At 36.7% G+C, this 131,901-nt stretch overlaps 1 long non-coding RNA gene across 1 annotated transcript; it reads left to right on the top strand.

Annotated features, from left to right (window-relative positions):
* The first annotated feature begins 26,080 nt into the window (after nucleotides 1–26,080).
* On the top strand, nucleotides 26,081–130,369 carry LOC109501492. The gene is made up of 6 exons (XR_002159592.2): nucleotides 26,081–26,140; nucleotides 31,111–31,238; nucleotides 109,895–110,037; nucleotides 117,977–118,200; nucleotides 128,811–128,857; nucleotides 130,038–130,369. It is a non-coding gene; the product is annotated as an uncharacterized LOC109501492 (long non-coding RNA).
* The last annotated feature ends 1,532 nt before the right edge of the window (nucleotides 130,370–131,901 follow it).

The raw sequence follows: 131,901 nt of genomic DNA, 5'->3' as shown, positions 1-131,901 counted from the left end.
TGTTTCTAAATTGTTCAACACTCTTAAGTTAGCTTCTGGATTCTACCTTCAATTTTTAAAGCAAATGTTAAAAAAGAGAAGCCACCATTTTTGCTGGTCTTTCTCACCATATGATGTTTTTCTATCTTGATAGTTCTATGTGTAAGAGGTTCCTGCAGGGGCTTTTGTTTGTTTCCTTGGTTGCTTGCTTGGTTTTTAAATAAGTATCAAGATGCTAGGTCAGATAGCATGTGGTCCAAATAAATATAAAGTAAGTATATAAAGAGGATATAGTCTACTAACACTTTGCCCATTGTGTCCCTTAACAGAAGTATTTTACAAAGTCTGGTCCATGGACCACCTGCTTCAGAATTAACTGTTAAAAATGTAGGTTCCTGGGCCCAACTCCAGATGTAGTCAATCAGAATCTCTAGGGATAGAGATAAAGCTGTTGCTATTTAACAGCTCCAAATAATCTTGCTGCACACGCTGGTATTTCAAAACAACCAGGAGGTGGGGCTGTTTTCCTCTCCTATTGACTTTCTTTTCATGTCCAATTTTGCAGATCCTGTGCCCTACCATACTTTAACCTTAAGCCTCTGTGAAAACCTTGAAGCTTAGGGTCAGAAGGAGGCAAGAGTTTGGAAAAAGCTCTCGATCTGTCACTTGGTAGATTGTTTTTGATCCACCAGTACCCCAGTACCATGCTTGTGTGTGTGTTATCCTTGTTTCTCTGCTCTGGGATTGTTCATGGGCAAAGCAGGAGGCTTCAGAGACTCCAAGCGAGTGCAACACTGAAAATATAACTGAAACACACAAAGCTACGCCCACTTAGTATTTGCAAAATGAACTGAGGTTATTTGAAAGGAAAATATCCATTGTAGAAGTGAAGAGATAAACATCCCATGCAGTGTTTATTATAATAGACCACCTATGGCTACACTGGTCATAGTCTCATACTGTTACTTCAAAAAACAGCATTATCAGGATATGCTAACTGTATGTGGGCAGGGAAAATCTTGTCTGGTTATGAAACCTGATCACTCAAGGTGTTAAGTCCCAACCACCACCCTCTCTTTCCTACCAAATAAAGTTCATTTAGTTTTGTTCTGTGATACTTCAGTTTAGAAGCATTCTATTCTTGGCCTTTATGTACTTTAGTTTCTTATGGAATATTTAGGACTAGCATGCAATAACGGATTGTTTCCTTACTGTCAATGCCTTCAACAACCAAAAAATACTGGCAATAGTGAAAAGAAACTCATTCTCTTTTTTTCATTTATCTCAATTTTGCCAATTTCAGTCGTTGGTGTTTGAGGACGTTCACATGTGTTTTTAAGACATCAGGACACTGTCATTCTTACCAAATTTTAAAGTTCAGAAGTCAGCCCTATTTATAACTTAACACCATCACTGAAACCTCAGTTATAGCAATGGAGGTGAAGGGAAGCATGAATTAGTCCAATGTCTGAACTAAAGAATATTTATGAAAAAATAGATTTATTTTTCTTGAACTACTAAAGCAACCTAAGAGCTAGCTGAGAAGACCTGTTTTATAAGTAAGCATTGTAATTAGAATGTAAAGTGTATGCAATAGTATTGCTAAAAGTTCTTAAAAATAGTTATGTTTTCTTTAACAGGCTAAACATCTGTCCTACAATCTTGTTTGTTCTACCAATTTGCTTAGCAAACTATTTTTACCACCAAGAATGAACCAGTTCAGCTCTGATCACAATAATCACTATTTTCCAATTAGTCAGGTCCAGATTCATGAGATTTTACTCCCCCATTACTGCCATTGTCTAAATATGCAGGCGAATATGGAATGGAATGGTATTTTGTTGCTATTCACAATAGAACCAAGAGGATGGAAGTTGTTTTATCATTGATGTCTCTACTGATTCAATTTAAGAAGAAAAAAAAAAAAATTACCAGAACAACTGTAGGAAGTCAGTAGGCCTAAGTAAACACCGCCATTTTGTATATTGCCTGTTCAATTTAGTATTAAATTTTAGAGTCTGGAAAGCAATCCTAATTACACACAAACTGTACAATATATTTGAAATAAAGTCTTTTGTTTATAAAAATCACTTGTGATTACTTTTTTAATAAACGAATGTGGTCTTGGTAGAATGTTGGAGAAGCCAGCACAGAACATATTTAGGTTAATTACTTAGAGGACTGATTTTGTTCAACTTGCTCCAACATTGGCCCTCAGTGAGCATTCATTTTGCCTTATATACCAAACCTACAATTGACTACACAAGTTTACAAATTGTGGTTGCATGAACTTAAGTTTATTCAGGACTATAATCATTACTAGTAAGCCTCAAATAATTACACAAATTGTCCTTTTTATTTTAAGTGATCCTTCAAAGAACATTGTCTTCTACTGGGTGAACATGCACGAATGGAATTAACAATCTGCTTTCTGATGGGCAGAGCTTATTTGACATCTGGAAAATGAAATTGCCAGGGGTATAACATTTGGGCACAAATGCTAACTATAGTTATTGAAAAAATGTTAGAGTTATTAAAGACTTATCAATTTTTCCCTAACCTACTAATACCACAGGTCCATAAAGCTTTGGTATTATAGCCTATTATGTCACCCAAATATTGGACTCTTTCTCATAAAATCCTCTGGCAGAGTTTTATCTTTGTCTCTTGCTGTTATAGTAAAACTTTAAAAAGTAACTTGATTTTTCAGATACTTCCAGATTCCCAAAGTTTATGTTGGAAACCTTTAGAAAGTTTTGTAAATTTTACACTTTTTTATGTAAATTTTAAACACACAAACCTTGAGTTTGTATCATGAAAAAATATCATGATAAAAATAAAGCTTTTTATGAGTAAAAAATACAAATCAGGAAAAATAAATGATAAGAATCATATGAGGTTGTGGTAATGATTCAATATTTGGCAAATATTAAGTGAATGATCTTAACCTTGTTCTGGGAATAAAAAAGCCTAACTCCTGTCAAAGTTGATGAGCCTCTGGCTCTCCAGTGCATCATGTTGGCTTTATTTAAATATATAGACTCTTACCCATTTTCAAAATTTGGTATGCTTGTAATAATACACAAATACAATTATACCAGTACAGTTAACACATACCGCATAAAGAAACAAGGCTAAGGAGTAAGAATAAAAATAGATTACACACACACATTCACACAACTCTAATCAACACACAACAACAAAATAGGCTTTATCTTCATAGCAATCAGGGCAAAGAAGAAACTACATGGATTAGAGAATTCTTATTGCTTAATTGAAGGAAGCATGCAAGTTGATCATGAGAAGTAAACCTTCATTGCCCTAAATTCTTGGATGGATTTCACACTTAAGGGATAAGAAACAATGCAAAGAACCACTTTGTTTTGTAAGCGGATTCACAAAAGCTGTAGATTTGTTTCATATATACTTTATCAGTCCTTGAGAAGAGTTTTATGAAGACAACTTGCAGGGGGTCAGAGAGAGAGAGGGTATACATATGAATAGATAACTGGATATATTGATTAGAGGAGGATTTACAAGGATAAAGCTGGCAGAATTGTGATTGTGATGAATATTTATCGTGTCCCACAGACTAGCTTTTTCAACCATCAGATGTTTCTAATTGGCTTTTAATTATGCTATGTTCACTATTATGATAGGTACACAAAGATATAAAACATTTCTTCCCTCAACATTTGTAATTTCCAAGGAAATAAGACTAGTATACATTAAGCAATAAAACAATATAAGAATATGATGAATGAACCAAAGACTGTGATAGATTTCAAATGAGAACAAGAATCATTTGAATACTCACAAGATGTCAGCTACTAAATAAAGGTAGGAGGTGGTGAATGGCCACCCTCCAACTCAACAACTAGAAAAAGCTAGAAAATTACAAAAAGTATATTTTAAAGGCATTAGGAAACCATGGAAGAAATGAGACTAGATGAACCACAATTCCAAAAAAGCAAGAACCTGTCCAAGGTGAAGGTGATGGTTGCTAGCCATTTCTATTTAATGAAGACATTAGCAAATCCTGAAATAACTTTTATAGCAAGACTTGGCAGCTCCTGGGTGAAAGGGACACCAGCAAAGCAGTTGTGTGGATCTGAAGCAACAAATTGGAAACTCAAGGGACCTCAAATACAAGACAGGTTTCACTAATGGCATATTTTCTGAGTTCTATGGCTGTGTGTGGGATTCAAGAGATTTATAGTAAAAGTTTCTCAAAGAAAGACTGAAGTCTACAGCCAGTTAGTGCTTGGGAAACAAAGTCCCACCAGAGATGCGGGACCTTCCTCAAGTGTACAGCTAGTCTCCCTGTCAAAACATTTGACAGATTTTATCTTCAAAAGGTAAAATTCTAGACAGCTGGACTGCGTACCTTAGAAGGGCAGAACTGAATTCCCTGTAGTCTCTCATGGCTGAGGAGACTAACACCCATTATGCTCACAAAGTTTGGGAAAACCACACTCTAGGACAAAATTAAGGTAGTCTGAGTATTATTAAAACTGCCAAGCAGCCTTGACACAGCTAAATTTCTGATAAGAGTAAGATAATCAGCCCTTCACCCTATCTGTCTAACACAACAATGGGAAACTCCATTCTGGCAAAAGATGAAATCAAAGAGTTCCTTTGTAGTTTTTTTATTTAGAAATTTTAGGAATAAAAAAATTCTAAATACAGGAAAAGATAAAAAAAAAGACTGATAATGAAAGAAAAAACAAACAGTAGATATATGCCCACAAGTGAGGTTGATATTAAAGCCAGCAAACAAAGACTTTAACATAACTCTAGCTGATATAGTTAAAATGTGTGAAAAAATAGACAAAATAAAGAGGTGAAATCTATGAATAATAATCAACTAGACACAGAAGAGGCCAAGATTAGTAAGATTAGTAAAAAGAAATAGTTTAATAAAAAAATACAGAGATCTATAAAAAGTAAAGACAAAATTGCTGAGACTTTTCGAAGCTAATAAAAGATACCACACTGATTAAAGAAGTTCAGGTAATCCAAGTGGGATAAAGGAAAGGAAAACCACATACATAAACACTATAGCAAAACCATTGAAAACCAATGACAGATAAATTCTTAATAGCAGTCAGAGGGAAAAGCACATTATCATCAGAAAAAGTGACAATAAAACTGACAGCTGACTTCTCAATAGAAACAATGAAATCTAAAAAACAATGAAATCATATTTTTAAAGTGCTACAGGAAAAAATTTGCAAACGAGAATTCTACATACCATAGGAACTATCCTAGAACATTGAAGTTTCAACAGAGACATTTTCAAATGAACAAAGGCTTGGAGTACTCAGCAGCAGCAGATCTGACTACAATGTTAGAGATTGCCTCAGGCTGAAAGAAAGTGATTCTACATGGAAAAATGTAACTGCAGATGTAAAAGAAGAATCCTGGAAATGGTAGATATATGTGTTAATATAAATGACTTGGATCTGTACACAATGCCTTGTCAAGTTTTAAATAAATGTAGAAGTAAATTCATGACAACAATGATAAAACAAGGGAAGAGGCTAAATAGATTAAAATATCTAATTATCCAGCAGCATCAAGAAGTCAGTGAAGGAGGGGCACCTGGGTGGCTCAGTTGGTTAAGCGTCCAACTGGCTCAAGTCAAGATCTCATAGTTTGTGAGTTGGAGCTCTATGTCTGGCTCTGTGCTGACATCTCAGAGCCTGGAGCCTGCTTCAGATTCTGTCTCCCTCTCTCTCTGTCCCTCCCCCACTTGCATTCTGTCTCTCTCTCTCTCTCTCTCTCTCAAAAATAAATACACATTAAAAAAAAAAAGTGATGCATTTGGTGATCTCTAGAGTAGCCAGATAGAGAATGGTGAAAGAATTTATAACCAACTTTCTGAGAGAAAAAAAAAATGGAATAAAAAAAATTTAAAGGGAGACTAGACTGTAGACTGTCAGACTGAATACAATAAGATGCATGCTACCACAAGAGATATCACTTAAGATGGTTGAATGTAAAAGGGTGGGGGAGGATAGATTGTGTAAATACTATGAAGAGAAAACTATGATTGCTTTACTAACATCAGACAAAGGAGGTTTGCAGATAAGAAGCATTACAAAAGATAAATATATTTCAAGTGAGTCAATCCAATTGGAAGATATAAGAATTTTTGAAATCTATATACTAAAAATCATAACTTCAAATGATATAAAAGAAGCCCCAAATGACAGAACTAACTAAACAGAAAAATACACAAATCTATCAGCATAACGTTAATGCAGTTCACTCAATAGCTATTAAAACAAGCTGGAAGAAATTAGGAAAATTATAGAAGTTCTGAACACTACAATGAACAAACATGACAAAATGGTCATGTATAGAACATTTCCAACATTTCCCCCAGTGATGAAAGAATTGACATTCTTTTCAGGTGCTTTGGAACATTTACCAAAATCAACAATGTAGTGTATCAAAAAAAAAAAAAAATCATGCAGAGGCTATTTCTTAACCCAATAGAATTGAACCTACTAATAAACAACATTTAGCTAGAAAAATTCCAGTTTCATGGAAATATAATATCATAGATCAATAAGGGTATTAATGCCTCCCATGTTTTTATTTATTTTCCTATAGTTCATATGGCTCTTTCTACTTTACCACATAGTCTTCATGGGTTTTCCTCTCAACTGGAATATCCCTTTGAGCTTCTTCCTTCTTCCTCTATACCTCTTCTCCAAACTGTAGTGGGTATGAAAGAAAAAACAAGACTCTGGGAACCTCCAGCTGTTACTTGACATAGATCATGGTAACAGGAAGTCTGAGTTCAGACTAGAGTGATCAGCTAGAGCTATTGTGCAAAGAATACCCCAATTCATACTATCATCCCATATGAGGGCATACTCATTTTCATTTGTGGCTAATAATGCTGTGAAGTTTTCTTCCTCATCTCTTCCCAACAAATAGCCACCAAGTGTGTGTTGGGGAGAGAGAATTCATCCTCTACCCTCAGGGTCTTCCAGCTGGACAAGAATTCCATTTACATGAGGCAGATTAGCAGGAGGGAAAAAAACCACAAAGTTTTCTTATGTGTGCATGGAGACCCAATAATGAAATTGAGACCCCAAGAAATGACCAAGGAAAGCAGTTTTTATACATTTGAGACAAAGACACAGTAGATTTGTGAGGAATTTCCAGGATAAGGAAAACAGGTGTTTGTGAGCATTAATTAGTAGGGAATTCTAAGTGGAATTTGGGCTGGGGTAGTACAGTAGTAAAAAAGTAATAAGGTTTATTTCTACAGTTTTCTTAACTTTCAACTCCCTATCTCCAATGATAAGGATATCTCTTTACTCCTTAGTTCAGGGAGGGTATTTTTCATATGGGATATTTGTATCCTGCTTTCAGAAGACAGAGGAGGGTCCGAGTGTCTTTGCACTGGTTGTTTCTCAATTAGCTTCTTCAATTCAATGCCATTGTGGTACATTTGGGGGTGGCCTGCCCATGTGAAAATGGGTGTTTAAGAAGACCACGTATCCAGGCTATGTCCAATTGCAGGCACTCCTTGTGTAACTGATCTGGTTGACCCAGTACAAGGTGGAAGTTCTTCCAATGTTGACCAGTTTGTTGTACATTAATGATTGGTAACATTTCAGAAGAAATTCTGTTCCTCGGTACTTTGGAAGAAAAGACTTTATGTGACAAAAATCTCAGCAACAATATCTGTGAGTCATCTGCATTCTTATTAAACAATAAGCTTAGAAAACATAAGCCATAATTCTGTCCTACAATTATATCTTTAATTGGATATATCTTTAATAGGATATTCATATCCTATTTCCACTGGGAGCTTGGAATTTCCTATTTTCTCCAACACAGATGATTCCTGCTGAGTTCCCTGAGGGCTCTGGGGTCGCTCCTGCAGTGGAGGCAACCCTGCCCAGGCCTTTCTCCAGCCGCATTGCCTCGCACAGGGCACAGGGCTCTGTGGCCCCCAGGGGCTCCTTCCTACAGCTGCATTTTATACTGTAGTGGCATTATAATGCATCCACAGACCAACATGATCTTTATGTCAATCACAAAAAACCCTTGTGCTTTCTCTACAAAAATAATGTGAATTAAGGGAAACAAACACTAGAAACAGAAATTAAGTCCTGCCACTTACTTGACGTCAGGTTCTAGGGATACATACAGAGAAGAGAGGCAAATGGTCTGTCTTCAAGGAGCAGACAAGCATCCTGCTACTGGAATAGAGGAGGACCAGCCAGCATGACTTGCTCCATGGAGTGTGCACAAGTGTTCTTAGCATTTCTGCAGACTTCAGATACCATTTTGGTGACTTTGAATCCTGATTTCCATGAGACTCTTATCTGACTCCCATCTCAGCTCTCACAGATAATTCCTTCTTTCTGCTTCAAGTTTACAGTGTGGAATTTTACCTGGTCCCTGTGTTCCTGGAAATCAGCAAAAGTTAACAAATCCTCCCCATCCTTTGTGTTCTGGAAAAAGACTTACATCGAGGAACAACCCTTCCCTTATGATTTAACTAAGACTTATGGATACTCTTCTTTCCCACCCCTTTATCTGTGATTAGGCCATAGTCCATCTAGACTTACCATCCTTTATGCCATAAAAGATTCGTTGAACTGCTTGTGCTCTCAGACCTATGGGAGCAAAAGGCTTGTTAGTCAAACTTTGGTTCAGTTTCTCTCCTTCCCTCAGGCCCCTGAACTTGACCCACCCTCAGTGAGCTCGCACACAGCCCCTTTTGAGAACAGTCTGGCCTCAAGGTTAATCTCTGATCTACTCTCCCATCAGGCTATCTTATATTCCTATATTCCTACATTCCCACTCATGGGTCTTTCTAGGCTTGTTTATTCCTCCCTATAAAAACAAAACAAAACAAAACAAAAAACAAATAAAAAACCCACAACCCTTTGTGCCTATCTAATAACTCTAACCTGGGTTATTGTCAGTGTTCTCCCTATTGAAAAAGCCCCCTTCCGCCTGGAATCGTCCCATCCTACCCCCACCCCATCTTGCCACAATCTTTTCTAACAGTCTCTCCTTACTAACTTAGGATTTGGGGTTTTTTTACAATTTTATTTAAATTCTCCTTAGTGAATGTACAGTGAAATATTGGTTTCAGGAGTAGAATTCAGTGATTCATCAATTATATACAACACCCATAACAAGTGCCCTCCTTAGTACCCATCACCTATCTAGCCCATACCCCACTCACCTCCATCAACCCTCCATCAACCCTCAGTTTGTTCTTTCTCTTTAAGAGTCTCTTACGGTTTGTCCCCCTCTCTCTTTCTTCCTCCATCCCTTTCCCATATGTCCATCTGTTTTGTTTCTTAAATTCCACATATGAGTGATATCATGTGGTATTTGTCTTCCTCTGACTGACTTATTTCACCTAAAATAATATACTCTAGCCCTACCCACATCATTGCAAATGACAAGATTTCATTCTTTTCAATGGCTAAGTAACATTCCATTGTATGTACATGTATATATATAATATATATATATACTATGTATATGAATTTGGCTTTTATTTAACAACATAATCTCAGAAATGGAATGTAATTCATTTTCCTTCATTTCCATACTATAAGGTAATTGATGACTATGGTAGCATTTCCTGAAAGTTGAAGACAAAGAATGCAAATGGGGAGCAGGGGTGCATTTACACCTGGCTTCGGGTCCACAAACAGACCAAGTTCTCTGCAGGCAAAATCCACAGAGGGAGAGGAAGTGTTGAAACAGGACAGGAATTTATTTCAGTGAGGCCAACATCAGGAAGACAGCAGACTAAGATGGTCTCCAAACTACTGAAAACACTTCAAGGTTTATCTAAGGAAAGTGTGGGACAAAGATCAGTGGGTACACGCAGCTGGGCAGTAAAAGTCAGGTGGATCATTTGGGGTCCATCACATGGAGTCTTGCTGGCTCTAGGTCAGTCCCTATTGCTTAGGGGAGTAGTTTCTGTTCCATCATGGGGTGCTTGGCTCTGCAGGGTCTTTTGAGTTAAGAGATAAGCTAGAAATGGAGCACCTGGGTGGCTCACTTGGTTGGGCATCCAACTTCAGCTCAGGTCATGATCTCGCCGTTTGTGAGTTCAAGCCCTGTGTCTGGCTCTGTACTGGTGGCTCAGAGCCTGAAGCCTGCTTGTGTCTCTCTCTCTCTCCACCCCTCCCCTCACTCTCTCTCTCTCAAAAATAAATAAACATTAAAAAAATTAAAAGAAAAAGAGATAAGCTAGAAAGAAGAACTTAATTCGAAAGTACAGAGGTCAAAATGGAGGTAGTTGAAGTCCTCCTTCGAGGGGATTCAACTTGTAGCCACACAATTAACATACCATGTAGGCTTCCCTGACCTTGACAGTTTGAGCCTCCAGCCTGTATGCTCTGCATTCCTGATTCTTCTTTTACTTCCCAATTCTTTGCATTTCTTGTATTGAACAGAATTATTTTTGTCTTTGTTACCTTTCGTTTCATGGCTCTTGGCTTCCCATCCCCAATACTTAGCACGTTTTTTAAGGATAAAAAAAAAGAAAGCCAGTTCTTTCCCTAAAGCGAACTATATCTGCTGGATATTATGATCACCCAGAGAAGGGACAGTTTAGGCATAAGGGAATGTGCCTGGACTAGATGATTCTGGAACTATTCTACAACTAACTAGCTTTCTGACCTTGTTCGAGTGACTTAACTTCACTGGGATCTTTTTTCTTTTTCCCTGCTGTGAAAGAACTGTGATGAATTAGATGCCTTCAAATATCTCTTCCATTTCTATGATTCTATAGTTCCTTGAATCTAAATACAATAAGAGTCCCCCAAAAAGAAGAAATGTATTTAGTGGCAATGATCTTGAAAATACGCAAAGGAGAGAAATCTTTACAGCGGGTCTCAGACAAGGAGGCATGGGAATGAGTATGAAAGAACACAGGTTTTAGAGAGACAATGGCTTAGATAAAAATCCAAAATGACTTCTAGTCACTAGGTAACTTTAGGCAAGTTAATTGATCTCTTTAAGCTCCATTCTTTAATAGAAAATGGTAATCCAATTTTGGGGGTTAAGGATTCAAGGTCAGAGTAATTTATATCATTTTAGTATAATTTTGCCATGGTTTCCTGCTTAAATGTCTTCCATAAAATCTTTTCTAATTTTCCTTCTCTGTAGCACAATTCTTATTTATACCTTAAAAATATAAAGCTGTACATACTTTTGAAATATTATTTAAAATACAATATTGTAATTGTATTTATTACCTTGCAAATGTGTTTCGATAATTAGACTTTGAACTTCCTTAAGGAAAGGGAATGTATCATTTTTAGTTCTATATCCTCAGTACCTAAAATAATGCATGGCACTTGACAATAAATTTTGCAGAATAAATAAGATAATAAAATCTTATGGATGGATGGATGGATGGATGATAGACATGGGGACTTCGCAAATAGGTCTTGGGCATAATGTCATACCAATGAATATTCTATTCTTATCTGCAAGAGCAATTACTTGAAAAATTAACTTAAAATTAACTAAATGTAATTGTTACTAAATTGAGATTTTAAAGAATAACATGCATTGACACTTGGTAACATGTCCCCAAGACTGGTCAAACTACTTCGCAGCCTCCAGGCATTGGTCCTATTAATGTTTCAGAGGTCATTTTTATTATATTCATTAACCTAATCTGAGGAAGTAATTCATTATATATTCTTTAATCTCCCCCCTAATTTGGGGAGTATGATATAATTCTTAACTTTTTGAAAAACAAATTGAACAGAATCTTAACCATTTTAGCAAAAACATGAAAAAAAAAACCTGCTCTTAGAAACTATGTAGTCATAGCATCTCATAATATATACATTTTTTACTTACGTAAGAAGTGTTTTCCTTAAACAAAGGAGTGTTGTAAATGAGTCCACACTCATTCTACTTGCTGCACAGCAGACCAAGTTGAAAGCCAAGATTTGGGGCAAGGAAGTGACTTTATTTGGAAAACCAGCAAATGGAGGACATGGCAGTTACTGTCCCAAAGAACCATCTTCCCCAGCATGAGATTTGAGCTTACTTTATGTTAGGATGGGGGAACGCCAGAGGGGGTTGGAATGAAAAGGTAACTGGCATCTGAGGAATGTTGAGTGATTTCTTTTGTCCTTGGTCATTTGATTTTGGTGCGTGAATCTGGTCATGTCATTCTTGCAGACTTTAAACATAGAGTAGTCATTTCTGTGCATATTCCCTTATTTCCTTGAGTGATGTAGGTTTGGGATAAAAAAGCAGTTTTCTGCAAATCTCAGCTGTAAATTCCTTTGCAAATTCCTTTGATGATTAACATGTCTGTGTGTAGTGCTAAACAGAAGTTTCTAAACTCCAGGTCATAGCAGCAAGGGAGATAGAAGCAATATGGAATCAGACATGTTAAGTTTCTCCCAGGCACATTGTATTGGAACTGCCACTTCTGGGCATGTCTGTTGAACCCATTCTGTCTCCGAGGTTTCAGAAGATACTTCCTGCCTTTCTCCTCTCTCTCTTTTATCAGTTAGTAAGACCACTTATGAATGGGTTGACTTTGAGAGGGAGTTTGCAAATCTTTAAACCTTAATTAACGTTCAACCTCAGTTTCCAAATTCCATCTAAAAGGAGCACTGAGAAAATGAAGTGGAAGAGATTTTAATTCTTCAAGTTTCTTTTGTCTCTCTGCTGATAGAGAGTGAAATTATATGTAGGAGGTGGGTAGTGCCACCATAACCCACTTCATTCCGCCTGAATAAGCAAGGTCGGTGTATCATCCCTTCAGGGAGAGGAAATTGCATAGACATCTCCTGGGATGACAATAAAGACATCCTTGACAGCATGTTGAAAACAGTGGTAAAACTTTTTTTTTTTTTCCCCCTATGGGGGAAAAAAAATCAGTATTTAAATGACAGATGAAAGTAAATGATGGACAAAATGCATTATTCTTAAAGTGTCTCCCAGTGTTTCTGAAAGAACTATGGAAATTTGAAGACTGAATTAATAGTTTAATAACAATATATCAGTTTATCAATAAGACAGTGAGGCTGTTTGAAACCATGTTTTTAAAATTTCTTGTTGTGTTAGCTTTGTCTCCAAGCATCTAGTCTCATAAAAACAACTGAGAGAAAGGAGGGGAGAAAAAGAACTTTGTTTTATTTTAATATAGGAAAATTTTCATTGAGTTTTCAGTTTAACTTCCCTTTAACTTCAGGAAAAACAAATGATGGAAACTTCAAAATGTAAATAACTATCCTCTTAAAGAGTTTAGCCAAATAGAAACTGCCTTCATTTGAGCCAATAATTTTTTGGCAGCTTAGGAATTCATTTTTATAATTTGCAGCAGTTCTGAAAATTGCCAAACTGCCAAATTGCCAAAAAAAAAAAAAAAAAAAAAAAGTACAACTGGGCTAGCCTTGATTTCAGCTAATATGGTTCTACCTGATAAGTTACCATTCCACTTCTACTTATATCAGAATGGACTTAACCCCAAGGAAAAATTCAGAATACCAAGGGCTATCTTATTCTAATTAAGCACATAGATAATTTTCAGTTTTTGCTTTATAAATAATGTTGTGAACATTTATGTATATAAATCTTTGTTGGTACAGTTTTTTTTTTCCCCCCTTATAGATAACAGGTCAGAATGTTTGAAATTTTTCTGGCCAAATTTCTTTTCAGCCAATGTACAAATTTACATCTCTTTTGCTTCTAGTACATTTTAGGTCATGCCTTCTTTAAGGCAATTGGATCTCTCCTCCAAAACTCCATTCATTTTGCCTCGGAAAACATTTCTTTGTTTTGAAAATAAGAAGCTTAGAGTCTCCGTGGAAGGAATAAATGAACTCCATTTATGATAAAGAACTCTTTCCCATACCTAATTTATAAATCATAAGTCAAGTAAAACCCCTTACTTCTCCCTGGAAAATCCTTAAAAATAGAAATAGCATGCCAAATGGACAGACTATCCATGTCCTAGGATTGACTGTCTAGCTTTACATACCAGCTATATATATGACTTGGGAGTATGTATGCCAGTCTTTACACATGTAAAATGGCCATTGGACTAAATTATCTTATAGTTATCTCCCAGTCTCAAAATATTTTTATAGGTCACCCTCTTGAAGTCCTTTGTGATCACTTACTTCAATAACAATTAAATTCTCCCTCTTCTCATCTTTGATGGTTACTTATTGCCCAATGGCCTTGATCACAGGGGTTCTGGGAAAACAATTCCTAAAGTTCTGTGTTATATGATTTTTAAATTATGCAAAAATGTTATCACTTTATCCATGAAATAACTAGATCACAGGGCTTGATATTAATACATGTTTTCATTTTGAAAATAACAAACATAAGCCAAAATGTTTCCTTAAAAAATATGGTAAAGAAATATGTAGTAACTCATCGATCAGGTAAAAGCTACTAAGCTGTTTGAATATAGAATACAACTTTAGGTAACCTTGTGCATGATTAAAAATTGTTAGAACTATTAATTTTTACTCCATATTATAGTGAGAAATTTAGAATATTTTCTTTTATTTTTCACATTTATTTATTTTTGAGAGACAGAGCGAGACAGAGTGCGAGCAGGGGAGGGGCAGAGAGAGAGGTGAGACACAGAATCTGAAGCAGGCTCCAGGCTCTCAGCTGTCAGCACAGAGCCTGACGCAGGGCTCAAACTCACAGACCTTGACATCATGACCATAGCCGAAGTTGGACACTTAACCAACCAACTGAGCCACCCAGGTGCCCCCAGAATATTTTCTATTACTTTAATTAAAACTTCATACAGGTTAGAATGACTTATCAAAATTACAAAAGGCAACAGGTGTTGGCAAGCATGTGGAGAAAAGCGAACTCTTGTGTCCTCTATTGTTATAGCCACTTGGAAAACATTATGGAGGTTCTTCAAGAAATTAAAAGTAGAGCTATCATATAATCTAGCAATCTTGCTTCTGGGTACTTGCCTTTCAAAGCCTTTTGAACAAACTTCTTTCTCAGATGTTTGATCTCATCTCTGTGAAATTCCTTCACTTTTTTCTTAAGGGCTTCTGCCACAGCAGGAACCTTCTTTTTCTTCCCTTCTGCACCTTCCATGGTTCCAGCCAAGAAAACGAAAAAAAAGCTGTGTAATTTAATTTGCTAACAAAAGAGACTTTAAGAACTGTCACCACAAAAGGAGAAGGAGGCAAAGGAGAAGAAGGAGAAGGAGAAGGAGGAGAAGGACAAGAGGAGGAGAAAGAAGAAAGAAAATGGTAATTATGTGAGATGATGGAAATGTTAACTGGCTTTATTGGGGGAATCATTTCAAAATGTATATCAAAATATCAAGTCATACATCTTAAATATATACAAATTTTATTTGTTACTTATGTCTTAATAAAGCTGAAAAAAATTGGAAACTGGTCTTGCTAAATTTCTCCCCCTTGCTGGCTTTAAAGAAGTAAGTGATAATGTCATGTCATGAGCTACACTCAGAGCAGCCTTTAACCAACAGCTGGCAAGAAACCAGGCCTTCACGGCCCTGAAAGAAACTAAATTCTACCAACAACCACACAAGTTTGGAAATGAATCCTCAAGCCTCAGACCATAGGCCTTGATGATACCTTGAGTACAACTTTGTGAGATCCTGAAGCAGAGCGCCTAGCTAACCACAGCTCAAACTCCTACCAATAGAAAGAAACTGTGAGATAAAAAAATGTGTGCGGTATTAAGTACTACGTTTGTGGAAATATTGTCACGTAGCAGTAGATAATTACTGCAATAAGACATTGAGTCTTAGAGAGTTGTCCATTAAAGGGCTTCATGGAGTAAAAGAAACACCTCACCCAACCCACCAATGTTTGTTCTTTACATTCATTGTTCATGGAAGAGGGACTTTAACTTTCCTCAGTTTGTCAGAATTCTCCAGAAACCAAATATAAATTTGCTACTGTTATTATATATAATGAGAGTGATTACATTTTTCATTACCTCTGGACATAATGATGTTTTATAGCTATAAGAGGAGTTATCGAATCAAGCCATTCTCCAAACACAAAGCACAGCAAAAAGAAGAGTGAGAAACCAGATAAATCATGGCAGCTCTCTTCATTAGGCAGTAATTAAGCATTAGACTAGAAAATGTTTTCAAGAAAATGACCAGAGTCATCCCAGGAGATGTTTTTGCCAAAATAGTTTGAGTGGTACCAATTTTTATAATTAGGAAATCAGCGCCCCACTATACCTACTATTTTGTTTCTTTTTCTAACGTATTTTAGCCTGATACGTGAATACAAGTTAAATCATTCTGAAAATCTTTAAGTCTATGGCTCTAGGTATTTGAAAATATTCAAAAGAAGATTTCACAACTTTTAAAGGGCATTATGGTCATTTTTGCTAAATAAAAATGAGCCCTCAAGAAAACACTATTTTTGGGTGACAAAGTGATAATGAAAGAAATGTGCTTAAAATGGACAACAAATATGCCTTTCAAACTGAAATGATTAAATAAAGATATGCCCGTGGAAGTGATTGAAACTGGAGAAGTGCTGAAATTCAGGGCTGTGCTCAGAACATCTAAACTGGAATAGCTTTAGCAATGTCTGCCAGGAAAATCAAACTTCATTTAAAAATTTTTCTTAGAATTTCTTCATGTCAGTGACATTCTGTGTGTGAGGGCTCCTTTAGCATACAATCTAACAGAAGCTGTGTACAGCTGATTGGGGAAAGAATACCATGGTTTACTCTGGTATTTTAAAATGTGCTATCCTCTCCTTGTGTTCTGAATATTTCTGTTCATGGAAATGTGATTTTTTTAACAAGAGCATTTCTTTATGACATTTTAGATCTCAGACATTCAACTTGCCCTACTAAGCCCAAGCAAAGGGCTTTTAAAAGAATAAGTGAAAGGAAAATGGGGCTCCAAAGTAATGCGACTGGAAGTGGTTTCTAACCTTGACATTTTTCTTTGACAATGAAAGGAAAGAATCAATGGGTCACAATTACTTCCTGAACATAAAGGCAAAAGGAATGAAGGGAAAAATGTGTCTGTGTATGAGACTTCACATCCATCTTGTAGATTTCTTAATGGTATAGATTTTTATTATTACGTTTATGGTTTTAAGTCTGCAGTTACTTTTTATACTTACATTTTTTCCTATGAGAGTAAGTGATGAATTTCACAGAATTTGATCAGTTCCTGGAGAAGCCTGGAAAAGCAGGCTTCTCTTCTTTACAGTGTGATAGTGAATGTTCATTTCTTTACAAAATCTCAAGAGGCTTCTATGGTGATCTCATTGACCTGTTTTCATACACTCCAAAAGATGAGCAATGGGAAAAAATGGCAAGAATATTTCTAATATTGGTTGAAATATCATTGAGAAACCAAAAACTTAGGGATCAGACCTATATACATTTGTAAGAGAATAATATTGAACCCTGTCTTACACTGTACAAGTCAGTGTTTGGCCAAAAAGTTTGTTTGAATTAATTTTACTGTTATGAATTCACCTCTCTACTCATGTCCACAATTTATTAGCTCTCTTAACATGAATAATATCCTGATGGATGAAATGTTTAAATTTTAGCAGTGTTGTAACATTATGCATAAAATGTGGGAGACTATATGCATAATTTTTGTGGAGAAGTTTTTAACCAGGAGGTTATACCAGAAACCATAAGAGAAAAGATAACATTTTATTATTTTAAAATGTAACATTTTTACAGGAAAAGATACCACAAATGCAGTAGGAAGAAAATGATAAGATTTGGAAAAGATATTTGCAATTCAGAGGTTAATAACTATCACAATCCTCTTATAAATTGATAAGGCAACAAAATCCTCAACTAGAAAGTGAGCTAAGAACATGAAGTAGCAATTCAGAGAAGCAAATACAAGTGGCCAGAAGCATTTGAAAAGATGTTTGAATTTAATTCAAACAGAAAAACAAATGCAAATTAACTTTTTAGATCAGTTAAAAATCCTCATAGTGTCCAAAGTTAAAAAGACCTAAAACACCTGTCTATGTTCAGTCAAAAAAGAAATGTGGAGTTACAGACTTTTTGAAAAGCAAACTACCAACATTTAATGCAATACACACACACATTTATTGAAAGAGAATGCCCACTGCTCTCCGAAATCTATTTTTCTCTCCTTCCTTGGCATGTGGTTAAATTACATTTTCCTGCCTTGTGTGATGGAATTCTGGCCAATCACTGAGCAGGATCAGAAACTTCCTGTATTAGCTGACTTGTGCTGCTATAACAAAATATCACAGACTGGGTGGCTAAGGCAACAGACTTTTTCAGCTTTATTGTGGAATGAGTGACAAATGATCATTGTCAATATTTAAGATATACAATGTGACATTTTGATGTACAACATCCCTGATGATGTCATCTAAACCTAATTATCTCCCAAAGATTCCACTTCCAAATACAGTAGCATTGGTAATTAGGAATTTAACATATGAATTGGATAGGGGGTCAGAAACAATCACTAACAGTACCCCTGCTAGGCCAGGTCTATATAAACCTCTCACACATGGGATGTGCTCCTCCATGCCCTTTTCTCCTTCCAGCTGCTAGTATGGTAAGCTAGGGAGCCACCAAAGAGGGAAGAATTTGAGTCACACTGTCTAGCCTACAGCAACTGATACATGCTTTGACTTAGCAATTTCTCTCTTGGGCATCCATTCCAAACAGTGAAAAACATCAATGTGTATGGAAATATATTCAAGGATAATTATTGCAGCATTGTTCATAGTTATTAGAATTAAAAAAAAAAAAACAAAAAAGAAACAAATGGAATGACTGAATATGAATAAGATTGAACAAATTATGCTTAATCCATACTTTAGAATATTTTGTGTTTTTAAAAGTTTAGTTATTAAATTTTAATAACTAAATGGAGAGAGATAGTGGGGGAGGGACAGAGAAAGAGGGAGAGAATCCCAGCATGGAGCCTGACTCAGAACTCAGGGCTCAGTCTCACAAAACTGTGATATCATGACCTGAGGAAACCAAGAGTCAGACACTTAACAGACTGAGCCTCCCAGGTGCCCCATTTTAGAATATTTTGAAGTCATTAAAAATAACAAGATCATGCCACTTGACTTGAAAAGATTTCTAAGAACTTCTGTTGAATGAGAAGAGCAAGATAGAAAAAGCATATTTACTGCCATCCCATTTTAGTCGACTAAGCAAAGACCTAATAATCTCACATATGTGTATGGTCACATAGACAGATACATATATTCATTTAATATAACTATATTAAGTAAAAACAGAAAATAAAATTAAAGATAATATGCTAAAAATATACATGCATATACATTATACCATTGTGTGTGCATTTACGTAAATTTATCATCAATGAATGTTTATATATTATATTAAATAAATCAGTAACTAAGATGAGACTTACACATACATATATTCATTTTTAAAATGTTTATTTATTTTTGAGAGAGAGAAAGAGAGTAAGGGGGGAGGGGAAGATAGAGAGGGGGACAGAGGATCTGAAGCAAACTCTGCGATGATAGCAGAGAGCCCAATGTAGGGCTCGAACTCACAGACCATGAGATCATAACCTGAGTCGAAGTTGGACACTCAACTGACTGAGCCACCCAGGTGCCCCATGTGTATATATATATATATATATATATATTTAAAATAGTCTCTCTATACTACATGAAAAACTCCTCCTCTCTCCCTCACTAAGCCTCTATTTAATTTTATTAAAATGATATTTGTACAGGAAACTTCCCCTTGGTATTAGAATCATATTTGCTTAATCACTGACTCATAGAAATTGTCCTCATGCATAAATAAATGAGAAGAACCAGCAGAAAAAATACAAATACACAAGAAGTACATTAAAAAAAATTCTACATACTTCCCATGTTCTCATCTAAAAAAGTTAGGCAAGAATATTTAGCTTCAGTTTTGTAGAGAATAGTCTTCATGTCAAAAAAAAAACAAAAACAAAAACAAAAAAACCTGTGTAAGTAAGCATTTGCCAAGAACAGATATAATTCTTCCATATACAAATTATTCACCAAGACGAAGAACTTATGGCAAGAAGTAGTAATGGGACTGAGGTTTTTGTTTCATTTTTTTTTTTTTTTTTTTTTAATTTGGGCACATGCCCAGAAAGTGTAGGCCAAAGGTTTAATGACTTCAGATGCAACTCTGGTTGAACAGATTACTTGGGACTCTAACGTGTCCTTCGTTAAAATTTTTATCAGCCACTGCTGCACAAACAATTTTCCTTTAACAAAGAGAAGGAAGATGAACTCACTGACCCCAAACTTTGCTGGCAACATCAAAAGCCCAAGAGCAGTTATATGCTAAGGCAAGACCAAAGTATCAACAGAAGTTAAAGATGGTGGCCAGTTTATCACCAAGGGCTTACCTAATGTTTTTGTCTTTGTTTTTGCTTTTATTTTTTTCTATTAAATTTTGAAGATAGATGAATGATAGAAACAAAATCACATGCCTGTCCTAGTATTTTCTATTTTCCATGTTGGTCACTCTTCTAAAACTTACAGGGCTGTCTCAGTTCAAGCTACTATAGCAAAAATACCATAGACTAAGTAGCTTAAACAACAGACATTTATTTCTCAAGAGTTCTGGAAATTGGGAAGTTCAAGATCAAGGTGCTTGAGGATTCAATTCTCCTGAGAGTCTTCCTCTTGATTTCCAGATGTCAGTCTTCTTATTGTATCCTCACTTGACTGAAAGAGCAGAGCATTAGTCTTCTGTCTTTTTATGAGGACACTAATCCCATCATGGGTGTTTTACCCTCATGACCTCCTTAAACCTAATTACCTCCCAAAGGCCCCACCTCCTAAAACCATTGCACTGGAGCTTAGAGTTTCAACATATGGATGTGGGAGGGCAGACACAAACATGCAGTCCATAGCAAGGGCTGTATTTAATCTGGCTCTAGATAATGTTTCTTGAGGCACCTGGGTGGCTCAGTTGGTTAAGCATTTGACACTTGATTTTGGTTCAGCTCATGACCTCAAGGTTTGTGGGTTTGAGCCCCAAGTCAGGGCTGACAGCATGGAGCCTACTCGAGATTCTCTCTCTCTGGCTCTCTCTGCCCCTCCCGACTCACGGTCTCTTTCACTTTCTCTCAAAAGAAATAAAACTTAAAAAAAAATGTGAAAACACAATTGTGTATGCTAGCAGTTAAGAGTAAAAACATTGTGGAAGTATATCACCTTTTGTTTCCATTTTAGGTATCAGAAACTTAAGCAATAACTTGCTAGATGAGTGACCAGAATACAGGATTGAAGATATTGGGAGAGTCTGCAAAGTACTTGAGGGACTGATGTGTGTCATACCCATAAGTGATAACTTCTGTAATGTGTGCCAGTATTCATACACGAGTAAGCTTAGACTCATTCAGAAACAACGGGCCTCAATTCAACACCAAAAAATAATAAAGTTGGCAAGGGAATTTAAATATTTGGGGTCTTATCTACAATTATTTAAATGATTTTTATTTGGTATTTATTTTGTGTTAATACTTTCTTTTAAGGTTTGATATTAACAAATGTCAATATCATGTAAATATTATTTTCACATGTCATTGATACATGTGCATGTATATATATTTACAAATATATATTATTATGTACCATAAATAACATAACATTTATGTGATTATAAGATATATTATGATATGTAATAAAAGTACAGCTAATTATTATAAAGCAATATATTGTGACAAGATTTATATATTAGCATTTATAATATCTAATATACATTACATATAACATATTAAATATATAGTAGAATATACAAAAAATTATGGAAAATATACAAGGAGAGAGAATATATAAAATCTTGTCACAATGTTTCGGTTCATAATAATAATAAATTATTATTCTTTTATTATGATCTGTTTTCTTTTTTTAGAACAGCTTTATTGAGATATAATTTATATACCATAAAAATCATCCTTTTAAAGTATACAATTCAGTGGTTTTAATATAGTCACAGAGTTGTGTAAATAATACCACTAAGTTTTGAACATGATCATCATACCCCCAAATGAACCCTAGACCCATGGTCAGAATCCTTTTTTCATATTAAATAAAACCTCTGAGAGTTTTAGCATAGCCACACTACAAAAAATAATTTACTTTTATAGACATGGTCATATATTATAATTTTAAAATGTTAGAGTATGATGCAACATACAGAATAACTTGCATTTGGGGGAATTTCCAAGAATCCACAGAAATGCTGTTCTCTTTCTCAAATCCTGAAAATTCATGTCTGTCGGGAATATGGAAATACTATCCCTAAGTAAAGAGACACACAACAGAGCCTTCAGTTGACCTACAATGGCCATACAGCATGAGTAAGGGAAAAACTTTTTGTTGAACCGTTAAGATTTATGGTTGCTTGTTATCCAGCTTAACTAAGCCCTCCTGATCACCGTAGTCATAAACCATGGTTTATATGGTTTATGGTTTTTGTAAACCATAAAAACAATAGATCAACTAACAAAAATGAGGGAAAGAGAGGAAGTGGGAGGAAACTTTCACAAGCTGAGAAAGAAGGAAATGGAATCTGTTTAAGATGAAATATGTAGTGGAAAATAAGGCCACCAATTCTCAAGTTTTTCATTATTACTTGAAAATAACTAGGGGTGCCTGGGGGACTCAGTCGGTTAAGAGTCCAACTTTGGCTCAGGCCATGATCTCACAGTTTGTGAGTTTGAGCCTTGTGTTGGGCTCTGTGCTGACAGCCCAGAACCTGGAGCCTCCTTAGGAGTCTGTGTCTCCCTCTCTCTGCCCCTCCCCCACTCATGCTTCTCTCTCTCTCTCTCTCTCTCTCTCTCTCTCTCTCTCTCTCTCTTTCTCTCTCTCAAAAATTAATAAACATTAAAAATTTTTTAAAAAAGAACTACAATTAATGATTTTTTTCACTGTTAGCAACAGACACAAATGCTATCAAAGCTTAAGAAAAAAATGAATTAATAGATAACAGAGTAGATCACAAAATCAAGGAAAGAAAACAATTGGCATCAGAACGGTAATTGGAAAAGCTTTGGGGAACAGGAGAGCTAGGATTAATGAACAGTTTCTTGGAAGCACCACATTCTCATCAAATCAGCTTTGACTATTTCCTGTCTTAGTGTTAAGATTCAAGATTCAAATACCTGGGAAAATGAATCAGTTTGTCTCTGTTAAATAAGCCCTAATCTCTTAGCCAAGATTTGTCAGGACATCTTGATCGACACTCCTTCCCAGAGTGCATGCATTAGGTCTGGATTGTTCTCCAACTTAGAACACCAGCAAAAGGAGGAGTTTAAAGAGTAGATGTTTACTACAATAGTGAGGAAATCTTTTATAAGTAATATACCTCATATATAAAATAAGTTCTCTATACAGCAAATCTTTCAGTTTCATTTCAATTTTCTTGAAAAAATTAAATAATTTTAAGAAAAATTTTTATGTGTAGTGTAATCTCATTTTTAAAAACTTAGTTACGGTGGAGGAACCTGACCAATAATCTCAGCAGGTGATCGGGATCAGTATCAACCATGATAAATTGTGTTGATAGCATGGAGCCTGATGTGAGGAAAATAAGTTTGCATCTATGGTCTTCCTCCCCCAAACCCACAAACCTGGTTTAATCATGAGAAAAACATCTGACATATCCCAGTAAAAGGACATGCTACAAAATATCTTATCAATATTGCTCAAAACTATCAAGGTCACCCGGGTGCACCTGGGTAGCTCAGTCGGACAACTATCTGACTTTGGCTCAGGTCATGATCTCACAGTTCATGAGTTCAAGTCCCGTGTCATGCTCTGTGCTGACAGCTCAGAGCCTGGAGCCTGCTTCAGATTCTGTGTCTCCCTGTCTCTCTGTCTCTCCCCTGCTCACTCTCTCTCTCTTTCTCTCAAAGATAAATAAACATTAAAAAACTTTTGACATAATTTTTTTTTAATTTTTTAATTTTTTAATTTTTTTAACACTTTATTTTTGAGACAGGGAGAGACAGAGCATGAACAGGGAAGGGTCAGAGAGAGGGAGACACAGAATCTGAAACAGACTCCAGGGTCTGAGTTGGCAGCACAGAGCCCGACGCGGGGCTCGAACTCACCGACCGTGAGATCATGACCTGAGCCGAAGTCGGCCACTTAACCGACTGAGCCACCCAGGCACCCCAAAATTAAAAAAAAAAAACCTGCCAAGTTCATTTAAAAAAAGGTAAATCTAAAATACTGTCATAGTGAAGAGGAATCTAAGAAGATGTGACATCTAAATGTAATGTGGTATCCTGAAAAGGATCCTTTGACAGAAAAAGGACAATGGGAATAAAACTATGGAAATGTGAATAATGAACTATTTTTCTGTAAGTAGAAAAATATTGTAAAAACTAGAGCATATTTTTATTTTTATTTTTTTTATTTATTTTTTTAAAAAATTTTTTTTCAACGTTTATTTATTTTTGGGACAGAGAGAGACAGAGCATGAACAGGGGAGGGGCAGAGAGAGAGGGAGACACAGAATAGGAAGCAGGCTCCAGGCTCCGAGCCATCAGCCCAGAGCCCGACGCGGGGCTCGAACTCACGGACCGCGAGATCGTGACCTGGCTGAAGTCAGACGCCTAACCGACTGTGCCACCCAGGCGCCCCTAGAGCATATTTTTAAAATGGACATTTCAATCACTCTATTATTCTATCTGTACATATCCATTAAAGATGTCTGAAAATAAGTTAACCAACCTCTCTATAGTGACTATCTTTAAATCATTATTTTTAGCTCCTATTCTTCCCTGATCTACACACACACACACACACACACACACACATACACAAGCACACACACAGTATACATTATATTCATGTGTGCATGTTTGTATGTATACATTGCTAGATAAATATCTTGATCTTAACATCTTTCAGATCTCAACATATTTCTTGATGGGGAATACGTAATTGATGATACTAGGACAAAGTGCTGTGAGAATATGCTCTTAATGTCATATAATTTATTTGATGAATGCTTATAGACTATTACATGGCTCTCTTGTAGATACTATAGGCTCATAGGTGAAGAAGACATGCACATGTCCTGTTGTCAAGGAGTTTATGATATATTAAGGGAAGCAGATGTTAGCAAATATTAACACTATGAGTTTTGAAATAAATCACAATTTGTCCAAAGACTGTACCTTGCCCTTACATTTATTATGGCATCTATCACACTTTATCTCACTTGTGAAGTCACATATTTATTGACTTCCAACTACGCATAATAGTAGTAAATCCTCAATATGAGTCTGTGGAAACATTTGGTTCATTTTTTGTTCACTTCATTTGTTGAATAATTAAAGGAAGGAGATAACTGCACTGGTTGTTCAACTGACAACTGCGATGGCTGATTCGCCTTCATGACACTGAAGAGACACAAGGCCAACTAAAAAAGACACAGCCGGTTTTTGATTCCGTTCCATGGTCCCACTAACTTTGGCACAATTCTGACCTTGCTTTGTTTCAATGGCTCCTTATCAAAGGCTATGGTGACCAACCATCCCAGGCTGGCAGGGATTCTCCTTCTTGCAAGGAATGCCCTACATTCTCAAAAAGCCCCAGTCCTGGGGTGCCTGGGTGGCTCAGTTGGTTAAGCATCCCACTTTGGCTCAGGTCATGATCTCCTGGTTCCTGGGTTCCAGCCCTGCATCAGGCTCTGTGCTGACAGCTCAGAGCCTGGAGCCTGCTTCGGATTCTGTGTCTTTGTCTCTCTCTGCCTCTCCCCAACTCACACTCTCTCTCTCTCAAAAATAAATAAACATTAAAAAAGAAAAATGAAAAACCCCAGTCCTGGAACAACCCAGATGGTGGGTCACACTAGAAAATCATGGAGCACATTTATCTCTTTCACATTAAAAAAAAAACAAAACAAAACAGAAACAAACAAACAAAAAAAACCTAACCTATAAGAATAAAGTGATTCAGCAGCTGTTGATAAAGACTCAGCATTTACCAAGTGCATCTTCTTGTGGACTATGGGCTTCACCATGGTAGCCTTCATAGAAGCTCTATGAGGTAAGCACCATCATCATCTCCATCTGACACATGATGAAAGTAAACACAGAATATTAAGACATGGAACTGGATTTCAAGATGAGGTTTGTAAAAAACTGGGATTACGTTTGTGGCCACAATGTTTAAATGCAGTTAAATAGCAAATCATGCTGTTACTGAGGGGTTTTTTTCCCCCAATTCTCAAAAACTTCTGGCTCTATCCCAAGAGGACAATACTTTTTAGACACTCCCTACCTCGGGGTGGGGAGGAAAGGGGGTGGAGAAGAAGTTAGTCCAGATCAACACTGCGGATCTACAGATCTGCCATGAGAAATTAGTTTTCTCAGAATAAATATGTGGGAAGCTTCTTCAGTCTAGTTGTACTGAAAGTGAATCAATTTAGAGAAAAACTGGCCATTGCACTCCTGAGACAAATTTTTTGTTTGTTTGTTTGTTTGTTTGTGTCTATAGCTTACAATTAGCTTGCCTCTGAACGATTCTGGCTGAAGTAGCTTTCTCCAAGTGCCTGATTTAAACATTTATAGTCCTTCAGATTCCATGGGCTTGGGTGAGCTTTTCCAGACAGGTTAGCGATTTCAAGTTTGGCAAGCACTTTGGCTTTTCAGTCTGTTTTGAGTGAAAATCAATTTACACTCTTTGCAAACATGTGACAGCATAAATCAGGCAATTGAGTTCACTCTTAGAACACAATAGGGGCTCGTTTCATTTTGCTGAGGAGATGGACAAAACACTTTCTACTAGTTTCAAACATATCCCTATCATACTGTGGCTATTTGACAAGCATACTGTTCTACCACCTTTAATTCAATAGATGATAAACACAGAAGCAAGAGACGTTGGATAAGCTATTGAGGACAGCACACAGGAAGGCAGGAGTAGAGTCAGGTCCAGAATTCACAGGTTCTAAACACACCGATCATTCTTGGGGGGGGAGGGGCTTCATGCCTCTCTGTAGCACCCCTGTTATTCCATGTTGAGGTTTGAAGCCATCTTTTGTTCTAACTCACCTATTCAGAAAGTCTTCCCATTCAGATATGTTTTCATTAAAGAGGGGCTGAAAAAAGTGCAGCTTTCAATCAAAACTAAAACATTCGGTACTATAAAACTAATTTAAAATGTAATAAAATGGAAAATAAAAGAGCTGCTTACAATTACATCATTTATGTTTTGGATGGCAAATAATTCTAGTGACTAGTGAACTATTGATGCATTGTGGTTTCAAAAACAAAACAACACATAGAGCAAAACAAATTGGAATTGAGAATGGATCATCTTTCACATCTGCCTTGGGAGCACCGATAGTAAACTTAAGGGAATATTCTGCCATTGAAAACTAAAAATCACTAAAAAAAATATGATTTTGGGGCCCTCTGAATTTACTTGCAAATTCTTTGTCATCTCTTTGCTAAATATATACATTCTGAAACCTTTAGCTATCAGCTTCTCAGTACTTCAAAAAGGAATTATTCTTTCTTTCTGCTATTTCTTGGCTAGGTTTTATCAAAGTAGGCCTTGCATTTTTCACGACACTAGACTAAATTCTGGTAGTTTTTAATGATTTATCCCCAAACATCCGCAAAATCCTGTAACTTTTGTGTGGGCTGTTTTTTTTTTCTTTCAATTTTGTGTTTTAACCTGTCAGCATCCTCAGTATGAAGGAGTGTGAGGTGAGCTTTTCTTTTAGGAAAATTGCTTAAATTGGGGGCAAAACCCTGGAAACAGGGTTCTCAGCAGAATGAGGAGGCACATAGTTTTGCTGTGATACTGAATCACTGTGACCACTTTTTCCAAAATGGAAACTGTTGACTTAGAACAGGGTTATTCTAGGGGTGCCTGGATGACTCTGTCGGTTGAGCGACCAACTTCGGCTAAGATCATGATCTCAGGGTTGGTGAGTTCCAGCCCCACATCGGGCTCTGTGCTGACAGCTCAGAGCCTGGATCCTGCTTCAGATTCTGTGTCTCCCTCTCTCTCTGCCCCTCCCCTGCTTGCTCTCTGTCTCTCTCTCTCTCAAAATAAACATTAAAAAGTTTTTAAAAAATTAAAAAAAAAAAGAGTGTTATTCTAACATCCGGGCTACCCCAGCTCCCAGCTCCTCCTGACTCTGCTGCCTGTCCAAATCTTTTTGAAAAACTGTGACTGAACTCCTGTTACATAAAAGTCGGTCAATTCTGTGGCAGACGTGTCGGGGTGACCCCTCATAATTTAGTAGAAATCAAAAGCCTTTTAAATTGATATTGGGATCCTGATGACAGACGAAACTTTAAAAAAGTGCAATGGCATTTAGTTTAGAACAGCGTTTCACTTTAGCAACTCCTATCCTTTCAGACCTGAGCTATTTGCATATTCATCTCCATCACCACATCCTGATTCTGAAAGGCAGAGTTACACAGACACAGTGGGATAACCTCCAAAAGCATGCAAATGTCTTTGTAATTTAATCCAAGGGTAAACCTTGAGTGAGATGATTGGGAACAGTTTAAAATATCTCCACATGTTTTCTAAAGCTGAGGTCCCGTAGAGTATTTCCCAGATGTAGCAGACGTGTAAAGTTTATGTCAGCCCAGAAACTTTTGAAAACTATTTTTGTATTTTAAGATAGCTTTCCACACTATAATTTCCTCTTCGTCAAGTTTTCGGCCAAGGTCTCACCCTTCTGTCTGCGCTGCAGGTGAGGGGCAGCCACGTGACAACAGTCCCAGGGAACCCAGACAATGACTTCCCTGCAGCTAAAAGCAAGGGGAGGCGTGGGGCATGCGCGATGCCCAAGCCTGTGGAGGAATGTGGCTCAGGGACAATAAAGGGTCAGATGTAGCAGGGACGGAGTCCCCCCCCCCCCCCCCCCCCCCCCCCCCCCCCCCCCCCCGGCAGTAACTTCCCAAGGTTCTAGGCTTACCCTCCCAACGAAGGGCTACCACGTGTCTGTGGAAGTGGTATTATTCCTACAAGCGGTCCAGACATATTTGGATTTTTTGCTAATAGTGTAGCTTCTGAGTCTAATTTGGGGCCCTCACGGAGATTATGTGAACTGCAAAGTGTGACTTAATACACGTATTTACAGCTTAAACTAAGTGGAGCGGAGTCTCTTGCTTGCAAATAAGAACCCTTGCAAATGCATAATAAATTGGGATCAGAAACGCTTGTGAGCAACAAACCTTTAAGGAAATACAAAACTGTGGACCGATGGTCAGCTCTGGTGTTTACAAACAAAAACCAAGAATAATTCTCCTGTAATTATTGGGCAGCTCATGGTGGAAAGTGCTAACACACTTAACAAAATGATCACCGTGGTCACCTGGCATTAAGTATTCAGAAGGCAGAGAAAATTACCATGCCCTCAAACATTATCAAGGCCAGGAGGACCACTAAGGCTACAGAGGGAAGACGGTTTTAAACTGCACTGTGAATACATAGTGAATACAAGGATACAGAATGACTATCCCAGGCTATTTAATCCATGACTCAAGATACAATCAGATCAAGTGACTAGCACAAAATATCCTTTGACTAATTTATTAGGAAATGTCTCTCTTCTTCTGACATTGGCTTTCTCTTGTATGCCAGAAGACATTGATCATTAATAATATAATCAATAAATTAACTGATGTCCATAATACCTTCCACCACTACATCTTTGTAGTAGGAATTATTTTTGAGGTATTTTTTTGTCTCCGTCTAACAATAAAAACAGAATAATTTCACAAAATTAGGCTTCAGGTGTCTGGTCTTCTATTTTCATTTTTCCTTAAAACCTATTTTCACATTATTCCAATAGTCAAATTGTATATATGCAAAGCTATCTCCTCATGGACTCAAAAGTCAATAATATGACAAGAGAAGAAATGTCTCAACTAAATAGATACTTGCTTTGGTGAGTGCCAAATGGTCAAGCTGACTTCTTTTTAAGAAAATACTGAAATGACCCATTAGTCTAAATTGATAATATGGACAAAACACTGACTTTCTTTTGAACATAAAGTTATTTTTCAACTCTTCTAATGAGTGTTTTGGTTTTCTTTTTTTCCCAACACTAAATGTAGTTTTTCATTTTGTGTCTCTGCTTTGTGTCTGTGTTTTTAAGGGGAAATGCTTTCACCCCCCAATAAAATACCATAGTCATTTATTAGGGTTCAAAGGGAAAAATGCCAACAAGTGGCCATGATCTATTAATCCAAACCTGAAGCCTTGTAGAGCTCTCAAGTTTCTATACTATTTATAAAAGAAATTAATCTATATGATGTAATTTTACATTCTATTTATATCATTATTCTTTATACAACATAAACATAGAACTCTGTGATGTTATTGCATGTCATAAATGTCATCATAATTTGTCTTTACACATCATAAATATCTTGGTTTGTGACATTATTACACCTTTGGGTGTCTCTTTCCATATTTATGGTAATTACATCAAAGTATTTACTATAATTATGTCATTTGATGAAATTACAGTAATTACTTCGAAAAATGATAGCCCATGACTAATGAATTAAAATAGCATGGAAATTCACATTAAAAAATGACATTAAAATAATGCTAAGGATCTGAGATAAGCCATAAGAACAAGAACATTCATTACTGAGTTTTTAACCTCCAAACTTGCTCTACAGGTTTTCCCTTCTTGAAAATCTTATCTTTACTGAGGACTGAGAAATGCTTTGTAATGGTGCAATAAAACAACAAGATATTAAAAAAAATAATGAAAATAATTGCTAGTATTATTTTTGGCAAATTGGCAAAACTAAAGTATAACTTTAAAAAATAACTTATTAACCATTATAGCATCCTTAATCTGTATTCCCACTCACCTCTATTATTTACAGCCTGTCAAAAATAGGCTTGTATGATTTACCTTATCTATATTAGGTAGCAGGCCAGGTACATACTAGATTCATGAGCAATTGTTCTTTGAGCTGTTCATATATGAAGTTCATATTCATATATGACAAGAAATGGAACTGGAAAGGACCAAGAAATCAATTCATTCAGCCTTTGCTTCCAAATAGATTAAACTAAAAGATGGCTGAGAAATCGCTTTGTCTATTTTTAGCGGTCTCCATGGAAGAAGACGCCACAGCATCCTATGAAATTTTGTTTTAAGGTTTAAGGTTACCTTCATTATTGTCAAGAACACGCTTCCATCTCTGGCTCTGCAGCATGAACACTCTTCCAGTTAAGGTTAGTTTACACTTATTACATTTGCTTCCCCCCAGGGATCCCACTTTGCCTTGTTACCCACACCATAGACATTTTCTGCTGCTTCTGGATGCCATGACTTTTGGATTTTGATACAAACATTTACATATTAAACAAACATTTGAGTGCCTACTGGATACCATTCTAGGACCTAGGAATACATATGGTAGCAGACAAAGCAAACATTTCTATTCTTATGGAGCTTGTGTAGAAAGAAAAGAAACAAAATTGGCACCCAAGGGAGGGAAACAACCAAAATGAAAAATTATATAATCTTTTAGTATGTAATATATGTTATAATATAATAATATAGATATCAGGTAGAATAGAAAGTGCCAGGAAAGAGTGAGGATCATAGAGTTGGACATTTTAGTAAGTTTGAAGTTTTTAATCAGGCCTGACTGTGAAAGTGACATCAGAACAAAGATTAACTAGGAAGGGCCACAGGTGCAGTTAGAGGGAGAGCATTGTGGGTGGAGAGAAGAGCTGTAAAAAGAAGTCTGTGGGGTATGTTAGAAGGTTAAGGAATTCTGTAAGTCAGAATAGGAAAGAATAAGGACAGTTGACTCCTGATGGGGGGTCCCCATGGGGGTTGGGGTGCTGACCCTCCTTTTCCTCAGTTGGAAATCCGAGTGTGACTTTTGACTCCCCCAAAACCTAACTACTAATAGCTTAATGTTGGTTGGATGCCTTACTGATAATAGTAGATTAATACATATTTTGTATATTATATGTATTACATATATAACATTACATGCTGTATTCTTACAATAAAGTAAGCTACAGAAAAGAAAATGTTTTTAAGAAAATCATTAGGAAGAGAAAATACATTTACAGTACTGCACTGCACTTACTGAAAAGAAATCCACATATATGTGGACAAATGGTGCTGTTCAAGCATCAGTTGTACTAGGAGACCTATCAGGCAGTCGTAGGCAGAGGTAGGGTTTGCTCTTAGACATAAGAAGTATGAAATTCTTATTGGCCATTCAGGTAGATATGTAAAATAGGCAGCTGGTTATTCCAGTTTAGGGTTGTAAATTTGAGATTCATTAGCATAAGAATGCTATTTAAGACCATGAGATGAGATGAGGTTGCTTAGGGAATAGTAGAGATGGAGTGGGGGGTGGGTCAAGGTCTGTATGCTGAGGAGCTCCGACAATAATTGTTCAGAGAGGAGAGGAGTAACCAGCAAAGATGATCAAACAGAACAGAAAGCAATACTCTGGTTGATAAAGAAAATATTTAAAGGAAAATATTAATATATATTTCAGGAGGGCAAGTGCAATGAAGACTAAAGTGGATCATCAGACACAGCACTAAAATGGAACATTTCTGGGCACCTGGGTGGCTCCATCGGTTAAGCATCTGACTCTTGATTTCAGCTCAGGTCAGGATCTCAAGTTTTGTGAGTTCAACCTCACTGTCAGCACGGAGCCTGCTTGGGATTCTCTATCCTTCTACTCTTTCCTCCCCTGCTCTCATGCACATGCACTCTCTCTTTCTCTCTCAAAATAAATAAATAAACTTAAAAAAAAAAAGACAAAACATTTCCTTTCTCTCTGATCTAGACATCTTCATGCTAACTCTCCATCCTTTGAATCCCAATTCAGGGTCCTACTAGACAAAAATAATAGCAGGTACAAAAATCTTTATATTTCACAAAGCGCCCTCCTCCTCTGAATATATAGTCAATAATATTATATTATATTGTATGGTGATAATGGTAACTATACTTATCTTAGTGAGTATTGAGTAATGTGTAGACTTGTTTAATCAATATGTCGTGCACCTGAAACTAATATAACATTGCATGTCAATTATACCTGTAATAAATTTTCAAAATAAAAAGAAAGATTGGGGGCTCCCAATAATTTTGATAACCACTCTCTATAGTGGCCTTGAGTCCATGCCCCTCTACTTTTGTGTGTGTGTATATATATATATATATATATATATATACACATACATATATATATATATACATGTACATATATATGTGCATGTATGTATATGCACATCCTCATAGCAAACTTGGATAGTGCAGACAATGATGTTGAAATACAAAAAGGTTTAAGTGATTCATGAAGTCTCAAATCCAAGTCTTTAAACTTGAACTTTTTCCAGTATAGGTACTTCAAGAAAAGTCTTATTAAAGTTTCTCTATGGGTGGCTCAGTCTGTTAAGCGGCCGACTTCAGCTCAGGTCATGATCTCTCGGGTCCGTGAGTTCGAGCCCCGTGTCGGGCTCTGTGCTGACAGCTCAGAGCCTGGAGCCTGTTTCAGATTCTGTGTCTCCCTCTCTCTGACCCTCCCCTGTTCATGCTCTGTCTCTCCCTGTCTCAAAAATAAATAAATAAATAAATAAATAAACATTAAAAAAAAACTAAAACAAAACAAAGTTTCTCCTACTCTTCCAGGCTTATCACTCTTTCACTGACTCCCTAGGCCCTAGATTCCTGAAGAGTGGAGTGACCCTGAGGTCACAAAGAATCTTTTATTGTTATTTTAAAGATGAATTAATGAGCTCTTTAACAATTTTAACTTTTAATATGGCAAATATCAATAGATATACTTGCATTTAAAGAAAGCTCTTTGGCAGTCTTTTGATAAATGTTGCTGGGAAAACTGGACAGCTACATGTGAAACAATGAAATTAGACCACTTTCTTACACCATATGCAAAAATAAACTCAAAATGGATTAAAGACCTAAATGTCAGATCCCAAACCATAAAACCCCTAATAGAAAACATAGGCAGCTTTCTTGGACATCAGCCTTAGCAACATATTTGTGGATATGTCTCTTTAGGCAAAGGAAACAAAAGCAAAAAGACACTATTGGGACTACACCAAAAAAAACTTTTTGCACAGTGAAGGAAACCATCAATAAACTGAAAAGGCAACCTACTAAATGAGAGAAGATATTGGCAAATGATATATCTGATAAGAGGTTAATATCCAAAATATGTAAAGCATTTATACAACTCAGCACCAAAAAATTAATGATAATAATAAAATAAATTAAAAACAAACAAAAAACCCCACAAAACAGTCTGATTAAAAAATGGTCAGAGGACCCAAATAGACATTTTCCTGAAGTAGATGTATGGATGGCCAACAGATATGTAAAAGGATGCTCAACATTACTAATCAGGAAAGTGTAAGTCAAAAGCACAGTGAGATATTGCCTCACACTGGTCAGAAGGGCTAGTATCCAAAAGACAAGAAGTAACAAACATTGGCAAGGATGTGGAGAAAGGGGACCCTCATACTCTCTTGGTGGAAAGGTGAATTGGTGCAACTGCTGTGGAAAACAGTATGGAAGGTCCTCAAAATATTAAACATAGAAATAATATATGATCCAGTAATTACCCTACTGACTATTTATCCAAAGAAAATGAAACCATTAATTTGAAAAGATATATGAACCCCTATGCTTATTGCAACATTATTTACAATAGCTAAGATATGGAAGCAACCAGTGTCCTTAAATAGCTAAATGGATAAAGAACACACACACACACACACACACACACACACAGGAATATTATATTACTCAGCCATAAAGAAATCTTGCCATTTCTGACAACATGGATGGACCTAAAGAGTTTTATGGTAAGTTAAATAAGTCAGAAAAAACAGATGCCCTATGATATCACTTATATGGGAAATTTTAAAAATTCAAAGATGGGCAAGCAAACAAAACAGACACTCTTAAATACAAAGAACAAACCAGTGGTTGCCAGAGGGGAGGAGAGTGAGGAGGGTGAGAAAAATTGATGAAGTGGATTAAGAGGTACAAACTTCCAGTTATAAAATAAATAAGCCATGGAGATGAAAAGTACAGCATGGGAATATAGTCAATAATATTATATTATGTTGTATGGTGACAGATGGTAACTACACTTATCTTGGTGAACATTGAGTGATGTGTAGAATTGTTAAATCAATATGTTGTGCACCTGAAACTAATATAACACTCTCTGTCGATTATACTTCTAATAAATTTTTAAAATACAAAAAGAAAACAGAGAAAGATTTGAGGGCTCCCAATAATTTTGATAACCACTGTCTATAGTGGTCTTGAGTCCATGCCCCTCCATTTTGCATTTTCTTACATAATATTTGGTGTTTATTTTAGTTTCTTTTATATAATCCTTATTTAATCCTCCCAGATGATTAGCTCTTCAGGTTTTAGGGACTATACTATTTTTTTCCAGAATAAACATGAATTATTTCACCATCAGTCTTATAAGTTCCTGAGGTTGGGCAAAGCCTGGATAGTCACATAAATCCCAAGCACTTTGATTGAGTGACAACCCAGTTAGCAAGTCCCTGATACTGCACAGAGAACAGGGTAGGTCACCCCTAGGGACTGTCCTTTTAATTTTAATTTTTATTTTTGGCTTCCCCAAGAATATTCTGACATGAAAAAAGTTAAGAAATTTCCAATTAACAATTATTTTTTAAAGATCTATTGATATCCTAAATATTTTTTCTAGTTAGTTAAAAAAAAGGATTGGATTATAACTTTACTGTTTTTGAATATAACTTTCTTAGGGATTCATTTATTTAACAAACATTTATTGAGCATATGTTGCATAGAAGGCCCATGGAAAATACAAACATAGATGAGACACAGTTATTTCCTTCTAAACATTTATAATCCAGTAGAAAAGATAAGATGGGTATCGTGTCATAAGACATATTAGACCTTGATTCAAAGAATGTATCCAGGTAATTATGCAACTAATTTTTCTAAACTGTTTTTCTCAGCTTTCCGTTTATCTGAAACTTGATATTATTTTGTTTATTTTCCTTCCTTATATTACCTCTTAAAAATTATGGAGGCTTCAAACCAACATTTCAGATTGAGCCTTTATTAAAACTTCTAATGGCTGAGCACTGTGAAAGAAGTGCTTGCCATAGGCCCTCCAATACTTGTCAGGAAAGAGATTTTCCATGATGGTCTCACTGGATGTGTGGAAGAAGGGGCATAGAAGACGCATATTTGGGCGGTATGTTAAAAAGAGTGACTAAAAAGTGGGTCTTTTTATGCTCTGTCTACTATATCCTTTCTGCACAGTTCCTACCAAAAGCCCATGTAATTTACCATATGGATTTATATACCAAAAGTGAGTTCAGAGTTCAAAGAGTTACCGTTACAATAACATTCAGCTCACCAACTAATTAGCTGAAACTAATTAGTTGGACAGCAGCTAATCATGACCATAAGTGGGTTAGTATTTTTCTCTTCTCATTTTTGGGAGAAAGAACAAAAAATACACAAATTTAGTTGTATACTAGAATGAACAAAACAGGCTCATGTTAAGTATAAATGCTGTCTTATCTCGTCTATCATCCAAATTAAGATTCATTATGATCATAAGACCCTGTAAAAAATTCAGTAGTCATTTCCATTTACTATATTACTGAGATAATTGCTTATACATACAAAAAAGTAAGACTTGAAACTAAAGTAAAAATGAAAACAAAAACAAAACAAATATAAAACACTCTTTATTAGAAAATTAAATTTGTCTGAGCAAAAACATTATCCTTTAGCTATACTCCTGGTTTAAAAAAGTATCATTTTATTATACATTATTCTGTGAATGTTGTGAGTGAGACAAAAATTATAATAACCTTTTCTATTTGGGGGTTAACAAAACAGGAAAACAAATGTGACAAGTTTTCATTATTGGCCCTTTCAGATGAAGGAAGGAAGTATAAAGGTTTGCAAAAAAAAAAAAAAAAAAAAAAAAAGAAGAAGAAGAAGAAAGAAAAAGAAAAGAAAAGAAATGAATTATTTGGCTCAGTATCTGTATGAAAGTGTTTAATTTTTGCCATGTTACCCAAATTATTTACATTAATGCTACTCCATGACCTTAAGTTTATTTCTGCATTAATGTTGCATTTGTAATCATATCTTGGAAGGAATGGTTAGCTTGAAAGAATTGGAAGTGAGATATGGAATCTGGTCCCCTTAGGTCATTTGTTTGTATCCAGCTGAAGTCAGCAGTGGCTAAAATTCATTACCATCTGGCAGTTTTTCCATGGCCTCTGTGATAGAACTTGTGGTCCTAGTCTAGTACATACTAGACAGATGTCCAGGTCATAAAAATCACAACGATACTTGGCATTGTGTCACCCCCTTGTTGACAGTATCATCACACAGGCCAGAGATCGAAGTGGAATAAAGAATGAGCTGTCTTCATCCCATCCAGTGGTCCATTGGCAAACAGATACTCAGTCCTTATGTATTCTGTTTGTGGGAATAAAGCTCTTGGCTATACTCAAAGGAAATGGAAATAATGCTAATGAGTACAGCATCTTACAGCACAACACTATCAGGTGTTCTGATTTATCTCATTGCCCAGACACAAAATTAGGTGAAATGGTTAAACTTTCAAATCTTTCATTTGTGATGGCAGATAATGTTTTATGTACTCATGTTGTTTAAAGGTTTCAAACTATTGAATGAAGTGTGCAAGGCCAGTCACATCTGTGACTATAAACACAGTTTGTAAACTTGAGCTAGCCGTGCAAATTGTACTTCTTTACAACCTCTGCATATGCTATTCTGACATCATCTCCTACCTCTCTGGAGCATCCCAAACATTTCCCCTCGACAAGTATACATTCTGCCCTAGATTAAAAAACAAAAGCAAACAAACAACAAAACCTTATAACCTCAGCCTTTTCGCTGAATATTTCCATCACATTGTTGCTCTAAATGAATCTTCTGTTTCTAACAATGACGCTTCCCCTGGTTTTCCTTCCATTGGCTATTTTGAGATCTTTCTGCCTTTGAGATTTCCATATCTCCATGGATGATCCATTTAGAAAGAGTTCTCATTAAAAAGAGTTCTAAGAGTTCACCTTCATTAATCATTCTCCATTAACCCAGCCACCCATTCCCATGGTCTTACCTTGTCCATGTCAACACTGGTAGCTGCACAATATCTAACCTCTCTGTTTAAAGCATTATACTCTCTGTATAAAGTATAATTCCATGTTACATTCTCTAATTCATTAATTATTTACTAAACCAGTACCTCTAATCCACTGACCCTATTAACTGTTGACTGTCACTTTTGTCATCACATCCCTCGTATGAAGGGCAGATTGCACAGCCCATCATTATCCATTACTTTCATACTGTCTTGTATAAACCTCTTCTTTCTTGTCTTTTACTCACCTTCCCTCCTTCTTCCCCTTTCAGGTGGGTTTTTACAACTGGTAAAAATCCAAGTTAAATCTAACTCTCCTCTTGCTGTGGACTTACTTTCAAAGAATGGAATGTGGCGCTCACAGACAACTAGAATGTCTAGCCTCCATTTGAATTTATGACCCTAAAAGTAGGCCTTGGATAGTGATTGTCAATTCTATCAAGTTTTCTTAGTCATTTTCCTGTTCAGTTCACTCTTTTCAGTGTCCAAGAGACTCTTTCGTACTTAAAACTTCCACTATGACTCCCTCCTCTTCACAGCTCAGAAGCCTGTTTCATATTCCATTGACAATACTGTAACAAGTGCACCCCTCTGGTGAAGGATGAGAATGTGAGAGGCTTTACAAGGATGAGAATAGGAGGTGTATCTCTGTACCTTTCTCTCAATTTTGCTGTGAACCTAAAATGGTGTTAGAAAAATAGTCTTAAAAATATCATACAAGATGGAAAACAACAAAAAAATAGAAGCAACCAGAAGAGAACTTCTATACCGTCTCACCATCTTATCCATCAACTTATCCATCTTTCTTTTATATCATTATCTTCTCCACTGTCATTAGATTTTTCCACTAGTGTTTAACACAACATAATATCATCCATCTTGAAAAAAATACCAAACGCAGCCTTGATGTGGTCAAGTTCTCTCCAGTTCCTGCAAGCATTTCTCTGCCATTCTTTATGGTAAAAGTCCTTAGAGATTGAGCAGTGTTTATTATCTCAAATTTCTCTCCATTACCATCTTTTCTCTTTAATACAGCACAGCTATTTCACTCAAAGAACTCTTAAAGTCAATTTATTGAAAGATACAATGCTCAATTTTCAATCCTAATCTTCTTCAACCTCTCAACATCACTTAAGAGTTGGCCATTCCTTCATTCTCAAAATATTTTCTTCACTAGCTTCCAGTGCTCTGCTTTTTCCTTGTTAGCCTCTTAGCTGACTGGCTGCTCCCTCTTGATCTCCATACAATAGAATATTATTCAGCAATGACAAGAAATAGAGTATTGATATTTACTATAACATGGATGAACACCGAAAACATTACTCTATATGAAAGAAGCCACTATCAGTTAATGGACATTTGGATTATTTATAATTTTTGACTGTAATAAATAATGTTGCTATGAGCATTCATACAAGTTTTCATGTAGATATATATTTTCATTTATCTTGAGTATATATGCAGAAATATAATGACTAGATCATATGCATAACTCTAGGTTTAAACTTTTGAGGAACTGCTGTTTTGTTTTCCAAAGTGGCTGTGCCATGTTACATTTTCACCAGCATTGTATGAGAGTTGGATTTATCTGCATTCTCACCAGCACCTTTTATTACCTGGGTTTTAAAATTATTATTATTATTATAGCCACCCTATGGAGTGTGAAGTGGTATATCATTGTGATTTTGAGTTCCATTTTCCTGAGGGCTAATGATGTTGTAATACTTCCTTATATATTCTGGATATGAGTTCTTTATCAGATATACAATTTGAAAATATTTTCTCCCATTCTGTGGATTATCTGTTTAGTTTTGTGATGGTATCCTTTGAAGCTCAAAATTTTTAATTTTGAAGATGTTCAGTTTATCCATATCTTTCTTGTTGTTCCTGTGCTTCTCATATAATATGTAAGAAATCATTGTCTAACCCAAGGTCATGAAGATTTACCTCAGTATTTTCTTCTAAGAGTTTTATAGGAGAAGGTAGGAGGCTCAGCTTTATTCTTTTACATGTGGATATCCAATTGTCCTAGCACCTTTCACTGATAAGACTATTCTTTGCCATTTAATTATCTTGGCACCCTTGTCAAAAGTCAACTGGTAGTGATGTGAGCGTTTATATCTGGACTATCAATGTTATTCCATTGATCTATTTTTATCCTTATGCCAGTACCACACTGCCTTGATTTCTGTAGCTTTCAAGTAAATTTTAAAATTGGAAAGTTTGAGTCCTCTGACTCTCTTCTTTTTATTTCAAGATTTTTTTTACTACTTTGGTCTCAAATAGCAACATAAATTTTAAGATCAGCTTGTTAGTTTTTGCAAAGAATTGAGACTGGAAAACCAGAAGAACAACATATGAGAGGAGTGAAGAAAAAAAAGAGACAAGAGGATCTGATTTCATGTTATTCACACTACCTGTAGAGCAATGAGGACATTACTGATATATATAAATGAAAAAATCACGAATTGCTTGTTACCTTTCTACTGATGCTTTTCAATAAGATAGGAACACCCCAATTGCAGTATAAATTAAGTTGCCTAAATCTCAAGATTTTCAATTTTATCACATGAGATGATTTATATAAAGTATGGAAACTACAAGTAGTGCAAGAAATTAATTTAAAATGGGAATACACGAGGTGATTCAGATTAAGGAGTACACTTGTGATGAGTGCCAGGCAATAAATGGAATTGTTGCATCACTATACTTTGCATCTGAAAATAATATAACAATGTAAAAATATAAAAATAAAGGTATGCTTACAAAATATAAAATAAAATAAAAAGGGAATACACAAAGCAGGTAGAAAGATTTCTTGCCGATTTTAACAATATTCTAAGATGAGTAATAAGGTAGACATGGGAATCAAACCTGTCTCCCTCATTTAATAGCAACTATTTTAAAACATCCTTATATAATCTTGTGCTGCCTTGTATCAGTGATATAATTTTAGAAGGCAAACTATTTGTTTGACAAGTTTTTAAAAATCATAAGTAGATGCATTTTTTATCTAGAAGCTTTGACAGCTATTCCTGCAGCTTGCCTATGATCTCTCTTTTCAATCTCTAATTGGTCATACAATCTCCGTCCTTGAGTAAGATGCTTTGTAGACAAGAGATCTGACTTTCATCTTGGATCTGCAGTGCCTAATCCAGTGTCTTGTGATGGCAGGTGATCAACAAATGCTTATTGAATAGGTGAATGACACTTAAGCATTCCTATAGTAAGATAAACAAAAGTGTGACTGGTGGAGCTCCATTAATTTTATTTTGAGGTAGGCAAGGTGAAATGAACAGCTAAATGTAATCGGGGCAGCTGATGATGAAGATCACAGTGTCAGTTCATTCTCAGCAATCCTGCAGTACGTTCCAGACTCAGAGGATGGAATGGCAAGGAATGGCAAGGGTGACATGGAGCAATTATATTGCATTTAGTCAAATGTTTTCTATTGCAGATCTTAGCAGTTGTCACTCCTTTCACATCTCAATTTCCCAAGTGTAATAAGGCTACAAATGTGCTATCTTCCCATTCAGCTGAGGCTGAGTTTCTATTCATATAGTCACAACCCAAGTTATCATGAATTAAGTCATGTGCCATTCAAGAATGTGATGTTCACATTTATGAAAGAATTAATATGTGCAGCTACATTGCCTTTAACAAATTTTTATTAGGCAGGGTATGAAATGCATTGGTAAGAAATACTTAACAGATGATACTGTGACAATGTGCTATTAAGCATGTTACTGTAATGTCAATATTATTAAACCTATGTACCCAGCTAATCCATGAATATAAATTACTTTTGTATCAGCCATCCTTTATTATTTATTAGAATCACTGTAATAGCTATAACTATTCCACAGAGACAACCTAAGGGCATGTTGCCATCAAAATTGGAGCCTAGAGAACCATTGAATTCAGAACTTATCCAACAGTGAGTCCCTTAGGCACTGTTTCTTCAGACCATTTTGTTGAATCAGATGTGACTAAAAGATGTGATTGTTTTCCAGTGCAAATCAAGATAGCCACAATAACTACTGTCATTATTTGTCGAGGCCTACTAGCTACCTGGCACTGTAGCCAAGCACTTTGCATGTACTGTTGTAAATTATCTCTCAATTTCTGGGACATTTTATTCCCTAATTCAGGAGAAACGAACTGTGATGAAAGAGATGAGAAAGAAACCTGTCGAAAGTGTCAAAGCTTCAGTGCAAATACTTGGATCCAAACTCGGTTGTCTTTGTTACCAATCACAGATTTTTACATAGGACTGAATTATGCGGTAAACCATTGAAATTTGGAATAATTGAAAAAATTGGAAAAATTGGAAAATTTGGAATAACTCATATTTGAGTTCACTACCAGCTGATGACACTACATTTTTGTCTCAGCTTCTCTCTTTGCAAAACAGAGATGGCACTTTGTTGTAAAAATAGTTTTGCACCGTAAGTGTAAGATTATTTTAAAAGGTTTCCCACAAAATCACGGCTATTTCCAAAGCACAATGGAACATTTGGTTTTATTATCCCCACCAGAAAGAGTCCAGTAAAATGCACAAGATTATTTCCCAATTTTCAGCCCTTCTTACACTCAGTCTAATGTTTAATTTGTTTTGAGATTTCAGGATCATTCTTTATTTGGGCTGTCTTCCATTTCCTGATACTTTGTCCGCAATTTTTGCCCACTTTTAGGTATTTTGGTTAATTAAATAAATATGTGTGTGTGCACATAGAATGTTCCTCTTATCAGCAGCACTGTCACATACTGAGGGAAGGTCAAATCATCACAGGATGTGGAGAGGTATTAGGTCAGGGGAGAAAGCACCTTTGCTGGGATAAAGAGGTGGCTTCAGTGTCTGCAGATCTGTTTGTCTTCCATATTCTACTAAATATGAGCAATAGGCATTGCAGCTCAAACTCTGACCCTTTCCTCAAAAATCTGTCATCTTCCTGAAAACAAACACTGTATCTGAAATACCACCACAGGTCTTTATTATTTGAATTCATTTTTATAGCCATCGAGAACAAGATGCAAACTGCAGTCTTCTTGGAAAAGATGCGAAGTCAACAGCTGGCCATTTCTTTCTTCCTCTTCCTATTTCTTTCTCATGAAAATCAGTACGTGGTGTGCATTATTCTGCTCTAAAATCAAATTTGCTAATAAACTGTGACTCAATTCCACAGATGACTAAATCTATGGACTGCTGTTGCCCTGTCTCCTCATTCCATTTTAATTTTCTTCTTATTTTTGTTAATCCGGCTATTTATTTATTTATTTAAAAGTATAAACTGGGGCTCCTGAGTGGCTCGGTCAGTTAAGAGACTGACTCTTGATTTCGGGGCAAGTCATGATCTCATGGTTCATGAGTTCAAGCCCTGCATGAAACTCCGTGCTGACAGTGCTGAGTCTGCTTGGGATTTTCTCTTTCTCCTCACTCTCTGTCCCTCCCCCGCTTGTGTTCTCACACACACTCTCTCTCTCTCTTTCTCCCTTTCTCTCCAAATCAATAAATAAAAACGTAAAAAATATATATATAAACCAAGTTCTGTGGGAGCATAGAGGACAGAACAATGTGTTGGTCTGTGGAGGTCAAGGAGGGATCCACAGAGGAGGTGATAACTGGAGCTGAAGTGTGAATTTGATTATGTGTGTTCACTTCATCTATGGAATGGGCTACCAACCAACTAGCTCATGCCACGACTCCAGAATGGTGCAAAGGACAACCTCCATTTAGATTGCCTAATAGCAGTTGCTAAAAAACACTGTGTTTTAGTTTCACAGTTTTCAATCTTTTAGGTCAGGTTTTTATTGTTAGGTTGCCTTAGGTTTTTTAGACACGTAAGAGAAAAAAAAAATCATGTTGAATGTTAATATCCGTCTCACAGGGTTAAAAATTCAATCAGATCTTAATAGATCCCAAATTAACCTCAATTAGGGCATCATCATTGTCAAGATTTTAATATCCTTAATTGCTGAGCTGAATGTTTATCACTTTTAGCAATGAATAAATAGTGCTAAGATGAATGGAATGAAATACATACAGATTTATATTTACTTGAGATACGCATAATGCTAGGCATTCAAATATCATTTTATATTCTATAACCTCTATTACAAAGATATAAAAAATACAGTCTTATAGACACTCATTTAATATTTACTTAACATTAATTACTTTAACAAACACCTATTGAGTGATCACACTCCATACAGTTATTTCACGTACTATATGAGAGGTGTGAAAAAGGAAGCATTCATAAAACCCAGTCTCGCTGAAATCTGCTGGCTGTAAAATGATCTTCTATGGTTTCAACCTGTGTTTTTTCTTTTACACAGATCTGACGGTATATTAAAGGATGCCTTAGGAATTAAAACAATATGATTTAACATCTCCTAGGAGAGTTAAAATTTTTAAAAATGTCACATGCAAAGCACCTCATCCTTTGTCTTGTATCATAAGTACTTAACACTTTAAAAATTACTATTATTTTTGCTGTTACTACTACTGCTACTGCTGTATCTAATTGATTGATACTTGAATTTTCTGTATTCTGGATGCAGAAGAATTAAAACCATCCCACATTATTGGCATATAAGAAAATGCAGAAGTGGAGAGTTTGCAGCACTAATAATAATAACAATAAATGATATGGTGTTACAAATTTTGCTGTAAGTTTAAATACAATCTGGGAATACCTTGAGTAATTTGGTGAAAACTTCTCAAACTAAATACAATTTATATGGTCAAAACTGTAAACAAGATAAAAATTTTATTTAGTTTGAGAATTTTCACCAATTACTCAAGGTATTCCAAGATTCTATTTAAACTTATAGCAAAATTTGTAGCATATTATTATTATTGCTGAAAACTCTCCACTTTCGCCCTTTCTTGTATGCCGATACTCTGGAATGATTTTAATTCTTTCACATCCAGAATACAGAAAATACAGATATAAGCATTTTAACTAAACTGACCCGTTTCTTTCTTGCTTTTTCTTTCTTGATGTTTATTTATTTATTTTTGAGACAGAGATAGCACAAGCTAGGGAGGGGCAGAGAGAGAGTGAGACACAGAATCTGAAGCAGTCTCTGGGCTCTTAAGCTGTTAGCACAGAGCCCAATACAGGGCTCAAACTCATGAACTGCGGGATTATGACCTGAGCCAAAGTCTGATGCTCAACCAACTGAGCTACCCAGTCTTCTTGACTGGTTTCTATTTTATCTGTGGCTTGAGCAGATATAGTCTTTCTTACTCAAGACAAATTGCAAATTTGAGGTCTTCTCTGATTATCCATATTCTTCCTTGAGTTAAAATATTGAACAATGTATTATTGAATTAACTGGATTAGGTAGAGGCCAACTAAAAAGCAGCTTTACCGGCACCTGAGTGTCTCAGTCAGTTAAGCAACTGACTCTTGATTTCAGCTCACGTCATGATCTCACAGTTTTTGGGATCAAGCCCCACTTCGGGCTCCATGCTGACGGCACAGAGCTTGATTGGTATTCTCTCTCCCTCTCTCTCTGCCCCTCCCTGCCCTCGTGTGTGCACTCACACTCTCTTACTCTCTTTCTCTCTAAATAAATACACTTTAAAAAATAAAAATAAAAAAGGAACTTTATTCTTGCATATCACTGCATTTCCACCATGCTCTATTGGAACTTTTTTTTTTCTCACTCCTTGAGATATCTTGGGTTGATCCCAAATCCTTCCTCATCATATTCAAGTGTGAACTAATTACTTCATTTCAAGTTATAGTAAAAAGCCCAGTCCAATCCAATAATTAAATGTTAAACCTCTTCTCCAGTTCAAACTTTTTTTCCTCCCAAAGCTCAGAAACCCTATTCTCTTCATCTTGTTCCTCCAATCTAGTTCCTCCTCCATTCACTGTATAGTCTCAGGACTCCTTCAAGGATGGAATGAGAAGAAGGAATAGAGATAAAAATACAAAGCTATAGTTTGACTGATAAATGTGGATTCTGGCACAGTTTCAGATTTCCAAATGTTGATCTATTCTCTGATGAGTTCCTTACAGATTCCCCAGTGGAAACTCTGGCTTCTCAAGTCACTCATGCCAACCACCCAATCCCTGGATTCCCAGAGTTCATTTGGTTAAGATTTGCATAGAGTTTCAAGGCAATTCAAGGTCATGTCCTTTCATAAGAGTCCTCATTTGGCTTCAGGAGAAACCATTATCCTACCATTGGTGAGAATGTGGTACATTCTTTTTAATATTCTAACAAAGATTCAGCCAACTTCTTACAATTAGACTGCTTTTCAGACATGAGGAAGATACTGAATTTCTCAAGTTTGAGAAAACATAGGAATAGGTCTCAATGAGATTCTCTAGACATCTCCTCCACTACCCCTGTGTGCTTTCAAGGTTAGTGATGACTAAATGTTGCTTGATATATCATAGGTCATCTCTTAGAAAATCCTGAAAGGATGATCCAATACATCTTTATTATTGTGAAAGAGTACTAATATCCTTTGTTCTCAGATGTTGGGACCTTAGCCAAAATGGATATGATAGGAATTGTTCCTTTTAACATCAGGATATATAGATGAATTTATTTTATTTTCCCCTTTGTTTAAATGTTCCCTTGAGTACAGGAATCATGTCTTATGTAGCATTACCCTATTTTAGAAAAAGACATGGTGACTTTTGCATATTTTATATTTCCAGGAAATATTTACTGACTGGCTATATGGTTAGGGGTAGTTTTGCTACTTCCTTATTCTACCAAAACACAGGCAGGGAACTTTCTGTTACCAGATTCAATCTGGTTCCTGGGGGAAGTGGTGGCATATTCAAGGTTTTAACTAAGGAGACATAAATGAAGGAACTACTTATGGTAGTGAGTCAGGGTTAAGGAAGCCAGAAAGGTAAAAGCTCTCTGGGATAGGCAACAGTAGGGAACCCTTAAGTCCGAGGAAGTAAAAGGAGAGAATGATGTTCCTGAAGGAAGGTGGGGTTGGTGGAAAGAAGGTGGTCTGATGGGATCCAAGGTCATAGTGTCAGTTCACTGGTCAGACCAGTGGCAAGGTAGAAAAGGAGCATAGGTTTGGGTCCAGGCTGAGGAATACCCTATCTTCATCTCCTCCCAACCTCCAGCTCTAGTCAGTGCCTGCCATGGTCTGAAGCCAACCGAGTCCATATCACAAGGGTGTGTCACTCTGGAGGTCAGCTTGCTGGGACAGAGAACAGGGTAGAAATGTACAGATAAAGACCTTCAGAAATGTACAAAGGACCATAGAAGGAGGCAGGTGGCTGAGAACAAAAATCATGTTATTATAGTTGGAAAAATCAAACTAGTATATATGAATAAAGCCCTGTAATGAACCTGAGGTATACCATAAAACAAATATTTTTTTATAATATAACATAATAATAAATATATATTTTATAATAATATATTATATATAAACACTTGTTCTGGGGTATACTTCAGATTCATTACAAAGTAAACACATTTTGGGGGAATAACCTGAAATCTAAACTTACACGGATTTTTGTTTATTTTTGTTTATTTATACGCTGCCTTACTCAAAAAAAAATGTTTACAATTCACATTGATACATATATATAACATAGTGACATGCAATCAGATAATAACAAAGTGAGATGAAATCAGACAATAACAAAGAAAAATAAAGGTATCAGTGTTGGAAGAACTGAAGTTAATTCACAAAATATAGGCCATATTATAGGCCATAAATCTGGTTCAAAGATTTCCTGCAGTCAGTTCCAAAAATGTTTCTCTCACACAATATTTATTGAGTCCCTATGATGGTTTTTGGGTGCTGAGGATACTGCAGTGAGCATGAAAACAAGGTCAAATTGAATTTATATTTTATTGAAAGATACAAAAAGAAAAGAGAAGACAAACATTTAAGATAATGTTAGATTGAGATAAAGCTATGAAGAAAATAAAATAGGATAATGGAATAGAGTGCCTGGGGTGACTTTAGACCTTGAAATGAGAGAAAAAAAAAACCTCTTTGAGGAATAATATTTATACTAAAATTTCAATGATAACATAATCGTGGTCAAAAGAAATGAGAGCAGAGAATGGACTCTAAAAAGATCTGCGCAGCTGCATTTAACTGTCAGGTGTCATGTTATCCCTCAAGGGAAATGTTAAGGTTACAATTAGTACATACAGAATTTTTGGGTTGAAAATTTCCTGTTAGCACACGCTGGACTAGCTTGTTTTATTCATCATTGTATATGCACTTGCTTTTTCATAACTGTCCTAGATGCTTTAATCACTGTTTTCAAACTCTGGTTAGTTTGATAAAACTTGATTTAGCAATTAGCACGTGTCCAAACACAGACAATGTATCACCACATTCATCTGCTAGGGCTGCCATCACAGAATATCACAGACGAGGGTGGGGGGGGGGGCGACTTAAACATCAGAAATTCATTAACTCACAGTTCTGGAGTCCAAGATCAAGGTGCCAGTAGGGTTGGTTGGTTTTGGGTGGGACTTCTCTTCCTGGCTTGCAGACAGCTGCTTTCTTGTGCCCTCATGTGGCCTTTTCTCTGTGTTCATGGAGGTGAGAGAGGGGTCTTTTTATAAGTATACCAGTCCTATTGGATTAAGGCTCCATACTTTATGATCTCTTTTAACCATAATTTCCGTAAAAGCCCCATCTCCAAATAGTCACGTATGGTGTTAAGACTTCAACATATGAATATGCGGGGAATGAAATTCTGTCCAGGCCCATCATAAAGAACTCATACAGAAGAATTAAAATAGTTTTGAAAAAAACATATCAGGTGCCTGATTGTGTCACACTGAACAAATATTCTAAAGGGAAGACTAAGAAAAGCTCAAGTTGTTAAAGTGACTTACAGAAAAAAATGCAATGTGACCTGAAATGCTATGAATATGCCACTCTGGAGATTTTGAATCTGAATATATGAATCTGTTGATTTAATAAAAGTATAAAAATTATTTTCTTCATTTGGCTTGCATTTTTTTTATTGTGATGGAACAAATGGATTGGAAAATTGCAAAGAAAATATACATATAATACATCTTCGTAAAATGTTTATATCACTAATAAATGACTGCAAATTAAGAAAAGGAGAAATGCTGTGGCTTCATTATCAAAATACAGCCCAAATCCCATCTCTTGTCACTACCTACATTGCATCTGACCTGGTTCAAAGTCCCCTTGTCTCTTGCCTAGATTATTGCAATAGACTATTACCAAACTGCTCTGCTCTCCCCCACCTTCTGTCAGAGTGGTTCTGTTACAACATAAATCAGGCCATGCCACTCTTTTGTTCAAAACTGTCTAATGGTGTCCCATTGCACTCAAAGAAAAAGCCAATCTCCTTACCAGAACTCCCAAGTGCCTATACTATCCAGCCCTCACTATTTGTTTGGTCTCATACTGAAAAAAAGTATCCTAACCCCATGAGGTGTCACTCCCAAGCTGACACCTTAGCTGCACATTTCATAGGCTGGGAGTTTCTGGTGGTGTGGTTTATGGCAGGACCAGTGGATTCTATGGTTGTGTGTTCATTGTCATACTTCCTCCAATGTAAAATAGTTCTCTTGGTCAAAAGACATGCTGTGAAGGATCCCATGGTGATAAATCAAATATTTTGTAAGTCTTTGGATAGTGATACTGGTGGTGGTGGTGTTAATGGTGGGCAGGAAAAGCAAGTCCACAAACCGAACTCATACCAGTTTCAGTGAGGATATATCACTGCTTCTTACAGGGTAGAAGCTCTAATATAATAAACTTACCCCCAAGTAGCTGGTTGGTATACTCAAGGAATGTCAGTCTGACAGACATTCAGAAGCAGCAGTAGCTAGATAAGTCTCGATGAGTGAAACTTCATGCTGCAGGACCCACGCATATACCCACTGTCATTGCCCAAACAGGTTTTTGGTTTGCAGGACCTTTGTGGAAGCACTGCAGTGGCCAAGAACAGACTCTGGATGAGTCACCCTGCCTACCTCATTGTCAAATGGCTTCTATACAAGCATACTCTCTGGTAGGTCTTGAATGAGACACAAAAATGTATAAACATTAGATGCAAGCCAATAAGCCCACCTTCATGCTTTTTTTTTTCATATTTCATTTATCTTTTCTCCAGTCCTCCAATCTTGTCTCTTCTATACCCTGAAGAATCAGCCAAGCCAATTGACTGCTTTGAGCTATATTACATTCTGACCTTCGACCATACTTCCACCCCAGTTGGTGACTAGGTGTATTGTTTAAATCTCTACTTACTGGGAGAATTTTACCTCATCACTGTTTTTGAGGGCTACCCTTCATTGGAGCCCTCATGGCTTAGCAGTCTAGTTTTGGCTTGCAATAATACACTGAGTTGACTTATCAATGATCAATGAACCAGAACTGGGTGTCTTTCCTTTTCTGACAGCTGATTACAAGGAATACCCCATGAGACCCTAGATGTGAGTGAAGGAAGAGGAATAAATGTGACAGAGAAAGGTGACATGAGGTCTAGGAATGTAACTCACCTGTGTCCAATCATAATGTACCCTACTCTTGTGCCAAATCCAAAATTATGACTTTGTGAGTTTGACCATGCCTAGCTCATGATGAAGATCTCTAGTTGCATAGTCATTTTATGTCCTATGGTCACGTTCTTAGGTCTACTAATGCCCAGTGTTGTCCAGAAGATGCTTTTTGAATGGTTAATAGTTCTCTGCTGCAGATAACATGACTTTGCTAAAGGATGGGGTCAGGAATCTACTAGGTCTACTGTGAAATAGCCCAAAACCCCATTTATTACTTGGCTTTAAAATTCCCCACTCTGAAGGGCTAGTGGACCATAGTAGGGTTTGGATGTCCAAGGGCTTAATTAACATCAATTTAGATCCAATAGCAGTAATCCTTGAAAAGTTTAGGTACCTATTCCTTCTTTTTTTTTTCTAGTGTATGATTGTTTTAGCAAATGAACAAATAGCCCTTTGGATTGGTAGAAGGAATTTTTAAATATAAGTTTTTGACAATGTAGTAAACCACTTCCTCAGGGAGATCTGGCCTCCCTTTCACCCAGTCTGCGGATTGACTCTTGGCTAGAAATAGTGTTAGGGGCTGTGAATCACTTACTTTGCTTTCAGAGATGAAGTAAGACTTTAATAGAATGTCCATTTATACTATACATGGTGGGCCCAGTCTCAGGGCTGCCATGATCAATTAATCACTGACAAAGATCTCTGCAGATCAAACCATTCTGATTATTACTCTGGGCCTTCTGCACATTACAGTAATTACCCACACATTGTCACTGGCAATTAGTGTTCTACTTGACCTCCACTTTCCAGGATTCCATCATTCTAGTTGAAATCAGCCCTTTTCGGTGGTAGTGTTTCCCACTGTCATTCCTGACTTTCAGAATTTATCAGGCATACTGATGACACCTTCACCTATGTATTTCTGAGGGCCTTGGTGAAAAGGGAGTTTTCTACATTCTCCAGAGGAAATAGATAGGGAGATGAGTAAGAAAATCACACAAAATATTTTACTCCAATCTCTCCCTAACCCTTTGGATTTTTCTTCTTAGAGCAAGAGTCAGCAAATGTTTTCATTAAAGGGCCAGATAGCTATATTTTATGTTTTGTGGGTAATATCTCTGTCACAATTACTCAACTTTGTATGAAAGTAGCCCTAGGAAATACATAAAATAAAAAGCATGGTTGTGTCCCAGTAAAACTTTATTTACAAAAACTATTTGCAGGCTGGATTTGGTTCATGGGTCATAGTTGTTGACCTTTTTCTACAATACACCAACAAATTTCTACTTCATTTACTATAGGACTGTTAGAGTTCAGGTTTTTTTCAACCATTCAAGCAAACTGATAGTTAATATTATCCTCCTTGAATTGCAGATCTCTGGTGGATGTATGTATACCAATAAATTCAATCACAAAAAGATCAAATATCACATTGCTTTAAATGTAGTCTACCTTTAGAGTATATGTATATGTATATGTATATGTATATGTATATGTATATGTATAAATGCACACACATACATATATTCCCCAGAAATGATCAGCAGAATCTTGAAATTCTTTTGGTGTACGTGGTATACTTCCTCCTGGTCACACTTTGCACCTGTGATCCGCCAAGATCTGAGATAGAAACAATGAGAAGTAGGTATAGGTCATGGGAAGGATAAGCAGTTTCCTACAAGGCCATAAAATCATGAGAAGTCATTACAGGCTCTTCAGGCAAGGAATTACATTCAGGAAGTAGAATAAGGGCTACTTCGGCAAGGAAGGGAGACTCAGAGAAATTTAAGAGTTCAAGTTTTTTAATTTCATTGAAAACTGTCCATACACCACCACCCCTTAGTAAAGGCTTGATTTTTACTCTAATCAATTTCCATACCTTATCATTAAAAACTACATGATTACAAATTCAAATCACATAGTGATCCTGGTACTCCAGCATAAGATTTTAGATTTTTTTTTTTTTTTTTGAAATTTGACCTCATGGATCTAAGAAAGAAGATAACTGTTTCCTCAGTTAATAGATTATTTCTAATTTCTTATCTGGCTCTTGAGTAATCTCATCATTTCTTTTCCCTCCAGTTGTCTAGCATAATTAGAAACAGCCAGCCCATCCCTGGTCCTGGTGCTCCATTTTACTTCAGAAGCTACTCAGTCTCCCAAACCCTTGACTTCTGTATTTCCTTGATATTGGTGACAATGGATGACTTAAGTAGCTTTGGTTTGGCATACAGCACCAGTGTTTCATTTTCCATTGTCAGTGGGGCCATTACTGCCTTAAAATCTAATCAAATCAATAAAATCTAATCTAATTCTAGATTCCTGTCTATTAAGTTTCTCTTCCCTGAAATCACTTCAGGTACCAAAACTTGTATCTTTATGAATTTAATAGAACAAGAGACACTTTAAAAATTACAGGAATAAAATATAAAAATATTAAAAGAATTAGAGGGTGGCCTTTGGAAGTTCCCTGGGAACCTTCAGCAATCTCTGAGTCTTTAGAAATGTTTTGTCTGCAGCTGCAAAGCTGAAACTACGAAGTCACAGAAACTAAGTACTTTGCAGCTACCCTTATGTCTGGCCACTCAAACTTTACCCAAAGTAACCCAAAGTGACATTTAACCACAATTTTGCCTTCCAAACCTTGATGGTTTCTCTCCTAGAAAACTGTAATTCAAAACATGGCTTCTTCTCTGCAAAGAAGACATTGTCCTTAGAAGTGGGTGCTAGCGATACAAAGTTGGCAGTGGACAATCCAGTACATGCCTGGAAGTTAGCGGTCAGCAAACATTTACAGAGTAGTTTACATCTATGAACTCATTTAATCCTACTAAAATACTATAAGTGTTATTATTGTTGACATTTTATAGATAAAGAAATGGGGGACCGAAAAGTTGAGCAACATGCGAAGGTCACACAGCTGGGACATGGGCAGAAAATACAAAAAAAAAAAAAAAAACAGTTAGTGAAAGTCCAGAATACCTGTTGTTCCCCACTATACCATTCAGTAAAGAGGAGTGGCAACTTGTTGATACTGGTTATCTCAGGGCAGTGAAAGAACAGGTAATTTCTATTCTTTTGTGTGTAATTATTCATGCCTTATTACATTTTACCACTGAACATGAACTGCTGTTGCATAAATAACTATTAAAATTATTTTTAAAGGATGTTTTCATATTGTGGAATCAGGAGATTTGGCTCTTGGTCTTGACTCCTGTACCATGTGACTCTGTGATGTTTGCACCCTAACCAAACACCACACCCACAGCAGAGCATTGCAAGTGCTTTATGGCATATTATTTTTACATATTAACTCTCTCTACCAAAAAGTATGGTAAAAAGTATGGCCCCTGAGAGGAGACACGGTGTCACGGCCATCTTTGTATCTTGGTATGCCTGACGATACTCACATGTGTGTATCATGTGTGTTTAGTAAACAATTACAAAATGAGTAAATTATCCTGGGGGGTCTCCACCTTTACAGGAATCATTCTTATCATCTGTAGTGTGACAATCTAGATTCAGATAATATGTAAGATGTAAATCTACAACCTCTTACCTGAAGTCCTGAAATTTGTAATGCTTGGGAAACAGAATGTTTTGTTTATAATTCACTTGGCAGTAATACCAGACCTGGCCTGAACTGCTTCAGTACAAACCTCATCTGAAGTGACACAAGGCTACTTGTAACTTTTTATTTATTATACTTAAAGTAAATATTAATGTATTTCACTCGAGAAGTATTTATGTATTTTGAGTTGCTGCCTCAGACTCCATTAAGAATGTTACCAAAATGTTTCTGAATTCCATTATACATCCGGTCTCTTTTGGATAAGGGAGCATGACCTGTGTTTTCTGTGTCTCTTTCCAGGCTTGAGCCTCTCAACCCAATACTTCCAAATGCTTCTTCCTAAGGATGGAGGAGATAAGAGTCAGGCCAGGCAGGAGCACCTGGGTGGCTGAGTCAGTTGTGTCTGATTCTTGAACTTAGGTCATGATCTCATGGTTTGTGAGTTCAAGGCCTGCATTGGGATCTGCACTGACAGAGTCTCTCTGCCTCTCTCTCTCTCTCTCTTTCTCTTTCTCTCAAAAATAAATAAACATTAAAAAAAAAAAAAGACTTGAACTAAGCAGAGCTTTGGATATTAATGGAGCTACATTTCAATAATGGGAAGGATTTTTTTCTTTTCAGCCAGATATTACTTTGATGGCTTTTAGGGTGTAACATAGGTTTTTTGTTTGTTTCTATGCTATTTTGATCCAGCTTTGGGGCCCTGTCCAGAGGCTGATCAGATCCTCCTTTTGAACAGCTGAATAAGTCCACACCCCAACCAGTTCCCTTATCCCTTACTGGTTCTCACACTCAGACCACTATGCACTTGACCGAATTGTCCCAGGACCAGGTACCTGACAACTAGGGACTGCCCCTATGCCCTGGAGCCTGTGAAATTACTCATGTCAGCCAATCCACAGGAGGCTCAGGAAATTTAGCTCACCGTGCCCCACTTAAGCGTACACAAGCTGCTCCTACAACTGGGTCAAGCTCTCATCCTGGCCTTGGGTGCAGCCCTGATGGGGCCCTTCCTGGCCCTTCTCTCCTGTGGAGCTGTAACAGAGTTCTGCCTTTCCTCAATCCAAGACTTGGCATGCTGTCTTGGAGCTTTCAAATCCTATAAAATATAGTGGTAGAGCAGCCATCCTTACTTCCTGTCCTAGGCAGACACACATGGTGCCATTGGAGAACTAGCTCTCTCTTCCCTTTGCTTCTCTTCCTCTCTTACAGCCATTTTCCACTGAGCAAACCTAACCGTGGGGTTCCAGGATTCATACCCAAAGTGGGGTGTTTAAGGGAGTGATAGACAAGATGGGAAAGAGTGTTTAGGCTGGTGGTGCCCAATGCTGACAGCACAAGAAATTCACCTGGTACTCTTTTTTTGTTGTTTTTTTGTTGTTGTTGTTGTTGTTTTTTAATTTTTTAATGTTTATTTATTTTTGAGACAGAGAGAGACAGAGCATGAACAGGGGAGGGTCTGAGAGAGAGGGAGACACAGAATCTGAAACAGGCTCTGGGCTCCAAGCTGTCAGCACAGAGCCCGATGCGGGGCTCAAACCCACGGACCGCGAGATCATGACCTGGGCCGAAGTCGGACGCTCAACCGACTGAGCCACCCAGGCGCCCCCACCTGGTACTCTTTTAAGAATGATTAAATCTGAGACATGAATCTAGCCCAATTAAATTAGAATCTGTGGGGTGAGACCATGTGGAAGAATTTTTTTTGAAGTTCCATCAGGTGATTCAAATGTGTGGCCAGATTTGAAATGTATGGCTTTAGGCCTTGATTCTAAATGTTCTTCATGTAGTTAACTATTGAGTCAGGCTCCCTTAGCTCAAAACCCGAAAGGGAAGAGGGGTAATTGATGGGGCAGAGTTCATACAGACCTTGTTCTCTGACTTTGTTCCATCACAATATCATAAAAATCTCATCCTGACACTTAGGACCTACCAACTGTAATGATTATATCAATGTAACATTGAATAGTAGATAATTACCTCATTGCTTTCCCTTAATTGAATCTCGATACATTGATTTTCTAAATGTATAAAACATGAAAACATGAAGCATTTAACATTATATTATTTTGTCTTCTTGTACAAGTGACAGAGAACAGGGAAAATAATCTAGATTTAAAAAATTTACTGATACAATAACCTCTTTCCCAAATTCAGTTTTTATGCTTTTTAATTATTTTTAATTATTGAGATTTATAGTAGATATTAACTGTATCATTCTTTAGTTCTTTGAGTTGAGACTTTACCTTATCTTTCTTCTCACCAATATACTATAATGGGTTTCTTTAACTGGATCTTCTTCCAGTCAGATAACTTGCAGTCTGTTAACTACTTGGGAAGTTTTATAGCTCTGTTATTGCCTTTGTAGTCTCTCCTGTTCTTAACTATGCTATTGTTTTAGGTGAAGATGGTTTAACTATGCTATTGTTTTAGGTGTGATGCTATTGTTTTAGGTGAAGATGTTTTAGGTTGCATAAAAGACCTTATCTCAGGGCCCTTCCTATATCCATGCTATTTGTGGTGTGACTGACCTCATTTTCCTGCCATGACCAAATGAATGAGGTAGAGTGAGAGTATGCTGGTTCTGAGAGTAAGCCTTTAAAGGACTTGACTGTTCTATTTTTATTTGTCCCCTTTTGCTGTCATGGCCATGAGAGGAGCTTCCTCCAGGTAGCTGCTTCCCTGACAGTAGGGGCCCAAGAATAAACACATGTGAAGTGAAGCACAAACCTGCACAAGTGGGTTCTTGAAGCAGAGACACATAGCTGAGCCCAGCCTAGTTCAGAACACTTCCCATTCTCCCACAAACATACCATCTAAATAAGTGTTTATAATAGTGTGACATTGAGGTTTTTAAAAATTTTATTGAGTTTTTTATTTTCATTCAACATTGAGATTTGCATGTGTTCATGTTATGCTGCATTACAGTTCATGAGCTAGCTGATACAATGGTTAATACCTAGGGGATTTACAGTAACTCATGATTTGACTTCTTTGCATTATTTTTTAATATACAGAAAATGATTTTAAATACATTTAATAATACAAATATTTAAGAATGTTATCTGGAATTTAATATTTTTAAGTTGAAATTTTTTCTTGAGATCAATTTTTCAGAGTGAAAATATTGATTACGGTTGTTTATAATTATCTTTTAGATTAAATTGCATCAATATTCATTTACTATTGCAAGACTTCAAATTAAAAGAATAGACTTGCTTTAAAAGTTCTTTTTTTTCTTTAGCTCATTTTTTACAATATTGACCTTTTAAATATATTGGGTTAATATTACCATTGGATTGTGTTGATGGAATTCTTATAGCTTTTACTGTTTCACTCAATATGAAGCAATGGAAACTTCTACTTTAGGACCCACTAGTAACCTGGTCTATCATTTAAAAAATATTCTTTTCTTGGTTTTCTGATTTATTCAATGAATAGAAGGGTGATCATCTCACACAATAAGACATCTTGGATGAGATGCAGTTGGTGGTAGTAGTTTGATTTTATAAGGAAGTTGTTTTGTCAACATTGCACTAGAATCTAGGAATGTGAAATTGTGGTTTCTACAGAGTATAAACAAGTCTTGTAGCTTGAAAGTCAAGTAAATTAATTTTAGTTCTTGACTTAAACTACTGCTGAGAAGTACCTAATTTCCTGATTCTTCCTTCTCTAAATAGATTAAGGGTTACGTGAAAGTCAAGTTGTGCTCATTTGTCCTCCTTCTAGAGAGATTTCACCTGACTGCTTATTTCTCACTTTCTTCTCAAAACAATTGGTTTCTGAAATTCTCTCTTCTGTTCCTCTCTCTCTCCTTTCCTCTTTTTATTTTTACCTCCTTCCCTGTCTTCTGTTATTGCCATCCTTCCTTCCTTTTTCTTTCTTTCTTTCTTTCTTTCTTTCTTTCTTTCTTTCTTTCTTTCTTTCTTTCTTCTTTTTCTTTCTTTTTCTTCCTCCCTCCCTCCTTTCCTTCTTTCTTCCCTTCCCTGCTTGCTTTCTCTTTTTTCCTTCCTTCCTTCCTTCCTTCCTTCCTTCCTTCCCTCCTTCTTTTCTTTCTTCTTTCTTTCTTTCTTTCTTATCTTCAGTCTTATGACTAACAAAAATCCAAGAGTCTCAATACATTGATCCTTAAAAAAGAAAAACAAAACAAACAAGAGGTAGAGATAGGTTCCAATCCTAGGTGTTCATGACTTCAAGTCTACATCTTTGTTTCCTTCTCACTGTTCAGACCTGTACAAGTGAAAATAATAATAACAACAACAAAAGGATTCACTTCAAATCAAAAGAATCTCTAGTAAAATCATCCAACCACCAGCACAGATGCATGCATGAAGCAGCTTAGCATTTTTAGCAGACACGGGAGAGACTAAAAACATTCATCAGAATACTCCCCAAATATTGAAAAAAAATCTTTTTATTCTCAAACCTTTTGTAGGTTGCTTTAAACATGTTGACAGTGGTAATAGATACTTGGAAGGAATCTATTTACACTGTCCTCCTTTCTGGTGGAAATAAATGAGTTGTGTCTTTCCACTTTTAGTTGGTTTTAAAAAGTAAATGTAAGACAGATATTCCAAGAATTATACAAAGGGAAAGGACCTCAAACCCCAACTTTGTGTCAGCACATCACAGAAAGGAGAAAGTGTGGAAAAGCAATGGCTTCTTCAACTCAAATAAGCCAAACACACTTAGTGAGCCCTTAAAATATGGAAAGCATTAGGTTAGGAAAAGTAGTTGATATAGAGGGCTGTTAAGACATCAGAACATACATTCTATTTAGAGGAGAAGATAATTACACAAAAGAAAAGTTGTCAAGGAGTGGTACATAGTGTTACGTAGGTATACATAGTGTTGCAAAAATGTTCCAGAAAATAAGTTCTATAATAATTGAAAAAAAAAAAAAAAGAGCCTTTCAGGTAAAGTGATGTGGAAAAGGAAGGTATCAGAGAAAAAACAAACAGAAAGCAAACAAAAACTCATCCTGGGGGCAAATAAGGCAGGCAACTAACAAATAAGATACTATCTGCAACATAATGTATGTAAAGTGTGACATCCATATAGGCATGTGATATATTAAGCCACCATTCTCCAAGGTATGCTACATAATATTAATAATATATAACACTTATTTAAACCTTACTACATGCTGGTCACTTTTATGAATCATTGCTACTCTATGTTTCATAGACCAACATTTTCAGCATTATCTTCTTAAAAATGCAGAATTTTTGTCCCCACCCCAGACTTACTGAAACATAATTTACATCAAAAAAAATTTTAATTTTTATTTTTCAGAGAGAGACAGAGTGCAAGCAGGGGAGGGGCAGAGAGAGAGGGAGACACAGAATTTGAAGCGGACTCCAGGCTCTGAGCAGTCAACACAGTGTCTGACGCAGGGCTTGAGCTCATGAACTGTGAGATCATGACCTTGGCCGGAGTCGGATGTTTAACTGACTGAACCACCCAGGCACCCCCGGAATTTATATTTTAACAAGATTCCTAGGTGATTCACATGCACATTAAAGTTTGGGGAGCACCATGTCAGAATGCTTTGCTTGACTAATCCTTACAGCGACAATATGAGATGATACCATTATTATTCCCACTTTATAGATGAGAGAACTGAGGAATAAAAAGGATAAATAAGTTGACTTAATTATGTTCCTGCAGTTAGTAACTGGCAGAGTAGGATTCAATTGCATAGACCCAGAGTTCGTTACTACATTACTCAGTTCCTTTGATCAGCTCACAGAAAGTACAAGAAACTCAAGAACAATTACCAGTTGTGTTTGCCCAATAGCATTTGCATTTCTTCTTTTGATTTAAGACTAAGGTAAAATTTCAGCTTCTACCGAGAACAGAAATAGCCAGAGTCCAAAGTGAAAACTAAGTTCTGGCTTATTATCCAGGACATTTAAAAGGAAACAAATAGGCAGCTGATTATATATAACAAATCACATTGTTTTGTTTAATTTCTTCTTCCTGGGAACTGTGAGTTTGACAAAGCATGTGTCCTCTCTTGGGGTATGGGTTAAAAGTGCCATTGTTCTCTGAACCTTCTTTTGGTTTCCATGTCAGCTTATGCAGCCATGATCACTGTTTTCTCCCAGTAGTTAGAAATTCCAATGGTTAGGGTGCCTGGGTGGCCCAGTTGGTTAAGGATCTGACTTCAGCTCAGGTCATGATCTTAAGGTTCATGAGTTCAAGCCCTGCATTGGACTCTCTGCTTTTGGTGTGGAGTCTACTTTGGATCCTCCGTCCCCCTCTCTCTCTGTCCCTCCCCGACTTGTGTGTGCATGCTTTCTCTCTCTCTCAAAATAAATAAATAAACTTAAAAAAAAAAAGAAATTCCAATGGCAGAGAACTCTCAGTCTTTCCATCTGCAACTGCTCACAATTCAAACTCTGAGTTGAGATTCTATATATTTCATTATACCTAAATTTAAGTGGCATCCCTCTATTTTAAACATACTCTGCAAAATCCCCAATGCCTCCTTCCTTAGGAATTTGGTCTCTCCTTTGTGTAGTGCCAGAGCTCTCTTCCACCTCTCTAGGGACTCACTGCTTTGCTGCACTCATGATGTTACTTACCCTAATTCTGGTACTTTGGGTAATGAACACTTTCCGTGTTGAAATATAATTCAAAAGTCTCCCCAAGAGGGTGGAGAATTTTGGAGCAAGTAATAATTTCTGGGTATCTCAATTTACCGTGCATCTTCTTGCAGCCCCCTGGAACTTTAAAGTTAACCATTTGCTTGCTGTTATGCAGGCTGCATATGTTCAAAACGAATCTAGCAAACAGTAAGACAAGCAAGTGTCTTTTAAGCAACATGTATAGATACTACCAAGATCATCAATAATATATCAAGGCCTATTTTACTATCGATCCTGAAAATAACCTTATGAGACTAAGCTGTAGAAAGATGAAAATCTACCAAATTAATAACCAAATGAAAATAGGACAATCCTACATGAATCCCAAATGAAGCTTTAAATACATAACTTGAAGACAATGAGTTATTTTGTTTATTTATTTTTTGTAAGCACGTTCTTTTCAATGTTGGGAAATAAGACATTGGCAAACTAATAGAAATAGCTTCACTTTACCGTGGTTGCAGACATAACGGTTTCAGTTCTTCACAGAACGAAGATATTTTTTGTATTGAGTGCTATAGAGTGAAGCTAATTCAAGAGTTATATTTTGAGAGCCTAAGAAACATTACGTATGTAAAACAAAAGAACAGATAAGAAGCAAGCTCCACTTATGCTATCTCTCACTGGAAGTGCACAGAAGGTGGGGGAAACAGACCTGGGTTCTAACTGTGATAATGTTATATTACTTGTACCTGTCATTTTGTGTATGCTCAGAGATCAGTTCCCTGCTCTACTCTATACCGTAAGAGGCTGAAAATCTGCAAACTATAATCCAGCTACGATCCACCGATGTGGTGGGAGATTGGAGGGCATTTTTTTTTCTTTCCTCTTTCTGCTGCAGGCTCACCCCTTTGGTGACATCTGTTTCCACATCTCTCTGGACATTCCTTTCCAACAAGGTCCCTGATGGACAACTCCTGGCTTCTGATTATGCCATCCCTTCCTTTCGGATGTGAGCAACTTCCTTCTGTTGCTGCTCTGGGGTTGTGTCACTGTACCCTGTTTAGCTTCTCAGCACTTCTGACACTCTGTTAACTAGTTCCTTGTATTAAATTTCTTCTACTGAATTACCAGAGGTTGGTTTTCCCAATGAGATCTTAGGTATAGTAAGTTTGTTTGAATCCCAGTTTCTTCATCTATAGAATAAATTCAACAAGCATCTTTGATGCTTGTTCTAATGACTACAGATAATGTACATTGCAGGTGTCAGAAAACTGTGGTTTGCCAGCCAAATGCATTTATAAGGAAAATGTTATTGGAACACAGCCATGCTTATTCATTTACTTCTTTTCTAATGCTGCTTTCATGTTACAACGGCAGGGTTGAGTAGTTGCTACAGAGACCACAGAGCTTGCAATGCCTAAAATATTTACTGTTTGGCCTTTTTCAGAAAAACTTTGCTGAACCCTGGCATACAGCATAATGCCTGTCTTATAGTAGATGTTTCATAATTGGTAGCTTTATTTTCCTCTTATATTGAACAGTAATATTTCTAGTTACATAGTCCTCATTATGATACTGCCAAGGGAATTATCCTCGAGGTGGCATTAAATAATCACTGTAAATTAAAATGGGTAGGGGACGTTAGAGAGTTTCAATGTCTTCCCTCCTATTTTCAAGTGATTCCCATGACATAGATCAAACCCAATAAACAGAAGAGGAGTTTAACATGGGCGACTGATGCAATAGGTAAAGAAAGCTTACATTATCGAAACTATATTTCAACTGCATATTGAAGTGAAGTTACGTAAGGAAGTACTTTTCAAGTCTTCGTTTATGGATGTGTTTCAGGACTCACAGATCCTATGAAACTGTAATAACTACAGTCAATGAAAAATCAGTGGAAGAAAAATTGCTTCATCTACTTTCATTTATAAGGCAAAAGTGAACTCTATTTTTGAGAGAATTGGCAGGTTAATTAAGAAGTCTGTTAGCGATTATGTTGGGAACACTGATACATTTTTAATTTAGCTCGATGTTACTTGACATATAGATGTAACTGATGTTTATGTGAGAAGTTTAAAATCAGCTGTATGGCAAATTTGTTAGGAACTTTGCAAGAGACTTTTGCCCAAAACTTTAAGTATGATCTCACAATGGAAATTTATGTGAACACATAAATTCTAGGAATTCCATAAGGAATTCCATTATATTTTATATAATAATATATTATATATTATACAATATATAGATTATAAAATGATAATTATATAATCTTTTTTTAAAAAATGGGAATTATATTATCTTTCGTAAAGAGTAAAAAGTAAAAAGAAGATACTTAGCCTAATCCCTAGGACATAGTAATCATTCAGAAAAAAATCAGTTTCCTTCTCCATTTATTCTGGACACAAATTAAAGACAGTTGGTTCTCATTTAAGCCATATTTATCTTGTTCTAACTGGCTTATATCATACACTGTGTTCCAAATAGGAATCACTCCTCATATTTCTCGGAATATTTAATTAATGGAGATCAAAACATCAAAGTATAGGACAATGGGTTGGCATTATGACAGAGCAGCAATCTAATCAAGGTTTTTGTATATTTATGTGTCATAACATCTTTTGAATGAAGAAATAGTCATATTACAAAAGACGTAACCTTTGTAAAATTTTTGTAAGTTCTGTTTCATTTTTAAAAGAAGTAAAATGAAGAGCACATCTTTTGCATTCATGTTGTCTTTACCTTTATTATAGAAATATCATTGTTCTGATATAGAAAGGAAGCTATAAGAAAATTGTTTGAGTAGACCTAATTCATTTCTATTGTAGTCAATGTAAATATATTTTCTACAAAGAAGTTTAGTAGTCACAGACAAGGCTCAGTTATTAGCACACACAAATATAATAGAGACTATAAAATTATTGAAATATTTTCTTAAGTTTGAGGACATGAATACCACTTAAAAATGATGGCAGAGAAATGATATAGTCTTATTACCAACCCAGTGGATGATTTCAGATCATTCAAAATATTGCATACTGAATCAAGTGGTTTTATAGGTGCTTGTGTGTGAAAAAAATCCTTACTGTATAGACAAGTTAAGAAATCAATACTGTGAACATCTAAAACTCAGAAAAAAAAAATGTTTGAAGTGTTTCAATTCACATTTATCAGAAGATACTGTGGCTGATCAGCAACCTCACAGACATGTTAAAATACATTCACATTTTGCTACTTATAGCACATCTTGATCTAAGGACTCCCAGGTTCAGTCAAAATGAACAAGCAGCCAGGTGAAAAACAGCTGAAAAATTATGTTTTGCTTTTGTAACTGACGAGTCCTTATGATGATTAAGACAATGAAATCAAACATATATTAGTTTGACAATATTTTAAGCTATTTGGAAAACTGTTAAGTTCCTTAAAAATCTAATATTCTGAATGTCATGAATCTAGACCTTATTTTAGAAAATAAATTGACACATGCCTGAATTTGTAAATCCCAGTAACCTATACACCAGAACTTTTCATCTAGAAGATCACGTTTCAGAATTTCTCAGTCCTGATCACAATGAATCTTAAATGAATGAAGTAGAAAGAAAAGCAAAGGCACCATATCCAAAACCTTCAGTTCTGGAAAAAAAAAAGGAAGAAAGAAAGAAAATTAATGTTACTTAGTACAAATATTTAGTACTGTCAATTAAAAAGCCACCTATATTCTGTAACAATGTTTTTGAGTTCATCTGCTCATACATTGAACTTCTGCACTCCAATCTCTTAATATTTCATTTTTTTCTCTTACAAACAGATTTTACGTGAAAGATATCTTACTATTTTAGTTATCTAAAGACTAGTCTTAAGATGAGACTCACCAAAGAGCAATGCTCTGGAATCTTCATTCCAATAAGCTTAAAAAATTGGCATAATAAGCTAATTTTGCACTTCTTCTCGAAAGAAAAGGATCTCCACTTCTCAGAGAGAGGTATAGAAATGCTGTTCATCATAATTAGGACTGTGTAACTAGAAATGTGAGGCATAAACATATTTAGTACAAAATGTAAATATTGCAACAAAGTGGGTTGGGCACCTGGGTCTCATCTGGATTTCCCTAGAACCAGTTCTAGTACACAGGTAAACACAGGTGTAGATCTTTTCAAACTTGCAGTATGCTTTTCTAAAATCATATGCTAAATCATCTCGTAATGGCCACTTTAATTAACAGCTGCACAAGCCTCAAAAATTAACTAGAATGCAACAACTTTTGGCAGTAGATGAGGAAGTTTGTATATACACACACATGCACGCATGTATGTATAAATAAAAATATATACCTGGAAAGAAAATCTTCAAAAAAAATTATGGTAGTAGATATAAGGAAGCAGATAAACCTAAACGGAATGAAGGATAGGGTAGGGTATCTGTGGAAGAGAAATAACTTCTAGATAATGATTTTTTTTTTAAGTAGTGAAAAATAGAGTGCCAAGTGGCCCTTTAATTTTGTTTACTTACTCAGAGAGGATGCCTGTCTATAATTAAGACGCCTCTTTGTAGCTAAGAGAAGTGTGAGGACTTTACCCTCTCAGGGTCCCACTTCTTTCATGGCCCTCTTCCCATGATTCTTTGCAGTACATTGGAACATGGAGCCATGAATCACAGCCTTTCAGGGGAGGCGGAGTTCCAAGGTTCTTAGCACATACCTACTTTTCACAACTAGCTTTCCATGGAGCCTGTTGCATATAAGAATGCTTAAAGATTTGAAGGGCCATGGTGCGGTGGGACCGTTGCTTTCCCCAGTGAGCCTTTGAACTGACTTCACTGATACCTAATTTACCACTCAGGACATGACCTAGAAAAATCAAGCCTAGGCTAACATTTCAGTACTGGTAACTGCAGATATGGGCAATACAAATTCAGGGATGATTGATGTTGTAATCCCACAGGAAACATTGAGAGATTAAAACAAAACAATATAATTCTTTGCATAGTAGATGCCATTTAATGAAATAACTACACCTGCTCCAAACAATGCAAAGGCCTTGGAGGAGAGAGGCGGAGGAGAGACACAGGTGAAAATTCCAGCAGTGTGTTCAACATGAATTAGTACTGTTTAATGGCTCTTCAGCCTCATAGGCCAACCTCCCGTCATGTCCTACTACAGTGGTCACACATCACTTATGCTAAGTCACCAAATTTGGTAATTTTAATGAGCCAGGGCTTCCTGTGACCATTGACAGGGTGTAGGGTATAGGAAGAAAACTGCCGTAAGAATGTTGCATATGTACATCAAGTATCCCCAGCATTTCCAGACTATGAGTTTTATAGTAAACTTCTGTTTTTAGTATAAACTGATGATCAAGCTCCTTTCCAACCATTGAAATTCTCAGTTAAATCTGACAGAACTTTAGGGTGTCGCAGATGTACTCAGGAATAATGCCCTGAGGTTCTGAGGCATCCTCTTGATATCACTATTTACAAGCCAACTTGGGATGGGTACCTAACACTTTCTACTTTTTACTAGGGTGAGTAATAGGGCTTCCAATACTGTCAATACCTAAGGGGCCATATAGCATCTTCTACATCATCACTGAGCCAAAGTCACTCTATCTTCCACCCAGAAGTGGGAAGAAATTTGTTCCCTAAATCCCATAGAAGTACTACTTGTGATCCAAGCCTAATAAATATCCTTATAAAAGTAGCTTCTTTGGCTTCAGCCAGCAGCTTCGTTTCCTCATTGGGCCCAGCAGTAGCCCCAGGGAAAGACCAGGAATTAAACACTTGGCATCCTCCTTCAGGTGTTTCTCACATACCAAATTCTACCTTGGGGATCCTTTGGTCTCATTAAAATCTACCAAAAACAAACAAACAAACAAGAAAACAAACAAACAAACAACACATTAATGAGTCTACTATCCTATCACTTCATTAAATACCCAACAAAGTTAGAATTCTCTGAGCTCCCTGGGGTCCTGGCTTCCTGTGTTTTAGTAAACTGATGACTGGTGACATAGCCCTTTTGGATTTTCACTCCGACTACAGTCAGATGCTTTTCGTCACCTCCATTCCTTCCATGATTTCCTCCAGTTCCTACTCTTAATTCTAGGTAAACTATTAAAATGAGTTGTTCTTGTGGTTTAATGTCTTCCTCTTCCCTGCCCCCATTTCAAAGCTAAGTATCATATCTTACACTCACACAATGTGCACCCCTCATCTTACCGGTAGCAGCTTTTTACTTGATAGAATGGGGCAGTGCCTCATAAAATCATTTCAAGTGAAAAGTAGAGACCTGTGTTCTAGTCGTTCTCCATTAACGAGGAGTCCTATGACCTTTGGAAAGTTACCCAATTTCCCCCTGATTTTATTCTATAAAATGCAAATTGTAACAGATGTTATTTCATGATGTCTTAGGAAATTGTGAGAGTGGTACTATGGAAAACTCTCTAAAATATTAAATATATAGATGAATATATATATTTATTTATATATAATGTACAAATATATATTTATATATGAATATATAAATATATAAACATAAATATATCTATATATGAATATATGAATATAAATATATAATACATATTTTAAAACTATTTAAATCGCTTAAATGTATATCTCAAATATGTGATACTTTAAACAATATAAATAATTTTTAAATTTAATAGTTTAAATTAATTACCTTTCAAATTGCAGAATTCTCAATCCCCCAAATGATTTCATCTTTTTAAAAAAGACTATACTGATATAAAAATATAGACTTTATTTTGCTCATCCTAAGGATGTCAAAGTTTGTTTGTGGATAGATAAGTCTTATGAGCCTCATAGACTATAATAAAAAAACAAAACATTTGCAGTAGGTTGGTATTGAAACCTGCTGTTCTCTTTCCCAGTTTTTCCTATTTAGTTCAAATGTTCAACTGTTTAGCAGGCTCAGATAACTTAATCAATGAAGCTCTTATTTTTGGCATTCTCACATTCCAAATTAAAATTACATTATATTTTTTTGGGAAAACCCCCCACCAGTACCATCTGTGAATTGAATGGTGTCATTACATCAAAGTACTGCAATTAGAACAATAGGGTAAAATTAATGCCAATGTTAAGTACAGATGTGCCAAATATGATGGGTAGTTGATACACAATTCAAATTGACAACCACGTGCAATGTGGAAAGTATCCAGGCATAACCCCAGATCCAGTTGGCCAATGGATGTCATGATTGCCACACAGAGAACATATTTAAAAGAGATTTATTTGGCAGTGAGAAAAAGTTTTTCAAAAGACCATAGTCTATCCTAGGTTACTCATGCAAAGCTTTTGTTATCTCAGGGTTAAAATGGGCCCAAAGAAGATAATCCAAAGGGGACATAACATTCCATAGCCACAGAACAAAATTCCCATTCCCTCCCCCGCTCAGGAATACAACATTTGGTATTTGCATTACATGGGAGATCATATGGCATTATCAGTCTAATTGTGCTGCTTTTCCATTTCGTAGCCGTGACAAGCTATTAGCTTTAGCATGCAGTGGGGTTCCTTAGTATAGGTTAATGGGAAAATATATTTTATTATTTAGGTTCACCATCTGTAAAATCAAATTTTTAGAAAGGATGATCATGGGCTGGAGTTTCTTTCAGTTTAGAATCTTCTAATGTTTGGTATGAACGATAACGCTAAAATGATGGTTTTACTCAGACAATCACGAGATATTTAATCTGTGCCATTTCATGTGGCTGTGTTTGACAAAACATGATCTTGAAAAGGGGCACCTGTGTGGCTCAGTTGGTTAAGCGTCTGACTTCAGCTCAGGACATGATCTCGAACTCCATGGGTTCGAGCCCCGCATTGGGCTCTGTGCTGACAGCTCAGAGCCTGGATCCTGCTTTGGATTCTGTGTCTCCCTCTCTCTCTCTCTCTGCCCCTCCTTCACTCGCACTCTGTCTCTCTCTTTCTCTCAAAAATAAATAAACATTAAAAACTTAAACAAAAAAACACGGTCTTAAAAGAACAAATACAAGTGGTTGAGGTCTAAGAGTATTGATGAGTCAGTGGCAGACATCTCGATTAGCCCTTAAGTACAAATTGTAAATAGCACTTTTTTAAATGTTGAAATAATTTTGCTACTAAACCCAGAATTTTTTAGCAACAAATTTAAAACAAACATTTTTGGTGAATAGGCATAATTAACTTATAAGCCTTGTAGCAACAGCTTTTATTTAAGCAAATACATTTTAAAAATGAGACAATATTTATAAAGCAAGGACAGAAGTTGTTAGGTTAACAATTATTTGTAGACATCACCTGATGTGTTTCTGTTCACAAAGGCCATCTTGAGCTGATGTCACAAAGATATTTTTCCATAGAACAAAAAAATTGCGGTCCAAGAAGAATGGCATATCTAATGTTCTTTTCTGAAATGTCACATTTCCACATTCTTCCTTTTCATTATTGCTCAATTTTCTCAGTATTAAACAAGGATTAAAGTGGAAAAGAGAAGATGAAATAATGGAAACAGAGAATGCCAAGAGGTATCAATTCTATCTCTTTTTATCACCCATCACTAAAAATCTCCAAATTTACCAAAAGTGACTTTATAAGTAGTAGTGGAGTATGTCATAACTTATACCTCTTAATATTCTCCCAGCCGAGTATTCTTATCCAAATGAAAAAAATTAGGTTAATTTTTAATATCTTAGCATAAGATATAAGTGCTAACAACATAGTCTATACAAGGTGCTTCAGGTAGGATGTTGACTAAAACTGCTCTCAATACGGTTACCATCTTATAAGAGTTTCCAAATAATTGGGGGGCAAAGCCAAAATGGAAAAAAAAATGATGTAGGAGAGGTCTAAAGCTTGTTAATGAGGGAGAAGTCTCTTCAGGTTGGAGAAATCAGGAACCCTGCACAGTAGAACTCAGCATTATTGGTTGAGTAGATGGAGAACTCCAGATGGAGTACATAGAATGAGCACACCTAGAAAAAAGGTTAGGAATCAAGAATCACTTGTTTATTCAACAAGGCGAGAAATGAGGGTGGCTTGAGCTAGAATGGCATAGGTGAGGGTCTGACTCAGGAAATCCTTTGTGGAAGTGAAAGAATTGGCTGATTATTAAGATGAGAGGTGTGAGAAATGAGGAAGAGGTAAGAATGATTACAATTGTAAGTAATTTAGTGTGGGTGAAACACAGGGAACCAATGTTGTAATAGAAAAAACCATAAGTATAATTTGTTTCAGTTCTGTAAGTCCTTGAATATCTTAACTAATTTCTTTTACTTTAAAACAAAAAGAAATTTGCAGTTCAGGTTACTTGGAAAGACTGTAGAAATGACCTGAAGGACACCAAGAATCATGGATGTGAACAATGTCAGGAACATATTATTCCTTGTCTCCTATCTTTCTTTGACTTTTTATGGGCTTCTTTCTCTAGAACAGCTTATCCATATGGCAGGATGTTTCAAATTTACAGCCTTGCAATACTGTGATCAAGGAAGAAAGAGGTAACTTTCCTCAGCTTCTTTTTAAAAAATTCAGGGAAGGACACTGGGTAGTAACATGACTATGCTTCAACTGTTTACTATAAACCACTGTGAATCATTATCTTCATCCTCCTGGTCAATGAGCACCCCACATCCCTCTCCAGAAGCACCTACCTCATATGAACAGACATTTTCCAGAAGAATGGAATGGGAAAGGGTCAGGCAATACATTATTCATTACATGAGACTTATACAATTATTTTTTTTATATCTCATATATATATATCATATATACACATTATATAATAATATAATAATATAATTATATATATACACACATTATATAATAATGTGTATATATGCCTATTATTATCTTTGCTCCTTCCTATCTAAAGATAATCTCTCTAGCAGATTGCATTTTAGCTTATTCACTTGAGGGAAATTGCTCTACCAATTTCCTTTTCTCTTTCTATATCGCCAATTTTCTCTTTATGGGATTTTTTCCCATCAGCCCACATACATGCTATTATTCTTCCATCTCAAAAATAAAACTTTCTTTTGATCCCATATTCCCCTTCAGCTATTGTCCTTCCTTGCTACCCTTCAAGATGAAATTTCTTGAAACAATTATCTTTACTCCGACCTCAATTTATCTGATTCTGTTCCCCCTTAAGCCCACTCTACTTAGGCTTCTGTCCTTCACCATTTTACCACTATAGCATTTACCAATTTTTCCAATGACCATCACATTGACAAACTCAGGGACCATTTCTTAGACCTCATTTTATTTGACCAATCAGCAATGTTTACGGCATAGGTCTCTCTCTCCTTCTTGCTACTTCTTATTTTTGTTTTGTGTTTTTTTTTAACAACATTGAATTTTCTTCTTATAATCCTTCATCAGTTTTCTTTGATAGTTTCTGTTTATCATTGATTATTTACTGACTGTTGGGGTGCTCAGTGGCTCCAACCTTGGACCTCTTTTTCATTTCTACTTAATCTTGCTCCCTTCATGGTCTCAAGTCTTATGGCTTTAAACTCCACTTGCTGACAATACTAAAATTTGTATCTTTAGCTATTATCTCTTCCCCAAATTCTAGGCTCATGTTTCATAAAGTCTATTCAACATCTCTATGTAGATGTCCAAAATATCTTAAATTAACATATACTTAATTAAACTCCTAATCTTCCGTCCCCAAACTTACTTACTTATTTTGGGCCCAATTGTGCCCCTTCCCCACCCCCCTTTTATATGTGGAAGTATTAAATTCCAATACCTTAAAATATGATTGTATTTGGAGACAGGGCCTTTAAAGAGGTAATCAAGGTAAAATGAGGTCATATTGGTGGGCTTCAATCCAATCTGGCTGGTGTCCTTATAAGAAAGGAGTATCACACACAGAGAGACACCAGACATGTGTGCACAAGGAAAGACCACAGGAACACGCAGAAAGAATGTGGCCTTCTGCAAGCCAAAGGGAGATACCCCAGAAGAAACCAAACTTGCTGGCATCCAGATCTCAGAATTTTAGCCACCAGAACTGTGAGAAAACAAATTTTCTGTGGTGAAATTTGGGTGAAATAGGCGTGCCACACATTGTGTGGTGTTCTGTTATGGTTATGTATTAGCCTAGTAGGCTAATACACCCACAGTCCTCCCTAAATCAGTTTATAAAAACTCCATTCTTTCAGCACATACCAAGAACTTTGGGGTTTTCTTAGACTCTTCTTATTCCTTCTTCTCACATTCTATGTTTTATCCATCCAGAATTCCTGTTAGCTCTAAATTCAGAATAAAATCTGACTGCTTCTCACCAGCTTTTACACTACCACCAGGGTCCAGATTACCATCAGTTCTTGTATTGATTACTGCAGTGGCCTTTTAATTGCTTATCCTGCCCAGTTTATTCTTTACTCCTCAGCTGGACTGAATGCTCCAGCCTATGTTATTCAGAGTGAATGTTCTTTCTACCACCTGTACTACCAAACCTTCCTAATCCATTTGTCCCTTTTCATCTAACATATTTTATATTTTTTTTAACATATAATATTTTAGGGGTTCCTGGGTTGGTCAGTCACTTAAGCATCTGACTCTTGATTTTGGCTCAGGTTATGATCTCATAGCTCGTTAGATCAAGCCCTGTGTCAGGCTCTGCACTGACAGTGTGGGGCCTGCTTGGTATTCTCTGTCTCCCTCACTCTGCCCTGCCCAACTCACACACTCTCTCTCTCACAAATTAAATAAACTAAACTAAATGAACTCCACAAAGGCAATAATCATTCATGTTTGTCCACAGATGTACCAATTGCCTTGAACAGTGTCTGTCTCATAGTAGATCATTAACAAATCTTTGCAGAGTAAAGAAACAAATTGAACACAAGGTATAAACAGATGTGAACAACACCCAGCCTGAGAAATAAAACATTACTAAAATTTGAAGCCCTCTATGAATTCCTCACACTCATCTTTCCTCTCCATTTCCAAGGTTCAACACAGCAGAGTTTTGTATTTATCATTCCTTTGAACATCTTCATAGTATATACATACAGAAACATGCCTAGTCTATGATACATTTTTTTTTGGTTTCCATGATTTTTAAATTGAAAATATGTACCTGTACTTACTCTTTTGTTCAACATTATGTTTGTGAAATTCATCTGTGTTGATAGTGATGCTGTAGTTAATTCATTCCTAATGCTATAGTTTTCTCTCAAATTAAGTTTACCACTTGTTTTAAAAATCCTAGACACTATTTATGCATGACTTCTGGAACATGTATGCAATACAAGCATTTCTCTAGGCTATAGGGTTGGGAGTGAGATTGACTGGCCCAAAATTTTCCTATGAGCCCATTTAGCCACAAGATGGATTTTTTTTTTAATTCCACACTTTTATTGAGGGGATAGCACTGAGAGATCTGGCTTTTTCTGTGGTCTAAGCTTAGGTTCCCCACCTTGTATGGGTGAAAGGTCATTTTGTTTTCTGATGTGGACAAATGATCCCATTTCTGTTTTCCATTGTGTTTCCCCATGGGTTTCAGTTCTCTCTTCATTTTAGCCCAGGAAGATTTAGCTTACTTTCTTTTAAGCCCCGCAATGCATTATCAGTGTGTTTTGTTGAACCTTCTCCAGAATTTCTACATATTTTAAATGGAGTGTTATTTCAGAATACCTTGTCTGCCATATTGCAAGAAGCAGCAGGAAACCTAAACTTTTATACTTAATTTTAAACCTGTCACATATTGGTGGTTTTAGTGTTGTTATTTAGGATAGGGTAAACGTTATATAATAACAACTGTGTTTTGGAATATTAATATGACAATAGCAGCTGGCGTCAAGGAGCTACTGATAATGAAAGATGACTTTATGTATCTAGTACTATATTAAAAATTATCAGATCATCTGGGACAAAGTTGGATGTTTTAATAAATGGTATTGTGACAAATGAACAACCATTTGCATAAAGATAAAATTTGGCTCAGGCCTCACACCATACACAAAAATAAACTCTGAATGCATAGGAGATCTAATTATAAAAAATAAAAGCATACAAGTAGAAAAAGTAGACAAGCTCTTGTAGAGCCTGATAGATTTGAGAGAAAAGCTTTCTAACAATGACTTAAAATCCAATTATTCTATAATTAAATATTGATACATTTATGTATCTAAAAATAATTTTCTTAATGGCAAAACTCACCATAGGCAAATAAGAGACAAATAATACACTGGGAGAAAACATTTGCAATGTAAGTCACAAATGAAAGGCTAATATTCCTAATATATAAAGAACTCTTTAAAAATTAAGAAAGGAAAACATAAAATTAACCGAAAAGATATAAAAATAGCCTCTGAACATATGGAAAGATTTTCAACTTTACTCAAAATAAGAGAGCTGCAAATTAAAACTAGTAAGATGCCATTTTTACCCATCATTTGTAGTAAAATTCCAAAGTTTGACCATACACTTTGTTGTCAAGGTTGTGAAGAAACTGACACTCATGTATTACAGATAGAAATGGAAAGTGGTATAATACCTACAAAATAGAATTTGGTAATATCTAATAAAACTACTGCACTACTTTTGTCCAGCAAACCTTAGGTATTCACCCCAAGGATACATTGCCATTCATGCAAAAAAATTGTACAATGTATTTATTACAGCATTGTACTAACATTGCTTTATATATAACTGCAAAATTTCAGAAAACAACCCTGTGTAGAAAAAAATAACTTCTCCTTTGTTTGTCCTTTACTCTCACATTACTACATTGCTCACAATACTTCTGACACCAGATATAGGTTTGTTTGTTTTTCCCACACCAAGCAATTCTGGGACACCAGGTTGGATATCCTACAATTTAACTCAATTCTGACACTATATCTGGAGATAGCATCAGCTCCCATGGGTTAAGGGTTCAGTCCCACAAGATTTCCCTTGACCTCTTCAGATGCCAATCACAAGCCCAGGTTGTTACCTGCTGCTTGACCAGCTATATATCAGAGGATCTCACAACCCTCTTGGCAGGTTCCATTAATTTGCTAGAGTTGCCCATAGAATTCAGGAAAACAGTTTACTTAGTATTTACCAGTTTATTAAAAAAGAATACGATAAAGGATACAGATGAATATTCAGATGGAATAGATGCATAGAGTAAGGTATGGGGGAAGCATGGAGCTTCCATTCCCTCTTCAGACATGCCACTCTCTCAGCACCTCCAGGTGTGCACCAAACTGGAAACTCTTCAACTCAATACTTTTGGGACTTTTATGGAGGTGTCATCATAACCAACATGATAGATCATTAGCTCAGTTTCCAGCCCCTCACCTTGCTATGGACAATCGGAGGTGGAGTTGAAAATTCCAACTTTCTAATTATGGCTTGGTCTTTCTGATGACCAGCCCCCACCCAGGAGCCCATCAAGTGTCACTTCATTAGAACAAAGGACACTGCTATTATTCAGGAAATTCCAAGGGATTTAAGAATTCTATGTCAGGAACTGGAATAAAAAAACAAATATTAGAACAAAAATGCTTCCAGTACTCTTATCAATTAGGGAATTACCAGGGTTTTAGGAACGCTGTGCCAGGAACCAGGAAAGAGACCTTTATATGTGTTTTCTATTATCTCATAAACCCAAATGCCCATATATATGAGATTGGTTGAATAAACTATGTACATCTACCTAATGGCATAGAATGAGAAAGATCTCTAGAAAACAATATGGAGTAATTTTCAGAATATAGTTTTAAATTAGAAAATCAACATGCAAAAGAGTATTAATAGTATGCTACTTGTTATGTAAAAAAGAAGAAATAAGATTGTGTGTGTAATGCTTGTCATTACCAAAAGAAACACAAGCATACAGTAAAGATAAACCTTAAAGATAAACCAAAAACTGATGAAACTGAAGATCTACAAGGGTTAGATGGGGATGAGATAGAAGGGATAAAAGCGAGAGCTATACTTCTCTTGGTATACCCTCTTTTATACTTTTCACATTTGAAACCACATTTATGTTCTACAGATTCAAAACATTTAAATTAACCAAGATAGATGAAACCTCCTAAAAATGAATACCAACAGAAACAAATGAACCTTACTCTATATAAAGTGGATAAAGATAACCAGAAAGAAAAGAATTATCCAAGTAACTTTTGAAGACAGTACTTTGTCTGTATACTGTCAGTGTAAAGTCACAAAGAACTATTCAAACAACAACAAAACCACACTGAGATATCACCTCATGCCAGTCAGAGTGGTTAAAAAGACCAAATCAGGAGACTATAGATGCTGGCGAGGATGTGGAGAAATGGGAACCCTGTTCCACTGTTGGTGGGAATGTAAACTTGTGCAGCCACTCTGGAAAACAGTGTGGAGGTTCCTCAAAAATATTAAAAATAGATCTACCCTATGACCCAGCAATAGCACTGCTAGGAATTTACCCAAGGGATACAGGAGTGCTGATGCATAGGGGCACTTGTACCCCAATGTTTATAGCAGCACTCTCAACAATAGCCAAATTATGGAAAGAGCCTGATGTCCATCAACTGATGAATGGATAAAAAAATTGTGGTTTATATACACAACAGAGTACTATGTGGCAATGAGAAAGAATGAAATATGGCCCTTTGTAGCAACGTGGATGGAACTGGAGAGTGTGATGCTAAGTGAAATAAGCCATACAGAGAAAGACAGATACCATATGTCTTCACTCTTATGTGAATCCTGAGAAGCTTAACAGAAGACCATGGAAAGAGAGGAGGGAGCCAAAGCATAAGAGACTCTTAAAAACTGAGAATAAACTGAGGGTTGATGGGGGGTGGGAGGGAGGGGAGGTTGGGTGATGGGCATTGAGGAGGGCACCTTTTGGGATGAGCACTGGGTGTTGTATGGAAACCAATTTGACAATAAATTTCATATTTTAAAAAAAGAATAAAAAAACAAAACTTTGACTTTCTTTAGTAGGTTAGTTATTATTAGTGGTTATGGTATAGCAATTCTGAAATTATTTTTATGACTAGTGGAACTCAGGAAATGAGTAAATATGCTGGTATTGTTAACAGCTAGGTCTCTCACTATGGATGAAGGAAGACATAGTAAGGGATTGGGGAATGCATGAAAGAATCTGGTGGTGTTGGACTGGAATTATGGTTAGTAATATAAACCCATGATATACATTCATCTTACATATCATATCTTTATATTTCATGGTTTATATGTAAATCCTGATATTTGTGTATATATGTATGCAACTCACTATATATAGTTTAGTTCTGGCCATTGAAATGTTCTGGTAACAATGATATCCCAGTAGCAAAGAGCTCACTTATTACCTAAATCTTGGTTCCTAATTACCCTTACCTACTAAAAAGAATAAGGGAAACTTACAGAAATGGCTGATTACAGAGCTAAGTAAAAGAAAGGGCAAATTGAGCCTGAAATACTTTATTGTACCACTAAGCAAAAAAAAAAAAAAAAAAAAATGCTCAGACATTAAGGGAAAGCATGTTAAAAGAACATAGGAGCAGTTTGATGGGACTCCCACTGGCCAAATTTCGGTCAGTTTGAGTAGCAAACAAAATGAATAAAGTCAGTAATGAATTGTTACACACTGATTTTTAAAAGAATCTAATCACAGTAGGATGGAGGAGAAAGATAACTGTGAAAGCTTTCCTGAGATAGAAAGTCAACCAACACTTGCCTGAAGGAATGACAGTTAGGAAATCAGTGTTTATAACCACAGAATAATTGGTTCAAGAGAAATTATCAGTGCATGCTAAAGCAGTGGGCAGATGACTTTTGGGGAAGAGAATATTTTTAGGCAGTATCAACTCTTTGTCAGCTAATATTTACTAATTACAAAAAAGAAATAAATGTACCTTTAATGTACCAAATTTCACATCAACAGTGATAGGACAAAGGGACATGTTGTGACTTCTGAAGTGATGTCTTCTTTTTTTAAGTTTATTTATTTCGAGACAGAGAGAATGAGTAGAGGAGAGGCACACAGAGAGGGAGAGAGAGAATGCCAAGTAGTGTCCAGGCTGTCAGTGCAGAGCCCAATGCGGGGCTCAATCCCAGAAACTGTGAGATCATGACCTCATGACCTAAATCAAGAGTTGGACACTCAGCTGACTGAGCCTCCCAGGAGCTCCGGAGGTGATGTCTTGAGAAGGCATATAACATCAACATCACTCATGTAGAATTTCTTCCCAAAATACATGGCCTGAATCTAATCATGAGCAAACAGTCAGATAAACCCAAATTGTGTGATACTTTATAAGATGTCACTGTGTAAAAGAAAAAGGAGAGGAAGTATAATTTGTGAAGGAATTACTGTTATATGTAGGACTTCAGACATGTCTTAGGGTGTATGATTAATTTCACTTCAGGTAAAGTTTACTTCAAATGGACTCATCTCTTCAGAAACTGTAACAAGGAAAACTAATGCATGGTTATATCACTCAGAGCAGGGACTTGACAGGAAATACTTCTTTGTTCTTCTTTTTCATCTTCTTTCATCTCTTCCCTTTTATTTATCTTGGAATGTTCGAGTAATTACAGTGCTAATGTCAGCCAACTTAATAAATGGTTAATAATAAATAAATGGAACTAATAAATAGGCAGTTCATGGCAAAGTTTGAATCCCCAAGCTGCTTCACTTCTATGTGTCTTAGTTTTCTTATTTATAGAAGGGGTATAATAATAACACTTATCTTGCAAAGGTTACAAGGATTAGATAAGTCAAACATATTTAATTTTTTTTTCAACGTTTATTTATTTTTGGGACAGAGAGAGAGCATGAACGGGGGAGGGACAGAGAGAGAGGGAGACACAGAATTGGAAACAGGCTCCAGGCTCTGAGCCATCAGCCCAGAGCCTGACACGGGGCTCGAACTCCCGGACCGCGAGATCGTGACCTGGCTGAAGTAGGACGCTTAACCGACTGCGCCACCCAGGCGCCCCAAGTCAAACATATTTAAGAAACCACTAGTGACATAGTGTAAGTATTCAACAAGTTGTGGCTATTAAAGAATAGAATAATTTATTGCCCAAACCAAGGCACTGTTGAGGGTGGAAGAGGACAACATGAGTAATTATTCTGGGAGAAACAGTATGAATAAAGATTCTTCTAGGACAACCAGGGTATATGGTGTATTTGTGAGGGTTCTCTGAGAAACAAAACAAAGAGGATATATATGGATAAATATGAGGAAATTCATTATGGGAATTGGCTCACACAATTATGGAGGCCAAGGAAGTCCCATGATCTGCTCTCTGCAAATTGGAGAACCAGGAAAACTGGTGGTATAATTCAGTGAGTCCAAACACCTGAGAATAAGGGGAGCCAATGGTTTCAGTCCTAGTCCTGGTTTGCAGGCCCAGGAATTACAGGGCCAATAATGTAAGTCCCCATCTGAATCCAAAGGCCTGAGAACCAGACCACTGACGTCTTTGGCCAGGAAAAGATGGATGCCTCAACTCAAGAAGAGAGCACATTTGTCTTCCTCTGCCTTCTTGTTCTATCCAAGCCCTCGAGATATTGATTAGATGACACCCACCGATGCTGGTGAGGAAGATCTTTGCTCAGTGTACAGCTTCAACATTCTAATCTTTTCTGGAAATAGCCTCACAAATGCACCCTGAGATAATGTTTTACCATCTATCTAGGGATCCCTTAGCTGTGTCAAATTGACGTGTCAAATTAACAATCATATATGGCCACTTCAGCTACTACTATTACCTCAAGGTAATTATTATGTCTATTTCATGAGAAGTTAGTATATTTCTGGCACTTACTAAGAATATTATGCTTTTATTTAATGCTATTAAGATATATTTAGGGAAATGTTTATTATTTATATGTTTTTGATAGAGAAACCAAGTGAACAGAAGTTTTAACTGATTTTCTGTGGTCACACATCTAGAAAGGGCTAAACAGGGATTAAAAGAGGTTGTCTCTGATTTCAAGGTCCATGCTCTTAGTGAATGTTCTATGTCTTTGGCCCATTCACATGAATCCATAATCTCTCATCACACTCATGCATGGAGTAGATGAAGGCCTCCAGACTCCAGACCATCAACTTATTCTTGGTATTCAGAAACATGTGGTGTATTCCACAAATGTTTGATCCCTGCCTCCATCTGCCCATAGTACCCTCTAGTAAGTAATGGTATCTGATTTAGCATGGAGTTATATGCTGTAGTATTTTAAAAACACTATGATCAGTAGGCAGTGTAACATAGTGGTTCTGGGCCAGACAGCCTGGAAGAAAATCCTCGTTCCACACTTACTGTCCATCTAATCTTGGGCTTGGCACTATCTCAGTGCATGTGTTCAGCTTTAAGGAGATAAAGAGAAGATGATAGGCATCAGGAGTGTCAAGTTCAGGATATAGAGCCCTTATCAATCAAACCACCATCATCTCTGAATATGTTTACTGGAGCAACCTGCAAGTCAGCACAGCAATTCTAGAAGCTGCCCTCTGCCTCCTCACCAGGTTTGGATCTTCCATAACCAAGCGTCTTGTGTGCAGTACTGCTCCCTCTCGCGCTTCTTCCTTCACCAATCTATTTTTAAAAACCATTCTAAAAGTTCATTTTTACTTCTGTACCCTATTTGCTCCCACCAAATCTCTCATACCACGCTATGCATGCTTCCACTACGAGTAACACATCAAATACCAAAATAATGGGTGATTTCACTAATATCCTATAATGCAATACCCATTAGTGCAATACAAAATAATATTATGAGATTTTATTAGCTCATATTAGTAAACACAGATTGCATTAAAAGCTGTTCTTGTTTTATTTTTGAAATGCTTGGATACGATAGACTAATATAAAATGCCCAAATTATGCTGTTCTGAAACTGTAAAGTTGAGTTTCCTGCTGAGCAGGTTATGTTAAATCTTTCCCTTTTTCTTTATTCTTATGAAAGATAAGGAAATGGTGGCTACAGGGTTTCTCTTTGTTCACCTTCCCTGCTGCATAGGAAACAGTTTAAGAGCACTTCCCAGGAAACTGTTTCTGACCTCCTGTCCCTTGCTTTCCACCAGATACTAGTAACAACATCAAATGCCACTTCTTAGCATTAGAAATCAGATATTATCTAACATTAGAGTCTACATACCACAAGGTAAAGGAGCTTTTTGGCAGATAGCCAGGTAATTAGCTCAATGCAGACCAAACAAGACCATTCGAAGCCTCATTGGAGAGTCCTGGCTCTGCTTCCAAAGTCTCTCGCTCTCATTCTTGCTATAGGAAAACCTGTCAAAGGATGAATTTAGTATTTCCACTTTAAGTATTCCCTTTTGAATTTTTACTACCCCCTACAAGTATGCCAGCTCTTTCATTTAACAAAGCCATTATCACACCAAGGTGAAGGCTACATGGGAAAAAAAAAAAAAGTCTCACTCAAAATAATAATGCCACTTCTATATTTTCCTGTGCTAATAATTTTGAGGATAAGAATAGAGTGACACCAAATGACCACCTCTGAAGTCCATTAGTCAATATGCTTTTCTTCTATTAGGCAAGGGAAAGGATTGTATGTTGGTAATAGAATCAAATTTGGTAAATCTAACTGGAATACTACAATTTTTACTCTGAGAGTAATGGATTTTTAATGTCCATAAGTAGGGTATGGAAAGTTTTAAAGGTTTGTTTGCTTAAATGACCGTGAATACCTCAGTGATACTCATAGATTATAGATCATAGAAAAACATTTTAAAACAACGGTAGGCTACATCTTGAGCATAACCAGAGTTACTTTTATCAGAAACATTAAGTAATCCATAAAGTATAAAAGGAGCATCCATTGATAACACACAAGCTGTATATAAAATTTTCTGGTAAGCGTCTTGTTATCATGTCTTTCTGCTATGCTGAGTCCTTTGCATTGCTGCCTGCCCTCTCTCTTTGGCAATACGTTTCTCAGAAAAAGTTTTATAGTTATTGCCTCAGTGTACTCACCTTCTAAATTCTTCTCGGTCCATTGAAATCTAAATTTTACCCATGGCCTTTCCAAAACCATTCTTCTTAAGTTTGTTTATGACCACCTAATATAGGTGAATACTGTTTGGGTTGTGATGAGGGCAGGGAAGGAAGGATTACAATACTTTCCTGGTCAGTGGTTCATCTTGCTGGACGGCCTCGGTGCTGTGGCTCAGAACTCCCCTCTGGCCTCTTTTGGCAACTCCTGACCAAGTGAAGGAAGCACTAGTTAGATACACCCAACTAGATGAAAGAAATGGATAAAGAGGGGCAAACAGTTGGAGATGTGCGCCCAGCACAGAGACTCTCCAGGGAAAAAGAAAAGTTTTTACATATTTTCAGTCATTGCAATTACTGACGAAGAAAGCATAACTGACCACATTGCTTATTTGTGATGTTTTTAAAACTTCTATCATTTTTCCAATAGTTTTCCTTTCAAAAAATTGCAGACATGACTCCTCCTCCCCGGTGATTATGTTTCTTAACATTGGAATGTAATACTTTCCCTTGGTCTCCGTTTTCATCAGCCACCCTTCATCTTTAAACATTGATGACTCTCTTTCCTCTTTGGATGACTTTCCAACTTTTGCTCTGCTTTCCCTAGTATAGAGAACCATAATGGTTTTTCTTCCTCTTCATCTTTCATGTCTTCCTCTTTTCCATATTATGATTTTACAGTTTCTTCTGACTCTGCCATTGGAAAAACGTTACTTTCAGTGTAAGTACAACACCAACAACAAAAGAATCTTAATGAACTTTTGGATACTTTTTAAAAAAAACATGTTTATTTTTGAGAGAGAGAGAGAACGAACAGGAGATGTGCAAAGAGAGAGGGGGACTGAGGATCCAGAGTGGGCTTTTCACTGACAGCAGAGAGCCCAATGCAGGGCTCGAACTCATGAACCATGAGGTCATGACCTGAGCTGAAGTCTGAGACTCAATCAACTGAGCCACCCAGGCACTCCACTCATGGATATTTTTCATATCACCTGATTAAATACCTCTCTAACTAGAACAGTGACACATTTTACTTTTAATATTTCATGTCCATATTGCTTAAGCTAAACAGAGTAAAGACAATCCAAGAGAGGGCACAAGGCTATTAAACTATTCAATCTCCAAGCCCCTTTATATCCAAATAGAACACACTGTATCATATTTCTATAATAAGTATGAGGATAGAGGAGAACAGTCCCAATTTTCCTAAAATAGAAGGTAGCAGCTTTAAAAAAAAATTTAACAAAAAAAGGTGGGGGCGGGAGGTGCCTGGGTGGTTCAGTCGGTTGAGCGTCCGGCTTCAGCTCAGGTCATGATCACACGGTTTGTGATTTCCAGCCCTGGGTCAGGCTCTGTGCTGACAGCTCAGAGCCCGGAGCCTGCTTCAGATTCTGTGTCTCCCTCTCTCTTTGCCCCTCCCATGCTCATGCTCTGTCTCTCTCTATCTGTCAATAATAAATAAACGTTAAAAAAATTTTTTTTAGAAGGTAGCAGCAGAAAATAGGAGACCTTTGTATTTTTAAAGAGAATGAAGAGGTGTACAAAGAAATCATTACTGATATGCATATTATTGATTTAATTATGTGAAATGCAAGTACTGGATTTTAAGGATGACATCTTTGGTGGCAATTATTAGGTAGCTTTTGGTGTCATAAAATCAGACTATTGGGTTGCTGGGGTTTGATCAAAAGTGGTTTTCTTGTGTTCTATGAACTTCAATTTCCTATTTAATTTTTTTAAATGTTTACTTATTTTTGAGAGAGAGAGAGAGACAGAGCATGAGTGGGGGAGGAGCAGAGAGAGAGGGAGACGCAGAATCTGAAACAGGCTCCAGGCTCTGAGCTGTCAGCACAAAGCCGGAGGCGGGGCTTGAACTCACAAACCATTAAATCATGACCTGAGCCAAAGCAGGACGCTCAACCGACTGAGCTACCCAGACGCCCCAAACTTCAATTTCCTATTTAAAATGAAATTTAAAATGAATGAGCTTTTTCTCTCAAGTTCTATCTGTGCATGAATAATTGAGGGAGGAATTTTTAGATTTTAAAACAATTTTTATTTACCTACATATTTGACCATTATTGAAAAAAAAGTTCTTGTAGCTGTGTCTTGTTACAAGGGAGAAAAATCCCTGAGAAAGAGAATATGTGTAACAATTGAATGAGGATTTCCGTACTCCTAAAAGACATCTCAATTGAAATATGCTGATCTTACTGCTCAGTGATCATGCTTTCCCACAGAACCATATTTCAACAGCTAATAACTGGCTCCTCTTGGGGAGCTATTTTACCCGGTGGTGTAAATGACAAGCTTTCCTTTTGTTGCAATTGATCACACTGCCTCAAACTGTGTTTCATTTTATGGAAACATACTTGTGCAAGAGGAATACTTTTGATTCTATAGCCTATGGAATGGGACAGCTAGCATCCAGTCATGCAATTTATTAAAACATGGCCATTCCTAATTCTCAAGTCATACATTTATGGGATTTCACAACATACAAGTAAATTTTTTTTTTCTTTGCTGGAACTTTGCTCACAAATGGATAGTTTTGTTTGTTTGTTTGTTTTTGAAAAGTCAGAGAGCACAGTACTTTATAAAGCTCCTTGATTCTTTAACAGCAAAATTGGATGCCAAAAGTTGCATCTCTATGGAGAAAAGCTACAGTGTTCAACAAGGAGGCATAGACAATGGCATTATGCACTTCTTTCTTACATTTTTTGGTAATATTTTCCTTAAACTGTTCACTTGTTATTTTAATTGAAAGCATTATTCCTTCTCAAAGCTGAGGTTGTTGCAAATGAATCAGAGCAGCTTAACTTGTCAAAACATTTAGGGATCTGGATAAAATAATTAAAAATTGTATGAAAGACTACTACATGAGCAAATGCCAAACAGTGTCACACAGAGATATTGTGATCAAAAAGCAAGCAAATAAAGGCCCGATGTGTCAATACAATTCTGTAATTGATGTTTTGGTACCAAAAGAGGGAAATGCTATATAGACACAAAAAGACAATATTACCATGGGAATTTGTAAGAAAAAAAAATGTTAATGTAATCCATAGAAAGTTGTAAACAGAACAATTTCCGACTGAAGAGATGGCGTGTCTGGGAATTTAACAAAGCAGGGATTTCATGACTGACCTGCACTTGATCTCTTTCCGATGAATCGGACTTGTCTGCTTCTCTAACCTTGAGCTCTGTCAGTTAAGGTACAAAATAAAAGGTGAAAATATTTGGCATGTGAGCTGGCCCTTTATGTGGACCATGATGTGAACAATCCCACCTCAGTGTTCTCAAAGGAATCACATGTCAAAGTATCTATCTAGGGCATCAACAAAAGGAATTAACTTGAATTTTGCTTTACTTTTAATTTTCTCTATACATTTCTTCCTGATTGATGACTTTTTAGATGGACTCTCATCTAATCCCATTCTACCCAATAACAGAAATAATCAACACGTGTCCCTACTCAACATTTTAAATACCTTTACTCACATACAACAGAACAAAACAAAAACAAACAAAAAAACAAAGACAAAAAAGCTCATGAGGACAATCTTGCATGATCATGGATCCCTGTATTTGATCATAGGAAGATAAACCAGGTACAAGCAGTCAGAAGCAACTTGGCAAATATGAATCTTGAGTCCTAACAAAGCAAACAGATGCATCATTTTGACCCTGAGGTTGTTTTCAGTGATATTTTTCCATCACTATCACAGCTGCAGAGTTGAGAATCAAAGCAAAGATCCTGATCTTTTCACCTTCCTGCATTGCCTTAATCTTACCTATCTATAAGAGATCATTGAAAATTAATTCCCCCTTATTCAAGATGCAGACATTTTTCATTCCTGCAATCTGGAAAGGACACTTTTGAAGTAGAAGCAGAGGCTAACAGGTCTGCTTTCAGTTAAGATTAGAACATCAACCTCTGAACTCTCTCTAAAACACAGAACATATTCCTTGAAATTATGATCCAACTTATTCATAAAACCAACATTCATACTTTGGAGTGCATATCTTAAACACTCATGTGGTATAATGACCCCTACATATATAGGGGGTTGTAAATTTTTCAGGCTGCCAACATATGACCTGAAAATTTAAAAATATTTATGGACTATTTCAGACAAAATAAAGAAGGAATAATATATTAAACAACTTTGCAGACATAAAGCTTGACATCAGTCCTAGAGTTGTAGTGTTTGTGTGCCCTTCACCAATGTCATTCAATGCCACGCCCCAAGGAAAGCATAATCCTGAATTTTATGTATCAATTGCATAGATTTCATTTCATACATATATATATATTTATATTTCATATATAAATTTCATTTCATATATATTCATATATATGAATTCATATATATATGAATATATATATTACTAAGTAAAGTATACAATTATTTTGCATTATTTAAAATTTCATTTGATTTTTCAACTGGCATATATTTTCTAATATTTGATTTCCACAATATATTAACCACTCTACCCGTGGTGGATTTGAGTTGTTTCCAGATTTTTGCTATGTCATGCAGTACTATGTTCTTGTCCATGCTCCCTGGTGCCCGAGTTGGTAGGGGTTTCTTCAGAATATAAAACAATGGTGGAAAGGCAGTGCATCTTTAATTGGACTTATTAATATTGAATTGTTTTCCCAAATTGTGCTAACTTGTATTTCTACCAGCAACATATGGATATTCTAGTAGCTTCATATCTTTGCCAAAACTTGCTTTTACCGGGATTTTTATTTTTTGGCCGATTTGGTAGGTGAGCAGCATTTTCTAGTTGTGATTGTAAATTGTAATTCCAAGATCAGTCATAAGGTTGCATATGTTTAGCATATTATAATTTTGGTTTGTTTATTGAGTTATATTTTTTTTTTTTAACGTTTATTTATTTTTGGGACAGAGAGACAGAGCATGAACGGGGGAGGGACAGAGAGAGAGGGAGACACAGAATCAGAAACAGGCTCCAGCCTCTGAGCCATCAGCCCAGAGCCCGACGCGGGGCTCGAACTCCCGGACCGCGAGATCGTGACCTGGCTGAAGTCGGACGCTTAACCGACTGCACCACCCAGGCGCCCCATATTGAGTTATAATTTACATGCAGTAAAGTACACTCTTTTTAGTTTTTTTACAATTTTCATGGTGACTTGAGTCATTTCTTTTCTTTTTTTTGTAATGTTTATTTCTGAGACAGAGAGACAGAGCATGAGTGGGGGAGGGGCAGAGAGAGAGGGAGACGCAGAATCTGAAACAGGCTCCAGGCTCTGAGCTGTCAGCACAGAGCCTGATGCAGGGCTCGAACTCACAGACCGAGTGATCATGACCTGAGCTGAAGCTGGACGCTCAACTGACTGAGCCACCCAGCCGCCCTGGGTCATTTCTTTTCTACTGTGTGTGATCATAAGTTTGCCCCCCCCCCGCCCCCACTTTTTTCTTCCTATTGAGTTAAACTGTCTTTTTCTTAAAGCTTCGTAGTTCTTAATAAATTTGGAAATTTTTAGTAGACCATCATGAAGAGGATCTCCTATAAGTTCTTGTAAACCTTTTTAGCTTCACTTTTCACAATTAAGTCTACTCCTTTTGGAATTGATGATTGTATGTGTGTGAAGTGTATGTCCACTTTTATTTATTTTCTATTATGAACAGCTAATTGCACAGCAATATACATTGAAAATGTTCTTTCTTAACTAATCTGCAGTGGGATCAAGATTATATTACATTTTTTTCATATTCTTGTGGCTCTGTTTCCTGCTTTTTTATTGTTTCTTTTGGTGAATTTGTTAATCTCTGCTCCAATAACACACAGACTAAGCTATTGTCCCTTCAAAATAATTTTTGATATATGAAGGAGAAAGCTTCCACCTTGTTCTTTTTTTTTTTTTTTAATTTTTTTTTTCAACGTTTATTTATTTTCGGGACAGAGAGAGACAGAGCATGAACGGGGGAGGGGCAGAGAGAGAGGGAGACACAGAATCAGAAACAGGCTCCAGGCTCTGAGCCATCAGCCCAGAGCCCGACGCGGGGCTTGAACTCACGGACCGTGAGATCGTGACCTGGCTGAAGTCGGACGCTTAACCGACTGCGCCACCCAGGCGCCCCTCCACCTTGTTCTTAATGAGTACCACCAAAAAAGATTGTTGGGATTTTGATGGAATTGCATTGAATCTCAGTTTTCATTCATCTTTTTATTTTTTATTTATTTTATTTTTTTAATGTTTATTTATTTTTGAGAGAGAGAGAGAGAGCAAGCAGGGGAGGGGCAGAGAGAGAGGGAGACACAGAATCCTAAGCAGGCTCCAGGCTCTGAGCTGTCAACACAGAGGCCCACCGGGGCTCAAGCCCACGGACCATGAGATCATAACATGAGCCAAAGTTGGACGCTTAACAGATGGAGTCACCCGGGCACCCCATTCTTTCATCTTTTTAAATGTGACTTGGGAAATTTTAGAAATTTCTCCATGGAGATTATTCTAGTTATCTATTGCTCGTGTAATACATTATCCCAAACATAGTGCTTTAAAGACAACAAAAATCATGTTACTACCTCTTATGGTTTCTGTGGTCAGGGTTTTGTTTTTAAAAAATTTTTTTTTCAACGTTTTTATTTATTTTTGGGACAGAGAGAGACAGAGCATGAACGGGGGAGGGGCAGAGAGAGAGGGAGACACAGAATCAGAAACAGGCTCCAGGCTCCGAGCCATCAGCCCAGAGCCCGACGCGGGGCTCGAACTCCCGGACCGCGAGATCGTGACCTGGCTGAAGTCAGACGCTTAACTGCGCCACCCAGGCACCCCTGTGGTCAGGGTTTTGAGAAGGAAAGGGCTTATCTCAGCTGATCTAGCTCAAGATCTTTCCTGTTGTTGCAGAAAGTTGGTGACTGAAGATGGAATAGGGTAAAGGCCATGAAAAGGGGGCATCTGTGTAGCTAGGAGATAGAGATAGTTCTGTATCTTCTTCATATAGTCTCTGAGCCTCTGCATATAGTCTCTCCAAAAGGACCAGTTAAGCAGAACACCTCTCAGCAAGGTGACCAAGTCCTAAGGGCCACCATTCTCAGAGATAAGAAATGGATTTAAGACTTGTGTCTGGAAAAAGGCACAGTGTCACTTCTACTAGATTTTATTGGTCAAGGAGTTACAAAACGCAGATTTCAGGGATGGGGCATAAATCCCACTTTGTGATGGAAGACTTGTCAAAGAATTTTGGGATCGTGTTTTAAAACTGTGCAACTTTTGTTAAGCCAATTGTGAAGACTGTTCTATTTTTTAATGTTACTGCAAATGGTGTCTCTTTTTTTAAAAAAGATTACATTTTCTAATGGTTGGTTGCTGATGTATAGAAATGGGCATTAAATTTTATATTTAGCAACATGGGTAAACTCTCTCTAAATTCTTCTGATGGATCTTTTGATTCTTCTGCATTTCTATGTAAAAACTCTTATCATCCCTATATAATGACAATTTTCTTTTTTTCTATCTGGTTTCTTTTATTTACTGTTCTTGCCTCACTGCAGTGCCTAGACCTCTGATCAAATTGAAAAAAAGCAAGAGCACTTGTCCCCAAGTTCAAAAGAATGATTTCACTCTTTTGCAATGAAATGAGATGATTGCTATATGTTATGTGTAGATATTCTTTTCCAGGTTAAAGAATTCCTTTCTATTTCTAGTTTGCTAAGATTAAAAACAAATAATGAATAGCTGTTGTATTATGTCTGCTGTTCCCCCCCCCCCCCCCCCCCCCGCCCTGCATCTGAGTTGATCATATGACTTTTCTCCTTTAGTCTGGTGAATTTCTAAGTCAATGTTACATTCCCAGGATATGACTGATTTGGTCATGACATATTGTCTTTTTATTCATTGCCATATTTGATTTGTTAATTTTTTAGCATTTTTCTTTCATCCATAATTATTTATCAGTTGGAACCATACTCTTTCTTTCTCATATTGTCTTTGTCTGGATTTACTGTTAAGCTTATGTTAGGCTTCTCAAATGAGATAGGGATTATGCACTTTTTCTATACTCCAGTATAGGTTATAGTATGGATCAGAATAATCCATCCCTTGATTGTGTAGTAGAATTCATCCTTGCAAATTATCTGGGCCTGGTATTTTTCTCTTTTCTTTTGTGGCAAGATATTTTATTTTTAATTTATTGTATTTAATATTTATAAGTCCTTTTGGGATTTTCTATCTTTTCTTGAAATAGTTTTGGTAAGCTATTTTCTTTTTTCTTTCTCTCCCTTTCTTTCTACTGATGTTAAAAAACAAATGAGCAAAAAAGTAATTTCTTGATTCCTCTTAAATGGTTACTAGTCTTTTTAAATTTTTTAAATCACATTGAGCTTTCTTTTGAATAATATTTTGGTTCTAAAAAGCAAATAATTTCAGAAAAATTCTTATATTCATTATCATTATTAGTTTCTTTTTATTCTCATCCCCCTTCTTTCCATCCTCTTTTCTTCCCTCCCTCTCTCCTCTTCCTTTCCTTCTTCTCATAAGCAATCACCAAGAACTATGCCCTGGGCATTATTTCAGAACAGGGATATAGCACAAAACTTTCCTGTCATATGGTGCTTACATTCTAGTAGCAAGGGACTCACAACCAAAAACAAACAATTACATATTTTGGCAGATAATAAATGCTATGGAATAAAAAGAGAGCAAGGTAAGGGGAATAAACATTTGATATCTATATTCATTTCTTATTGTTGCTATAACAAATTACATAAATTTGGGGTCTTAAAATAACAGAAATGTATTCTCATGATTCTGGAGGATGCAAGTCCAAAATCATGGTGTTAGCAGGCCTGCACATACACCAGAAGCTTTGGTGGAAAATCTGTTTCTTGCCACTTTTAGCTTCTGGTGGCTACTGGCATTCCTCGGCTTGAGGCCCCATTGTTCCAATTTTTGCTCCCGTCTTCACATTATCTCCTCCTCTGTGTATGTTTCATCTAACCCTGACTCCCTTTTATGAGAACACCAGTGACAGCATTTAAGGCCCACTGAGATAATCCAGGACAATCTCCTCAAATCCAGATCCTTAACTTAATTACACCTGCAAAGACCTTTTTCCAAATAAGGTAACAATCATAAACTCCAGAGAGAATTAAGAGAGGAACTGACTCATGAAAATGTTTTTGGGAAGAGCATCCTAGGCAGAAGAAACTCAATGCAAGGGCCCTGAAGTAAAGATCAGTTCACCAGGCTTGTTAGAGGAACCACAGAAAGGCTGCAGTGACTGGAGCAGAGGGAGAGAGAAGAAGAGTATCAGGTGATGAATAAGATAGACAGCAGGAGTGGGACACCTGGGTGGCTTAGTTGAACATCTGACTTCGGCTCAGGTCATCATCTTGTGGTCAGTCCATGGGTTTGAGCCCCGCATCAGGGTCTGTGCTGACAGCTCAGAGCCTGGAGCCAGCTTCAGATTGTATATCTCCCTCTCTCTCTGTGCCCCCTGCCCCTGCATTCTGTCTCTTTCTCTCTTAAAAATGAATAAACATTAAAAAAAAAAAAAAAAGATAGACAACAGGAGACCCAGCTTGTAAATGCTCTCACTGACCATCATAAGGACCTTGGCTGTTACTCTGAATGAGAGGAAAGACATATGAGGATTCTAATCAGCATAATGAAAAGGTATGACTATGAGTTAAAGAATCATTCTGGATCTTATTTGGGGTAGAGACTGAAGAGGTCAATAGTGGAGGTGGAAAGAATTCCTGAGACTACTGTAATAATTTATGTGAGAAGTGATGATAGCTTGACCCATCTTTGATAAGCCTTCTACTTAGTAAATGTTTCTCTTCCCTTATTACATCCGCACCAAACAGTATTATATAATTCTCTACCTTTCTTCCCATTGCACAAGAACTATGACCAATTCATCTTTTAATACTTCCTTCAGTAAGAAATCTTTTCATTTCACTTCAATCAAAGTGTACTTCTTTTTTAAAAAATGCTTATTGATTTTTGAAAGAGAGAGAGCACAAGTGGGGAAGGGGCAGAGAGAGAGGAAGACACAGAATCTGAAGCAGGCTCCAGACTCTGAGCTGTCAGCCCAGAGCCTGACCCAGGGCTCGAATCCACAACCTGCGAGATCATAACCTGAGCCAAAGTTGGACACTTAACTGAGTCACCCAGGAGCAGCACTTTTCATAATTAATGAATTATGATTATTATGATTATCTTAATTACTCAAGGCTCTCCTGCCTCTAGCCTCTAACTTTTGTTCACTTCTTCAACTTTTGTAACTCTTCCCTCTTCTATGCTCCTTCCCTCCCCTCAGCCCCATTAGCCATTTTCAGCCATACTAGGTGAACCTTAGTCACTAAATCTGCAGATTTTTCTTACCTTAGTGAGTTTGGCCCACCTATTGGAAATGAATCCCTTTCTTTCTGCACTGACCACGCTTCCTTTTTTAATTGAAAAAATGTTTTTAGGTTTATTTATTTATTTTTAGAGAGACACAGAGACAGCGTGAGTGAGGGAGTGGCAGAGACAGAAGGAGACAGAGAATCCCAGGCAGTCTCTGTACTATCAGCGTGGAGCTGGATGCAGGGGGCGCAAACTCACAAAACAGTGAGATCATGACTTGAGCCGAAACCAAGAGTCAGACACTTAACCAACTGAGCCACCCAGGTGCTCCTGACCACACTTCCATTTATGTATGGATGTATGTATGTTTATTCATTTCTGAGAGGCAGAAAGAGACAGAGCACGAGTGGTGGAGGGGCAGAGAGAGAGGGACACACAGAATCCGAAGCAGGCTCCAGGCCCTGAGCTGTCAGCACAGAAATGACGAACTGTGAGATCTGACCTGAGCTGAAGTCAGACACTTAACCAACTAAGCCACCCAGGCACCCGGTCCCTGACCACAATTCTACTTGTCCTTGGAGTTTAAATTTAGACATCATTTACTTTGTCAGATATTAAACACACCCTAGGTGTCAAGGAAGACAATGGTATACAAAATAGGTGCGGTCCTGGTCTCTTGGAGCCTCATATCTAATTGAGGAAACTGAACAGAAAACCTCCCAAATAGACACTATGTTTCAAGCTGTAAAATCTAGTCTCAAGGAAAGATGAAGAGTGCCCGTATCTGAGTGAGGTACGTCGTGTGGTCTAGAAAAGTATCCAGAGGAAGAGATCTCTTCAACAAAAATCCTTCCCCGACCCTTCAAAAGTTAGTTGGGTTCCCTTCTTTATGTTCTTATAACACACAGTGCTGAACGACATCATAGCTTTATGGCTTCTGGCTTATCACTGTGGTTTTTAAATTGTCCATGTATTTGGGAACTATGGACCATGCTTATTCATTATTGTATTGCAGGAATTATCGCAGGTCCTATTCCATAGTAGATGGTTTCTCCATAAATGTGTGCTGAGAAATATTGAATAAATGACAACCCATAACTTTTCAAAAATATAACAACAATTTGTAAAATGAATGATTGAGCACAGTACTCCACATATAGGCTTGAGGATCACGTAGAGTGGGATTCATTTGCATACAGTGGACCTTCTGATGCTAATGTCACCTGAGAATATACTAGCTTTTCTTAGGAGCCATGTCACACTATAGTGATAAAGTCATAAACAGGGAAAAAATCATGTTACCATCTTGCAACACTTACATCAAAATTTATAGTAACATGTATTTATGTCATGTAAGTATGAATAATCTTGCCTTCCACTTTCAAAGCATAATTTGGATCATAGGAGATGCTGAACCTCACTTAAAATTTCTTAGAATGTCCTGTTTTATATATCAACTTTTATATTGTTTAAAAATTTTTTTTCATGCTTAATTTGCTTCTTCATTTGGATAATGCTAATGGACTGTTGTTGACTAGTGTCTCCAGTTCAGCTCATCGCACACTGGGCAGTATTCATAAAATGCTCCTTATATGCCAGCTGAAATTGGTAGTGGTTTGAAGGCAGAGAGCCAAATTCATCAAAAGGATAATGGCTAAATATATTTTGTTTTGTTTTCTGAATTTTAATGACTGAATGGAAGACTTATTCATTATTTATCTATTTTTGAATTTTATCAAATAGTTCTAGTGGTAATTACCCTATCTCTGTATTTATAGAAAAGTGGCACATTATCAAGATAATAGCCTGATTCCATATTTATGAAGTATCTGTTAAAATTATAAATATAGATTCATGGAACTATGTGATTAATGCCAAAGAAAGCCACTTGTAGGTTAAAAATGGGGGGAAAACTACAACTAGCTAGCACCTTTGGCGAAATTAGTATTCTGTATTTGATTTCTGTGTGGAAAAAATCATTCTCCTTTAAAGTGCAATTTATTTTAAAGGGAAATGTTCACTTCTCCTTATTAAACAACAATATAAAAGTAAAAAATATATATACAATAGATATTTCATTGTAGTCTACATTGCAGATTAAATTACATAGGACCTCAATTTCTTTTCAATTTCATAAAAAACACTAAATGAAACTGTGAGTATGGACATAAGTGACTTCATATATCTACACTTTTAGTTATCCTATTTCTGAAAGCTCATATCAATGTTTATCTCTTTAAAGAGAAACATCAAGAGTACTCCATTTTTATAGAGAAAGAATTTGAAAATGAAAACAAAAAGGCAAATCAACTTAAAAATTTTTTTTAAGTTTATTTATTTATTTTGAGAGAGAGAGAGAGCGAGCACACGCACAAGGGAGGGGCAGAGAGACAGAGAGAGGGAGAATCCCAAGCTGGCTCCACACTGCCAGGACAGAGTCCAAAGCAGGATCCGAGCTCAGGAACTGGTAGATCATGACCTGAGCCGAAACTGAGTTGGACGCTTAAACAACTGAGCCACCCAGGCGGCCCAAGGCAAATCAACTTTTAAAGAACAATTTATTGGGGCGCCTGGGTGGCGCAGTCGGTTAAGCGTCCGACTTCAGCCAGGTCACGATCTCGCGGTCCGTGAATTCGAGCCCCGCGTCGGGCTCTGGGCTGATGGCTTAGACCTGGAGCCTGTTTCCGATTCTGCCCTCTCTCTGCCCCTCCCCCGTTCATGCTCTGTCTCTCTCTGTCCCAAAAATATATAAATAAACGTTGAAAAAAAAATTTTTTAAAGAACAATTTATTATTAATAAATTTCTAAGATATCTGGATTTTCTGTATTAGAAATAAAATTATATAAAATTATTATTACTTTTAATTGGTGAAATGTTTGCAAATTAGAAATTTGCAAAATGATCTATTTTGATTTTCTGACTTAAATTTGACAGATTTAGGTAACTCAAGAGTCTCTCAACTCCTTTTCTTCTGAATATATAGAACAGTAAATATATATAGAAGTGTATATATGAATGTGTGTATTGCATTTTTCCACTGATTAAAAGTAGACTGAGTTAGAAGTGAATTGCTTTTTCTCCCCCAAAATGAATGGAATTGCACTTCATTTAAACTCCACATAGGTTTCATGAATAAGGCAGACTGGGATTCCACCATTTTCAATGGCTTGAGCTCCTGACAATAATTATCCCTACTAAGAGACCATTCTGTGAAGGCACACACCCAGTTGCTCACCAGAAAGACAAAGATCCCTGAATCTCTGCAATTTGACATCTTCTAAATACAGCATGTAAAAAATTCAGCAAAAGGAATAAATTGAGAAGAATAAATCTACACTATTAAATAAATTTTAACAGTTTATTTAACTATATTCTTATAGGACAAATACCAGTAACTATAAACCCCTGTCCATTAGAATATCAGTAGGAAAAACAAAAACAAAAACAAAAAAACATGCTTAGCTCAGAGCACCCTGACTTGTGTCTGTTGGAATTCTGATTTAGGCCCTCTCTTTGCTTTGTTTCCTCATGCTCTGATCTGATTCTGTGTCCTACAATAGGTCCATCCTAAGCTCTTGATAACCCTGTGTCAGAGTTGACAGAGTAATTACAGAGGTGATTGTAATAAAAACTTCACTTTAAAATATTTCATTGAAGTTTGAAAGGTTTGGAAACTTGCAAAAAGTTACAAATATAATGCAAAGATGATTTCTTTTTTTCCAAAACCACTGAAGAGTAAGATGTTGATCTAAGCCCCATTATCTTTGAATACTTCTGTGTGTGTTTCCTACAAAGGCCACTCTGCTAGGTAACCGCAGTATAACCATCAAAATCAGGAAATTAACACGGATGCATTGATGCCAGACCCCATTCAAAATTTGACAGTTATCCCAGTAATGTCCTTTATAACAAAAAGATTTAACCCAGAATCTCCAGTTGCATTTATTTGTCACGTCTCTTTAGCTCTTTCATGCTAAAACATTCCGTCTTAAGTTTCATGCCCTTGATACGTTTGAATATGAAAGGCCAGATAGACTTTTTCTTAAACTGAGTTTGTCTGATGTTCCTCATGATTAGAAATGGATTATATATTTTTGACAAGTGACAAAAGTAATGCTATGTTTTTATTGCAGCCTATTGTGCATGATTTTGATGGGTCCACTATTGATGTTGCTCATTTAGGTCACTTTTTTGAGGTGGTGCCTGCCAGTTTTCTGTTACTTTAAAGTTACTTTTCCCTTTTTAAGTATTTTTGTGGCTACGTACTTTGAAGCTATGTAGATAGCTCATTCCCCGTTAAATTTTAAATTTATTCATTTATATAATTTCAACTTATTCATTAACTTTGAACTGTTTGGATTCACGGTTTGCAATTTTATTTGCTGAGTTAACAATTGGTTACAAGCATTGCTTATTTTGATGTCAAATTGTCCCAGATTTGATCAAGAGTAGCCCCTTCGAACTGCCTTCCATGTCTTTTGACATGTCTCCGTGATTCTTTGAGTAGTTACTTGATTTCTGGCACAAGATGTTCCAGACCTATCCTGTATTTCCTTTATTACAGCCCTAGAATAAACCATTTCTTCAAAAACCCTTGGTCCACTTAGTGGGAATGGTATTTAGAAGCCAAGATCTGGGATATAAATGTATTCATTGCTATTGAGATGTGCTACTCCCTCATCCTCCCAGCCAAAAAAGATAGAGAGATAGATATTGTATCTATATTGTGTGTGTATATATATATGTATGTGTGTGTACATATATATATATATATACACACACATACATATACACATACACACATACACATATACACACATACACATATACACACATATATATATACATACATACATATATATGTATATGTATGTATGTATATATTTGTGGGTATAATACATTATCTATCCATCCATCCATCTATTCATCTATTTACCCATCCCATGTTTTCACACAGATCTTTCCAATTCTAATCTGAAAACACAGGGTTTATTCTATTATCTCACTTTCAATATTTGTAACACTCTTTTCTAACAATGAGAAACCCATTTTCATTCACATATTTACTTTTTTGGTCAACCCCCTGTATTTAACCAATCCCCTCTCTCTGCTGCTAGACCTGCCCCTGTATGCTTGCTCTCCTCACTATGTGCTAGGCTAGGATGTGTGGAGTGGACACCTTTCTCACTTTACTTGATTTCGTGCCAGGCCAGTCCCATGCATAAATGTTTTCTTCATCCTGCCTGGTGTCCAACATGCATTAGACCACTCCTCACTACAAGGAAGCCCTCTTCACCTTATTTGGGCTCAAACATCCCAATCTGGTCTACCAAGGCTCCTTTATCTCTATTGCCCCAGGACATCTACCTTGTTTTGACATGTCTTTAGGGTTGACCTAATCAGTAAGGGAAGAAAACAGGACAAGATATAATAAAAAACTTTAAAATGCAGAGAATTTACTCCTTGTACTTTATAAACTTCTAAATTGAAATAGGTCTTATTTGAGCCTGAACAAAGCAGGGTAGATAAGGTTATTGCAGAGGAAGGCATTTTCTCCAAAGTGAACTTGGTCACAAAATGGCCTTAGTAAACTATTTGCTATTTGACTATCAACTACTTGCATATTCTCTTCTGGAATAAAGTAAAAGTTAAACCTTTCTTACTTTATAGGAGAAAGGCACAGCTTATGGCCTGAGGCCTACTTAGAAAATTGCCTTCAATTATTGGGAAGTACTCCCTTTTACTCTGTTTTCTTTTCTTTTCTTTTCTTTTCTTTTCTTTTCTTTTCTTTTCTTTTCTTTTCTTTTCTTTTTTTCTTCTCTTCGCTTCGCTTCTCTTCTCTTCTCTTCCTTCCTTCCTTTTTTTGACAAAGAGACAGAGAGGAAGCCATGCAGACTGGGGAGGGACAGAGGGAGAGGAAAAGAGAGAATCTTAAGCAGACTTCATGCCCAGAGCAGAGCCCAAAGTGGGACATGTGGGTCTTGTGGCTGGATGAGGGGCTGGGCTCAGGGCTCCATCTCATGACTGCGAGATCAACACCTGAGCTGAAATCAAGAATTGGACACTTAACCAAATGTGCCACCCAGACACCCCTACTCTGTTTCTTATGTTGCATCCTCACGACTCCTGAAACAGAATGCCATGGACATCAGTGACAGTCACAACAAAGTTTATTGCAATGGGAGGCAAGGCCAACCAATCGGGACTGATACTCTTGACCAGAGTGGGTCTCGAACAGCCGGGGTACAGAGTTTTTATAGCCGACCACATCCTCTTATCATCACCTGGGAACAGAACAAATAGTTCCCAGATGGGGGCGGAAACAGTTCAGACACACCCTTTCCCAATCCAATCAAACACTAAACCAGTTGATTTTCCTTAAACTTTTGTTCCCTTGATTGATAGGACAAGGCTGTTATCTCTTAATCTACAGTGTTAAAACAAAGCTGTTATTTTTTAAGGCTACAGGTTACCCCACACTACAATTTAACCCTTACACTTATTTTTGTCTTTAGAAAAGAACCCTGTTTCAGCAGCTCCACTAAAAATAAATAAATAAATAAAAGTTTATGACTTCATTGGAGTTTTACTACTTATCTATTTGAGTAGAGGGTAGTATTTTTTTTTTTAATTTTTTTATTTCAATGTTTATTTATTTTTGGGACAGAGAGAGACAGAGCATGAACGGGTGAGGGGCAGAGAGAGAGGGAGACACAGAATCGGAAACAGGCTCCAGGCTCTGAGCCATCAGCCCAGAGCCCGACGTGGGGCTTGAACTCACGGACCGCGAGATGGTGACCTGGCTGAAGTCGGACGCTTAACCGACTGCGCCACCCAGGCGCCCCGAGTAGAGGGTAGTATTAAAGAGAGTCAGTTCTGTCGACAGACACTTGTATCCATCTTTTGTCTCTACTTCTTATTAGCTGTGTGAACTAGCATAGTTCAATCTTTTCATGGCTCAGTTTACTTACCTATAAAATGGGGGTGATCCACCTTATAAGATTAAATGAGATAATGCATGAAAACTATTTAATGCCCTAGAAGTAAGTAACCAGTAATGTTATTTATTATTAAATATTGTAATTGTCATAATTCAACTATTGTTTAATCAGTTTTTACCCTCAAACTAACCAGTAGCAAAAATATCAAATTGATTTCTCCTTTTTTGAACAAGTTTCAATGTTTCTTTTTTTTCTCTTTTACTTTTTTTAATGTTTATTTTTGAGAGACACAGAGAGAGAGAGAGAGAGCGAGAGAGAGACAGAGCCTGAACAGAGGAGTGGCATAGAGAGAGGAAGACACAGAATTCAGAGCAGGCTCCAGGCTCTGAGCTGTCAGCATAGAGCCCGATGCAGGGCTCACAGTCGTGAGATCATGACCTAAGCAGAAGTCGGACACTTAATCGATTGAGCCACCCAGGTGCCCTAAGTCTCAATGTTTCTTTCTTTTTTTTAAAATTTTTTAACATTTTTATTTATTTTTGAGAGACAGAGAGAGACAGAGCTCAAGCAGGGGAGGGGCCTCTGCCCCTCTCTCTCTAGAGGGAGACACAGAATCTGAAGCAGGCTCCAGGCTCTGAGCTGCCGGACAGAGGTACCCAGGTGCCCCTCAATGTTTCGTAATGAATAACTTCTTTTGCTCATTCTATCACTGTGCTGGAGCTGCTTGTGGTGTTTCAAGAAGGCAGTTATTTGATGTGCGTTACACACGAAAGAAAGAACACTGCTCACAGAACAAAATTCAGAAAAACATTTAGATACGTTCTCTATCAAAGATTCACACTGGCCTATGCTCAGGAGATTTCAGCTAGATTGACCCACATCAGGCTGTGCTACATCAGCATTTCTTAGAATGGAGTCCACATTAGGCAGGATAGATATTCAGCCCTTAGGTAAAGTAAGTGACTCAAGAAAGCTAATACATATATGAACACACCAGTGTGGCATATTTCATTTCACATAGCCTTAAAACAACTTAAAATTGCTCAAGTTCTCACTACTTTCTTTCACAACATACCCACTCAGTGGGCAAGCTGTAATAGTTGTATCCTAGAGAAACTTTAAAAATTTTTATTTACATAAAGTATGGAACAATTCATTACAAGAAAAGAAATCCACTTTTAACACAAAGTCCATTTTATGCCCATATGGTTTTCCTTTTCTTTAAGTTTGAGGATTCCACCCACCAGTAAGCGTATATATCATTTGTTACTTACTTTCTCTGACGCATGTAAAAGTTACAGGGTAAATTTAGAGAGGCGTTTTGCCCACCTGGCAATCTGTAAGCAAATCTGATTGTGAGCAATTCCATTCAAATCCTAGCATGCTCCTTGAGAAGACTGGGATTGTCTTTGGCTTCTGGAAATCCTGGACACTGCTTCTATGCCATGAACAAAATTGAGGAAATAATACAGGTTGTAATTACCATGATTACCACTCTCTTTTCTAATTCTATTTTTTTATTATTTTTATTTATTTATTTATTTATTTATTTATTTATTTATTTTGGGGAGAGAGAGAGAGAGAGAGAGAGAGAGAGAGGGAAGGGCAGAGCAAGAAACAGAAAGAGAATCTCAAGCAGGTTTGCACCACCAGCGCAGAGGCCAACATGGGCTCAAACTCATGAACCGTGAGATCATTAGCCAAAATCAAGAGTTGGACGCTTACCTAACTGAGACAACCAGGTGCCCCTATTTTCAAATTCTTGACTATGGTTGACAAGGATAATATATTGGAGAATAAATAAATGCCAGTATTACTATTTAGAAACTTCTTTAATGATTTAAAGTCAAATATGGTCTCTAAGACAATAACAGACACAAGAGAAAAAGAAACTGTAGTCAACAAAATAAAGGAGAAGTATGCAGCAATAATTGCATTTTCAATCATACTTTGAGAAATAACACATTAGTAATTCATATGGCAAGGCAATAGAGAATAGTTTCCTGGTATGCCTGTAATGGAGGGATTTTCCAGGATATGGGACTTTAATAAAACTGGGATGTGTTAATGTGCTAGGCAAACTAGGTTTGTGAGAGAGATAATATTAGGAATTTGGCTTATCATAAGGTATGGGTGGGTAAGATGCTGTCACACTCTCTTTAGTCAAACCATGTGACCTATAAATATAACCTATTGGACATTGCAGCGTCTCTAATAGAGATTTGTTTGCTAGAATGAGTAAGCAAGAAGCATAATTAACGAAGACTGACATCAGACATTGCATTGACTCTAATACTATAGTTTCTTAATATACAACTAAGAGTATTAATTAATTTCCTTCAATTACCTGAAAGAATTATTCCATTTTGGAATCCTGACAGCCTAAGGCACCATCTTCAGACAGCTCCCAGTTATCTCTGCAATAGTTGCTTTGTCTTGGAGACATTTTTCTCCTTCAGGCAGTCCCTGTCATTTCTACTGACCAGATGGGTCCAATTCTTCTTTTGGAAAACATGTCCTCTTTTCCAAGTCATCCTTTGGTACCCCTGACTGTGGTAGAAAAAAAATTTCAGAAATTTGTTTCTTTCAATTCACTCATTCGTTCATTCAGTTTAACAAATACTTATTAAACATCCATTATGTGCCAGACTGTGTGTGAGTTGCTGAGGATACAACCATGTACTGTATAGCATAGTCTCCACTGTCATTGAATTTTCAGTCTAAAGAAGGATATAAACAATAAAAAGGCTTAACTTAAATGACCCCAGTGTTAGCCTGTGTGTATGAATGTGATTGCATTAACATTAAATGATGAGATTTTCCATTGCCTCTGCAGACCCACTCTTCATCTTTGTCCATCCTGCTCTCCATCCTGGAGACTGAAAGGTTTAGAGTAATAGTTTCCATGCCTTCTGCCTCTGCTTTTCTTATGCCTACATCTTTGTAAATACTACCTTTGTAAATAAACCCTCCATGAATTCTCCCATTTGAGTATGCCATCTGTTTCTTGTTGGGACACTGATGATTCTACAACATAACCCTTTTCTATTTCTAGGGTCCATAAGAGATCATCTCACATGCCTTCAAGAACATATTCATACCCTTTGGGCTACTATTGTCCTACCAGGTTCTGTTTGGCATCTCTAGTGTCCACCATCTATTTGGAGACTCTGCTTTCTCTCATTGATATCCCAGCACTACTTTAGCCACTACTCCATCCAGAGTATCTAAGAGCTGCAAAATATTGTCGTTCTCAAGCTAATTTTGAAAGAAATTAAAGGATTTTTGTGGGGCTGTGAAGGAAAAAAAATAACTTTTAGGATGAAAAAAATAATTATATAATATTAATATATTTGTCTTTATGCCAACTCACCCCAACTTATTTCTCTCTCTCTCTCTCTCTCTCTCTCTCTGTGTGTGTGTGTGTGTATGTGTGTAGGAAGGGGCTCATTGAGACAAAAATACCTAGAGCCCTCAAAAGTCATCATGAGACCCTGCCTTCAGTCTTCAAGGCATGCATAAATCCTGTAGGATGCTGTAATGCCCCCCCTTAATTTCCTACTCTTATTCAAACATTTATGTACCCTCCTTTTTTCATTCTTCAGCAGAAAATCACTCATGCTCAACTCATACATAAAGATGTTTTACAGAGCTAACAATGATGTTACTTCATCCGATTTATCCAGCCAAATCAAGCCAAGACTACCTTTATTACACAGCAACTGAATACTGTATGAAAAGAACTGTACTATTGAGGAAATTAATAGGTGTTATGACATAAACTGACTCAGAGACTGGTGATCAAAATCTGGCAGAGGTGGTGTCCAAGTAAAGACCTGAAATATGGGCAGGAAAGAGATCTAGGAAGAGAGGGAGAGGGACGGGCACATTTAAAGCCCCAATAAGTGAGAGCTAGGTCAGCTGGGAATCTGTGGTGGAAAGAGTGGAGAGGTGGGGTGGAACGAATAGGGTTGACTCATTAAAGGCATTGGAATTCGTTTGGAGGGCAGCCTGAGTACAAATTGGGGAGCCAGTTAGTTTTGCACTTTAGAGAGGTAACTCTGGATACATTAGAGGGAACTAGAGAACCAATAAGAATAGGGCCAACCATGGCCATGGGGAAAGCTGATTAGAGATGGTGGCAAGAGAAGCTTAGTTGGTTGTCTAAACTCAGTAGTGGCAAAAGAATTACTTGATGCTAAGTAGAGGAAATCAGTATAAATTGTTAATGGTTGAAAAGGAAAATTAAGTGAGAGGTGAGTTTTAATTTCTTACAGACCTACAAGGTCTTAGACTGTGGGTCAGAAGCAGTTTTACAGGTTAGTGAAGTAGAGAGTGAGGAAGACGGTCACTTCATCCAGACAACAATTTTATATCCTGGGGCAAGAACTTCCTCATTTTTGAGTGCCTACTCAAATGGATATATATTTTTTTTAATTTTTTTTTCAACGTTTATTTATTTTTGGGACAGAGAGAGACAGAGCATGAACGGGGAAGGGGCAGAGAGAGAGGGAGACACAGAATTGGAAACAGGCTCCAGGCCCTGAGCCATCAGCCCAGAGCCCGACGCGGGGCTCGAACTCACGGACCGCGAGATCGTGACCTGGCTGAAGTCGGACGCTTAACCGACTGCGCCACCCAGGCGCCCCGCAAATGGATATTTTTGAGTACTTACTATATACTAGGTATTGAGGATGTAGTAAGGAATTTAGGCAGATAAGACTCCTGCTCTTTGGAGCTTACAGTAGAGCAGGAGAGAGAACCTTAATCAGATGTACAACATCCACTATTGTGAGGGCTACACAAGGTGGGTGTGTGGCTCTATGATGTAGTATTATAGGGATATTTGCAATAGTTAAGGAGGTGAGGAATTCCTTTGGTAAAGCAATGGTTGAGCTGACCTGTGAAGAACATATTTGTGTTCGTAGCATAGAGGGTGCATAAGTCTTTTCAAGCAGATGGAACATTGCATATAAAGGTCCCTGGAAAGTTAGAGCAGGATGTCCTCATGAAACTGAAAGGCATCCAGTATGGCAGGCTCATAGAGTGTAGGGGAAACATAACACAGGATTAAGCTAGAGAAGAACACAGAAACAAGCATAGGCAGAATCTAGACCAGTTAGAGCATCCAAAGTCACAGTAAGGAGTTTTGTTCTTCCAAGTTTACCTTAAATACTGCCAGTGGTGGGGACGTGCCAATTTGTATTTCTCGGACTGCTGGATAAAGAACAAACTTAAGGGCTGAGTAATTGACAGGGAATATCCATTAGTAGGCTGTTATAGGTCCAGGCAAGAGATGATAATAGCTTGAACTGTGTGGTGATAGTGGAGATGCAGGGATTTTGACAGATTTGAGGGATGGCTGGTAAGTAAAATAAGCAGGACTTGGTGATGGATTGGTTCTGGGTGGTGAGAGACAGGAAAGTATCGGTGCTGATATCTAGGATTGATAGAGGTGCCAAGCATTGAGATAAGAACACTGGGAGGGCCCAGATGGACACAGGGTGGGAGACAAGGATGGGTAGGTTCTGTGTTAGGCAGATTGATCTTGAGGTGACTTTGAGAATCCAAGTGAAGGTGTCTAGTGTGCTGCTAGTTATGCTCTTGTTATGCGGCGCTGTGGCCTGGTCCTTAATCAGCGCATCACTCCTCTGAGGGCACATTCCATGTTTTTCTCAGTCATAAGGGAGTGATCTCATAACATTTCAAACAGTTGAAACTGTAGCTGTTGGCGACAAATAGAGTGGGCTTGCCCTGAAGGGAACTGTCAATAATTCTAGTCTGTAAGGATGAGTGACAAACTTTTCCTCCTCTGGGCTCTCCACTAGCATTAACTCAATTAATCTCTCATCCAGGATCCCCTAAGAAGAAAGCTTCTTGTTACTCCAAAGGTAATGTGCCGTCTGTTCCTGGAACTTTCTTTCAACATTCATTAACCCTTTGATGGCTTCCCAATGCACTTCCAATAAAACCCAAAGTCTCTGTCATTTGGTCTTGCCTGTCCCTCAGGCCTTTCCACATGTTACTCCCCTTGCTCATTCCATTTTTAGCTGTGCTGACCTATTTACAATTTCTTTCACAAGCTTGTTCCCATTATGAGACCTTCACACATGCTTTTTCTCACTCTTTTCTTGACTACTTTCTACCCACCCTGCAGATCCCAATTTAAATGCCACACTCTCAGAGATTTTTTTACCCTCTCCCTCCCCCCATCTAAATTAGCTCTTCCAACCATTCCTTTTTTTTTAATGTTCTTTTCTATCAAAGCATATATCAGAAACACTAATTGTATATTCATTTGTGTATTTGTCTAGTGTCTCTCTCCCTAAGTAAATTATAATCCATGAAATCAGGAGCCATGCATGTTTAATAGTTTTGCAATACTAAACCCGCAACAATACCATGTATATTCGATGAATGTATGAATGAATGAATGAATGAATGAATGAGTGAATGAATGAAGTGCTTTCTCTGGGCCAGGCACTAATCTAGATAGAAAGACATATGAGATACAACTTCCATGCTTGGTGCCCAATAGGGAAGGATAAATGCAGTGTGGCATGTGCTATAGTAAATATCCATGCAAGGCAATATTGAATATTGCTGGAATACTGCCAATATACAGTAGCTATATTGAATATTGCCAATATACAGTAGCTATACTCTAACTCTCCTTGTGAGTATTGGGAAAGGCTCCACAGAAAGGTAACATTTAATTTAGGTCTTTAGAGATAAGCAGAAGTTCACTGGGAAGAGAAGGAGATTATAGTTTGCGCAGAGGTCAAAAGGTATGAAAGAACATGACCCTTTTTGGGTGACAGTGAAACAAACATCTGACCTGTCTGAACATGAAATAGAAGGGAAGGCATAGAGATGAGACTGGTGAGGGTTGTTGGAACAGACCAGAAAGCCCATGCTGTTTTATTTAGACTTCATCCAACAGGGATGGCAAATTACTGGAGATTTCTAAGCCAGGGAATAATTTGGTCAGGCTTATGTCTCAGTAAGATTACTCTGGCAACAGAGTTGTGTATGTGTGTGCACAGGGCGTGGGGTGGGCGGGGAGTGATGCCTGGAGTTAGGGAAGTGGGTCAGGAATCAGCAGCCCACATGGGAGATGCCTCCACAGAGAGGCAGTGGCAGTGGAGAAAGACAGTGGAGGATGGATTTTGAGGGATCTTGAAGAGAAAGAATTATTAGAACTCGGACTTAAAACTCCCTGAAGTCATTTCCAGCCTAAATTCTCAATATATTAACTTCTTTTTGGGCCTCAGAATTTAGGTGAAATATATTCCTACAGTATGTTTTTCCAAAAATAAACTCAAGAAACGTCTATCTCTTTGATTAAAACACAACCTAATTATGCATTATACAGAAGTAAGGCTGGTAGGTCTCCTGGGGATGAGGCCAGAGATGTCATGAGAAAAATGCTCTGACTAGGTCATTTGGGGTAGGGTAGTAAAGTGGACAATTTGTGCTGGACCTCAAACCAAAACATCCTAGTAACCTTTTTCTGCTCTCCACTCATGGCACAGCCTTAGATGAATATATTGCAAGGGGAAAACATGCTCTGCACTTAATTAGGGGCAGTGGGGGAATTGATATTTCCATATCCCTCCCTTTTCATTGTTACTAACATATATTTTGACACATAAGCTTATAGGAGTTTAGTAGCAATCAATAGATGAATTTAGATGTAGTAGACTTATGAATTGCCAGAGCAGGAGGTAATATAAACCAAATGGTATTTATATTAAGCCTGGATGAAACTGGGAACCACAGAAAGAAGGCAGATCTGAGGAATGTTTACTAATCAAATTAACCAATCCTTGAGTGCAATGAGTACACTTGAATTTGTGGAGACTGCTTAGATCAGTGCTTATTGGGTCTGTGTGAAGTCCCTTCTTAATTGTCTCTAATGTGTGTTGTCAGGAAACAACAAAGATGGAAGAAATTCCTTCCCAGTCTCAAGGGACAGTCCCTTAGGGTACTGTCAAACAGCATCCAGAAGGCCAGAAAGGAGAGAGAGCAACCAGCCAAACTATAACTATTCAGTGGCTTCAAAGAAAATGTCCATATCCTTGCCAATGTGGTATTTTTCTTTTTGCAGTGAAAATTAGTGGAAAAAAATATCCAAAGCCATAACAAGAAATTTGAAAGACTTGGGGGAAGGGGATTATTCACATGCTTTAAATAGCAATTTGTTGATTTATTTCACTCTCAGGAGAAAAAAACATTTCCATGAATAGTTTCCCTTATTTCCAGAAAAGCCTTTATATATACTTCAAGTGTTTCAAAGACCTTATCTTGTACTCCCAACACAAACATTGTATTAAAAATAGTTTCAAAACTATTTAGTTAGTTAAAGTTTGTAGTACATGATCCTTGTCTACCATATCTCATTTCTCTGCAGAGATTTTAACTAAAACAGATACAGAGTAACAGATTAATCCTGTTATTGAGAGGCTGACCTCAGATTCATGGCCTTCTGAATAATTTTAACCTGTGCCATATGTCCAGTTCCCTCAGCTAATTAGTTATTAGCTACTCATTGCTAGTAGTGTCTACACTGGAGGCTAGTGCCAACTCCCTTGGGCTGTCATTTAATATGAACATCTTAGTCTCCTCGCCCATAAAACAGAATTTATGTTACAGCTCTCCATAGAATTTATGCTGTAAGAGTTAACTAAATATAAAAATGTGTTTTTCAATGTGTGTGTGTGTGTGTGTGTGTGTGTGTGTGTGTGATGACAGGGCTGCAAACTATTGTTAAGATGGCCAACTTACCCTGGCCCTAAAGCCATTTTCCTAGAGCTACACTATTACAAAAAATTTTTGCGAGTTTACAAATGATCTATCACACAAGCAATTCAAAGGCTTATATTGTACTTTCAAAAAAAAAAAAAAAACATGTCTTTGTAAGCATTCAGTCTAAGTTCAGATCTCTTTATACTTTTTGGAGCCAAGGATCATTGCTCCTAGTGTAGCATCATGATTAAAAACATGGGCTCCTCCGCTTACCAGTTCTGTGATATCGGGCAGGTTATAACCTCTCTATGTCTTACTTTCTCCATTTGAAAAATGGAGATAACAATATTACTTTCCTCACAGTATTGTTATGACTTATTGATTGGTGGATGTCACTGACAAAAGGAGGCAAGAATAATTTCCAGATTTTTGCCAAGAAGAACCAGAAATATGGAATGCCATCAATTGAAATAGAAACCATAGGGATAAGAGAAAGCATAAAAGGAAGATCATAGTTAATTTACTAAGTCCGAGCTACCTGTCAATTCTATTTGACATGAGGAAAGTTTAGTGTGGATTTGAAAATAAGCCCACAATTGAATAGGTTTTGGAGTCCATGTCCCTGAAATATTATACTGTATTGAATGACTCAGGGAATTTTGGCTTATTAAAGGTAGACTTTAGTACAACTTCTTAATTTGACAGTTGAGAAAATGATTCTTTAGGTCACACTACCTGTGATAAAGTATCCTATTACATTGGTGACCCTCAATTAACCACACCCCCTGACAGTCACACATTTGTGTGGTCCGTCCCTTTGAATCTATGATTCACTATAATGAACAGATTTCAGCAAAAGCAACATTGTCCTACTTTCAGTTCTAAGCCTTATGATGACTTGGCGGCTTCTGCTTTGTGCTCTTGGAATCCCTAACCTCCACTAAGAAGTCTGGCTGTTCTGTAGGAGAGACTACATAAAGATGCTACATGGAGAAAGAAATGCAATGAGACAGCATGGAGAGAGAGAGAGTCCAGCTGACCCAGTGTCCCAATTTCAGATGACTTCTCCACCCCACCTCCCAATGAATGTGGCACACAAGTACCACCTGTAAGACTGGGCTTGACTGAGCTCAGCCAACCTACAGAATTATAAGAGATACATAATTTTTTAAGTCACTAAGTTTTACCACTAAGTTTTAGGATGTTTATGTTATACAACAATAGCTTATCAAAACAATAGCAGAATCAGGACAAAAGCCTAAGTCTTCTGAGCTCTAAAACTAAGGACTTCTAGGGCAAGGAAATCATACTGTTAGATTTTACTCTTCTTTTTTTTTTTTAACTTCTTATTTTAGAGAGAGAGAAATAGTGTGAGCCAGAGAGACGGGCAGAGGGAAAGAGAGGGAGGGGGGGAGAGAGAGAGAGAGAGAGAGAGAGAGAGAGAGAGAGTCTTAAGCAGGCTCCACACTCAGCATGGAGCCTGACACAGGTCTGGATCTCACAGCCCTGGGATCATGACCTGAGACAAAATCCAGAGTCAGATGCTCAGCAGACTGAGCCACCCAGGTGCCCATTAACTTTTAAAAGCTTAATAAAAAATGCAGAGTGAATAACTATACTTTTTTTTATTCCCAGTTTGCTCAACTGCAAATTTGTATAATAGTTAACTTATTGACCAAAACACACTGTATATCCTGAGATTAATGAAAGTTATTTGTTATTCAGTCATAAGACAAGTCTATTTATCCATCCATCCACACATCCATTTATCTATTATCTATCCATCTATGGTTGGCTACCAAAGAAGTACATCGCAATCCCACATCAAATATCCATTTTATTCTGTTTCTTTCTGGGCCACAGGAAGTATAGAGGAGGTAGAACAAAAAACGCCAAAGTTTTGTCTTTTTTATCAGCACAAATTTAAGTCTTTATAATTCTCATTGGGGGGATATCAATGGCAGTAGTGTTTACTTTCACTGATGAATGTCAAAATTTTTTATTGAATTTTAACTGTGTAGTGAATATAGTTGCTTGAGAAAAATCACCGGGACTTCAAGACGATATTCGCAGTCTCCTGAAAACAAAGTACTCTATGAGTAGGCAGAGTTTAGACAATGACAACATGCCAGGAGGCAACATTTATCTGGCATGCATCTTTAAGGTAAACCATCTTCTCCTATTTATTTATTTATTTATTTATTTATTTATTTATTTATGGTGTGCAGTTCTATATGTTTGTAGGTCCAATATTAGATATTACTGTAGAACAGCAGGATTCTTATTCATTCCTATATTAGAATTATATTTGTTTGGGAACTGCTCAGAAGTCTGTCTCGTGGCATCTGACAGCTTGACAAGGCTTGTTGCCATGGAAAACGTTTGTGATGTTATATAAATATATTCCTAGGTCATGAGTTGCCATGTATTTTTTGGACATTGAGGCTAAGACGGAAATGACTAAACACCTTTTTTAGAAGGGAAGAATAACATAGTAAACAAACAATAATAACAAATAATAAATATATGTGTATCCAGTAAACTGGTGCTCTATTTTCTTAAGAATTAGACTTATGTTCTAACAACCATTTTAGCTATAAAAGTTCATTTATTGCAAAGGCTTTTTCCCCCTTAAAATATTCTTATTACCAGTCATTTTGCAATATGAATGGTTCCACTATTAATAGACTGAGAGACAAGGGAGCTATTATTCTTGCTCTCTATCTGTTATTCCATTAAGTAAGACTGCCAACCTCTGACTGCTAGCAGCTCTATAATGAACCGTGTGCTCAAGCCACCGGGTATATCCTAAGTAAAAATTGTCCTCACATGTTGTTTTTGGTGCATATTATGACTAGACAGGAAAAAAGTACAACAACAAGATGCAAGGGGGAAACACTCAATTTAGGTTAGGATCTAAAATAGTCGTTTTCTTTGGAATTGATGGCAGGTGAAGAAGTGTTAGGGAAATGATGTGGAAAGTCATGGGTGAATGTCTCTGTAATTTGTCCCCTTCTTATGACTGATGCCCTTTGTGAGAGCTCCAGTGGTACCTACAATCTGACATCCACAAGCCTGTTATCCATCCCTGCTTTCTCTAACACACTATCATTTATTCAGCCAGTAATGAGACCTGCCAGATTCTTATGCCTGGGCAAACACTGACCTACCGTAGGAGTCACTGTTAGCCATCTTTACGATCACCACTGTAGCCTCTGCTGCTGTTCACCCCTCAAGTCAATAATGGATTTACAAATACCACCTTTGTATGCCACAACATAGAGGGTATATGACCCTCTGAACCATAAGCGTGGCATCTTTCCTTAAATGAATGCAAACATGGCTTTCTACCAGAGTCTGGATCCCATGATGGGTTGCAATCTATTGTGAGATATGCCACAAATGTTGTTACTACACACAGGTCCATACCTTTGCAAATGATTTTCTTTTGAAATGAATTTACAGGAATCCAGTTTGTTCTCTTAACAATATCACTCCTATTCACTTGAATGCCATTGTGCTTTCTTGAGTAGGAAGAAAAGAATGAAATTCAGCTATCTATCACCCTGAGTGTTGGATCTCATACTTACATTGTGCCACACAAAGCGACATCATCTTATGTGTATAAGAAGAAAAATAAACAAAGGTTGAGGGCAGAATGGTCGAGAAAATATAATCAGACACATGTTTGATGTTTACCATTGCAGATCATTTTTACAAACATCATCTCCTTTGATTTTCCCCTAAACCCGGCAAGAGTGTAGGCAAGTGATATTTTAACCATTTTACAGATGAGGAAATGGAGATTTAGAGAGATTTAAGGATTCTCTTAAGTTGCGCATCATGTAAGTGATAGAGGTATGCTTCACACTAAATAGTAACACTTTGTTAGCAGTGCATGCAGGACCTAATATGCACAAAATTTGCTTTGGCATGCTTTCTCCCTACTCGGCTGAGGACACGTTTTCATTAAGAAGTCCTCAACCCAGGATGGAGCCAGGAGAGGACTGACTGGGTGAAGACTAACTTCTCCCTGGCTTCTCTGGCTTCCTTCACCTCCTGCCGATGTTGCTGTCTGTGGGTGAGATGCCCTGCTGTTTTTTCTCTCTACATGCTTGGAACTTTCTTTGCACTGGAAACTGAAGGGACAGAAATAGGAGGAATCTGATGTCTTCCAAGCTAAGGAAAGCAACTCATTTTCTCTTTAAACACTGCACCTCTGACTAATTTTTGCTGTAATTTATCCAGGTAATTCTGTCTGCAGGAAAATGAAGCAAAAGTAGCATTCTCTGGAATTAACTCCATTCTCTAATTTACATCACAGATACAAACACAACTCATAAGGAGATGAAACAAATAGGTCCACATACACAATGAAATTCAAGAAAGATTTTTCTCACTTTTCCCACTTTAGTTAACATTGATGGTTTTGGCTTTCATTAAATATTGTTTTTAATTTTGTGAATTAAAAAGTCTAACTTATTTTTAGAAACTGAACAGCCTTGTGCTTTTAGACAGTCCCAAGTATCCCCAGAGTCTTTGTGAAGAAGAACATTGTAAAATTATAATAAAATCTGAATTTACCTTGTGATTAAGCATATCGAAGTATTCTACCTCAGATGATACTATCCTTAAAATATTTGGTTTCTTCTACTTTAAACATACATACAAACAATATATAGTCATTGATTAAACATACTGTATTTTCCAAAAAGCATTTCCTTTTCAGATAAGTAATTCCACTTATTCCAGACAGCAATAAAACTATTTATAAATAATCTAGTTTTTCTCCTTTCAGGAATATCATAGATTTGTACTCCCCACTCCTTTGATGTTAAACATAGCCATGTGACTTGCTTTAAGTCAGAGGCTGATGTGGCATATATCATTGCCAGGCAGAAACATCTAACTGCTGGAGCAACGTTTCTTCTCATAGCAATCGCGAAAGCACGAAAGTATGGCTTCCATCAGTATGAGGCCTCGAGTAAGAATCACTATGTTTTGATGATTATTTGGTACTACTGTAGCAGAGCCCAGCCTAGCCTGATCCATAGCATTTTACAGATGAGGACACGAAGGCTGAGAGAAATGAAGCGACTCACTTGAATTGACATAACAAAGTTGCAGACCAACTTTTCTGCTTTTTCTATTCTAGGTTTACAACTTCAATCCAAGCTCACATAGTAAGTCATCCAAATAATCTCAACATTTAGCAACACCTGATTTAATGTACATGCATTATTTGCCCACATACAACGGAACTGATTTTTTATTCAATTGGAAAATTAGATTAGTTAAAGGAATAGTGGTGTTGGATGTTAAAAGGAACAAAGACTAAATCAACTAACACAAGTCGTTTTATGAATAAGCAAATATGCTAAGTTGTGATGTTCTAAATATCTAGAATAGTGAGGTCTCTGGGTTAATTAAACCTTCTAGCTGTTTTGTTCAGGCAATCAGTAGGTGACCCCGAATACATAGTTCTACCTAAATACTTATGAAAGATTGAGAAGGAAATATCAGCCAAGAAGACAGTTCCTAGAAATATCGGCGACTAGATGAGACTTCTAACATAGTTGGTAAGAAGCTTAGAAATTTCACTTGTCGTTTACATTAATACCCATGGATCCCTGTCATATGGACATGCTGATCTATGTTCAAGTGAAAATGTGCTTTGCAAACAGGCTTTTGGTTGAAATATATTTTTGCAAGATTTTATGACTTGGCAGCCCGATTTCTTCTTTCATATTAAAGACATTAAAAAAATGAATTTAATATCTTGGCCACTTCAAAGTCACACAAATTTCACACTCAGTTTTCACTTTGTGTTCGCTCTTGCTGGTGATGTTTTAATATCCCTTGTTTAACTACTTTTTATGTCGTTTATTTTTTGTATTTTTGGCAGCCTGTGTCCCATTTCCTTTAAGCTTTAATTAATGCCAATTACTTTATTTCTTTACCCGATGTTTTGCTCATTTCCTCCATAAGCTAATCTTTCAGGATTTATGGGAGATATATGATTTCTTATTCAAAATAGTCTTAGGAGCAATACTACTCAAACTTCATAGGAAGGAGGAAGCATTTTTTTATAATATTCATTTTACTTATAAGTGGCAGAGTGGTCTTTCATGAGTCACTTAAACCTTCAATTCCTTAGTTTATCCATCTACTGAATATGAATAACTTCCATCTTCCTCATTTTAAACTCAAAGAATATTTTGAGAGAAATGAAATTGTTTTTCTAAAACCCTTTCTGTCTTATAAAAAGAACTAGATATATTTAAGACATATGAATCGGATCCATATATATTTGGAACAATTGCATTTAAAACAATTACACTATAACATTTGGAATGAGCTATCATGTTCAATAGAGTTAGAATTTCCAGGTATCACAATAAGTCACAGGTAGGCTTAAAAAACAACTTTATCAGACCCACATCGTTTTAGACATTCTGTCTGAAAACAAAAACAAAAACAAGCCCAGATATTCTGGGTTTTTTTTTCCAGATAATCAGAACAAAAAAAAAAAAAAAGGAACTTGATTAACTGAATTATGTATCATGTTATTCACTGTTTCTGGAAGTATTCTTGGTATTAAAAAGAGCTAATAGCTCTTACAGTGCTTACTGTATTTCAGTTCCTATATGGATGTTTATTACCTTATCTCATTTATTGCAATTTTCTCACAACAACCAAATGAACTAGGTATTTTCTTTTTCTTATCCCCATCTAACATACTCAGAAACAGCCTTAAGAAGTTAATCAATTAGTTCAAGGTTACAGAGCTAGTAATCAGCAGAACTCAGATTTGAAGATGGAAGTCTAACTCCAGAGTCCATACTTGAGCCACTACTATGTAACCTTTTGTGATTATTGATCAAATTATTTTACAAAACTCGTGGAAAGACTCCAGATTAATAGACAAAATAGAAAGCAATATGGAAGATCTCTACCTCAGAAATTTCATCCACCAGACTAGAAGAATGTGGAGGTGGAGGAACCTGAATTAGATCAGGAAGAAGTGAGTGATGAGACTATCAGGAAATCTCTGAACCACATCTGGTTTCATGGAGTGAAGATTCGTAGGAACATTACAATTTAGTTAAAACACTTTAAAAACTGTCATGTGACAAGGCAAAGAGGCTGACTCTGAGTTGATCCAAAGATACAAATAAGGGCCCTTCAATAAAAGTTACGGTGTGGAGACAGATTTGGGGTTAATCTGTTAATCAGCATTATTCTATGAATGTTGTATCATGCATAGTTCTCCTGGAGTGTAGTTTATAAACAGAGCACCAGAAGATAACCTCTATTAGAAGTCTCCCTGATTTGTTTCCAGTGAACAATTGTGCCTCTGTAGTGGTTGTTGGGGGAACTTTTAAAGAGCTGTGAGCAACACTGGCAGTGGGAAGAAATCACAACTGAAATCTATCAGAAAGACTTCCATAGAACTTTACACGTCCAGCACCCTTGATGTGCATATGCAGATAAAACATGCAGTGGACTGTCACTCCCTCTAATTCAAATAACATTATTTGATGTGTTCTCAATTACAGATGAATGTTGATGAATTGTTTCAAATAAGAAAGCTGATGTCAGCCTTCTATCAGATTTACTGAAACAGACAAGCATAAATTATTTATATATATAAATATGTATAAGTATATATTACTTTTTTTACCCTCCAAAATCATCTAATCATTTGGAAGTTGAAAGTTTTTAGACTGGAAATCCTATGCAGTCAGGAGGAATTCTGTATTTATTGTTGAATTTTCAACACCTACCATGGAATCTCCCACGAAACAAGTACACAATAAATAAATAGTTATTGAGTGAATCACAGTAAACGCAATAATCGTTTCCAGGAATTATGTTAAAATGATTAGGAATAAGTTGTAGTTATTTCAGTTTCAGGACTTCTGGAAATATAGTTAATCATTCCTGTTGCAATATGCTTTGACTCCAAAGACTTGAGATTAGAATTTAAGAAAATTGGAGGGGCTCCTGAGTGGCTCAGTTGGTTAAGCGTCCTACTCTTCCACTCAGGTCATGATCTCACCATTCATGAGACTGAGATCCACATCAGATTCTCTCTCTCTCTCTCTCTCTCTCTCTCTCTCTCTCTCTCTCTCTTGTCCCTCCCCACCCCCTTCTCGAAATTAATAAACTTAAAAAATTTTAAGAAAATTGGAGATAAGTGGTCTAGACAGTTCTAGTTATAACAGTGGAGTAACTCATCTATTCTAAAGAAAGACTTCTTTTACAGTTAGACTTGAGCTTAGTTGTATTTCCAGAAAGCTCTATTTTCATAAAAAGAGGTTTGTATGCACTGAGACTGAAACAGAGCATGGCAATACCAGTGAGCAGACTTCTGGATTTAGCAGCTTTCTGAAAAATTAAGAACACAGAACCAGACAGCCTGCAGGATATACCACTGAGAAAACTTTCATTATATTTAAACAATTGAATGTCAATGCTAATAACTGATTCCTGCTGGGTTCCATTCTTTCCAAACAAAAAGGAAACCATTTATTCACACTATAATGTGTCCTTCATGCATTGTGTTAATGTGTTGCAGATGATGTTGTCAAGAAAGGTTTCTGACCCTGGAACAACTACTGAAGGACTTGGAGTTGGTTATCCTCCATTTATTCTATTCCTTTCCTGGAACGCTTGCTGTGTTCCTCACCACTGAATAAAGCGTGTGCATAATAGAATGAAACCTAGTGCCATAAAGGGAAGTGAAGGGCTGTAGTTGGTGGTGTAACTGCTAATGGTACGAAAAGTTCTCCTTACTCTCTCTTCCATCTCACTTGTGGACACATTCTGTGTTAGAAAATGAAACATTATATGTCTCATTCATATGAAAGCAGGATAATTATAAATGAAAATATTCCTTAACTCGCATTATTTCTGCTTTAAATGTTATAAATAAGAAAACGCTGCAAAAAATCCCCAGAGCGTTAAATACTACCTCGTACGTTGTTCAGTTGGTTGCAAACTTTTTCATAGTTTAATATATTTAGCCACTGAATGGTAAAAAGCTAAAAGAAAAAATTCAAGTGAAGCAACTAGAGCAGTTTAGACCCCTATGACCTACCGCCTATATTGTGAAAGGGACAGAACATCCTCATGAAACCCCAAGACTTCCCCCTGTATTTCTTTGAGAAAATAAACAAATTAATCAGTCAAAACTGAATTATTGAATTATCTACCAGCCTCATAGATGCGTAACACCACACCAAATCTGGGCAAGCCATGCCAAGATAAATACCTTCATTTGTTTTAAAATTAACCCCACTGCTCTAATAATGTAATTTTACAGAATACATAAACCCAAATCAGTGATTGATTTTCAAGCACGTGAATTTAAAAGCTTTGATTGAAAATGTTCTAAAGATTTTTAATCTCTTTTTCTTTCTGCCTATAACAGTAAAACTGAAAATAAGCACTTATACAACCTGGCCAAATATTTAGATAAAGAATGAGTTCGTAACCAGCAATATCTTAAAATGTGTTTGAGTTATTCTATATGCTACTTAAATAGTTAAACTGTCAGCCTGGGATTTTGTATATATTCCTCATTAGGTTGCCTCAAAGACCCCAGGGTAGGTATATCTGCATTTTAAAATTTTGTATTTTTCCATGGTTTATATACCCCATAAAATGCCTTGAGAACTTTATGAGGGATGTTACATTAATATGTGTTATTATAAATATGATTTAAATATCTAAAGCATTACAGAGTGATTACTGTTCAATAAGGCAGCGTGCATAAAAGGGTTATCTCCACACTGTGCTTAGGTTTCTACAATATAATATAATGAATTGTTCAATATAGTTTGCATGCTATTTGTCTCTGTTTCTTCGTAGGCTCGAGGGAAGCTGATGTGCAATCCTCTAACAAGGCGATCATAAATTGCAGAACAATAAACAGCCCTTGAGATTTTTAGATAGTATGTGGTTAGCATGCAATCCATCTTGGGAAACTTGATTTAATACCTCAAAGGAACATCTCTGACAATGCTCAACATTGTTTTAAACTGCTGCTAAATCAATTAGTACATCTGAGAATCCTAATGTCTCTGCCTCTTTCATAGCCCATCCCAAGAACTCTGGCTGGTGATTTTGTAAAGCAAAAGATTTAGGGAGCCACTGCCTGGATGCACTTGGGTTCCCTGGAAAACATTAAAGATAATCCTGCATGAAAGGAGGGATGAGCCAGCCTCCCTAAATCATCATGATCAATGAGGGTGTCACCTTCAAAATTCATTTCAATTTTTCTGAATTACCTGTAGCCAAGAAGAATAAATTTCGATAAAAGGTAACTATTATTCTAAAGTCAAGACTATGAAGTTAAATACCCCCATGTACAAAAAAAGATTTTCTTTTGCCTTAATTTACACATTTCCTTTGGTGTATGCAATGCATCTTGTAACTATATTTGTATTATATTGGAAGATCTTCAGACATTCATAGATATTATCTAATCCTCACACATTTATTAACTTGTAAAGTAGAAACAAAGTTAAAAATCAACAATAAACAAAACCCTCCCAGTGGAAAAAGAGATAACGTTGACAATTTCTTAGTTCATGATAGACTACTCAATCTTTTTTTTTTTTTTTTACTGCACTAAATGTAATAATCAATTACATTTACAATTGCTTGACAAGGAGGCAGATTATGACCTGCTCTCAAATTTTGTGGTACTTTCTCCTTTTCTTAAATGGTTTCTTTTTATTGTTTTACATTAATTTATTTAAGACAATTCTCAGGCGATTCCTTGTCTTTCTTTCCATCTTTTGTTATGGTGCAATAGTCTTGCCTTTTCAGTATCTCGCAGACCAGTCTAGTTCCTGTCCCCTGCAGGGTGAAATCACAGACTGTGGGCTAAGAGAGCCCTTCACCATACCCCTCAACCATGCTACTAGCTCTTTTCTTCTAAAGCAAGTTCACTCAACTTATGCCAACAAGACACAAAGTAAAATGAAACAAAGCAGGTAATCTGTCCAACTAAAACTTCTTTCCTTTTTCCTTACACAATGCTAACTCGGTGTTTTACTTGATTTTTTTAAATCAGCAGCCTGTTGTGATGATGTATAAACACAACCAATGTTTTCCTCAGCCGAAGGTTAGTTTCTTCCAACAAAGCAGAAATTTCAACATATATATATATATATATATATATATATATATATATATATATAATTTCCTTCAAAGATGCACAGGGTGTGATTTTCTGGAAGTCATCTAAACTTAATATTGACTCCCCTGTATGATGGTAATTTTTCCACATCCTGTGCAATAGGAACCCAAGGGTGAAGGCTTTTTTCTCCCCTCTCGAAATAACTGAACTAGTATTTAAATAGCTTGATTCATAATTTACAGCCAGGATGAAGCCCATTTTCCTAACCCATAAGAGCTGTGGACATTGTTACATTTCACTGTTTTAGAATGTTATTTCTAGAGAAAGTGAGAAATAATTTCTAAATTACTTACATCTCTTGCTTTGTTCTATTGCTCCTTTTTGGTGTCATTAGCATCTTTGAATAATAGATGACAATATAACTGACAATAATTGTTTGTGTGTCTTTAAAATTTATTACTCTCATATGTATATTTGTTTGGTCTCACTACAATGCTATATTGCAGTTTGGCAGATATTATCTTCATTTTATGTAAGTAAAAATGGAGGTCTAAAGTGAAAAGGCAGCCAAAGGAATGGGGAAAAGCCAATGCCAAAATCAAGCAATTTAAATATTTTAATAACTTTTGTAGTGTTTTGATTGGAAAAGAGACTTATAGTAAAAATTAAGAGACCGTTTTGGTATTAGGTGTCACCAAAAAAATTATCCAAGAGTTCATTCTCACACTTTCTCTCTTTGTCCTCTTAGGTATCAATGAAACTTTACTTTATTACATATTGGCGCTTGACAAACACAGCTGTATTTAGTTTAGTATTTAGTATAAGACGCAATTCTGATCACAGAATTGGTTTCAGTAAGCCCTACTCCCATGTTATCTTTCATGGAACCTAAATAATATGCTCCTTTCAGTCAAACTTTACACTGATTTCAACATCTAACAGATTCGCCACACAGCATGGCCTCAGTAGTTAGTACCTGTTTCGTTGATTATTACAGAAACCCCTCCTGTTCAAAACATGAATTCCCAAGATATAAGGGGGGAAATGACATGGTAGAGCTTCATTTGTCCTTCCCTTGTATAGTGATTCTATTCAACTGTCTTTTCTACAATTTTCTCCTTTCTCCTCATTCAGACATACCTCTGTACCACAGTCTGACCACATTTTTAGGTAATCAGAGGTTTATGGCTCAGTTTTAAGGTTATTCTGGTCCAGTATTATAGTTTCCCAAAGATTCAGGACACCATATGACTATTTCTTTTCTTGTTAGTGTCTTTATCATAAACTGAAAGCAAAAAGGTGTTGAATTGAAATCAGACTGTGACTTCTAAAGAGCTTTCCCAAAAAGAATCGTTGAAAGATATAGTCCAAACTCTATACACACCATTAACACTAGCAGTCAAGAGTTTTATGTACTCATATCTTTAAAAACGCTTGATATCTACTCATTTACAGGAGGCTATTACTAAACAAACATTTCTTGGGCATTTTGTATGTGCTAGTTGCACTTAGCAATAAAAAGTGGAGACAACACAGAATGCTCTAATACAAGGTAACATATTATATTAAGTATTATAAAAGGCATTAGTTCAAAGTAAGTAGCTATGCTAAGAAAAACAGAGAAAATTAATTCTCTGGGAGAATCTAGGGAGGCCTTATAGGATGAGCAGCTTTTGAGCTTGGTGTTGAATGATGGTATTAGATTGTAGAGAGATGTGAATACTAAGCTAAGACATTGACTTTATTCTATAAAGGAGTCATCATTCACTTTTAAAGCCAGACAATGACAGGATCCAAAACCTTGATTCATAATTTTTAGATTATTCTTTAATTGCTTTCTGGCTCTTCCAACCATTTGATATTTACATGATGATCTTTTATTATCCCATAAAGGGACTTACCTTTCAAGTAAAAACTGGAACTTGAGGGATGCCTGGGTGGCTCAGTCGGTTGAGCATCCAACTCTTGATTTTGACTCAGGCAATGATCCCAGAGTCATGGGATTGAGACCTGTGTCAGGCTCTGCTGAGAGTAAAGACTGCTTGGGATTTTTTCTCTCTCCTTCTGTCCCTCTCACCCACTTGTGCTCTCTTTATAATATAATAAATAATATAATATAATATAATATATAATATAAATCTCTTTATATATAATTATAACTATAACTATGTATATAACTATACCATATATATAACTATATCTATAACTATATCTATAACTATATATATAACTATATGTAAACTGGAACTTGAAAATCAAAGTAACCTCAGGATGCTTTAAAAAAGCAATGCCTTCAGGGGTACCTGGATGGCTCAGTCGGTTAAGCATCTGACTTTGGCTCAGGTCATGATCTCACAGTTCATGAGTTCAAGCCCCGCATCAGGCCTGTGCTGACAGCTCAGAGCCTGGAGCCTGCTTCAGATTCTGTGTCTCCCTCTCTCTCTGCTCCTCCCCTCCTCATGTTCTGTCTCTCTTTCTTTCCTTCAAAAATAAATAAAACCATTAAAAAAAATTTTTTTAAAGAAAGCAATGCCTTCAAAAGCATTTAAAATTAGTTCCATTTAAGTAAATGGTTTTTAAAAATGGGCCTCAATAAAAGTTTTGAAAACAATAGATATATTGATCTTAAAATTTCTTGTCATCTTCATTGACCTCCACATGGAGACCTTTCACCAGTTCATTTTTCTCAGGTACTTGACACTCTTCTCAGGATGTTGTTATATTAATTACTTTATTCTTACTCGAAACATTTTCTGAACTTTTTAGGTTCCAAGTCCTATGCCAGGTGTGGAGGATAGAATAAAGAAGGTGCATGACTAGTCTTATATGATCACAGTTTTTAAGTAGGATTTTCCTAAAATGAAAATTCTTGAAGGCAAGAAACTTGTCTTATACATTTGTCTACCCCAAACAATTATGAGTTCTATGATAAGTTACCTAACTTCTCTGAGTCTCATATTGACCTTTCATAGGGTCATTTTGGGGATTAAATGAGTTAGTGTACCTAAAACTCATCATAAACACTCAAATGCTATATTTATTGCACAAAATAGATATTCTATTGAAATTTAGCGAATGAATAACTAATTTAATTGGGGCTTTTCTTTGCATTTTCCAGATTGAAAATTAACTTCTTACTTACCAAACTCACTTTATAATAAAAGACAACTCGATGATCTGATATTTCATTGATCTAAAATGCAGATATGTTGCAATCGTTGCAGAAGTTGACTTGGCTTAAAAACAGTTATGTTGTCTTCATGAAATCATACTTTGTGGCTTTATCTCCATATGTCACTTCTAAGTTCCAGCAAGAAAATAATGATGGGTAACATCACAGTAAAAGTGACTGTCTCTTCTATTCCTTATCTTATTTTCAAGAATTCTACTTGTACAGGATTTGATGCCATATGGAGATATGTTTCCTTGCTATCAGAATATGGACCTGTGGTATTGTACAAAACTCTTTTCCTCATTAAGGACATACAAAAATCTAAAAGTAAATCTTCTGATCTTTCATCCTTCACTTTTTAGCAAACCTCTGGAGACAATTGGCCACCCATCCAGTTCAGGTGTGGAAAGTGAAATGGAAGTTTTCAGAGGGCAAAGCAGAAAGGCAGAAAGTCATGTTTATAGGATTGGAGTCAAAGCCAGAGGGAGGCCAAGAACTTGTTAGTAAGATTTGATCTTCATCTTTTTACATTATGGGTTAGTCCTGGAGTCCTGGACCTCCACCCCTAACCTCTAAGAGTAGTGAGATAGCTGGTCACAGTCAACTGGTCTGTTGCTGTGGTATAAGAACTTGGAATAGCAGCAAAAGCAAGAGGCAGGAAGTGGTGTAGATTGGCAAGTCTTGCCCTTCCTCAAAGCCCGGCATCTATACAAATATGTGACTCCTTGGAAGAATAGTCTTTTTTATAGTTTTTTATTTCATTGGCACTGAAACTCATGCTCCCAGATACCTCCTCACTTGTCTTGCCATCATGCCGAAAAACTACATGGTACTTATATTCTTAACATAATGGACAGGTAGTCTGAGCAGAACATCAGATAAAGACATTTAGAACCACTCAAATTTTAAATCCAGTCAATTTGTCAGTTTAGTTTTGTTTTCCAGTAGAATTCTAAAAGTTTTAGACATGAAACTGACAAGTTCTGATGTGGGGCGCTCTCCTTGAGGAAGATAAGAACGATATCTGGATCACTAAACTGTCCATGAAGAATACTCTAAGAGTGATCACTAAGAGGGAAGAGTGTGCACAGGAAGTGATGGGAGATGCTGAAGACAAACTTCATCACTTTACCAAATTGCCCAGAGGTTTCCTCTGCTCTTTAGCTTACTGACAGAAATGATGGTGGAACTGTATTATTTTAGCACTATGGCTTCAAGCTTTTAATGGACAGTAAATAATTCTGGGATTCTTAATTTTATGAGATGGCTCATGTCTTTGTGCTATTCAGATAAAAAGATTCAATTCCAAAATAGAAATATTAAATATCTATCTCTTAAAATGAAATCCAACTAAGATTATCATTTGATTTTTCCTAATTTTGTCCATATAACCTAAGGAATATTCTAGGAAAAAAAGGCAACTCTATCTTCAACGTAAAAGCACAGATCCTTGCAATTCTAAATACTGTTATTCATTTTCTATTTTTTTTTTTGAGTCCTTAGAAGCCTTGGTTGGTTTTTGTTTGTTTTTGTTGTTTAAAACATTTTCAGAATATTCTCTAAGTGGTGAGACTTGATTAAGGCAAACTCTGCCTCCATTCTCATTGGGTTCTGGTAGATTTGATAAAAGCAAATGTTGTTATTGCAGAGAAAATTCATAGCTTAATTTCAGAAGATACAAAACTTATCACCCTTTTGACCAAGTTTTATCAAATGAAGAATGGAGCTGTAGGCTGACTTGAGAGTAACATTTATATCTGAGCTTGGATTTTTAGAGAGCCTACAGATATTGTGAGTTAAATCAAATAATTTATCTGCAGTCTGAATATTCTATTTATAAGAGTTCCAGAACATTTTTTTTCCCTGTACTCTTCTTTTCCCTTCAGAAATCCATATGGTCATGATCTCAAGAAATATAGATGGATAGACAGACATAAATATAGATAATTTTCTTTTGCATATATACTTTTTTTCCTCAAAATAGCTTGATCTGATTTAACTGGTATTGGGAGAGGGCTGAGACACTTCCCATCCCCGGACAGCTGTGAAATAATTGTTAATGTTTTGTTAAATTTGAAATATTTCCTTGTTTTCACTCTTTCTTTCAGATTGTTTGATCTTTCAACTATATCAAATATCTTGTTAGATTTAAGGTTTTAGAAAGAGCTTTTACCTCTTCCATTTTTAAACTAACATGAATCCATTTATTCAAGGGAATTTTATAGAATACAGAAGTTGAAAGAATACTTATAAAACAGCATTATGAAATAAGAGCAGGGACATTAAACTGTTAACTTTATTGATTGACTATGTAAAGCATTCTAAGCTCACTCAGAGAGAAGCACTGAGGGGCTAAGTTCATCGCAGGGCAATTAAACAGAAATTTCATGCAATGTGAACTCAGCTTTCAACACAGAATTAAAGGGCTTCACAATCATACATAGCAGCTTGCACTAAGGGTATAAAATATAGAAATACGTGCATCTGCAAAAATAAAAAAAAAAACAATATGTTTAAATTAAATCTGATATATCATTTAGAATTTTCCAACTCTGGGTCTCAGGAAGGAATTATAACATTCACAAACATAAAATACAGGTATACATAATCACCACTTTATGAGCACCTACATAAAATCATATTGCAATCTCTTCTATTAATTACCAAAATGATTATTTAGATTCCTTATTTTAAGAAAGAAGTTGATAGCAGATTTCCGAAAACAAAAACAAATACCCCCCAAACTAGACACATAGAAAAAAATCAACATGATAAGTTCTTACACATTAACACATAATTATAAGCACAGAAGGATTCTAACAACATAAGATACAGAATATATAAATATAGTAAGCTTCTCTGTCTTGATAAGAAGCTGGAAGTATTGTTTCAAAGACAACACATATCCATGAGACATTGAGATAACATGTCCAAGGGTTAAATTAAGGACTAAGCTCATAAATGGGGTAGAAACTATGCATTCCAACAATAAAGATTCTACTATAGATGATTTTTTTCCTCGTTTCTTCTTTCTATCATGACATATCCCTGTTGCATATTTTCCTGCTTTTTTTTTCTTTCCGTGTAGCCTTTCTCACTTGATATATTTGGGGGTTTACACTCTCCCTCCTCCTCTCTCCCTTTTGGTTACATGTGGTATCTGCAGATGCAGCCCACACCGTTCTCTCTATGAACATCCACTGATAGACAGGTGCAGAGATTGATCACGGCTCCGTAACAGTGCTGGAAATGGCCGCCAGTTGTGAAGAAGAATAACAACTGGCAGCCATTCTGATTGGTGCTGGCACTGAGTCTTTCTTATGAGATCCAAATGCCTTGAGAACCAAATGTTCCTGGGATTCAGGCTTTCTGCAGCCAACAAAGCTTAGGTCAAAAAGCTAATTGGCTACCTGAAACTTTACTTAGATATCTTCAAGAGAAACAAAAAGTGTTGTTTCTGCTAACTCACATATGCATATACCAAGGAGCGATGGCTAAACAGATAGATGATAAAAAGCCAATGCTTCTTTGAAAGAGCTTTTCTTTCAAGGTAGGGTGAGGAAAGGTATTTGAAATAACAATGCAAAACACATTTTCTATAGAAATCTGCACCAAACTGTTATTTCTTACATTCACCATGTAATTATGCCTTTGGTGATATAAAATCTTCTCCATTACAATTGTTTAAAGCTGAATGGGTCTAAAAAAGAAGAAAGAAAGAAAGAAAGAAAGAAAGAAAGAAAGAAAGAAAGAGAGAGAAAGAAAGAAACTCTCCTTTTTAGAGGAGAGTTAGTGTGATTCAAATAGAATCACAACTCCACTCCAATAAAACACTAAGTCCTAAGCCTTCTATATCATTGACTATGTGAATACATTGGTATTCTCTCTCCTTTGCCCCTCGCTCAAATGCCAGGGCCACTGTAGGGCACAGCACAAAGAGTGAGACGGTACTGTGGCATTCTGATTACACTGTAACAAAAACATTTTCCTAAACAGTCTTTTACTAGTGGACAGTTCAGTGAGAGAGGGAACTGGGAGGCAGAACCTCCTGGACACTGTCATTAATGAACATCCAGTCGACATTGACCTCTGTGTAGTGCTGCTCTGGACACCATACAGAGCAGTTCACAGAGGCACACCCTGCTGCTCTTTAAAGTTTACAATTGAAAACAGATGACAATAGACTAGGAAAACTGATAACAAGCCACTGTAAGATTATATGCTGAAATTAAATCATAAAGGGAACAGAAAGGAAAAAAATTAAGCATTATAATGTACAATAGATTAAGACACAGAGTTATTCTATGCCATTCGTTGGGAAGAATCTTCCTTTTTATTTAACAAGGAAAAAAAATGTGTTATCAGGAGCTAGAGCTTGAACAGGTCTTTATGTAAAGGAATCAGATGAATGATGTTGGCAAACAGTGCACTAGATGCCGGGATCATAAACTCACCATGTTAAGCATTGTATAAGGGGACAGTAGACAAACTGACATTGGCCAAATGGAGGGCATGGACTAAAGCCCTGGGGAGAAAAGAGACTATAGCTACATACCACTTGATGCAAAATTAAAGCTCAATCTTTGTTTGCTCCAGAGTTTTATTATACTGTAACATGAATGAGTATGTCTGTAGCATATGGTTATTTCGCACCTTGAAGCTAGGCAACTGTCTGGTGCTGATTTGCCATTCTGCCTCAGGGTGGCATATGTAAGGGTGGATACTCGGAATTGAATTGGACCACTCTCTTTAGCAGTGCTTCCGTGCTAGGCCACAGAAGTGAGAAGGAAAGAATATAAAAACCACAAGAGGAAAGAACATTGATTCCTTTGATTTCTTTTTTCTATTTCTATTCTTAGAGTTAATTGCAGTTTCATTAATGCTTTGTTTCTGTATATGAATAACACTAGGATCCCCTGAACTCATTTCTATTTATTTTCAGTGTGACTTGATTTGAGCTAATGTGAATTTTTATTCTGAAAAGGGAATCCTTTTCCCCAGATAACCAACCATTATGAATATTATTCAGCACATTTTAAGACAATTCAGTTTGACCAGCAACAGTACCACTCCTGAATAAACGAAACCCAAATGCATAATTGTAGGAAGCCATTTACCTAGTTAATAGTGCCTTGAACCCTATCACAGTACGAGGTCATCGTTTGTAAAAGTCTGTTTCCAAGTTCTGCGACCCCGTGAACACCAAAGCAGTCTAGACAAGAATGCTCAAAGACAGGTTAAAGGGATTCCGAAAAAAGGTTACAGAAAATATTTCACTATTTTACCTGGAAAGAGAAAATTAAAGAGAAACTGCAAAGTCCAGCCTGTATCTAATTGAGAAATATGGTTGGTTTGTACATGTAAGCATGTCAGTTTGCATGTCAGTTTACATGTAAGGGAGGACCTTACAGTAGGAATGCACTACTGAGGAGTTTGGATTTGTAACAAGGGCACTCTTTAACACTGGACTGGAGCATCTTGGTTAATGCAGAAATGCACCGGTCTGAGAAGGCAGGGGCTTGATTCAGATGGTCTCTTCCAAGCCTGTCATTAGATGGAACTTTTTGACTAACGCATGTGTAAGATGACATGAAACGATGAGGTGTTGCTGTAAATCTTTATTAGTGAAAGCACATTTATTATAAAGAACCAAGTGGGTGAATAAGTCACCCCCTTCTGACTCAAATCTGGTATTATCTCTTCTACCACAAATTCAGATTCACTTTCCTTTCATCAGAATTTTCTCGGGAAAATTCAAGGATAATAAAGAACTGTGTATTTGGTTCACTACTCATATCTTTTCTCATTATTGTGCTTCTTTCACTTGGTTAGTAGAATCTTTTTTTTATCAATATAAACAGGACTTTTTTTTTTAAGATTTCCATTTTCATAGTGTCATTACTGACAGTGACAGCTGCCTAACAGTCATGTGAAATATATAATTGCCTAAGGAAGAACATTCCACAACCAATTCTTTCCCTTTTTATATTAAAAAGAAGTTAGACAGGCTTGCTAAGCCTCAGGCTTCTGAACTTTATGTCAGTTCAGGAATTCTTTTTATTTTCCAGATATTGTATTCATATATTTTTCTGCATATATCAAATGATTTTCTCTGGAATAAGTTTAGCAATATATTTTTCTGCTTTGTCCCAGAAATCTCCTTTGGCACTTGTTCTAGATCTTTCTCTATAGCACCACTCACAGGTCCAAAAGACAGAAATAATTTACACCTCACTTAATGTGTCTCTGTTAATAGTATAAACTTCTTCTCAAATTTTAAATATTATCTAATCTGCTTTCCAAATTTTGAGTTTCAATTTAATAGAGGGTTTTAAATTAAAAAAAGATGAATTACAGCACCTATACTTTTTTTTTTCTGTTGATGTTTTATTTTCTCACTGTTTGCTAATAAGAACCATCCTTCAAGGCACACTCCCAATTACATTAACATTCCTTCACTGCCCCTCTCTGTACCCCTTTTATCTTATCAAAAAACTCTCATTCGGGACTAAAAAAAATAGCTGAACTTTTTATGAAGGCATCCTTACTTTTTTTTTCTCAAGGACACATCACTCTGATTCCTTTAACATTTTCTAATTGCTCATTTTAACAGCCCTGATCATTTTTGTTACGATCTTTTGGACCCTCTCCAAGTAATCTGTAAGTATGACATTCCTTTTTCTTTGCAAACTGGAAGGGAAAAGATATTATATCATGGCAGAGGGTGATTCCCTAAGGAATAAAATCTTGAGGAGAGTTAGAGAATCGAGGGCTGAGAAATTAATATAGGATGTGCAATTTATGTCAAACTTCATCTCAATTATAGACTTCAGGCTACTGTCACTTTAAGTTATTTTCTTTATGTCTTTGTACATTTTTCCATACTATGGCTGACTGTGAGTAAAAATGAGATAGACGGGAGTATTTCCCTTGCTCTTTCTTACCACTCTGTAAATACCACACGTCTCCAAGGCCCTGCTCTGCACCCTCCTTCATTTATTTCTTGGGGTCCTGGGAACTCGTGTCACATATACACATGAACAAATTCATGTGGCTACTCTTCATTTTCTCCACTAAGTACCAATATGCAAACATGAATATTGTCACTCCCACTGTTGCTGATTCCTGTTACCAAGAGAAAGGAGGCTACTTCAGAGCAGTGAAGCTACCGCCCTGTCTAGTTTCATGGACACTGTGCTGAGATCCCCTGACATGGCAATGCCAATGCTACCATCCGTGGCTGGTGACACTGGTTTACTGGAGCATCTGATGGCTCCAGAGTTTCTATGTAGGAGGTATCTGGACACAGGAGCTAGGGAGGAGAGGGAGCTTGGCAGAATTTGTTCTGAGGCTTTATTTGTATTTTTTATCTAAGTTTCGTGTTTCCTTGCATACTTTTAGAGGAGAGGGCCTTGACAGGCACGAGCTAACTCAGCAGCCCTCATCCAAGCCTGTTTGGGCTGTGTGCAGCTGCAGGAATATTTCAGGGCTGCTGTTAACTCCAGGACACCATATTTAGGGTTTGAGATTACCCCTCAACAGTAAGCCATTTATCAGAACTCTTTCACAAACATATATGCCTCAAAATTCACTACATTCCTAGAAAAAAAGTGTGGAAAAAAAGATGGGGACATAGGAGTCAGCACTTCATTTGCAGTGGCAAATCCTTCTTGGCAATGACACGTGGTTGTCTCCCAAGGGGTACCTCAGTAAGGACTTGCTTTTTCTGCTCCATCCTCTACTTTCATCTAAAATCTGAAGGTTGGTGGGAGCCAGGAGAGATAAAGCAGAGGGAGCAGGCTGGGGTGCTCAATTTGAGCAGAGACTTTTGTTTTTTCAGGAACGTCTGTGCAAACTAGAGAGTCACTGTGACAAATCCCCTTGTGCACCTGAGCCTAACGAGATCCCTGGAAAGAAGAGAAGTTACGTGTAATGATAGAATAAGAATACAATAGTCTTCTCTACACTAAAACATTACCAAGCAAAGAAAGACATTATGACCCAGGAGATGGAGAACAAAGGAGAAAGTACCTAAAGGGGCTTTGTGTGCTGAAAACCAACCTCTGCTTTTTAAAATGCTTTGCAGGGCGCCTGGGTGGCTCAGTTGCTTAAGGGTCGGACTCTTGACTTCAGTTCATTCAGGTCATGGTCTCGCGGTTTGTGACTTCGAACCCCACATCGGGCTCTGCGAGAAGGGCGCAAAGTCTACTTGAGATTCTCTGTCTCCTCTCTCTGCCCCTCCTACACTTTCTCTCTATCTCTCTCTCAAAAATAAATAAGCATTAAAAATAAATAAATAAAGTGCTTTGCTACTCTATTTTTTGTTTGCAATCTTGTAGTTTGTGCTTTTGTGGGTTTTTTTGTTTTATTATGAATTTTATTATCTATTAAAAATTATTGTTAATGTGTATCCTTTTAAACTATTTTCCAATATTTTATACTAAAGTAAAAAGTAGATTTTTCTCTGGAATAAAATTATGTTTTTACAATTTTGCTATTTTAGTTTGTTTTGTTCCTCAAGCTTTAAAAATTTTTACTACGTCTTCTATTATTTTACTTTTATAATAAGTTACACTTATTTTCTTTTCTGGTGTCAATTTTATTTTAATCATCTTTATTTTTTTACCTAGTTTATTTCTTTTTCATTTAGATACTTCACTTTTAAAATTATTTTTACATCTCCCTTATAGAAATCAGGGAGGAGACATGGTCCTGGAGGCAAAGAAAAAGTCACTAAAAACAGGGACACTTGAGCACTTCTGTACTCCCTTAATAGTTCCCAAATCCCTTTTAATGTTGAATCTGCTAAAACTTTAACTTGAATGACTCAAGAGACCACCAAGTTTCAAATTTCCTCCCAGGATAATGCTAATATTACCTGCACTAACAGCACATTCAAACCGCTCGAATGGTGTTGTTTTCCCAGTCCCCTTATGAAGGGAAACATTATTTAAAATCCATAGCCTCTGCCATATATGACTGTAGACATTGGGCAAAGCTCCAGGTCAGAGCTGGGCAAAGTTACACAAAACAGAGGGAGGTAAGTAAGAGATTCCTTTCAGGCAAAGGACATTAACATATTCCTAGTTTGACTTTAACAAGGATTTACACTGCCTTTATATTTTCACAAAGACACTCCGGAAGGTAGAGGCTTCTTGACAGGTACATCACAGGAAGTTATCAAGGGTGAACAAAAGCTTACATGCATTTTGGTTTTTGGCTGCTATAGACTTTTAAGGAAAAATAAAGCACCTTCTCGTCCAGAAGAAGAAACTTACATTGGTTGTAAAGGTTTGAATGTGAAAAACAAAAACAAAAAACAAACAAAAATCCAAACTAATTAAGCTTACAAAAAAAAGAAAAATCACCCTCAAGGAGGCGGTTTTGGAAAAAGCAGAAACGCCTTCAGAAGGAGGAGAGGATTCACACTCAGCCCTGGGGAACGGTAAGAGTTGAAGAGGTCTCCAAAGGTGGTGAGACCCATGCCCTGTGCCCTGACTCTTTGATGAAGTATGAAATGTTTGGGGAAAATAGCCCTAAATGCTGATGCCTTGAAAACAGCAGCTACTGGTCACTCAAGCCTGTGTTCAAAATCCAAGAGAGAACAGGATGCCATTTTGGTAGGCAAGAATACCATGAATTTGTAGAACTCGCTGTGTTGTATTTAAAAGATCATCTTGATTTGTCTTCATGGCTTAACTCAT

Source organism: Felis catus, chromosome B4 (genome assembly GCF_018350175.1).
Source record: "Felis catus isolate Fca126 chromosome B4, F.catus_Fca126_mat1.0, whole genome shotgun sequence".
Classification (NCBI taxonomy): domain Eukaryota; kingdom Metazoa; phylum Chordata; class Mammalia; order Carnivora; family Felidae; genus Felis; species Felis catus.
Note: the sequence above shows the minus strand (reverse complement) of the source record. Positions and strands in the feature narration are given on the sequence as shown.